This window comes from Panthera uncia, chromosome A2, assembly GCF_023721935.1.
Source record: "Panthera uncia isolate 11264 chromosome A2, Puncia_PCG_1.0, whole genome shotgun sequence".
NCBI lineage: Eukaryota > Metazoa > Chordata > Mammalia > Carnivora > Felidae > Panthera > Panthera uncia.
The window spans coordinates 14,943,226-15,084,954 of NC_064816.1; the positions used below are offsets into that span (position 1 = coordinate 14,943,226).

General features: G+C 48.9%; 4 protein-coding genes and 1 long non-coding RNA gene across 9 annotated transcripts; 3 read left to right on the forward strand and 2 right to left on the reverse strand.

Moving 5' to 3' along the window:
- Positions 1 to 42,156: 42,156 nt before the first annotated feature.
- Positions 42,157 to 50,097, forward strand: CCR2 (C-C motif chemokine receptor 2). 2 transcript variants are annotated; one of them, XM_049640332.1, is made up of 3 exons: positions 42,157 to 42,243; positions 42,404 to 42,512; positions 46,521 to 50,097. In XM_049640332.1, exon 3 carries the CDS (start codon positions 46,532 to 46,534, stop codon positions 47,651 to 47,653), a length of 1,122 nt encoding a protein of 373 aa, XP_049496289.1. In that variant the 5' UTR covers positions 42,157 to 42,243; positions 42,404 to 42,512; positions 46,521 to 46,531; the 3' UTR covers positions 47,654 to 50,097. The 2 variants fall into 2 exon arrangements, with proteins under 2 accessions (XP_049496289.1, XP_049496290.1); XM_049640333.1 differs by lacking the exon at positions 42,157 to 42,243 and having other exon boundaries at positions 42,281 to 42,512.
- Positions 50,098 to 56,293: 6,196 nt separating this feature from the next.
- On the forward strand, positions 56,294 to 59,972 carry LOC125929295 (C-C chemokine receptor type 5-like). Its single transcript, XM_049640334.1, has 2 exons — positions 56,294 to 56,482; positions 58,280 to 59,972. The coding sequence occupies exon 2, from the start codon at positions 58,291 to 58,293 to the stop codon at positions 59,347 to 59,349; it is 1,059 nt and encodes a 352-aa protein (XP_049496291.1). The 5' UTR covers positions 56,294 to 56,482; positions 58,280 to 58,290; the 3' UTR covers positions 59,350 to 59,972.
- A 16,642-nt stretch (positions 59,973 to 76,614) lies between these two features.
- LOC125929301 (uncharacterized) lies at positions 76,615 to 82,250 on the reverse strand. Its single transcript, XR_007459841.1, has 2 exons — positions 79,952 to 82,250; positions 76,615 to 78,201 (listed from the first exon to the last, which is right to left on the reverse strand). It is a non-coding gene; the product is annotated as an uncharacterized LOC125929301 (long non-coding RNA).
- A 349-nt stretch (positions 82,251 to 82,599) lies between these two features.
- On the forward strand, positions 82,600 to 85,445 carry CCRL2 (C-C motif chemokine receptor like 2). 4 transcript variants are annotated; one of them, XM_049640338.1, is made up of 3 exons: positions 82,600 to 82,861; positions 83,301 to 84,072; positions 84,166 to 85,445. In XM_049640338.1, exons 2-3 carry the CDS (start codon positions 83,357 to 83,359, stop codon positions 84,407 to 84,409), a joined length of 960 nt encoding a protein of 319 aa, XP_049496295.1. In that variant the 5' UTR covers positions 82,600 to 82,861; positions 83,301 to 83,356; the 3' UTR covers positions 84,410 to 85,445. The 4 variants fall into 4 exon arrangements, with proteins under 4 accessions (XP_049496295.1, XP_049496292.1, XP_049496293.1 ...); XM_049640335.1 differs by having other exon boundaries at positions 82,603 to 82,861; positions 83,301 to 85,445; XM_049640336.1 differs by lacking the exon at positions 82,600 to 82,861 and adding an exon at positions 82,870 to 83,104 and having other exon boundaries at positions 83,301 to 85,445.
- A 1,410-nt stretch (positions 85,446 to 86,855) lies between these two features.
- Positions 86,856 to 117,117, reverse strand: LTF (lactotransferrin). The gene is made up of 17 exons (XM_049640329.1): positions 117,010 to 117,117; positions 111,024 to 111,187; positions 109,550 to 109,658; positions 109,057 to 109,239; positions 108,575 to 108,722; positions 107,617 to 107,672; positions 104,515 to 104,693; positions 103,868 to 104,042; positions 102,902 to 103,056; positions 101,304 to 101,394; positions 100,199 to 100,246; positions 98,934 to 99,089; positions 97,116 to 97,257; positions 92,132 to 92,199; positions 89,684 to 89,868; positions 88,458 to 88,647; positions 86,856 to 87,047 (listed from the first exon to the last, which is right to left on the reverse strand). The coding sequence occupies exons 1-17, from the start codon at positions 117,050 to 117,052 to the stop codon at positions 87,013 to 87,015; spliced, it is 2,127 nt and encodes a 708-aa protein (XP_049496286.1). The 5' UTR covers positions 117,053 to 117,117; the 3' UTR covers positions 86,856 to 87,012.
- Between the last annotated feature and the right edge of the window lie 24,612 nt (positions 117,118 to 141,729).

The following is a 141,729-nucleotide window of genomic DNA, read 5'->3' on the forward strand; positions in this document are numbered from 1 at the left end:
AAGTTTTTCGATTTAAATGGATCTGTAAAATATCCAACAGAGGAAAATAGCTAAAACACTGCAGAGAGAGATGTGAAAATGATCTGCTTTAAAGGCTGACCTTTGTGAAACTGCAGAAAGAAAAATATTCTCAGCAGTTAATGTGTCAGCCTCAGTAAAAGGAAATAGCAAGTCAAGCTTGAATTAGGGTGGCTCATTGTGGCCTGTGTGGGGTGCAGAAAGAGGTGAACAGACAAAAAACAAACAAAAAAGTTTAACAAGGATAAAAGAGGAAGCAGACTGAACCGAAGCAAAGACACCTTTGGCTGCTCTCAGCTCTGGGTTTTAGCAGAGGACGGGAAAAGGGGTGGGCAAGGACAGTTGCACAGGTTGTGCCCCGAGCAATGCTGGAACTTGATGTATATGTTTATAGTAACTACCTGGCACCTCATTTATTTAAAAAAAAAATGACTTGGGTTCTTTCCAAATAATTCCTGTATTTTCTTTATATAAAGTCCTTAACTTAGGAGATACAACCAACCATTTAGACTCACTATCTTGCTGCCAGGACAGTGATAGAACATTGTGAGTGACCAGATCTGCTCTCAGGAAGAGGTACCAACTATACGGCAGCATTTTTCTACTTCTGGAGCTGGAGTCAAAACTCTCCTTACTATTACTATGATTTTTAAAAATTTCATTTTGTTGGGGTGCCTGGGTGGCTCCGTTGGTTAAGTGTCCGACTTCGGCTCGAGTCATGATCTCACAGTTCATGAGTTTGAGTCCCACATCAGGCTTTGTGTTGACAGCTCTGAGCCTGGAGCCTGCTTCAGATTCTGTGTCTCCCTCTGTGCCCCACCCCTGCTTGCACTCTGTCTCTCTCTCTCTCTCTCTGTGTGTCTCTCTCTGTCTCTCAAAAATAAATAGGCATTAATAAAAAAGATATTTTTAAATTTCATCTTGTTTATTTCTGCAACTAATATTCTCAAGATCTCTGGATTTGCTTTTTTTTTTTTTTTTACCTCATTCCAAGATACCTCCAAGCTCTACATGATGCGGAATGGTCAGACCACTTCACTCTTAGAAATCCTTCTCAGGGGCCCCTGGGTGGCTCAGCCAGTTAAGTGTCCAACTTCAGCTCAGGTCATGATCTCACGGTCCGTGAGTTCGAGCCCCGAGTCGGGCTCTGTGCTGACAGCTCAGAGCCTGGAACCTGTTTAGGATTCTGTGTCTCCCTCTCTCTGTGCCCCTCCCTCGCTTGTGCTCTGTGTCTCTCTCTCTCTCTCTCAAAAATAAATACAGGGGCGCCTGGGTGGCTCAGTCGGTTAAGCGTCCGACTTCGGCTCAGGTCACGATCTCGCGGTCCGTGAGTTCGAGCCCCGCATCGGGCTCTGTGCTGACTGCTCAGAGCCTGGAGCCTGTTTCAGATTCTGTGTCTCCCTCTCTCTCTGACCCTCCCCCGTTCGTGCTCTGTCTCTCTCTGCCTCAAAAATAAATAAACGTTAAAAAAAAAAAATAAAAAAAATAAATACAAACATTAAAGAAAATATTAAGCAAACAGAAAAAGTGGCCTCCTCACTTCCACAAGGGACAGGAAAGGAAGGCTGCTGGCCCCAGGAGAAGTTGGTTTCCCACAAGTACACACTGAAGGGAGGCGACTTGTTTGCTGTTGGAAAATCTCTCACCTACCCCATTGGCAGTGCTGGGGGTGAGGCCAGGGCTTAGTTAGTTAATATCAGTTAATATCAGCTGCTTAGTTAATATCTGCTTAGTTAATATCAGTCATGTGGCCTGCGGCTATATCAGGGATTTGACCCCTTCACCCACCTCCCTTGCTACTTTCCCCTAACTTGTCTCTCCACTTCTGTGTGCCTTAACAGGCTATGCTCAATGCGGCTGCCAGAGTGACCCCATTAAAACATCAGTCCCGGGGCACCTGGGTGGCTCAGTTAGTTAGACGTGTGACTTTGGCTCAGGTCATGATTTCACAGTTTGTGGGTTTGATCCCCACATCGGGCTCTGCACTGGCAGTACGGACTCCGCTTGGGGTTCTCTCTCTCCCTCTCTCCCCCTCTCTCTCTCTCTCAAAAAACAAATAAACTAAAAAAAAATTTTAAGAGGATTTTTAATCTTTACTAATCAGATGGGTGGGAAATGTTAGCCCAATACTGTTTCAGTTTATATTTTCTTGATTATGATGGACACTTAGCATAGTTGCATGTTTATTGACCATTTACATATCAGTCTGGAAATCCACTGGGTAGAGGGGATATTTTAATAATTCCGTTTCTTAAAAAGTTTATTCTGTTTTTATATTTTTCAGGAGTTAATTCTGGCAATGTATGATTTTCTAGGAAACCATCTGTTTTGTCCATATTTCCAAATGTATTGGCATAAAGGCACTCCAGGTTATTGTCTTATGATGGTTTTTCTCTGTTCTATGTAGGTATATATTTTGTGGTGGTTGCTAATATTGCTAATTTGTGCCTTTTCTTCTCCCCCACCCCACCCCGCTTCATTGTCTTGCTAGAGGTTGGAAAATTAAAACCAAATAGCCTCAGGTCAGATTTGCCACCAAATGAGTTATGAACTGAACTCAAGTTTCGGTTTTCAGAATCTTTTGGATTTCAGAATTGGAGACTTCACGGTTGCTTTCATTTTCATGCAACTCTTATTACTTGGTGATTTTTGTTCTGCTTTTATTTTTAACTCATGGTACATTTAGAAACGTATTTTAAGGTTTCCAAAAACATGCTTTTTTGTGTTTTTTGAATTTATATAAAGATTAAAAAAATGTTTTAAGTGTATTTATTTGAGAGAGAGAGAGAGAGAGTGCAGGAGGGGCAGAGAAGGAGAGAGAGAGAGAGAGAGAGAATCCCAAGCAGGCTCTGCACTGTCAGCACAGAGCCCGATGTGGGGCTTGAACTCATGAACTGTGAGATCATGACCTGAGCCAAAATCGAGAGTCAGACGCTTAACCTACTGAACCACCCAGGTGCCCCCTTTAAATTTTTTTTTTAAATGTTTGTTTATTTTTGAGAGAGAGAGGCAGGGGAGAGGGGCAGAGAGAGAGGGAGACACAGAATCTAAAGCAGACTCCAGGCTCTGAGTTGTCAGCACAGAGCCCGAGGCGGGACTTGAACTCACGAACCATGAGATCTGAGCCGAAGTCGGACGCTTAACCGACTGAGCCACCCAGGTGCCCCAACACGGTTTTTAATTTAATAAACTGCAGTCAGGGAATGCGGTCTGCGCGATACCCTTTTGTTCATATTTGCTAATAACTCTATTATGAACTTGTACGTGGTCAACTTTTATCAAAGTTCCCCGTTATATTCTCAGCTTCAGAGCTCCCCAGCCGGTGAACCATGAATGGGCTGTGTATGTGTCTCAACACGTGGGTTTCTTCAGTGCTCGACACAGATGGGTGGGGCCTTATCATGAGCAATCTCCCCTGGGGTTCCTGGCAGACAGCCCCTCATCCAGGAAGCTCGCCTGGTAACCCCCATGGGCAGCAAGAACACGACCTCCACGCAGCCTTTGCATTCTGTCGTCATGGGCTGGGCCTCCGACAGGAGACATCTCTGGGGGCCATCCACGACTCCAGCCAGCTGCAGAGCTCCTGGCTCCCCATCAAGGGCATGGGGGTCTGTGGAATTACAGGACAGCTTGTTCATGGTCCAGGTGCCCAGGATATGGAGAACAGCCAAGGCCTCTGGTTGGTAGAGGTCGGGGGCCAGGCAGGCTCCATCTGCTTATTTGTGCCTGCCATGCTCTTTACCGGCATCCGAACCGGCTGCAGGGGTGACTGTTCTGACAACGAATGCATGATTCGTAAAGCAGAGCTACACCAGGTTTTAAACTCATAGTATAAAGCATCTGGCTGCCTTTGACAGTTGTGTGTATCTCAGTATGACAAGAAATGCCAACCTGACATTTGTTAACGAAAGCCAAAGAATGACTAGATTCCTCAGGTATAATTTCAGCTGTTGCAAAAGTTTGCATCGTTGTAAACATTTTGCTTTCATTTTTTTTTTAATTTTTTTAATTATTTTTTTTGAGAGAGAGAGACAGAGGGTGGGCAGGGGAGGGGCAGAGAGAGAGAGGGAGACACAGAATCCGAGGCAGGCTCCAGGCTCCTAGCTGTCAGCACGGAGCCCGACGCGGGGCTCGAACTCACGGGCTGTGAGATCATGACCTGAGCTGAGGTCGGACGGCCAACGGACTGAGCCACCCAGGCGCCCCAACTTCTGTTCTTTTTTAAATTGGATTGTTTGGTTTTCTACCGCTGACTTTTGAGAATTCTTTGCATATTCTAGATGCTAGTCCTTTGTCAGGTACGTGAGTGCAAATATTTTCTCCACCCTGTAACTTGACTTTTCATCCTCTTAAGAGAGTCTTTTGCAGACCAAAAGTTTTTAATTTCAATACAGTTCAATTTACCAAATTTTTCTTCTTCTATGGATTATGCTTTCAGTGTCAAGTCTAAGAACTCTGCCCAACCCTAGATCCCAAACATGTGTTTAATAGAAGCTGCCTTATTTTATGTTTAACATTTAAGTCTATGATCCATTTTGAGGTGATTTTTGCATAAGGTAGGAAGGTCTTTTATTTATTTATTTTTGGACTTTTTGAGCATTATTTCTTGAAAAGTTTGTTCTTCCTCCATTGAATTGCTCTCATGCCTTTGTCAACAATTAGTTGGTCATATTTATGGGGTCTATTCCTGGATTCTCTGTTGTGTCATTGATCTATGTGACTATATTTCTGCTAATTCCATACGGCATTGATACTGTAGCTGTATAATGAGCCTTGAATCTAGGAGACTGATTCCTCCCTCTTTATTTTTCATTTTCAAAAGCATCCCAGTTAGTCCAGGTCTTTAATCTTTTCCTATAAAGTATAGGATAATCTTGTTTATATCTACAAATAACCGGACTGGGATGTCGAAAGGAATTGCATTAACCCTGTAAGTCATTTGGGGGCTGATCGAGGTCATTACTACGTTGAATCTTCTAATCCATGAACCCAGTTGAGTCTCTTCATTTATAAAGATCTTTTTTTGATCTCTTTCATCAGCATCTTCTTGTTTTCAGCATATACATCCTGTACACGTTTGGTTACTTCTACCTAAACATCTCACTTTTGAACAATTGTAAAACGGTATGGTGCTTTTAATTTTTGTGGCCACATGTTCATGGTTAGTATATAGAAACACAACTGAAATTTATTTGCTTATCTGGTATCCTGCAACCTTGCTGAACTCGCTCATGACTTCCAGGAGTTTCTTTAACAGGTTCCTTGAGATTTCCTAGTAGACAATCAAATCGTCGGCAAATAGGGACAGTTTATTTCTTCCTTTTGGATCTGTATGTTTTTTATTTCCTTTTCTTGCTTTATTGCACTGGGTAAAAAGATACAGTGCAATGCTGAGTAGGAGTGGTGTGAGTGGGCATTCTCAAGAATGCCTTTTGTTCCCGACTTTATTGGAAAAGCATTAAGCTATCCACCATTAAGTATGATGCGGACTGTAGGTTTTTTGTAGCAGCCCTTCATTAGTTGAGAAAGTTTTACCCTATTCCTGGTTTTCTGAGATTTTTTTCCACATATGCGTGTTGAATTTTGTTAAATGCTCTTGTGAATCTATTGATAGGGTCATGTGCTTTTTCTTTTTCTAACCTGTTAACATAGTGGATTGCACTGATTGATTTTCAAAGATTAAGCCAGCCTTGCATCCCTGGAATAAACCCCACTTAGTCCCGACGTAGAATTGTTTTTAAATATTGCTGAATTCTATTTGTTAATATTTTGTTAAGGATTTTTTACGTCTATAACCATTAGAGATATTGGTCCATAGTTATCTTTTATTGTATTGACTTTTCCCCAGTTTGGGTATAAAGGTAATTCTAGCAATATAAGATTATAGGTGTTCCCTCCCTTTCTATTTTTTTGACAGAGAATGCATAGAATTGGTTTTAATTCTCCACTGAAGTCATATGGACCCAGAAGTTTCTTTTCTGGGGAAGTTTTAAAATTATTCATTCGATTTCCTTAATAGTTATAGGGAAATTCAAATTATCACGTTCACCCTGGGTGAGTTGTCATAGTTTGTGCTTTTGAAAGAACTAGTCCATTTTATTTAAGCTATGAAATTGATGTGTGTAGAATCTTCCGTGCTATTTTTGCTTTTTGTTAGTCTTACTGGAGGCTGTCAATGTTATTGATCTTTTAGAAGAACTAGCTTTTGTCTCAATGATTTTCTTTATTGTGTTTCTCTTTTCAATTTCTCTGATTTCTACTTTTATTTTGACTATTTTCTTGTTTCTTCTTGCTTTGGGTTTACTTAGCTCTTCTTTTTCTAGCTTCCTGTAGTGGAAGCTTAGACAAGTGATATGAGATTTCTCCTCTTTTCTAAGATAAGCATTTAGTGCTGTAGATTTCTCTCTCGACCCTCCTTTAGCAGTGTCCCACAGATTTTGATATGTTGTGTTTCTTTTTCATTGAGCTTAGTATATTTTTTATTTTCCTTGAGACTTCCTTTTTGATGCATGGATTTTGTAGAAGTGCATTGCTTAGTTTCCAAATATTTGTTGATTTTCCTGTTATCTTCCTATTTTGATTCCACTGTGGTCTGAAAAACACATTCTACATTATTTCAACTCTTTTAAATTTGTCGAGGTTTGTTTTACAGCCTAGGACATAGTCTACCTTCATATGTGTCGTGTCGATGCTTTAAAAAAATTGTATCCCATCAGTTCTCTAAATGTCAATTATCTCCTAGTAGTGAGTAGTGTTATTAAGTTCTTCCATAAACTTGCTGATTTTCTGTCTGGTTGCTCTATCAAGTGTTGAAAGAAGGACGTTGAAATCTCCACCTATAACTGTGAATTGACCTATTTCTCCTTTCAGTTCTATCAGTCTTTGCTTCACTTATTTTGTGGTTCTGATTTAGCACATACACATTTAGGACTTCTGTGTCTTCTTGGTGTAGACACCAAGAAGTTTGGTGTCTACACCAACTATGGACGAATATCTCTAATGATTGGTGTCTTCTTGGTTTATCATTCTGTCCTCTCTGTCCCTCTTGGTCTGTTAACGTCCTCCTCTGTCCTGGTTAGTTTTCTTTCTCTGAACTCTGCTTTGACTGATATTGAGATAGCCATTATTGTTTCTTTTGACTAATGTTTGCACCACATATACATTTCCATCCTTTTACTTTCAATATACATGTATTGTTGTATTTAAAGTGAGATTCTTATGAGAGCAGATAGTTGGATCATATTTTTTTAAAACATGCCTATCGTTGTGTTTTAATAGGTGTGTTTACACCATTTACATTTAATGTAATTATTAACGTATTACATCTACCATTTATTTTTATTTTCTGGATTTTCCTCTTTGTCATTTCTCTATTTTTTAATCTGCCTTTCTGTGAGACATTTGTACATTTTTTTTTTTAGAATTCCATTTTGATTTAGCCATAGCGTTTCTGATGAGATCTCTTTTTTTTTTTAACGTTTATTCATTTTTGAGAGACAGAGAGAGAGAGTGCGAGTGGGGGTGGGGCAGAGAGAGGCAGACACAGAATCTGAAGCAGGCTCCAGGCTCTGAGCTGTCAGCACAGAGCCCGACGTGGGACTCAAACCCACAAACCGTAAAATCATGACCTGAGCTGAAGTCGGACGCCCAACTGACTGAGCCACCCAGGTGCCCCGAAGAGATTTCTTTTTGTATAGTTTCTTTTTTTTTTTTTTTGGTAGTCATTCTAGTTATTACACGTTATATGCATAACAGCAGTTTACTGGTACTGACATTTCAGCAATTTAAATGACATGTAGAAACTTCCTTCTACTTCCCTTTATCCTTCCCCATTTATATTTAAATTGTCTTAAATATTTCCTCTCCATATTATTTCAAGCCACATCAAACAGTGGTACAATTTCTGCTGCAAGCATCAAACATTTAGGAAACTCAAGATCGAAAGGAAAATGTATTTCTTTTACCCATATTTTTACTCTTCATTGTTCTTGCCCTTTTTGACATTCTAAGATTTTATTATTTCCTTTCTGTTTAGGTGGTTTGCTGGTAACAGAATCTCTCTTTACTCTCATCTGATAATGCTTGATTTTTCCTTCACTCCTGAAGGCTATTTCCACTGGGTATAGAATTCTGGAGTAACAGTTGTTGTTGTTGGTGGTGGTGGTGGTGGTGGTGGTGGTGTGTGTGGGCATGTGTGTTTAGCACTTGAAAATGTCGTGCCACTAACTTGGGCTTTTCTGATTTCTGATGAAAACTTCACTATCATTCTAATTGTTTGCCTCTTATAGGTTAATAAGTCTCACAGCTGTTTTCAAGATATTTTCGTTGTCTTTAGTTTTCAGAAGTTTGACAATAATGTGGTTTAGTGTGGACTTGGGGGAGTTTATCTTGTTTGCAATTTTCTCAGCTTCCTGAATCTGTGGGTTTCAAACTAGGCCTCTTGCCAAGTTTATAAAGCTTTCACCCGTTATGTCTTTGAGTACTTTTTCAGCCTTATCCTCTCCTTTTGGGACTCTGATGACATGAATGTTAGATTTTCTTTTCTTTTTTTTTTTTTTTTTTGCCCCACAGGTTCCCGAAGCTTGGTTCTTTTTTCTTTTTTTCTAAATATTTTTTTCTTTTTGTTGTTCAGTATAGGTTATTTCTATTGTTAATTCTTCAGATTCACCGATCCCCCTACCCCCGACCTGCCTTGTTCCTTCCATTATGCTGTTGAGCCCTCCCAGCAAGATTTCGTTGTTGCTGTGTTTCTCGGTTCTAAAATTTCCTTGTGGTTCTTCTCTATATCTTCTGTTTCTTTCCTGAGTTATTTGGTTTATTCATACGCTTCAAGTGTGTTCATCATTGCTTATTGAAGCCTTTATATGATGGCTGCTTGTAAATATTTGTATTTCTAACATCACTGCCATTTTGGTGTTGGAAGCTATTGACTATCTTCTTTTCATTCAAGCCGAGATTTTACCGCTTTGCGGTACAAGGTTCTGCCTATTGAAAGCTGGACATTTTTAAGTCGCATAATATCAGACGCTGAATCTCATTTCAACCGTGTGTGTTCGCTGTCTTCCTTTGACACTGCTCTGGTAGGAAAGAGGGCTGCCTTGTTACTGACTTGGAGGGGTAGAAATCTAAATTTTCCGCTTGGTCTCCATTGACACGCAAGGGGGAAGGGGGACTCTTGTACTGCTAGGTGGGACTGGGAGTTCCTACTAGGTTTCTGCTAATACTATTCTAGATGGGAGGGGTGGGTGTGCCTCATTACTGTTCTCCCACTGACACCACATTATCGCTGGACCTTGTTAGTGATGGATGGTGGTAAACGTACCATTTTCCCACTAGCTTTCCTCTGACACCACCCCAGCCGGGAGTGGGAGGTGTGCTTTTTTACTGCTGGCGGGGAGCTGAAGTCCAGGCTTTTCACCTAGTCTCCATTGACACTGCAGGGAGGACGGGGTGAACTTCATTACCATGTGGTGGTGGTGAAACTCCCTGCTTTCTACCTGACCTTCTCTGTCACCATACCGCTATGGGAAGAGGCGAGAGGTTTGGCCAGTCTTGTTACAACCTGTGGAGGGTGAAAGTGTATGGTCCCCACTGGCCTTGGAGGGTATGGCTGGGGTTGAGACCACAGCTTTTTCTGTGCTGTTTGGCTGGAGTAGAGCATTTAAACGTCTAAACGTTTTTTGGCTTTCTAGTCCTTTGGCTCGAGAGAGCCAGCCTTTGTTGGAGCTATTTTTTGTCTGCATCTGTTGTCATTTCCAGGTTTCTAGCTTCCTCAGCACCCGAGGACATAGGAGACACAAAGAAAAGCCAGAGAACTCTCCACTGTATTACTCCTTGCAAGTTCGAAGGTCTCAGGCTGGCCCGCTGTCTTCTCTCCACCTTTCAGAGTTTCCCTATGCTTGTTTAATATATGACCATTGGGGTTTTACTCGTACTTAGTGGGAGGAACAGGGAAAAATACTTTTTCTTCATCTCCTTGGAACTTTCTGTTTGTTTACTTTTATGCCTCTTTCCCACAGCTAGACTGTAAGGCTAGACTGTAAGTTTTTGTAGACTTTTTCATTTCTGCCCCTACCCTCTGACCTAATTTCCCTGCAATGAGTCCACCGTGCTTATGAACTTCTGGTTTAGCCCCTCTTGTGCATGCTTAGGCAATAACTTCTCAGTTCCACCCCACTTGCCCACCCCTGGTTTTGTTGTTGCTTAATCCCTTGGCCCATCGCCACCCCCCTCCTCTGGCAGAGCAGCCAGCTGTTCCACTACAAGACGATGTAAATCCACTAACAACAATTCACGCCACACCAACCCCATTTCCCTTTTTAGCGAAGTTACTCAATTGTTAAATCCAGGAATGCCTGATGAACCTCCATGACAACAAGGTATCTGGTAAACTTTCTGCTGCCGACTACATATCTTGGCATCTGGAGGCTCACGAGAAATCATTTTAAAAAAAATTTTTTTTTTAATGTTTTATTTTATTTTTGAGACAGAGAGAGACAGGGCGTGAGCGGGGAGGGACAGAGAGAGAGGGAGACACAGAATCCGAAGCAGGCTCCAGGCTCCGAGCCGTCAGCCCAGAGCCCGACGCGGGGCTCGAACCCATGGACCGCGAGATCGTGACCCGAGCCGAAGTCGGATGCTCAACCGACTGAGCCACCCAGGTGCCCCGAGAAATAAATTTAATTGGATTGGGTTGAGTAGAGGCTATGGAATAGGTTAAAGGAGAAATGAAGACTGACTGGGTCAACACCGGTATCTAACAATAGGTGATTAATAGGCTAACCTTACCGTCGAAGAAGGTGTTTAGGAGTAAGTTAAAATGCATCATATTGAACTATTTTCTAGTCAGTGATTTGTTAGTTCCTTGAATGGAACACTGAAGCTGTGCCTTATTTGGAGAAGTAATTGGCACAAAGTTGGGAATGACAGCTAATGAGTTAAATAACAGAATCAGATTTCTGGGGCGCCTGGGGAGCTCAGTCGGTTAAGCGTCCGACTTCGGCTCAGGTCACGATCTCGTGGTTTGTGAGTTCGAGCCCCGCGTCGGGCTCCGTGTGGACAGTTCGGGGCCTGGAGCCTGCTTCGGATTCTGTGTCTCTCTCTCACTCGCTGCTCCTCCCCAACTCTCTCTCTCTCTCTCAAAAATAAACATTTTAAAACATTTTTTAAAAAAATAAATAACAGAACCAGATTTCAAAAACATCTTGACAGACTGAAATAGCTAACCTAGTTATTTCAGGATAAGAGGATAAAATTTAATAGAAATAAATATAAAATCTTGTTTTAGAGGCATAAGAACTAACCTCTCAGGGCACCTGAGTGGCTGAGTTGGTTAAGGGTCCAACTCTCGATTTTGGCTCAGGTCATGATCTCACAGTTCGTGAGATCAAGTTCTGCAGTGAGAGCGCTGAGCCCTCTTGGAAGTCTCTCTCCCCCTCCCTCGCTCACACACACTCACGTGTGCACTCTCTCTCTTTCAAAATAAATAAATATTTTAAAAAAGAACTAATCTCTCAAAAATGTTAAGTGATGATAATAGCTAATGTTTATAAGTTTGTAGTGAACATGACCCATTGGTATTTCATAAATTGGCATAACACTGCTAGAAAGCTAATGGACAAATGTTTCAACAGTCACAAACGATTTTTCCTCTTTGACATAGTAATTCCATTCCTATGGTTTATTCTGGGGGAAAAAAATCTAAAAACAGAAAAATGCCAAATGCAAAAACAGGCTCACGAGAGCACTGTTTATAATAGCAAAAATCTGGAGACAAAGCAATAACAATAGTGATAATATTTAGTAGTTTGATGTATATATCAACTACATTACGCAGCTTTTAATTTTTTTTTTTAACGTTTTTATTTATTTTTGAGACAGAGAGAGACAGAGCATGAATGGGGGAGGGGCAGAGAGAGAGGGAGACACAGAATTGGAAGCAGGCTCCAGGCTCTGAGCCATCAGCCCAGAGCCCGATGCGGGGCTCGAACTCACGGACCGTGAGATCATGACCTGAGCGGAAGTTGGACGCTTAACCGACTGAGCCACCCAGGTGCCCCTTACGCAGCTTTTAAAAAGGGAGAAAATTTGGTGTTATTCTAAAGACAACATAGCAAGAGAAAAAGATCTCACAGTATGCGATAAAAACATAAAATTAATTGTTTCCTAGTCTGAGAACAATCGTAAAGTTAGACGTGCTTATGTATATTTTGAACAGGAATTACAAACGAGAATTGCACAAAAACAGAAAAATGACAGAAATCTCCCTGTTAGAATATTGTGTGATTTTTCTTGCATAATACCTATTATTACAGTAAAGTATAAATTAACGATTTAAAAAAAAATTTTTTAACGTGTGTTTATTTTTGAGACAGAGAGAGACAGAGCATGAACGGGGAAGTGTCAAAGAGAGAGGGAGACGCAGAATGCAAAACAGGCTCCGAGCTGTCAGCACAGAGCCCGACGTGGATCTCGAACTCACAGACCGCGAGATCATGACCTGAGCCGAAGTGGGATGCTCAACCGACTGAGCCACCCACGCGCCCCGGAATTAACGATTTTTACCTGCACAAGGCAAGATGGGGGAGATCTAACCTTGCATCCGTTCATGCTTGTGAAATACCCAACACCCTTCATTGGCTGCAAAGTGCATGTTTAGTTGGAAGAAGAGTCGATCCCTAAAGATAGGAATTACTCTGATAGACTTATATGCAAAGAGAGCCCGAAACAAATAAGGTAAAAAATCTACTTTGCCTTGGTCATGTGTAGAACACTGTATGCGACTCTAGGGGCCATCATCAAATGCAGCCCATCTCTGCAGGGCTCACCCTTGATGACACTCTGTAAGACATGTGGTTTCTCCCTTCTGCCCACTCTGGAACCAGAATCTGACTGCCAGAACCAGTTCAGTCCATCCCAAATTAAAACAATACAAGGGTATTCTCCCACTATATATCAAAGCACTAGTCATTTAAAAAAAAAAAAACAAACAAAAACAGAGCTGTAGTATTGGTACAAAAGTAAATGAATACACCAATGAAATAAAATACAAAGGATTGTAATAAATGCACAAAAATAAAGTCATTTACTACGTGTTAAGTGTGGCCTTGGAAATCAGTGGAGGGAAAGCGCATAATTTTTTGGAGTAAGGCTCTTCACTAAATTCTTCCAAAGTTAACTAACCCCAGGAGGGTGCATTTCTGGTTGGGGGTATTTCAAAAGTTAGCTGATGCCCCCAGGATACCGGGGCTTAAAACGAAATCACACGCCTCTGTATTATATGTCTTAAAGCCAAAGTGTTATGAAGTGAATTCCAGATGACGTCACAGCATTTTATTACCAGTGACCACAGGGGATACTTTCATTAGCTGTTTCAGACACCCATCCCTTACCGCCAGCTGGCTTCTCACCAGCTTTGGCCCCAGCCAGGCCAGGAAACCAATCAATCCCAGTCTCCCCATTGCCCTGAGGGTCTGCGGCCCGTGCCTTTCCAGACACCAATGTCTATACTAGTCAAGGCTCTTAGTCGCAAGCAACAGGAACAACGGTAATTGACATAGGGACGAGGAATGTCACTGAAAGGCTAACAGCGGCTGCCATAATATGAGGAGACTGGGGATCCAGACTTGGGCAGTAGCCAGGGCTCACCCATTAGCCTGGTGACATGAATACTCTATTTCTACTGCTGCCCAGCACCGGCTCCTCAGTGAGCGCCACCCAACCCCCACTCCCTGCAGATGGAAGCATCCAGATGGCAGCCTATGGTTCAGCCTAGATGACATGCTCATCCACAAGGTGTCGGAAAGTAAGAGGACGACATTTCTCCCCGCTTTGGCTTCCTGAGTGGGATCTGAGTTATTTCTGAAAAGGGAAAGAGGAAGCCGTAATAATAAATGTTCTTTTGATCCCATCAATTATATATCTTCTTTTCTCCCCAAGTCTCGAATGAGGTCACGTTCTCTTCTTTCTCCCCAGGTCAAAATCAATATTCAGGAAAGTGTCTGATTAATATTTGTAATGCGAAGGACGAATGGCTGATAACAAGTGGAAAAGGTACAGTGGATAAACAGTAAACAGATAAACAGTGGAAAAGGTTCTGATAGAGCTTGCTTCTGGTAGTATGTGGCCTCAGAAAAATTACAAAAACTATCTGAGCCTTTGGTTCCTCGTATTTGAAATGAGAATAGCATCACTCACCTCAGGGGGTTGTTGCAAAAAGTCAAAATGTCACAATTTATCTGAAATGCTTATTATATGAAGGACAGAATATAGGACCTGAATAAATGTACAGCCCTACCATGTTTCTGGATAAAGAGACTACTGTTGTTAAGATGCCCATTCTCCTCAAGTTGAACTATAAATCAATACAGTATTCGTAATAGTGGCATTTGAATTTTTTTTTAACGTTTATTCATTCTTTGAGAGACAGAGCACAAGCAGGGGTGGGGCAGAGAGAGAGGGAGACACGGAATCCAAAGCAGGCTCCCGGCTCTGAGCTGTCAGCACAGAGCCCGACTCGGGGCTCGAACTCACAAACCGTGAGATCGTGACCGGAGCTGAAGTCAGATGCTCAACGGACTGAGCCACCCAGGCGCCCCGTAATTTTATTTTAACTGGAGAAAATGATCCCAAGTTCCCATAGAAAATAAAATATGACACACCAAACTATATTTGAAACAGAAGAATCAAGTCTCACCCTTCCGGAGATCAAAACATACACGGAAGCAACAGGGTACAGAGCAAGACAGAGTCACTCACGTCAAGCAGTGACGCCAGCAGCCAAGGGCATTGCAGCCAAGACCAGATATCACCCAAACCGGCACAGACTGGCAATGCTAAGAACTGATCATCAGCAAGGCCATGGGAACCTGGGAAAACCAGGAGCTGATAATCACTAGAACCAAAGGGGTCCTGTTAAGTCCGAAGACTGGTTAAACCACTTTAAAAAGGAAGGATTTGGGGGCGCCTGGCTGGCTCAGTCAGTTAAGCGTCCAACTTCGGCTCAGGTCATGATCTTGCAGTTCAGGAGTTCGAGCCCCGCACCAGGATCTGTGCTGACAGCTCAGAGCCCGGACCCTGTTTCGATTCTGTGCCTCCCTCTCTCTCTGCCCCTCCCCCACTCGCTCTCTCTCTCTCTATCTCTTTCAAAAATAAACAAGCATTTAAAAAATAATTAAAAAAGTAAATAAAAAGGAAGGATTTTGGAGCCAACTGTCAGACTCGTCAGCCACTGACACTCCCAGGCCTGACCACCTAAAAAGGTCACTCGCATGGGGCACCTGGGTGGCTCAGTCAGTTAAGCGACCAACTCTTGATCTCAGCTTAGGTCTTGATCTCGGGATCCTGCGCTGGGCGCAAAGCCTACTTAAAAAAAAGAAGAAGGAGAAGAAGAAGAAGAAGGAGGAGGAGGAGAAGGCAACTGCCATGAGGCCTCTGCCTGACTAATCTCTAAACATAACAGAGGTCCTGCACTGCTTGAAAGTAATAAGCTGCAGGCACGAACGAGGCCTCATCATAAGGGCGCGTTCACCGACTGACTTTGCGTTTGTTGGTTAACTCTTTACCCCTCATTGTTGTATCTTGTTCGCTGTGTGACTTTGTCTTGTGCTTTGTTTTGCGTGACGTGTAGGAAGCCAAGGTAAATGCGCAGTGAAATGTCATTGAGTTTGGAATCGTGAACCTGCTTGACAATTATGTTAATAACCTTGTTTCATGACTGAATAAAGCTGACGATGTGGAAAGACACAACTCGGGTACATGCCTTTATAGTGCGCTCGCGGCAAACGAGATGGAAATGATTTTATTTAAGATGGGATACAGGTGCAGAAGTAGGCAAATGAATGAAACGAAAGAGTCTAAACAAACTCATGTGCGCATAGGGATTTATACATAATAAAAGCGGTATTTCGAATCAGTTGAGAAAGGATAGGTTATTCAACAAATGGTGCTGGGAAAGTTGGTTATACCTCGGAAAGAAATAAAGTTCAACTATCCGTACCATACATAAGAAACAAATTCCAGGTGGCTTAAATATCTAAATGTATAAAATAAAACTCTACAAACACTAGGAAAAACATAGAAGAATGTTTTTATTCCTTTGGAGGAGGGAGAGCCCTAGTAGGTAAAACATAAAATCATAGCAATAAAGGAAGACAGTCAGACACAATAAACCAATTTAAAAGGCAACAGAGCAGAAGGAAATATTTATACTTAACAGACCAAAGACTCTTATCCAGCCTCATATGATAAGAACACGTCAGCATAAAGATGCCTCTTTAATTTTGTCCCACATGACTACTCAGAGCAAGCCAATTACTTCGCAAAATTAAAGCAAATTTTGCAAAATTAAAGCAAGTTTTAAGCAAAATTAAAAAAAAAAAAATCTGTTCCAATAGCGAAGGAAAAGGAAAACATTGATGGAGCATCCTTAGGGCAACTTCCGGCCAGTTAGAAAAACGTATTTCTTCTAAGGAGCCATGGTTGGCATTGCGTTCGATGAGCAGAGTTCGGGCTGTATCTCAGCCTCCATCCAGTAGCACCACGGCCACACAACCATCCTCGAAGGTCCTGAACGATGACGTTGTATTTACCAACAGATTGTTCTGTTTGTCTTCTGCGATACCGTGACATAATAAGAATATGGATATTTGGTCTTCCTCCCAACTTCTGGCCACAGCTCCTAAAACCCTTGTAATTTCCTAAGTGATAAGACTGAAGAAAGTACCTTTTGCTATAACATTGGGTTTTTGTTCGCAGGTTCTGAAATAGCACAGGCAGGATAAAGCTGAAAGGAGCGTCTTTCGTAACATAACAAACCCCTTTTGCCCACACCTGAGTTTATGGTAATGAGGTGACTTTTGGAAAGCCTCTGAGGGTGGGGTGATGGTTGCCAGGGAACCAACGATGATTCCCTGGATCAGAAGGTTGGAACTTTTTGCCCAACCTTCCACGACCCGTACCTCTCTGTTCTTCACATTTCAACTTTTGGAAGGAGATGGGCTGGAGATTGAGTTCAATCACCAAGAGCCAACAATCTAATGAATCATGCCTGTGTAAGACAGACTCCATAAAAACCCTAACCAAAGGGGTTCGGAGAGCTTCCACTGGTGAATACATTGAGTTGCCCGGAGGACGGCGTGCCCCAAGAGGGCGTGGCATCTCCACACCCTTTCCCCCTACCTTGCCCCATGCGTCTCTTCCATCTGGCTGTCCCTGAGTTGTATCCTTTTATAATGAACCAGTAATCTAGTAACTAATTCATTTTCCAAAGTTTTGTGAGCTGTTCTAGCAAATTATTAAACCCAATTTGCAGTTGGTGCTTGAAGCGGGAGCAATCCAATAGACTGAGCACTTCACCTGTGGGGTCTGTGCTCACTCCAGGTAGATAGTGTCAGAATTGGATTGTAGGACACTGGACTGGTGTCTGGAGAGGACTGGAGAATTGGCTGGTGTGGGGAAAACTCCCACACATTTGGTGTGAAAAGTATTCTGTGGGAAGAGGAAATAAGGTTTTCCTTTATATGAAGTGTTGTGAGCAGGGTACAGGCAAAACAATTTTTCTTTTAGTCTTCCCGAGGATTTTCAAAGATAACATTTCTTCACTTTTGTTTAGTGTTGGTCTTATTCTACATTGCACTCTATCTGTGGGATGCAGCTAAAGTAGTGCTTAGAGGGAAATTGATAGCATGAAACTCTCACATTAGAAAAGAAAAAAGGGACACCTGGATGGCTCAGTCAGTTCAGTGTCCAACTCTTGATTTCAGCTCAGGTCACGATCTCATGGTTCCTTGAGATCAAGCCCCACATTGGGCTCTGCACTGACAGCACAGAGCCTGCTTGGGATTCTCTCTTTCCCTCTCTCTCTGCCCCTCCCCTACTCATGCAGGTCTATTCCCTCTCTCTCTCTCTCTCTTTCTCTCTCTCTCTCTCTCAAAATAAACTTTAAAAAAAGAATAGAAAAGAAGAAAGGACTACAATCAATGACCTCACCCTACACCTTAAGAAACTACAAAAAGTTGAACAAGCTAAACCCAAAGTAAACATAAGAAAGAAAATAAAGATAAGAACATAAATCATTGTACTAGAAAACCAAAAAATCGATGAAAATCTAGTTCTTTGAGAAGATCAACAAGATTAATAAAACTAGCCAGACTGATTAAGAAAAAAAGAAAGAAGACACAAATTACCAATATCTAGAATGAGAGAGGCAATATCACTACAGATCCCACAGATAATAAGGGAATATTATGAACAATTTTATGGCAGTAAATTAAACAAATTAAATGAAAAAAATTGCTTGAAAGACACAGCCAATTGGAGATCATCCAAAAGAAACAGATAGACTGAATAACCCCATAACTATGAAAGGAATTGAAACTGTAGTTAATCCCCACCCAATAAAGAAAACTCTAGACCCAGGGGCACCTGGGACTCGGTCGGTTAAGCACCCAGCTTCGGATCAGGTCACAATCTCACGGCTCATGGGTTCAAGCCCCTCATCGGGCTCTGTGCTGAGAGCTCACAACCCGGAGCTTGCTTCGGATTCTGTGCCTCCCTCTCTCTCTCTGCCCCTTCCCCGCTCATGCTCTCTCTCTCTCTCTCTCTCTCTCTCTCTCTCAAAAATAAATAAACATTAAAAAAAAAAAAGAAAAGAAAACTCTGGACCCAGACGGCTTCAAATCTACTAGACAATTAAAGAAAAAAATAATAACAATTCTTAATAAACTCCTCCATAAAACTGAAGAGGAAGCAATACATCCCAATTCATTCTACGAGACTAACATTACTCTGAGACCAAACTCATACAGAGATAGCAAAAGAAAATGGCCCATTAATATTTTTTCATGAGTGTAAATAAAAAAACGAGCTAGCACCATGCATAGTTTGGGACTTTACTCTTCTACGAAATGCAAGCAAGCCAACATTGTTGGATACCCTTCCAGGTATGTTAAGTCCTGCCTCTTTCATTAGAAGACATCCTTCTTGAGGACACAGGACTTCAATATGTCTCTCCCCACTGCTTCTCCCTCAGTCCTCAGCACTTGCCGACCCATCGCTACATAGATACAACGTAGAATAATTTCATGAATTATGTTAGAGAAAAAGTAAGAAGAGGAAAAAAAAAATTTACGGGAGAAGAGGAAGGGCATTCTTGCAGGCTTTGTACAGATAGGGCCAAGGGAAAATGATAGTATGAAAAGAAAGAATGTGTAAAATGGTGTCCTTGGTACCTCACATATAAAAATGAGTTCATTCTCTTTTAAAAATGACAACTATTCCAGTGTTCGGTATTAAATCTGTATTCAATGTGTAACATACACTGGTTCCTCATCCCTGAGGTTGGAGATGATGACTTCCTCTTTCCATTCGGTAATGTTTGGTGAAACAATCAAAGACTGAGATTGAAACACGTGCTATTTCAGGTGTGTGAGCTTACAACTGGGCCCATCACATGAGAGACGCAGCTGAAGACACCAGAGTCCTACCACCAGAACTTTGCTCACAACCTTGACTTTGACCATGTGGTTCAGGTCCTTAACCCCAAAGCAGAGGGGAGCCACAGGAAGTGATTCATTTCTGCTTGAAGTGAGTTGCAACCTTCTAAAGAGGAAAAGCAAAATGCACATCTCCCTGCTCTGGTGTGTAGAGTCAATTTAACTTAGGACTTAGGATCTGTAAGGATTTGAAATCCATAATCAAGCATTGGAGCTGGAGTACTTGGGGACAATACTGGTGGCATCGTTGGCCGTGGAATGTCACAAGAAAGTGAAACCCTGCTAAGATTAAACATCAAAACCCTCCCCTCCTCCAGTTCCCTGTGGGATGTGGATTATGGTCATAGATGGCCATAACTGGGATGGAGCTGGAGAAACTGTTATTAAGTAGACATTTCGAAATATCTGTGAGAGCTAGCTTCTTTGAATGAAAACCTATCCTATTTCCACGGTGACCCCCTAGGCATTGATTCCAACAATCCATGGGCCAGACGAGTTCTTGTCTTCTCTGAGTTATCCGCGGGGACCCCAGGGGACCCCACAGGCTAACGTTTTCATATTCCTTTTTTTTGCCAATAGCCTGGGAGTTTCTAGAGGGCAGGAGTCTGTCCTACTCAGCTTTGTCAACTTAACACGTGATTCAGAATAGCTGTTCCCTGAAGGTTTGGTGAATTATAAACATGCATGTCTTACCTCATTTCTTCCACAGTATGAGCTCCAGGTACTGTTAACAATATTCCAAGGACCTATTTAGCATCTGTCTCCCCCACTAAACTATGAACTTCTTGAGAGCAGAATCTATGTACCCCCATGCTCCTTGTATTCAAGATCATGCCTGATACATGGTAAGTACCCAGTGTGTTTGTTGACTGACTGGAAGCATGAGTGAACCAATGAACAATAATGAGCTTCCCTTAATTTTGTCAATTACACCTCAATAAAGCTGGGGTGGGGGTAATGAGCCACCTTATTTCTAACCAGTAGATAGTTGTTTTGCTATCTTCTTACGGGCCAGAGCTCAACCCCTGGAGCATCTAAAGTCATCTATTAGCGCAGAGGCTCTCAAACTTTGGTGTCTATCAGAATCATCTAGAGGCCCAGGTTCTTTGAAGCAGGATAGGGCCTGGGCCATTGTAGTCTTACCAAGTTCCGCAGGTTATTCTAGTACCTACCCGAAGTGGAGAACCAATGCTTTTGTGCGATGCTTCTCGACCTTTTCCATGAAGTACCATCATAGACCTTGATACTCAAGCAGTGGTTGGGGACCAGCAGCTTCAGCCAAGAGCTTGTTACAAATGTGAATCTCGGGCTCTCCCCCAGGCTCGCTGAAGCGGAACCCGCATTCCGACCACATCTCCTGATGATTCATGTGCACATCCAAGATGGAGAAGCACCCGTTTTAACACCCTTAACCTCGAAACTCCAATCCTCTCTGCCCTACACGAAACGTATGTGTGTCCAGGAAAAGGCATGACTCTCTCTCCCTGTAGTTGACTCAGAGAAGCAGGGGTGGTGGGGTAGAAATCTGCTGAGGTCAGCTACAATCACCGTTTTGTGTGTGTGTGTGCGCGTGCGTGTGTGTGTGTGTGTGTGTGCGCGCATATGTGCATGTTCCTTTTCCGTCAGGGCACCGTTGAGCCAGAGTGTAAGGAGAACAGTCTTGGATGTTTTAAAAAAGTCAAACTTCTAAAAGATGCTGAAGAAAATGTCACACTGACCCTAAAGCACACTGTCTGCCGTTGAGATGACACCCGGGACAAAACTTTCTGCTCCCTTCCTGCTACCATGACTTTGGTTCGTTCATTCACTCACTCATTCATTGAGTGCCTATTCTGTACCAAGCAAAAACGTACACTAGGCTCCAGAAATACACATGTGAAACAACGTTCCGGATCCTCACTCAACCCTCTGCCTGCAGCTTCTTAACCTCCAAGTTCATAGCACATATCACCCCACACCAACCATCTGTGTCCCTTGTTCACAAGATCAGAGACTTGACCCCTGTCTTTTGGATCCTCGTGGCTCAGCAGAGATACAGGAAGGTGGGGGACGTGTCACTCAGCACAGTGTTGACATCAGCCTGGGTGGGGCTGAACCAGGGCAGCCTCCTGGAGGAGAGGACACCTGCAATGGTGTTTTGTGGGTAGATGAGGGGCGGAAAACACTCAGGCAGGAGACACAGTGCGAGGCTGCATAATCGCTTCAGGGACCTAGAATGGACTTGGTGTGGCTGGGGCGCATGTCGTGTAGCGGCAAGAAGAGAGGGTGGGGAGGCAGAGGGCCTGATCTCAGAAGGTCTGCTACGCCACACTAGAGAATTTGATTTTAAACACATAATAGGGCATGGGAGGGCATGGGAGGGCCTGGGAGGGCATGGGAGGATGAGAAGATTTTAATCTGGGGAATCTGGATCTGAACTCTGGTATCAAAGGAGCCGCCTGGAGGTTTTGCAGAGGATGTGAGGTAAGAGGGGAGTCAAGTGCAAGGAGGCTAGTTGGAGAAGTCACATGGGAGTTCAGCGCAGTGTAACAGAAGGAAAGCCATCACGACCTGGCTCTGTCACCAGTGGCTCCACAGCCTGGATCTAGCGGTGCCGTTTCTCAGGACCTCGGTCTCTTTCGCTGTAACCCGGTGGGTTACATCATGGAACCGGAGAGGTCACTCCCAGCTCTCCTGGGCCACAATGTGGTGAAATTCAGTCTGAGAGACATTTGTGTGTGTGTGTGTGTGTGTGTGTGTGTGGTAAAATAGACATACTGTAAAATTTACTATGTTAGCCATTTCTAAGTGCACAGTTCAGGGGCACAAGTACATTCACGCTGCTGTATAGCCACCCCCACCACCCATCTCCAGAACTTTCTCATCTTCCCAAACTGACAATCTGTCCCCACGAGGCACCATGTCCCCATTCCCTGCTTCTCCTGCCCCCCTGGCACCCACCTTTCTACTTCCTGTCTCTAGGAATTTGACTACTCTGGGTAACTCATATGAAGTGGAAGCATGTAGTATTTGTCCTTTTGTAACGGGCTTATTGCATAATATAAACACTTCAAGGTTCATCCATCTCATAGCATCCATGTTACAGAATTTCCTTCCTTTTTTTTTTTTTTTTAAAGTTCGTTTATTTACTTTGAGAGATACAGAGACAGTGTGAGCAGGGCAGGGGCAGAGAGAGAGGGAGAGAGAGAATCCCAAGCAGGCTCCACACTGCCAGCACAGAGCCCGACACAAGGCTTGAACTCACAAAACCTCGAGATCATGACCTGAGCCAAAACCAAGAGTCAGATGCTTCCCCGACTGAGCCACGCAGGCGCCCCGGAATTTCCTTCCTTATTAAGACCGAATGATATTCCATTGTATGTATGTACCGCATTTTGTTTATCCATTCATCTACCGATGAACACTTTGGTTGCTCACCCTTGGCTACTGTGAATGACGCTGCTATGAACATGGGTGTAAAACATCTGTTTGGGCGAGTTCTACTCTCAATTCTTTTGAGTATACACCTAGACGTGGAATTGCTGGATCATATGGTAATTCTATATTCAACTTTTTAAGGAGCCACCATATTGTTTTCTGCAATGGTTGGAGCATTTTACATTCCCAACAGCAGTGCACGAGGATTCCAATTTCTCTACATCTTTATCAACGCAAGCTATTTTCTGGGTTTTTTTTTTTTAATGTTTTATTTATTTATTTTGAGTGAGAGAGAGAGCACAAGCAAGGGAGGGGCAGAGAGAGAGAAGGAGAGAGAGAATCCTAAGTAGGCTCTTCACTGTTAGCACAGAGCTCAATGCAGGGCTCGAACCCATGAACTGTGAGATCGTGACCTGAGCGGAAATCAAGAGTCAGACGCTTAACCTACGGAGCCACCCAGGTGCTCTTTTCTGGTTTTTTTGTTTGTTTGTTTGGCTTTTTTTTGATGAAACCATCCTAATGGGTATAGAGTGGTATCTCATTGTGGTTTTGATTTGCATTTCCCTAGTTATTAGTGACGTGGAACATCTTTTCAGGTACTTACTGGACCTTTTCTTTTCTGGAGAAATGTCTTTTCAAGTCCTCTGCCTCGTTTTGAATTGGGTTGTTTGGTTTTTGTTGTTGAATTATAGGAGTTCTTCATATATTTTGGATATTAATCTCTTATCAGGTATACAACTTACAAATTTTCTCCCACTTAGGGGGTTGCCTTTTCATTCTGTTCATGGTGTCCTTTGAGGAACAAAGATTTTCATTTTGATGAAGTCAAATTTGTCTATTTTTGCTTTGTGTCGGATCCAAGAAGTCACTGCCAAGTCCAATGTCATGAAGTTTTTTCCCCATGTTTTCTTCTAACAGTTTTATGATTTTAGCTCTTACACTTAAGTCTTTGATCCATTTTGAGTTAATTTTTGTATATGGTGTAAGACAAAGGTCCCAATTTATTCTTTTGCATGTGGAGATCCAGTTTTCCCAACACCATGTTGAAAATACTGACCTTTCTATACTGAATGGTCTTGGTACCCTTGTCAAAAGTTATTTGACCATAGCTGCATATTATATTCTATTCCATTGACCTTTATATCTGTCTTTATGCTACTACCACTGTTTTAATTATTGTAACTTTGTATAAGTTTGAAATCAGGAAATGTAAGAACTCCAATTTTGTTGTTTTGGCTATTTAGGGTCCGTTAAAATTCCATGCGAATTTTAGAGTGGATTTTTCTGGGGCGCCTGGGTGGTTCAGTCAGTTGAGCATCCGACTTCGACTCAGTCGTGATCTCACGGTTCATGGGTTCGAGCCCCACATCAGGCTCTGTGCCGACAGCTCAGAGCCTGGAGCCTGCTTTGGATTCTGTGTCCCCCTCTCTCTCTGCCCCACCCTTGCTTGTGCTTTCTCTCTCTATCTTTCAAAAAATGAATAAACATTAAAAGAAAATAACATTTAGAGTGGATTTTTCTACTTCTGAAAAAAAATATACTGTTGGGATTTTGATGGGGGTTGCGCTAAATCTGTAGATCGTCTTAGTTAGTATTCACATCTTAGCGATATTAAGTCTTCTAATCTAGGATCATGGGATGTTTATTTTTGTCTTCTTGAGTTCCTTTCAGCAGGGTTTTGTAGTTTCAGTGTGCAACTATTTGATTCTTTTTGATGCTTTTATAAGCTAAATTGTTTTCTTAATTTCCTTCTCGGTTTGTTCCTTGTTGTTATATGAAAATGCATTGGGTTTTTTGGGGTATTGACTTTGTATCCTGCAACTGTGCTGGATTCGTTTATTAGTTCTAACAGGTATTTTTGTGGACTCTTTAGGGTTTTCTATATATACAATCCTATCATCTGGAAACAGGTAATTTTGCTTCTTTCTTGTTGGTTTTGCTGCCTTTTCCTTCTTTTTCTCGCCTAACTGATCTGGCCAAGACCCTCAGTATTATGTTGAAGAAAAATGGTGAAATCAGGCATCCTGTCTTTTTGTAAGCTTAGAGAAAAAGCTCTCAGTTTTTTATGGCCTGAAAGACTTTTTAATCTATTCTCGGGGTTAAAGAACATCAGAACTTTGCGAAGGAAGAGGCCATTTTAGCAACCTAATCAACAGGGGTACAGAGAGATCAGAAAAGAAAGAGAGGGAAGGAAAGCACCTGGCGGGTATAATGCATTGAGTGTGGTGCATATAGTTTCCCTTAGGTGTGAAATACATCACAAAAGAATGAAATATAGAGCAAAAGGTACTAAAGAGAGGCCAAAAGTCTTAATCGAAGTTGATTGTCACTGAATGAAGTGGCTTTGCCTTCACCCCAATGAATGAGTTCCCAAGGAGACTCCAGACTTGATTTTAAGCTACAGCAATAACACCACCAACAAAAACCCAGCGTCTAAAACCAGAAATCTTAGAAGAAAGAAGAAGGCCTTGGGGGACCCAGCCCATGTCTATTCCAGAATGAGTCTCCCTCTAGGGTCCTGGCCCCTCAAGAGCTATGCAAAATGTACCCTTGCTACATCTGTTGAAAGAAGGAAAGTTGGTCTAAAAATAAGAGAAGGAACTGAAACATTTCAGAGAAGGCAGGGTTTAAGAGCCAGAAACAAAAAGAGGAAGGTAAATGAAAAGAGGAATGGAGATTTCCAGAAACTTCCCCCTTTTCCCTGACTACTCCGCCAAAAAAGGGGAAAAAATAGTCAATGGGAAACAGCTCTGAGAAAACAGCTCTGCACCAGTCCAGTTGAGAATTCAAGCAACCTGACCTGAAGAGCTGGGCTGTTAGAGCTAAAAGGGCTTGTCTTGAAAATGTCCATCCCTCCCACCTCAGAGAAGGGCCGCAGAGCTAATAAGGGTCAGAGACGAGCTGGAAAGTCACTTTCGGACACCTGTCCTGTGTTTTTTTTCATCGGACCGCCATATCAACATGTTGTGCTCATTCCATTGAGTTGGCATCTGTCCCCTGAGCTTTCCCCAGTGCCAGGTTTACCTCGAAGACCATGGTTCTCGGAGTGAGGTCCCCCCCCTCAGCAGCACCTGGGAACTTGTCAGAAATCCACATTCTCAGCCCCACCCCAGGCCCATGGAACCTGAAACTCTGGGGTTCAGGTGTTAACAAACCCATTGGTGAGTTCTGACGCACTAAGGTTTGAGAACCCCCGGTGCAAGAATTAACAATTCCTTTTGCTCAATAGAAAAGCAAAAGCAATAATTAGCATGTATTTCACAATTTACAAATGAGCTTTTAACCCGCCTTCTTTGTCATTTGACGGTGGAGGGTGGTGGCGCTCTTAAAACATCTGTGAGAGTAGAAAGTCCAGTACAGATATACCGGCTTTATGACCTCAAAGATGGAGTCCGGGGAGGGGAACTGATTGCTGGGATGGCAGCCCTAGAGAGGGCAAGGTCAAAACCGCAACTGGCTTACATAGTTACCCCAAGGCACTCCCGGAAAAGACTTACTGCTTCTAGATCAAAGAGTTATCAGCGAGGGTTACCTCTCAGAGCATTCTTAGAAGCATATGATGCAGGGTCAATTGTGTCCTTGTACAGAAGAGGAAATGGTAATACAAAGAGCTCCCGTTTTCTGAGGACTTACGTATGACCCTGCCAGGTAGGAAGCTGCGTCTCAGAGAAATAAAGTTGCCTTCTCGGGCTGACCAGGTGGGCCTGGAAAAGCTGGGGATCCGAATTGTAGGCTGTCTGCCTCCCGAGGCTGCTTCTCCGGGGAGGCTGCCTAGAGCATCCTGGGGCATCCAGATCACGAGGGGACAGCACTAGACCCACATGCTCCCTGGCAATGCCGATGCTGCCGGCCACGGACCACACTTTGAGTAGTGACGCCCTCGACTCTAACTTGAAGACGGATCAGGCTGATGCGACAGACGAGTAAGAACTAAAGCTCTTCGTCCGGTATCTCCATTGCCTCCCTTAATCAATAACATACACACAAGCCCAGCCATTTCCCCTTTAGCTTCTCATCCACGTCCCACCCTCCTTCCCCTTCCATTGCCTTCTCTCCAGTTACCTCACCCCAGGTAACTCTTACAGTGGCCTCCTAGCGCCTCAAGCCCGTAGGTGTGTTTGGCCTCAATCCATTCTGCCCACCTCCATCAGGTTCTCCTCATCAAAACACCAATTTATTGAAGGCAGTCCTGGGATAACAAATCTGTTCCCCCTCCTTGCCGAAAACTCCCGAGCTTTTCATTCAAGGTCTTCTGTGACATCCACAAGTCAATTTAACATCTTAGCCTTATCCCCAGTGTCTACACCACATGCTGTATGCTATGACTCGTTCCCTACCTGCAACTTTGTTCATGCCATTTACCAGAAATGTCCTCCCTCCCCATCGTCCCAGATTTAAATTCTCTGGAGCTCATTTCAAATGCCCTTTTCTCATGAAGTCTTTCACGAAAACCCCCATCAGGAGGTGCTCCTTCCTCTGAGCTTTACAAAATGCAGAGTTCTTCATTTGTGGCCATTATCTTACGATGCCTTGGAGTAAAACCTCCCCAGCTTGCCACATTTTCATTCCCTAAGAGACAGAACCTTATCACGTCTTACGCGTCTTTGTATCTCATTAGCACGGCACCAAAATACTTTAGGTGTTCAGCTAGCATTTGATGAATGAGTGCATATATTCTGTTTCCAGTCATATTTGCATATGTTGCAAGTGAGCCATTTATTTCCCCTGATATGAATTCCCCTAAAGAATCATGAAGGTCACTGCAAAGTCATGAACAAGCATAGAGGGCGATTCATCAAAAAACTCTACAGGCTAATTAGTACCTATCGCAATACCCATCCACCCGACTTTAAAGCCAGCTAAATACTGGCCAACTTCATGAGTCAAAGAGGAAAAGATAGTAAAATATAATGAAAAGCGCCCAGCTAGTCCCAAATCCCCTTGGGCCCCAGGTAATAAATAAGATCCTACAGCAATACTTTATGAACAGTAAACTTCCTGATTCTCTTGACAGTGAAGCAAGAGCTGAGAGAGAAGTCTGAAGAACCCTTATCTCTGGCTGCCACCACGTTTGAAACCAATGGCCTTTCCTCCTTGCTGCCTCCCAAATCACAAATTGGCCACCTCTAACCACAAAGAAAAGGGAAGCCATATAAAAACCACACAAGGAGGGGAATTCTGGGAAATGTAGTCTCTTGCTCGCCTTCTACATGCTCCTGATCAAAAGCCTGTACAATGATGTGTTGTTCTTAAACTTCTCAACAAGGTATTATACAATGCAGCCCCTTCGAGCCCCACAGACCTTCAGATTACACTCTGTGCTCTGGGCACACTGGCCTTCTTTTGGTTCCTTGAAAAATGGTGATTTCTGATCCAGATGGCTTAGAAACTTCACTCTTTGACTGTATCCTTTCTGCTATGATGATATGGCAGTGGTTTAAATGCACACACACATATACATACATGTATTTGGAGAGAGAGAGATATATGTACATATATATACACACACATAATATACCTCCAAAAAGACGAATCTAGGTTCTAAAACAAGCATCTCTGGGAGCCAGAAGTGGAGCACGAAACCAATGTGGTGACTGGCGCTAAACCATAAGCTTGCTGGGCCCAGATCCAGAAGTAGCTGATGGCAGCCAGGGTGTGGTTTCTGAGAGGTAATGGGTACTAAAAGTGTGTGCTTGAGATGGGGAGCCTGAAAGTCCAAGGTGGGTAACTCCTGAAAGAAGGCTGCCAGCTGTTGTCCACACTTTCCCCGGGCCACAGCTTGTATCAAGCAATAGGCCTAAGGACACAGGAGGACCAGATGTCACCTGGAATCCAGGCACTGAAGCAGGCCACCTGCTGCTATACCCCCAATATCTCCTCAGGGCCAGTGCTCAGCATCCCCACACAAAGCCTGGTTCTGGCCTGAGGGACTAGACGGAGAACACCACAAAGCAGCTGGACAAGGAAAGACAAGCATAAAAAGGAGAAGACCAAATATTCTTTTATTCAAAATGAGATTACAAGTGAATATCCGAGCTAAGGCTTATAGCTCACAGTCAGAGGCGAGTGAGGTTCTAGCACTCCTGATAGAAGGTTGGGATGGAGGGATAGAAATTCACAAATGTCTGACTCTAACGGAGACTACTGTGCACCTTCTAGAGATTCTCCTTCCTTAGGAGCCCCATCTTGTTTAGTAACAAAATCCTGGGCCAGGCAACGATATCCAGGCAAAAGAGGACTTTTTCCCGGCTTCCCTTGCTGCTAGGTATTACTAAGTCTGGACAATGAGAAGTGAACAGAAGAGTTATGTAGAACTTCTGCGGATTCTCCTTAAAATGAAGGCAGAGGTTGCCTTTTTTTTTTTCTTCTTCCTCACTCGCTCTTTCCTGTTGTTTGAATGTGGACACTGTGGCTGGGCACATCTGAGACCACCCAGTGATCCCGGGGACAGAAACTTTGTGTCAGAATGGTGGGGTAGAAAAAGGAGAAGTGATAATAGCCCTCAGTATTTTTAAGATGGCAGGATTTCCCAAACTGAACCACAGATTCAGCTCAACCTCCATTAAATTCCTGCTGACATTCTTGCAGAAATTGACACACTGATCACAAAGTCGACATGGAAACGCAAGGACCCAGGACCGTCAGAACAATCTTGAAAAGAAGAGGGGCGCCTGGGTGGCGCAGTCGGTTAAGCGTCCGACTTCAGCCAGGTCACGATCTCGCGGTCCGTGAGTTCGAGCCCCGCGTCGGGCTCTGGGCTGATGGCTCGGAGCCTGGAGCCTGTTTCCGATTCTGTGTCTCCCTCTCTCTCTGCCCCTCCCCCGTTCATGCTCTGTCTCTCTCTGTCCCAAAAATAAATAAAAAACGTTGAAATTTAAAAAAAAGAAACAGAGAAAAAAAAAAAAAGAAAAGAAGAATAACCAAAGTTGAAGACTCACGCTTACTGATTTCAATACTTACTGTAAACTTTGGGTTAGGCAATGTTTTCTTAGATATGGCACCAAAAGCACCAAGAATAAAAAGAGAATGGATGAATTGAACTTTATCAAAATTAAAAAGATTTCTGTGCTACCAAGGACACCATCAAGAAAGCAAAAAGACTTGCTTTCAAGAAACCCACAGAATGGGAGAAAATATTTGGATATAATATACCTAGTAAGAGACATGTACCCAGAATACCTAAAGAATGCCTACAACCAAATACCAAAAAGATGAGTAGCCCAACTTAAAACACGATGTGAACAGGCATGCATGGAACAGGCTCCAAAGAATATGCAAAAAGGGCCGATAAACACATGAAAAGATGTTCAACATCATTATCTCTTAGGGAAATGCGAGTCGAAACCACAATGAGATCCCAACTCACATTTACCCAGATGTTTGTAATTAAAAACACAGATAACAACTGCTGTTGGCAAGGATGTGGAGAAATTACAACCCTCATACATTGCTGATAGGAATATAAATTGTATAGCAGGTGCTTTGACAAACAGTGTGGTAGTTCCTCAATAAGTGAAGCCTTGGGTACTGTTGGAGCCAGCGATTCACTTCTAGGTATACATCCAAGAGAAATGAAGTCCTATATCCGCATAAAAACTAGTATACCTGGGGATGCAAGCTGGTGCAGCCACTCTGGAAAACAGTATGGCGGTTCCTCAAAAAACTAAAAATAGAACTACCCTACGACCCAGCAATGGCACGACTAGGCATTTATCCACGGGATACAGGTGTGCAGTTTCGAAGGGACACACGCACCCCCGTGTTTATAGCAGCACTTTCACCAATAGCCAAAGTATGGAAAGAACCCAAATGTCCATCGATGGATGAATGGATAAAGAAGATGTGGTGTATATATACAATGGAGTATTACTCGGCAATCGAAAAGAATGAAATCTTGCCATTTGCAACTATGTGGATGGAACTGGAGGGTATTATGCTAAGCGAAATTAGTCAGAGAAAGACAAAAATCGTATGACTTCACTCATAGGAGGACTTTAAGACACAGAGCAGATGAACATAAGGGAAGGGAAACAAAAATAATATAAAAACAGGGAGGGGGACAAAACAGGAGAGACTCATAAATATGGAGAACCAACTGAGGGTGACGGGAGGGGTTGTGGGAGGGGGGATGGGCTAAATGGGGAAGGGGCATTAAGGAATCTACTGACATCTTTGTTGCACTAGATGCTAACTAATTTGGATGTAAATTTAAAAAATAAAATTAAAAGTAAAAATTTAAAAAAAAGCTTTTCTGACAGATCACCTTGGCAATATTCTACATAAAAAAAAAAACAACTAGTATATAAAAGTGTATATTAGCAATAGTACACTATATCAATGTAATATATTATATTGGACAATATTATATATATAATATAAATTCATATATTAAGATATATTGCATATTATTATAATTATATATTAATAATATATGAGTGCATCAAATAGAACATTATGCGAGTATAATATAAACAATACAATCTACAATGTTATATTAATGATACTCTGATATTATAAAATATAATGTAGTTCAAATAATATAATATATGACATTATATTATCACATTAGCAATATTATAGTAGCAATGAATAAATATAGTAGCCCCAAAATGGAAACAAACCAAATATCCATCAACTGATGAGTGGATAAATAAAATGTGGTATGTCTATAAAATATGATTTGGCCATAAAAGGAGTAAAGTTCTGATACACGCTACAACATGGATGAAGTGTGGAAAAATTGTGCCAAGTGAAAGAAGGCCACTCATGGAAGACCATATATTGTATGATTGCATTTCTGTGAAGTGTCCAGAATAGACAAATCAACACAGACAGAAGGTAGATGAGGGTTTTCCTGGTGCTGGCGGGGTGGAGAGACAGGGAGTGGGAGTGATAATGGAGAGTGATTGATAATGACTCCAGGGTTTCTTTTTGGGATGATGAAAATATTTTAAAATTAGCTTGTGGTGATAGCTGGACAACTCTGTGAGTATACTAAAAAAAAAAAAAAAAAAAAAAAAAAAAGTGAATTTTACATTTTCGATTGGTGAGTTTTGTGGTTTGTGCGTAATATCTCAATAAAACTGTTAAAAATCAGGGAAAGGATAAACTACTCAATAATGACACAATTAGTTAGCATTTAGAAAAAAATAGACCCTTACCTCACTCTATGCACAAAAATAAATTCTAGATGAATCAGGTGCCTAAGTACGACAAGCAAACATTTAATGCGTTTAGAACACAATCTTCATGACTGTAAGATAGAGAGGGATTCTTTAAATAAGATATAGAAAACACTAGTCGTCAAGAAATATTTTACTAAGTTGAATTAAAAGAAAAATCTCTGGGGTGCCTGGGTGGCTCGTTGGTCAAGCGTCTGACTCTTGATTTCGGCTCAGGTCATGATCCCAGGGTTGTGCTTAAGATTAAGATTCTCTCTCTCTCTCTCCCTCTCTCTCTCCCTCTGACTGTCTCCCCCATTTGCATTCGCTCTCTCTCTCTCAAAAAAAAAAAAAAAAATTGGGTCCATCAAAAGAAATCCAGGAATAAAGTTAAAATAAATCACAGTGAGAATATATTTGCCAACAGTATTTCTTAAACAAAGATTAGTGTCCAGAATTTATAAACAGCTCCAACAAACTTCATTAGTAATCAGGCAATGCAAATTAAAACCACAGTCAAGGGGCCCCCTGGGTGGCTCAGTCGGTTGGGCATCCGACTTCAGCTCAGGTCATGATCTCACGGCTCCTGAGTTCGAGCCCCCGTCGGGCTCTGTGCTGACAGCTCAGAGCCTGGAGCCCACTTCTGATTCTGTCTCCATCTCTCTGCCCCTCCCCTGCTCGGGCTCTGTCTCTGTCTCCCTCACAAATTTGAAAAATAAAACTTAAAAAAAAAAAAATTAAAACCACAGTCAAATGCTGCTAACCATCAGACAGGCAAATATATTCAAGTCTGATGAGAAAGATAGATACCATATGGTTTCGCTTATATGTGGAAGCTAAAGAAAAAAACACACAAATGAATAAGCAAACAAAAAGCAGAAAGAGACCTATAAATACAGAGAACAAGCTGATAATTGCCAGCGGGGAGGGGTGGGGGATGGGCAAGATGGGGGCAGGGCAGGGCAGTGGGAGATGCAGGCTTCCGGTCATGGCATGAGTAAGTCGAGGGAAGAAAAGGCACAGCATAGGGAATGTAGGCAATGATATTGTCACGGCGTTGTACGGTGACAGATGGCAGCTGCACGTGTGGTGAGCCCCGCAGGACATATAAGCTGTCCAGTAACTATGTTGTGCACCTGTATAACCTTTCCCCGCGCTGGGACCATTCCAAACACGGTCTGATTACTAGGCTTCTCTTTCATGCGTAAACATTTACAGGGACATATTCTTTGATCTAGTGCTCCTACTTTTACTAATTTTCCCCCAAAAGGCAATTATACTAGTAAGAGAAATCTTAAAAATCATAAGGGTGCAGATGATGCAAGCAGTATTTCTTAAGCTTTAAAACAACCCTTGTATCCATAGTAAAAAGAAGTAAATCATGCATGAGAACGATATGCACACGACTCAGAACAGTGTTGTTAACTGAGAGGAGAAAGGGAGAGAAAGACAAATGAGGACTAGGGGCAGGTATACAAGGTAATTTCAGTTGTAGCTCTAAATTTTTACCTTTTCAGAACAGAATAAAGCAAAATAAGATTTGTGAAATGTGGGGCAGTAGGTTCACAGCCACTTTGTCATCTTAAAAAATACTTCTGTATATTTTGAGGCACCTGGGTGGCTCAGTCGGTTCAGTATCTGACTCTTGATTTCGGCTCAGGTCATGATCTCACGGTTCGAGAGTTCAAACCCCATATCAGGCACTGCGATGACAGTGCGGAGCCTCTTGGGATTCTCTCTCTCTCTCTCTCTCTCTGTGTCTTTCCCCTACTTGCTCTCTCTGTCTCTCTCAAAAATAAATAAATAAGCTAAAAAATTTTTCTGTATATTTAAATTTTCCATTTTGAAAACAAAAATGCAACATGTAATTTTTTTAACTGGCTCTTTTCTGCTTCCTGGCCTTCACTTGTATAGGTCCCTCTACCTGGAGTCTTCACACAGTGGTTAACAGCAGGGGTATTAAGGGGCACCTGGGTGGCTCAGTCAGTTAAGCGTCCAACTCTTGATTTCGGCTCAGTTCATGATCTCACCATTCGTGAGTTCAAGCCCCCCATCAGGCTCTGCAATGACAGTGCAGAGCCTGCTTGGGATTCTCTGTCTCCCTCTCTCTCTGTCCCTCCCCTGCTCTCTCTCTCTCTCTCAAAAAGTAAATAAATAAACTTTTGTTTATTTTTGAGAGAGAGAGAGACAGAGAGAGAGTGGGGGAGGAGCAGAGAGAGAGGGAGACAGAATCTGAAGAAGCTGTCAGCACAGACCCCGATTCAGGGCTCGAACCCATGAATCGTGAGATCATGACCTGAGCTGAAGTCGGGTGCTTAATTGACTGAGCCACCCAGATGCCCCAATAAATAAATAAACTTAAAAAAAAAAGAGCAGGGGTGTTGAGGCACACCGCTTGGACTTGAATCCCAGTGCTGAGTTGACTTAAGGAGAGATTCTTAAATTCATTGCCTCAGTTTTTCTCCTGAACATTGAGTATAATAATAGCATTGAGCTCAGAGGGTTGTCATAAGGATTAAATGCGGCCACTAGACAGAGAGCACTAGAACAGTGCCTATAAGCATTTAATAATGTCTTCCATTGCCATCATCATCATCAATATCACCATTATGATGAAATCTCTTTGGTCAACTCTTATTCACCCTCCATATTTTTGAGGTCAGTTAAAATACTACTTTTTTTTTTTTTAGAGAGAGAGTGTGTGTCGTCAGCAAGCAGGGGAGAGGGACAGAGGGAGAGAAAGAGAGAGAAAGAGACAGAGAGAGAGAGAGAGAGAATCTCAGGAAGGCTGCATGCTTCATCATTGTTGAAGTCCAATTTACCTATTTGGTTGTTGCCACTCATGTTCTTGGTGTCGTATCTAAGAATTCGTTCAAAATCAGAGGTCATAAAGATTCACTTCTATATTTTCGTCTAAGAATTATATTGTTTTGGCTCTTATATTTACATCATTGATCCACTTTGAGTTCATTTTTATATATGATGTGAGGAAGGGATCCAACTCCATTCTCTCGCATGTGGATATTCAGTTGTCTCAGCACCATTTGTTGAAGAGAATGTTCTTTCTCCAGTAGGTGGTCTTGGCAAACTTGCTGAAAATCAATAGACGTAGGAGTCTATTTCTGGGCTCTCAATTACATTCCACTGATCTATAGGTCTATCCTTATGCCAGTTAATGTAGCTTTGTAGTACATTTTGAAATCGGGAAGCTGGAATCCTCCAAGGTTGTTTTTTTGCAAAGAGGCAAAACTCTCAGCAAAATACTGGCAAGCTGAATCTAATGGCACATTAAAAGAATTATACTCCATGACCATATAGAATTTATCCAAAGAAAGCAAGGGTGATTCAACATAGGAAAATCAACCAATATCATACCTGATATTAACAGAGTGAAGAAAAAATATATTCACATCTACATCCAAAAAGGATATTGGTCTGCAGTTTTCTTGTGGTGTCTTTGTCTGGTTTTGCCAGCACGTCAATTCTGATTTCATAGAATGAATTAGGAAATATCCCCCTTTTTCTATTTTTAGGAACAGTTTGAGAAAGACTGATGTTAGTTTTTCTTTAAAGGTTTGGTAAAACTCACCAATGAAGCCACTCAGTCCTGGGCATTTATCTGTTGGGAGATTTTTGATTTCTGGTTTAATCTCTTTATTTTATACAGATCTTTTCAGATTTTCTATTTGTTCTTGAGGCAGTTTTTGGCAGTTTATGTTTTTCTAGGGATTTTTCCGTTTCATTTCATTTGTCCCTGTTACTTAATAGACATCGTATATGATATTCTCTTACCATCTTTTTTATTTCTATAAATTCACGAGTAATATCCCCACTTTCATCTGATTTTAGTTATTTATGTGTTTTCTTTTTTTCTTCGTACAGCTAGGGTTTTGTCAACTTTGTTATCTTTTCAAAGAACTAACATTTGCTTTAAGCATGCATTACTTTAAATAGATATATAATATATTATATATATAACACATACTATATCTTTATATGGATGTATACCTGCACTGCATTACAAATGAGTTGTCCTCTCCACACTTGTTCTTTCCTCACCACCAAGTGTTATTTATGGTTCTTATAAAGCCAGCAGCGGTTGGGCACATCTTCAACTAGCCATACTTGGGAAGGGTCTTTCTATCTTCCATCACCCACCGCCCATCCAGAGGGAGGCCTCAGTCACGTCCTCCAATCAGAATCTCTGCCACATCCAGATTTGCGGGTTTCTTCTCATGCCACCAGCACCTGCAAAGAGCACTATGTGAGCTGTTTTCGGATGGCTACAACATCATGCCCCTCCCTGGGACACCTCAGAAACCACACTCAAATGGTAGCTGTCAGAGGTGGGAGAGGAGTAGTTATGGCTTCTACTGCCGTGTATGAAACCTCATCCTGTAGGTATTCACCCATCCTCCTCTTACTCACCACGCCTTGGGGGGAGGGCAGGTGATGGCGGCGACAGTGAATTCTAGCTTCTGGTTTCCCAGAACGAGCACCCGTCCCACACTGTTGCAATGTCCTGGGGGTCTCTAAAAATGCCTTCCAAGTACTGTGTCCTGACCCATCCCCAGCCATAGCTTTCTCCCCAGAGCAGGCCACCTCCGAGACCAAGATCTGAGTCTGGTTGCAGAGTAGTTTAAAACACTGGGCTGTAGAATACAAGATTATCTCCCTTCCTCCCTACCTCAGGTTCAAATGACATCCTCTTAAGTCACTTGAGAGGGCTTTTCAGCAGCTGGATGTACTAAAGATTTTGACTTCACTTCTATTTTCCAAAGTTTATTTGGCCTTAAGGTATGGAAAACATCCAATCTGCTACCTTTACACTTTTTTATGATGTCTTTCTTTCTTTTTCTTTTTCTTTCTTCCTTTCTTTCTTTTCTTTCTTTCTTTCTTTCTTTCTTTCTTTCTTTCTTTCTTTCTCTTTCTTTCCCTCTTTCTTTCCTTCTTTCTCTCTTTCTTTCTTTTCATCACATACCCTTGTCTATTCTTGGTTCACTTGGAAATGGTGGTGACCTTGGAAAAGGAGGAGGGAAACATTCGTGCCTGGCTTCTCTTACCTGACACTGTGGCTTTCCAAAAGCCATTTGCAGTTTCCAGGCTTTCTTGCTGTCATGTTACTTTGTGACTTGAGTCAAAAGCAGTGGAAATCATTTGTGCTATTTTTACCCTAGAAATATGAGCAGAGCACGTAGGAATGTATAACGGTGCTTTTTCCATGGGTATCACATTGGTCGAGATCACTGTTTTTAACCCATACTGAACATGTAAAATCCTAGAACTCACTGATCTATTTTAGTAGGTCACAGGAAGCATGCAAACCGTAGAAACCACAATCAACCAAAACATCTGTGTTGAAAAAAGGGCAAGAATTTATCTCCTAAGGGTGTCAACCGATCCAGCCACACTTTTCCCCATGTTTTCATTGAACTGAATATTGCCATCCATGCAAGGGAAGAGAGGTTCTTAGAACAAATCTAACGTTCAGCTTCGATGGTCTAATCCCTAACTCAGCTGCAGGCCTTCAGAGAACAGTCCACAAGAATCTTAACCTTGGCCGATGTGGATCTGGTTCTTCTTTCTTCACTCAGGGAACATGACCTATTTTTATTTCATTGGTTTGCAGAACTAAGAGTCCCCTCATCCCTGCCTCAGGTCACCTTGAGACAAGAGGCTGGCGACACACTTTCCTGCAAGTCTGCTTAAAAGGCCATACCCCCTCTTCCACACTGAGCATTTCAGAGCCCATGAACCCAGTGCCAACTGGTAGACATGAGGCTCTCAAACTGCTGGAAAATCATCGCTCTAACTCTCTCCATGTGTATAAAGAATTCTAAGGTGTACTTATCCCAACTCCCAATTTTCTGACTATCCTCATGGACCAAGTGAGAACCTAGTGACAAAAAAAAAAAAGAAGTTTGACTTAATTGACTTAATAGCTGAGTGATTATTAACCATGCTCCCCCAGATCCACTCTGATTTACCAGGAAGCTGACACCTGTTGGCTACGTCAGCTGGACTCCAGCTTCTCCCTCTTCTTGTCGGGTTCAGGCACTGGCAGGAGGTCAGAGGACTTCTGTTCCTGCTCTCCTCCTGCCCTGTGGAAGTTCTAGCAGCAGCTGGGTCCTTCTATCTTCAGCTCGCAATGGGGATTGGGCGATATTTATTCGTTTGGCCCTTCAAGCATAGGGTAAGAGTTCCCACTAGTCTTTGGACTTCTCGCCACCTATTGGTTCTCTTCACACTGCCCACCCTTCCATACGTTCGCTCAGCCTTACGCTGTGTCTTCAAATTGTCGTCTGAATGTGCCTTCCGTTCTCTGTGCTAGACATAAGACAAAGATTCAGATTCTGGCTCTGCCACCCCCCTACCTCTCTGCCTCTCTCTGTTTATAAAGCAAGGCTGGAGTCGGTGATGTCTAGTGCGAAGACAGAAATCAACAAGGGCAAAATTCTGGGGTCTTGACCTTCCCCATCGCAGACTGACTCAAAGGAACCAGCAGCAAGAGGCCCCAGTGAGGGCATTCCATAAAGTGGGCACAGACCCAGCATCACTGGGTGAGTACGATCTGTTTTACCATTGAAATCTCAGAAAGACCCTTCTGACCCCCGCTCAGAGACCACATTAGGGACCAAGTGGAGAATTTTTCATGTTCCTGACCAAGCCAGGAGCTGTCTTCTAAGGAAAGACCTGAGGCCCTTCTTTCTTCGCACAAAAACCAGGTCGTATGCAGGATACATGGTTACAACAAATGGAAATCCGGAAGGGCCCCCCAGATTTCACGGAGTGTTTTATTGTTGTCGTTAGCCACTATTCTGTTGAGTGCCTACTTCATACCAGACACTATACTAGTTTCTTTGTATCCATTGAAGCCCCACTGACCCCAGAGGCTTTGTTATTCCTAGTTTATAGTTGGAGAAGTCAAAGCTTAGAGATTCGCCAAGGCACCAGCGTAAGATCCTGACCTCAGATCTGCTGAATTCCAGAAAGTGTGTGGAGCCAACTCAGGTGACCCAATGTTCCCTCTGGGACCTGAGGAATATTCCTCAGCACAATTGCCTAAATCGCAGAATTCGCCCTGTCTTTGTCTTTTCTTTTTTTATTGTGACAAAACAAACGTAACACATTATGTTTGCGTCACATCAACTCTTACGATGTCTCTTTGTCTTTTCTTTTTTTATTGTGACAAAACAAACATAACACCTTATGTTTGCGTCACATAAACTCTTACGATGTCTCTTTGTCTTTTCTTTTGTTATTGTGACAAAACAAATGTAACACCTTATGTTTGCTCCACATAAACTCTTACGATTTTAACCGCTTTTGAGTGTATAGTTCAGTGGCGTTAAACACGCTTGTGACGTTGTGCAGCCGTCACCATCAGCCATCCCCAGAACTCGTTTCATTTCGTAAAACCAAAACTCTGTACCCATGAAACATGAGCTCCCCATTCATCCCTCACCCAAGCCCCTGGCACCCACCGTCCTACTCTCTGTCTCGACGGTTTTGACTAAGTATCTCATGTCTCATGTAAGTGGACTCACCTGGTCTTTTTTGTGACTGGCTTATTTCACTCGGCATAATGTCTTCAAGGTTCTTCCGTGGTGTAGGCTATGTCAGGATTTTCTTCTTTTTGAAGACCGAATAATATGCCATAGTATGTGTATGCCGCATTTTGCTCGTCCATTCATCCACGTTGAAGCTCTCGTGAATAATATGTCTATCAACATGGGCATATAAATATCTCTTCAAGACCATAAATATCTCTTCAAGACCCTGCTTTCAGTTCTTTTGAGTACATAACCAGAAGTGGAATTGTCAGATCACATAGTAATTCTACTTTTACATTTTGGGGGAACCACCACACCGTTTCCTACAACAGCGGTACCATTTTTACATCCCCATAAGAGTAAGCAAAGGTTTCTGTCTGTCCACACCCTCCCCAACACTTGTTATTTTCTGTTGTTTGGATAGTGGCCATCCTGATGGCTGTGAAGTGGTGTCTCATTGTAGCTTTGATTTCTATTTCCCTGATGATCAGTGGTATTGAGCATAGCACGTGCTTCCTGGCCATTGGTATATCTTCTTTGAAGAAATGTCTATTCAAGTCCTTTGCCCAGTTTTGAATTGAGTTGCTGTTTAGTTGTTGAGTTTTACAAGTTCTCTGTCTAGTTTCAATACAGCTTCTCCTGAAAAAAATGTCCCAAGTGCCTTTGAGAAGAATACATAATGCTATTATTCTTGGATAGAGTACTCCATGTATGTCTGTTAGATCCAGTTGGCTTGTTGTGTGTTCAAGTCCTGTGCTTTCTTACTTATCTTCCATCTGGCTGTTCTATTCATTATCAAGAACAGGGTATTGAAATCTCCAACTATTATTGTGCAACTATCTTTTTCTTCCTTCAGTCCTGTCAGTTTTTGCTTAATATATTTTGATGACCTGTCATTAGGTATAGATACTCATAATTGTTATGTCTTCTGACTGTATTAAACCCTGTAATATACAACATCTGTCTTTATCTTCTGTAAGCTTTTTTTGATGTAAAGTCTATTTTGTCAGGGCCCCCTGGTTGGCTCGGTTAAGGGTCTGACTCTTGATCTCATCTCAGGTCTTGATCTCAGGGTCGTGAGTTTGAGTCCCACGTTGGGCTCTGTGCTGAGTGTGAAGCCTGCTTAAAATAATAATAATAATGATAATAATTATTATTATTATAATAAATAAAGGCTATTTTGTCTGACATTGGTATAGTCATCCCTGCTCTCTTTTGTTTAATATCTTTTAGTTAATATTTTTCTCCATCCTTTCACTTTCAATATATTTGTGTGTTTAGACCAAAAACGAGTCTCATGTTGACAACATATAGTTAGATCAGGTTTTGTTTTGTTTTGTTATTCGTTCTACCATCTCTCTATCTTTTGATTGGAGAATTTAATCCATTTACATTTAAAGTAATTACTGATAAGGAAGGACTTAGTTCTGTCATTTTGGCATTTTTTCCTATGTGCACACTTACAGGTTTTTTTGTCCCTTTTTTCCTACCCTACTGTCTTATTTTGTATTTGGTTGATTTCTTTGTAGCAAAATATTTAAATTCCCTTGTATTTCTTTTCATGTATGTTCTAAAGCTATTTTCTTTGTGGTTACCACAGAGATCACATATAATATCCCAAGGTTATAACATTCTAGTTTAAAATTTTTTTAACATTTATTTATTATTGAGAGACAAAGAGAGACAGAGCATGAGCAGGGGAGGGGCAGAGAGAGAGGGAGACACAGAATCCGAAGCAGGCTCCAGGCTCTGAACCGTCAGCACAGAGCCCGACGCAGGGCTTGAACTCACGAACCGCGAGATCATGACCTGAGCCGAAGTCGGACGCTTAACCGACTGAGCCACCCAGGTGCCCTCATTCTAGTTTAAATTTATACCAGTTCGACATCAACAACACACAAAACCCCGCTCTTTTACGGCTCTGTCCTCACCCCGTTTGGTGGCTAGTGTCACAGAATTACATCTTTATGCATGTGTGCTAAGGGGAGTGGGTGGGGCACGGGTAGCTGCTACTGTGCCAAGAGCTAAAAATGACCAAAGTTAACTGCAATTGATCATCCAAGCCTTCCCCTGACCATTGCAGGGCCTTCAGTAGACTCCAGAGTTCTGGAATAGTTAGGTCAGACAGATTCTGTCGGTACAATTGTTGCCTGGATAGGGAGAGAGATTTCTAGTGCTTTCCATGCTACTCTCTTCCCAGACTCTCAGTGGTGTTTTCTTTTATAAAAACTTCTTTCTGGAGAGTGGAACCTACACTAATTGAGGCCCTTCTTGCTAAGGACATCTCTAATACAAGAGACAATTTTGCTTTCCCTTTTCATTAAAAATCTGTACCTAGATAAAATTTCCAATCTGATCCCAAATCCATTGTGGATGGTCACACGAAACTCTTTATATTGTCTCCACCATCACCCACAGCCCCCCTGTTGGCATTTATCCTCGGAAGAATGAAGTTCTGTTGTGCTCATTTCATGCAAATTATCACCGGCAGAAGAGAGAAGGAAGATTTCCAGATAGAGAGACCCACAAGATAACCCCAGAGTCGTTAGACACAGGAGCAGATGTACAGGGCGTGCTTGACTCATACTCAAGGTTGCATAAGTAAGATTTCAAAATTAATATTACTCTGAAGTCCTCAACCTAGGGTATAGGGTTCCTGGCTGGAAAAGAAGAACTGTATCACTGTTGTGTGTGGGTTTTTTTTTTTTTCTTAAAATTTTTAACATTACTTGCCCGTGTTTCTCCGCCTTCTTTTTTGCAGGAAACATTATTTCCTTCTTCTGCACACCAAGTTTCTACCTCCAGATCTCTTTGGTTCAGTTGCTGGGAAGCCTGACGCTCCAGGGCCACTTGGGAGAAGCCATCCACTGGTGAGTTGTGGGTGCTTTTTTTTTTTTTTTCATTATTTTATAAGTCACAGGCTGAAAGCATCCCGACGCTGGAGATGTAGGGATGGGAGCACCCTGAGGGCTGCATAGCCCAGGCTCCTGGGGGATCGTCTTCATGGAGGAAAGGGTGGAGGGTGGTGTATGCACCAGGATCATTGGAGAGGCTCTGATAGCAGTGAACAAGTTCAGAGTAGGCTGAGACCCCCCCCCCCCAACGGGGCTCAGGTGAGAGGACAGCACGCTGAAGAAGACAGGAGAGTAAGGATGCTCAGGCTATTGCCCCTCACTCTGCCCTCCCCAGCCTCCAAGGGCTTGAAAGAACTGGAACTTTCTATCCCAAATACTACCCGCCCCCATATTCCATATATGTGATGGTCCAGGCCCTGAACCACAATGGGCCCCTTGCCTCAATTCAGGACAGCCACGGAGGCTGAAGTGAGGAACCTCTTTTTCTGAGAGGCGGCTTTTTACTGATTCAGGATGTGTCCTGCCACTTGAAAGCGGCACCTTGCTAAGTGTCTGCTGTGCTAGGAGCTAGGTGTGTTGGAGTGACTGGGGAGAGGCAGTGTGGGAAGAGGCGGCTGGTAGTTGAGAAGCCAGTGCAGGTAAACAAAGCGGAGGGGAGGCAAGGTGGAAGCGGTCAGAGCAACCGACTTCCTCGCGCTCCATCCTCTCCCCCCACCAACCCCCGTTCTGAACCACCAGAGGGTCTGGGTTGTGCATTTCTGACTACAGATTTCCTGTGTGCTGCTGAAGCCCAGCCTTTGAGAACCATGGGTCTACTGCACACTTTCCTACCCAGATGAGGAGGCTAACCCTGTGGTTGGTTACAGAATAGCCCAGAGGGTGTGTTGCAGTTAAGGGGCTGTGTGCAAGGACCCCCCTATCAGGTCTCCCGCTGCATTACCTGGGAGGCTAGTCCACAGTGGGGCATCGCGTTTCTCGGTAGCTTGCAGCCTGCTAGTTTTCTGTCATTCATTTGCCGAAATGGTATTTCTTCAGCAGCCTCTGGGTGCCAGCTCAGGCTCTGGGGCACCAAGATCTCTCTTTGCAAGGCGAATCCCTAAGCCCTCATGGCGTTTATTTTCTAGTAAAGTGTGTGTGTGTGTGTGTGTGTGTGTGTGCGCGTATGCGCATGAGTGGGGCATGCTCATGTGGGTGAGTGTGTGGGCTTTAAATCCAAATGCCATAGAAGTTCTGTTCAAGGCATGCAAGGATACCTAGAAAATTGTTACCGGTTCTGCATCCGTCTCTGCGCTCCCAGCCTGGGAATAGAAGCTCCTGGGGTCTTTTTGTAACTGAAGAGCCCCGCGTTCAACATCCAGTTCAGCTATCACTTGTCTTGTGAATCTGGGGAAGTCGTTTAACTCATCCGTGCCCGAATTTCGAATTTCTGCACCGTAAAGATGTGTGAACACGTGCTCACAAAATTATTGCCAAGAGTAAATTAATTAACGCGGGCAAAGCACGTAGCACAGCACCTGGAGCTCCAGGAGCCCTCAGTTTAACGATCCCAGGTGTCCTCCTTGTGGTGGATACGTTGTTTTTCTTCCCAAGCTGGATTAAAGGTTTTATTTAGTTGCTGCAGATTTCCAAGAATCTGGCTTGGTGAAATGCAAAACCTAGGAGAAGTATCGATCACAAGAGAAACTGAAGAATAAGGGCGTGCACAAAGAGAAAAACCAATTCCCAGCCACTACCAGGAAAAAGAATCGACTTTCTTGAGACTATTGATGTTAGATGTCAGACTCAGTATAAAGACTTTCACGCAGTCTCTCAATGAACATTTCTTGGTGCCTCCTGTAGCCAGAGGCTACCCTAAGAGCTGGGGACAGGAACATGAGCTGGACCTCAGGGAGCACACGATGGAAGATGGTGTGATAAGGGCCTGTCGAGAGGCAAGCACGGTTTTATGAGACGCTCTCGAGTGATTGAGAGGGGAGGCGGGTTTGGCCTCACAGAGAAGGGGAATCGGAGCAGCTGGCGGATGGCTGGGAGCTCACGACTCTAGGCTAGGACATTGCCTTTGAGGTCCCGCCACATACAAATCGTGGGGCTGCTGGCGGTTTTCAGCAGAGGAGCACCCGATCTCCCAGCGCGGTGCTGGGCAAGACGGGTGGAAACGGAGCGTGGTCAGGAGCAAGCCGCGTGCAAGGCGAGACGACGGCAACGATGAGGCGAGCAGCGTCCGAGGCCAGGCGGTAGGGGCTGGCAGGGGGGCCAGACCCGGAGGTGTTTACGAGGTGAAGGTCACTAGACGCGACAGAGGTCGCACAGAGCCCGTCCCTGCTCCGGGCGCTGCGCTCGGTCCTCCTCTTCGCTCACCTCTGCGGCCACTCAGCAGAGCTAGCGTTTTATACATTAAGAAACTGCGAATTGAGGAAGTAGTTAGCCCCAAATACCACAACTCGTAAGTCGTTGGAAGCAGGATTTGAACCTGGGTCTGTTGGTTCCTGAGGCCTGCTCCCAGGCTTCTGAAGACGAGGGACCCGGGACAATGCCCACTCCCGCTTCCTGGACAGTCAAGGATAGTAGCCAAGATAAGGAGCCCACCAGCTGAAGGACGCTTCCGGGGGTGTTGGGTTCGGGGTGGGTTGAATGTGAGGTACCTGTGTGATGCCCACTTTGCTCACTGCTGTATCTCCACTACCTAGAATGCAGCATGGCTCGCAGTAGGTGCTCAATAAATGCTGGTCAAATGAGTGAGTTCTTACATGCAGGAGGCAGTAGGAAACTCAACTGAGAGGTAGGGGTTGAAAGTTGAGACCAGTAGCCAGAGCATTGGCATTCGGGGGGCCTAAAACCTTGTAATTACACCACACGACTCAGCAAGAACTTTGGGGTGAGAATAAAGAGAACGGGTAACGAGGCGGCAGCCAAGGATCGTGCCCGGGGATTCTCGCAGTGTAGACGGGGGAAGGAGACACCAACGAAGAAAATGAATAAGAAGGTGCGAGACAGGTACTAACCTCCCGGAAGCCAGGCGAGTTTGTGTTTTTTTCCCAAATGTTTAGTAATTTTGAGAGAGGGAGGGAGGGGCAGGGAGAGGGAGAGAGAGAGAGAGAGAGAGAGAGAGAGAATCCCAAGCAGGCTCTGTGCCATCAGCACAGAGCCCGAGGTGGGGCTTGACCTCACAAACTGAGATCATGACCTGAGCTGAAATCAACAGTAAGATGCTCAACCGTCTGAGCCCCCCAGGAGCCCGCAAAATGAGTTTTAAATGGAAGAACCTAACAGACGGGTCTGATGCTCAACGAGGATAAAGCTGAAGGAGAGCCAGGCATTGAGCAGTGGGATTGTCACTGCAATCTTGCAGGAGAAGCTTTGGCAGGGTGACGGAGGCAGAGGGTGGACAGGGGTGTCAGCGAGAACGCTCTCGGCTTTCCAGCCACATAACATGGAACGCACCGTAGCTTACAAACAAGGCTTTATTTATTTTTTTCAGAGGATGGGCTGTTCAAGGCCAGGGCTTACGACTTGGTGATGCTGGGACTCTGCCTCGTTTTGCTCCGTCCTCTGAGTCTTTTGTTCAGGGTCCCAAGCACCAGGCCCTCACAAGACAAGCTGCAGAGGCAGAAGGGGACAGGGGGGCCAGGGCTTCTGCTGCTTCTCTCCCGTCAGAGGAGAGCATTACCAGGGACCCCCTGGCAGGGTCCCCTTCCACAGTGCCATCCAGGAGTGGGTCACGGGCCTGCGCGGCCCGGCAGAGGAGGTAGGAAAAAAAGCAAGTATGCAGCGAGGGGAACTTTGTAATAAGAGTCGGGCTTTCTGGGAAGGCCCGGGGTGTCGAGAAACGGCCGGAGGGTCGACAAGCGGTATCTGCTGGAAGGAGTAAAGGGAAGTGATCGCCGGGCGCATGCGAGCTTTCAAGGAGATGGCCGTGAAAGGAAGGCGAACGCTGGGCCGGGGCTGAAGGGGAGCGGGGACATTTTTAATATCGGGGACGGCGGCCGATACGCGGTGTGTGATCATTTCGTCCTCTGATTACAGGGCGGAGGAAGATGGGCGACAACGACACGCTTGCCCTGTTCAGCTACCCCATGCTGTCCACACCCCAGTCTCTGTTCACCACCAGCAACCAGGGGGGCAACGAGGAACCCACCACCAATTACGACTATGATTACAGCGCACCGTGCCAGAAAACCGACGTGAGGCAGAACGCGGTCCGGCTCCTGCCTCCGCTCTACTCACTCGTGTTCATTTCTGGCTTCGTGGGCAACCTACTGGTCGTCCTCATCCTCATCAACTGCAAAAAGCTGAGGGGCATGACTGACGTCTACCTGCTCAACCTGGCCATCTCCGACCTGCTCTTCCTTTTCACCCTCCCCTTCTGGGCCCACTATGCCGCCAACGGGTGGGTCTTCGGGGATGTGATGTGTAAGACGGTCACCGGGCTCTATCACGTCGGTTACTTTGGCGGAAACTTCTTCATCATCCTCCTGACCGTCGATAGGTACCTGGCTATCGTCCACGCTGTGTTCGCTTTAAAGGCCAGGACGGTCACCTTTGGGGCGGTGACAAGCGCGGTCACCTGGGCGGCGGCCGTGGTCGCCTCTCTGCCGGGGTGCGTCTTTAACAAATTGCAGTGGGAAGACTCTTTTTACTCCTGCCGCCCTTCTTTCTCACCAGGATGGAAGACTTTCCACGCAGTCACGAGGAGCGTCTTGGGCCTGGTCCTGCCCCTGCTCGTCATGATCATCTGCTACTCTGCCATCCTCAGGACCCTGTTCCGGTGTCGGAACGAGAAGAAGAAGCACAGGGCCGTGAAGCTCATTTTCGTGATCATGATCGTTTACTTTCTCTTCTGGGCCCCCAACAACATCGTCCTCCTGCTGAGCACCTTCCCGGAATCCTTTAACGTGAGTGACTGCCAGAGCACCAGTCAGCTGGACCAAGCCATGCAGGTGACGGAGACCCTGGGAATGACGCACTGTTGCATCAACCCCATCATCTACGCCTTCGTCGGGGAGAAGTTCAGAAGGCATCTCTCCCTGTTCTTCCGAAAGCACATCGCCAAGCATCTCTGCAAACAGTGCCCGGTCTTCTACGGGGAGACCGCGGATCGAGTGAGTTCCACATACACGCCTTCCACAGGCGAGCAGGAGGTGTCTGCGGGCTTGTAAACGAGTAACAGTTTGCCTCCGACCGTCAAGGGGGGGGAACGGAAAACTGCGTGTGATAAAAGGCTTCGGGGGTCCATTGGAGAAGGGAGGCCCGTGAGCCTCTCAGGCAAGTGCCCACGGGAAGCTCAGGATCAGACGCACCAAGACAGACTTCGTCCCTCCCTGTGCGGCCAACGGGCGCTCAGGGAATGTTCCAGAACAACTGTGGGTGCAGACCGTGACTCTCCAAAGAGCTCCTCCCCAGTTCCTGGGAAACGCCACATCTGGAGAATGCCTATGCCCCTCTTCCAGCCTTCACCTGCGCCTCACTCGCCCCGCAGTGCTCTCTCTCTGGTCAGGGGCCCAGCTGGAGGCAGGGAGGGGGCTGAGCAGGCACAGGGGGATGGCGTGTGGGGTCCCGGCCGTGCCAGGAGGAGGGAGCTGCGGGCATGGCTGAGCCTGGGTGAGGAGGAAGGTTTCAGCAGCACTGTCCCCAGCCCCGCCTGGAAGCCCCCCCACCCCCACCCCCGGGTCCCAGAGCCTGGGAACCATAACAACTCTCGGAGAGCTTACTTTGGGTCCAATCATCCTCTCCGGTGCAAGCACGGGACACATTTTTGCTTCCTTGTGATTTATCTGCGATAACCACGCACCCTACACCTGAAATCTAGCAAACCCCATGCCCCGTTGTTCACACGCGTCTCACGTGCCACCTCCCCCGATGTAAAAATGTAAGAACGTTCTTGGTTAATAAAATACACGTAATCTATAATGAGATGAAAAAATAAGAGCCCTCGTCGGGTCGTAACCAGGGAAAGGCGGGCGGTAGGGGAGGGGGGTGCAGGTAGTGATGACAGGAAGGAGTGAAGGCTTAGTTCCTGCATCAGGAGCTCAGGAGGGTGTGTGAGGCCACTGCCCCAGCAGTGTTTTCCAGAATCGGAGAGCAGGAAGGCCAGGAAAGAGGCATCAGAACCCATCGAGGCCTCATGTCTTTGGATCTTGCTGCCTGTCCCTGCTTCCTGCTGCCCTAGCCCCTTCTGCCGCCCTCCCCCAGGCCTCATCGCATCACTGGTGCCCAGAGGATTGCCCGGCCCCCAGGAGAGTTAGCCGTGGGGAGTAGAAAACGGTGCACCCAGAACTCCTCAGTGGGCCCACGAGATAGGGAGCGACAGGTGTGGGCCCCGGGGTGTGTTGCCGGGACAGAGAAGGGGCCCGGCAGACGTGACAGACACCCTGCCTTGGACGTCACAGGTGGCCTGTGACCATCAGGGTCTAACCCACCAGGCAGGGTGGAAGACTCTAGAAGGGCTGGGGAAAAGCGTTTTTGCAAACTACCTTCCAGCGCCTCATTTTTGGATACAGGCGTAGAGTTCAGATACGTAAAAAAAATAAATAAAACTCATCGTCGTCATCATCACCCTCGAGTAAAAATAGAAGTAAACCTAAAACTACAACTTGTAAATGGGGCAAAGCGTCATTTGAAGAGTTGCTCTTAGGTCAAGTCTGAAAATACCGTATTAGTCACCGAAATCTGGCTTTGAGCTTAAAATGTCGGAGCGCGGGCTGCTGGGAACACTACCAGTGCAGCATAAATAGTGTCGATCAGGGAGTCGGGTCTGTGATCCACGGGCTGCCTAGTGATTGGTGTCTAACTAGTATCATGGGGATCACAGCACCTACTCCACAACTGCCTTCCCAGCTGTGTCTTTATTCTCCCGGACTCACTGCCACACATCTCTTTTGTGTCCTCGCGCAGCCCAGGACATCAGGGGTTTGATGCTGTTTGGATGCTTCGGTGTTTTGTAGGTATCCTTATTGAGGCTCAGACTGTCCGGTTTGGATTGGGAGCTCCTATATCGCACGGAGCCCTAATCGAACGTTGAAACCCAATTTGTAAAGGAGGGACGTTGGGTCACTTAAGGAAGCAAAGACTTTTATCTCGGCGGAACCAAGTGAAAAATAGCCATGCAGGTACCCAGTGCATTTCGGATCTGGTGCAAGCAGGAAACACGGGGCTTCTGGAACCTGGCAACCCGGGAGCTGGAAGTTGCTCTGTTTCTACTTGCCTGCTTCACAGCCAGAGAAGGCTCCGGAAAGAAGCGTGTGTGTTTGGAGAGGGGAGTGCATGCTTGGCCTTCAGGTATTTGTATCATCTGAATGAATGCATGAAATTTTGTTTTGGTGATGAGATGGAAATATTGGGGTTTTTAAAGCTATGATTTGGAAAATGAATCAATGCTCGCACTATATTGTTTTTTAAAAATATATATATATATCTGGGCGGGGGGGGCGCCTGGTTGGCTCAGTTGGCTAAGTGTCTGAATTTGACTCAGGTCATGATTTCAAGATTCGTGAGTTTGCCCCCCCCCCCCATAGGTCTCTGGGCTGACAGCACGGAGCCTGGAGCCTGCTTCTGATTCTGTGTCTCTCTCTCTCTCTCTCTGCCCCTCCCCTGCTCACTCTCTTTCTCTCTCTCTCTCTCTCTCTCTCAAAAATAAACATTTAAAAAAATTTTTTGAAAATCTGATTAGCAACCCCCCATTTTCTCCTCTCCTCAGCCTCTAGCAACCACCCCATCCACGATTCCGACCATTTTAGACACCCCGTAGAAGGAGAATCGTGGAACATTCATCCTCCTACGACTGGCTTCTTTCACCCAGCATAACGTCCCCAAGGTTCACCCATGTTGCCGCACAAGGCAGGACATCCTTCTCTGTAAGGTTGAGGAATATTCCACTGCATGTATATGATGCATTTTCTCTATACGTCTACCAAAGTGCCCCAAATTCCAGTTATACAAGGTGTCAAATTCCAAACATCTGCTTTCCAACATTCTCCCTGTAGATAGAATGATGTATGATACACTTAAAAATCTTGCAGGGGGGTAGAAGGCGTGTGAAGTGTTCTAACCACAATAATAATAATGATAAACCTTAGATTGTCTTATTTTTCGCTTTTCACTCCTTCCCCTGTGCGATTACACATTCTCGTCCTCGCCGTGTGACTGACAGTGTGCCCTGCAGGTGTCCCCCCCCCCCCCCCCTCCCCAGGAGGCTCGGCCGCCGAAGAGTGAGCGGAGGGACATCTGCTTCAGCCACACAGAGGGGTAGAGTGGTTGGGCCGAGCCCCTGACTCCCCCTGCTCAGCCATCAGAAGTTGCGTCCCGGGCCACACCAGGCACTGTGGCGAGCCAGCAGGAAGACGCAGAGAACACGGCCAGAGCCCAGGCACACGGCAGCCACGCGTCACAGGGGCAAGCGGTCCGTGCTCGCTGTTTGAAGCCACCGGGCCGCGGGGGCTGTTTGCCAAGAAGCACAAAATTAGCGAATTAGTACATACGGTACATGGTGGCTTTCTAAATAAAATTTGGAAAAGTATCTGTTTGTGGTTCCATCCTGGAATTCAGGGTGACAAGCATGCCTGGGGATCCGTCACGCGCCCGTCTGGGGCAGGTCCATAAGGACGATGTGTCAATTCCCACGTACTCAGACCTCCAAGTGCAGGGACGGGGGGTGGGGGGTGGGGGGTGGGGGCGTGGAGGGGTGGAGGATGGAGTGTTTGCAAATCAGCAGGCACAGTGCAGAGTACGGAGATAGAGGTCGATGTGAAATCATCCGAGAGCCCAGAGGAGAGGGTAGCTAACTCGATGAAAGCCCTACATCATAGCGGTAATAGCTACAGTGGGATTTTAGTGCCACCAGGGAAAGTGCCACGTAAAAGCTGTCAACCCTCTCCATTCTAGAAGCGGAAACCCTGTCTTTATCCCGAGGAGAACACTTGAGTGGGCGGTTTGAGTCAAGCAGACGTCAGGGAAGATCATCATTCCCAGGGATGGGTGTCTTAAGACTTCTGGTGGGGTTGGGGGCTTGGCAGAGCCCCTCCTCCCCCCTGCTGTCATCCGCGATGCGCGATGCTCAAAGCAGCTGGCCCTGCCGCCTCCTGGGAGTGAGCCACCCGGACCCCCTCCTTCCACTTTGCCTTTTTCTCATTATCCGGGTTTCCCTAACAAATGGAAGATTTGCCAGGGCTTCAGGGAAGCTTCAGGGAAGATTAGCCAGCAGCACAAAGGCCACCAGAGGTCACCAAGAAGCAGCTTGTCGTGAGGGAAGAGGCATCCGGGCTGGTGAGCGGACCTCCCGTGAATTGGGGGGAGGGCTGGCCCTGGGTACGGTGAGTGATTGCGGTCGGCGAACTCTTTGGACATGGTCACTTCGGCACTATGTTTGGAACTTGACCCAGGGGTGTCTCACATCCTCGAGCCCTCCTTGCTGCCTCACTGCCCCGTGTCCCACCTCGGCTCTCCAGTCCCCTCCTCACCTGCCCGGCTGGCCGGCTGCCCGGGGGATGCCCCACCCAGAAAGGAGGTGCTGGCCCCCCATTCCTCGCACGATTCTCTCAGACCCCCACACACCCTTGGCTTTGAGGACAGGAGCCCCCCTCTCACCTCCCCACCAATCCCACCCTTTTCTACAAGCCTTTCCTGCCCAGATGTGTCTCCTCATAGGACTGGGGTGGGAGGAGTTGACACGACAACTGGGGGCACAGTTGCGAGCCCCCGAGGGAGACGGGTAACCCGGGCGTCAGTGGTTTCCTTAGAACTGGAGGGTACGTAACACCTCCCTGCCCTCAGCCTCGGGCTGCAACCGCCTGTTCTAGGGCAACAGGAAAAGTCCTACATGATATCCTGTTTTGCGTAGACCTCAACACAGAGGTTCAGGTGTCATCCGATCCGCCAAAGTCACCCTGGGCCTCTCACAGCCCTTAATCGGTGCATTGCTCTGCATTCGCCGCTCCCCCCCCCCCCGCCCCCGCCATCCCGGGAAGGGCCTGGACCACAGAGACGTTAGGCTAGAGAGGGCAGCGTGATGACCCCCAGCCCCACTCACCGCGTCGTGTGTCTGAGGCAGAAGGTGAAGCGGTGCTGGGAGTCACGGGCCATTGCTAAGGCATCATTGCTAAGGCACACAGGTGACAAAATGTCAGTAAGGAGGGATTCTTCCTGTTTCTTTGAGGACCATGGGGATTCTCTGGATTTCTTGGGGAAGGTGGCTTTGGGGACACTGGGAGTGTCCTCCTTGGTGGGAGTCACAGAGCACTGACAACAGACACTGGAAACGGGCTGTTATAGTGCGGACCGATGGAAGGAGCCGGAATGTCTGATAGCAAGGCTCTAGCAAGTCTGGTTATGGCATTCCGTCGAACAAGAGAAGCCAGACGTGACAGAGGGTAGCGTCTACGATTCCACGTATATGGACTTAAAGGAGAGGCACATGAGGATCCCCGGTGACAGAAGTCAGAGTGGCCCTTACCTCTGGGCACGGCGCAAGGTGACCTTCTGGGGTGATGGGACAATTCCCTATCACCTCGATCGGCGAGGGGGAAGGTGGTTATGTGGGTGTGTGCATATCGAAACTTCCCCAAGCTGTGCACCTAGGATCGGTACACTTTGCTGCATCTAAATTATACTGCCATAAAAACAAACGAGTAATTAATAAATAAATAAATCCACCATAAAAATAACAATGGAAGAGTCACATAGAGGGAGCGTTTTTTTTTTTTAATAACCCGATGAAAGGCCTATACTGTGATCTCTAGCAAAAAAAGAAAAAAGAAAAGAAGAGAAGAGAAAGAAACAAAACAGAGAGAGAAGCATGTACAACTGGTATATGTGTGGGAAAATGAACCAAAAGGTATACGTGGGAAAAAGTCTGGATTGAGACACATCCCGTGTTTAAAAGGATTGTGTTGAGGGGCACCTGGGTGGCTCAGTTAGCTAACCATCTGGCTCTGAGTCAGGTCAGGATCTCAGGGCTCGTGAGTTCAAGCCCCGCATGGGGCTCTGTGCTGACATCTCAGAGCCTGGAGCCTGCTTGGGATTCTGTGGCCCCCTCTCTCTCTGCCACCTCTCCACGTGACCTCTGCCTGTGTCAAAAATGAACATTAAAAAAAAAAAAAAAAAAGGACTGTTTTGAGATTGTAAGCCTATGTCTGATTTTTTCCCTTACTCTCTGTTGTTCTGTTTTCCCTAACTTCATACATTAGACAGACTGAAATGTTCCCTTGGTTCTACACTGCAGAAGTACCCAGGGGTCCTCACTTGCTTGTGACTCCCTGGGATGAACTCCATCCTGAGAGATGGCCAGAATCCACCCCTGGACCCAGAAACCCGAGAGGCATAAACAAGACACCTACTAAGCTGTGCCTCCCCGTCTCAGCCCATATATGCATCATCACCCCGCTTTCCCTCCAGTGCGTGTTGTCCAAACCGGCATGGCCACACGGTCACCTAGAGTACCGAAGGGGGGAGCTGCCTTCGGAACCCCCGGGGATCGGGGATCGCGGGCATCACTTGACAGATGAGGAAGTGGAAGGGCAGAGGGGAATCTCTTGCTAAAGGCAGCGCAGTCCGGGACTCCAAACCTGCTCCACACTGCCCCCTGGGGGCAAGCCTGCCGTCACATCCTCAGCCGCCCTGACGCCGGACACGCGGAACACAGGGCAAAGCCCCAGCCCTGGTGGTGAAAACGAAAGCCAGCCAGGGGCACATGCAGAAATGTAACATCGTTCGGCAGCATCTGAGAGCTCCACGCGTCCACACAGCACCAGCAAAGACAAAGCTGGTCTCAGAAGACCCAAAACTATGCTCCCCGTTTTCTGCGAAATTGTATATCCATTCATTTGCTACCCGTTTTGTGAACCCACATTTTTGCAAAGTATACAGCACACGTAAGTAGCCCACAGAGGGCTGATATCTGGGAAACACTCTGCCCTTGTTATATCCTTTGATCTTGACCACAGACCTATCGAATAGATTTGTGTGTTGGGTTGGTTGGTGTGTGTGTGTGTGTGTGTGTGTGTGTGTGTTGCCCCGTGTTTAAGGACACGAAAACCAAGGCTTGGAGGAGTTTCAGAAACTTGTTCAGAGGCAAGTAGTTAAAGGCTGATGCCGGGACGTAACCCTGGAGCAGGTCTGCAGGGTCCAGGTCCTACGCGTTCCCTCTTGAGTTACGCGCACGGGATGAACTCGGAGATTTTGTTCCCGATTTGCTCTCCCGGTTATGATGACCAGTGCTGGGCTCTGTTGTAACACAAGCGTACACCCTGGATGGGTGGTTGGTTGCTGCTTGGCTATTTCTGTAGCTTTTCTGCCTTCCCCCAGCCATCATTTCCTCCTGTTCTCCAACTGCCAGTCATTAACTTCTCTCTTTCAGCTTCCAGTTTGCTGATACTACCCTCCTCTAGGCAAGGACCCCAGGGAACCAATTTTGTTAACCATTTACAAAATAAACTCTCCCTAGGAAAGGATCACGGAATGAGTAGCTAGGGGGTTGATGTTTATCGAGTGTATATTATGTGCCAAATTCTGGATGCGGGTGCCTCATGAGCCCCTCCCCACAAACCCATGAGGCAACCCATTATTCAGCCCATCCCACAGAAGAGAAAGCTGAGGGTTGGGCCGGGCTTCAAGCTCAGGCAGGCTGGCAGCGGAGGCCACCTGCTTAGCCCTGCATTATGCTGCGCCCCCCAGGTTTGGGGTCTCCTCCGCCTTTTCTCAGGCCACACAAGCCAACGCTTCTGATTCTGTCGTGGACAAAAACGGAAGACCCCAGAGGGCGCTCTTGAGGCTCAGGCTGGCTCCCCCTCGGTGTTTTCAGCTCTGCCATCAACAGTTGAGGTTTTTAGGTAAGTAACCAACCACCAAGAAAGCTCCATGTGCCTACAGGTGGTATTGTCCTAGAATCCTGAACCTGACCCTATTCTTTGGTCAGTTCCTGCTCACTTTATGTGGGAAATTTCTCATCACTACAGATAGACTTTGTTTGGAGAGAGGATCTCTGCTGCCTGTGTATCTGGCATGGTGCAGGCGCTCACGAACACCAGCCGGTTTGGAGGGCTGCAAAATAGCGACCGGGTAGAGGAAATTTGTAACGACGTGCCCCACGATATATCCGACCCCAAGGAAGATGGGCAATGTGTTTTGCTCACATGACAGCCTACAGTTAAAGCTCTTTAGGGGCACCTGGGTGGCTCAGTCGGTTAAGCGTCCGACTTCAGCTCAGGTCATGATCTCGCAGTTCATGAGTTCAAGCCCCGCGTCAGGCTCTGAGCTGATAGCTCAGAGCCTGGAGCCTGCTTCGGATTCTGTGTCTCCTTCTCTCTCTGCCCCTCCCCGCTTGTGCTCTGACCAATTGTTTTTGTCTGCAGAGAAAAATAGTACTGGGGCCTGAGGTATGGGTGTGGGCTGGGCTGGGCGCAGGGGATGGGGGGGACAGTGGCTAAAGGGGACCATGGGCTTCACGTGAAGCATCCCCTATCAATTTCAAGTTGGTTTCCGTGGCTTTCATTGCAGGCAAGTCTTAAGAGAATCAGAATCTCAACTGTTCAGCCTCACCATTGATAAGCCCTGTGGTCTTATACAAATAAATCATTGGCCTCTGAAGCAGCAATTTCTTTGGGCAGAAAGAGGAGGTTTGACCCGATAAATGTGAATGTTTTTCTAGCGCTAATATCCCTCAGTCCTTCTATTTTCTAACAGACTCTGTGTAGTTGCATGAGCAGAAAACAAAAGAAAATAGTGTCGTCAGGGAAGCCCACAAATAAACTTTCAGGCCAGAAATCTAGTCTCTGACCTATTTTAAGTTCAATTAAAAAGAAAAGGAAAGAAGAAGAAGAACTGTTTGATTTTTTTTTTTTTTTTGGCCCTGAAATGTACTTATTCATTAAAACTCCGCCTTCCCCTTTCAGTAGAAACCATGCATTTCCTACTTTTATGCTGCCTATATGTTTGATTTGCACAACTCAGCTAGCCAGAGCAGCTGAGACATCCGTTCCCCTACAAGAACCCTCCTGGTAAGTCATCCCTCAGCCACTCTGTCTGTTAGTTAGCTCGGCTTCTGTGATGAGTAAAAAGCTTTACAGGAAACCCTAGAAGACTGGACACACACCAGATGCTCATAGAGCTAGCTTAAAACATAATCTTCGAGAGGAGAAAAGAGTTAGAATTTAGAATCAGTTTCAGACTGTGATAACATCAAAGATACAAAACATGATTGTGAATGAAAGATTGTTGTAAAGGGAGCAATATTTGAAAGAAAGAAAGAAAGAAAGAAAGAAAGAAAGAAAGAGAGAGAAAGAAAGAAAGAAAGAAAGAAAGAAAGAAAGAAAGAAAAAGGAAGGAAGGAAAAAGAAAGAAAAGAAGGAAGGAAGGAAGGAAGAAACTTCACCTTTCAAAAGAAATCTTTTCAGACAGATGATTCTTGGCCAAAATCTTGGCAGAATGATCTTCTGGTAAGAACTGAAACTGACCAGGCAGGATGCCCTGTGAATGTATGTCCAAGACGAGTTGTATCTAAGTCCAGTTTTTCGTTTGTTTGTTTTTCTCAGAAAAGAGGGAAGGGTAAAAATTGTCCGAGTTCATATTGGACTACAAATATCGAATAAACTTTCCCTTTACTATACCAGCTCTACAGCGCATTTCGTGTCCTTTAATGTATGGTTCTTGCTCTGGCTCAGAATTTAAGGTGAAATTTTCTGTATGTGTCTCCTTGCTACCTAACCCGAGGGACAGGAAGCATGAAACCCATGAGGATTTGTTAAAGAAACTTCTACCAGGAAGTGGAACCGAAATAGACCAGGCTAGCCAGCGGGTCATGGAGGGGCTGAGCAAACCCAGAATATGCATGGTGGCACCTGAGATGTTTTCTACCTGGATTGCTTGGGTATGTGCGGGAGCTCTTAATCATAGCAATTCGGGAACTGTAAACATGAACTTGAGACTACACGTGAGAATGGCAGCCTGGACTTTATAGCTGGCTACTGGCTGCTATGACCCTCTCGGGGGACTTGGGCAGCGGCCCGTTTCATCCGGACCGCATCGAGGTGCCAGGCTGACGATACCACACTCCACTTCCCTCACCAAGAAGCGAGAGACTAGGTAGCTGCTGGATGAGAGTGCAGGCTGCCTGCCTTCAAAATCATCTGCTTTCTAGCTGTGTGTCGTTGGGCAAGTTACTCATCCTCTCTGTGCCTTGAGTTCTAATCTGCAAAATGGGGACGATAACATGACCTGACTCATAGGGTGACCGTGAGGATTAATTGAATGAATGGGTGTGAAGTTGTTGGCCCACAGGGTGCCCTTGGGAACCGTCCATGGTTAGCAACACACACTCTGGGGGACGCTCTGTATAAGCTCACCCCAGGGAAGGCAGCTGCAGCAGAGACGGTAAGACAGTGTTAGACAGCGCCTGAGTCAGTTTCTTGACGTTGTTAAGCTTCATTCGTCCCACGTGGCTACAGAGCGCCAGGTTTTATTGGGTCAGACGATGCTTTTGTGAACCGCCCCCCCCCCCAAGAGTCACGGTCTCTGTCCAGTGAGCAGAGGTGATAGCGATCCTTCCTTTTCCTGAAAAAGTTCTTTCTTTTTCCTTTCCTTTCCTTCCTTTCTTTCTTTCTTTCTTTCCTTCCTTCTTTCTTTCTTTCTTTCTTTCTTTCTTTCTTTCGGCCAAACAAGGGAGCTCCGTTAAATGTAGAAACCTATGTACCAATGTTGAAAAGCCTGTTCGTGGATAAGATGGTTTGCACCCATGGCGGACCACCACCAAGTACATTCTGGGGTATCATAGACGATCACTTTTTCTTTATTCACAGCGTCGAGCAAAATGGATTACCAAGCAACGAGCCCCTACTATGACATTGAATATGAGCTGTCGGAGCCCTGCCAGAAAACCGACGTGAGGCAAATCGCAGCCAGGCTCCTGCCTCCGCTCTACTCACTCGTGTTCATTTGCGGCTTCGTGGGCAACCTACTGGTCGTCCTCATCCTCATCAACTGCAAAAAGCTGACGGGCATGACTGACGTCTACCTGCTCAACCTGGCCACCTCCGACCTGCTCTTCCTTTTCACCCTCCCCTTCTGGGCCCACTATGCCGCCAACGGGTGGGTCTTCGGGGATGTGATGTGTAAGACGGTCACCGGGCTCTATCACGTCGGTTACTTTGGCGGAAACTTCTTCATCATCCTCCTGACCGTCGATAGGTACCTGGCTATCGTCCACGCTGTGTTCGCTTTAAAGGCCAGGACGGTCACCTTTGGGGCGGTGACAAGCGCGGTCACCTGGACGGCGGCCGTGGTCGCCTCTCTGCCGGGGTGTATCTTCAGCAGATCCCAAAAAGAGGGTTCTCGTTTTACGTGCAGCCCTCATTTTCCATCCAATCAGTATCATTTCTGGAAGAACTTCCAGACACTGAAGATGACCATCTTGGGCCTGGTCCTGCCCCTGCTCGTCATGATCATCTGCTACTCCGCCATCCTCAGGACCCTGTTCCGGTGTCGGAACGAGAAGAAGAAGCACAGGGCCGTGAAGCTCATTTTCGTGATCGTGATCGGTTACTTTCTCTTCTGGGCCCCCAACAACATCGTCCTCCTGCTGAGCACCTTCCCGGAATCCTTTGGCCTCAATCACTGCAGTAGCTCCAACAGACTGGACCAAGCCATGCAGGTGACGGAGACCCTGGGAATGACGCACTGTTGCATCAACCCCATCATCTACGCCTTCGTCGGGGAGAAGTTCAGAAGCTACCTCTTGGTGTTTTTCCAAAAACACATCGCCAGGCGCTTCTGCAAACATTGTCCTGTCTTCCAGGGAAAGGCCCCCGACAGAGTGAGCTCCGTTTACACCCGATCCACCGGAGAGCAGGAAATCTCTGTCGGCTTGTGACCTGGACCAGGTGTTTGTACACAGCCTAGGGGCGGGAGTGACCCTTTTAAAAGGGAAGTTACTGTCATAGAGGGCCTAAGAGTCATCCGTGCACTTGGCATCTATCCCACCTTTTAAGCCCGTCACGTCTGGAAAGCCGAATCAATATATGTTGATGACATAGCAAACCCCCTCACCTCCCCTCCACGCACAACAACTTATTGGCAAACTCTTCCTTTGCTGCAAAAATTTCGTTATAAAAAAAAAAAATCCCGAGAACTGCTAATTCTTGAGTTTGGTGACCCAAACAGGAATAACAAAACCAATCAAGATGCATATTGTACGGTTTCTGATCTGCTCGAGGTAACAGGTGCAGGTTGTAAGTGCGCTGAAAGCAGGTGCTTGTGGGTGATCTGTTAAGAAACGAGCTCTTCCAAGAGCGATCTCCCCTCCAGGGTGTGGTTGGTAAGTTCCACAGGCGATCAGGACCGGGTGAGAGCTGCGAAGGCTTCTTCAGGGAGAAGGGGAGAGGGGAAGAAGGTTAGCTCCAGGCCTGCAGGCCCCGCACATGCGCGGGGCGGCTCTGCGGTGGGGGGTTGGCACTGGCTGGGGAAAGGCAAGGCGAGCCCGGACCATAGGGAGCGTGCACAGCACCGCTTGTCAAAGCCAGAGCGGAGCGGGGGGATCCCCGGCCACTGTCGCCGAAAGCTCGTTGCGCGGCCGAACGATGGCCTAGAAAGGTGAGCCTTTAGGTCGGGTGAGGCGAGGAGGCTTTCCATGTAGGTCCAGGCACCAGGGATGGTGACACCCTCGCAGCACGCAAGGTGAGAGTCAACAGAACTTGGGGTGGATTGGGGTTGGAGGTGAGGGGCCGTGGGGAGGCAGAGGGAACCTCTAGGCTTCACGCACGAGGACTGGAGATGCCCTTAAGGAAACCTCAGGCATGGAAAGGGGCCAAGGCTTGCATCGAAACCAGGAGGGGCCGGTGGAAGAGGAAGCCTCTGGTTTTGCCAGCTTGAACACAGCCTTCCGTAGACAGAACCTGGGCTCCCTAGCGGTGGCCGCTCCTGCCTTTGGAGTTGTCCTTCCCAACCCAGCTCCAACCAGGGGCCGTCTCCAGGGGGCTTGGAAACACTAGGTTTAGGAAATGCGGGGAGTCTGAGGCCTGGGAACACGTTTACATCAGCTATGACATCCAGGGGCCGACTGTGTAGTTAATGAACATCCAGGACTTTTATAAGCATTAAGCAAAGAAGCCCCAGAGCGGGGGAGGGAAGCCGGGATGACTCAGTTTCTGCCCGCCCAGGACACACCACTGCCTCCCTAAGCGTTGTCTTCCGGAGTTAACTCGCAGTGGGCAGAGGGGAGAAGGGACAGATTCATTTGGAAACAGGCCGCCTCCAGCTGACTCAGCTCCGAGAAGCACCATTTTACGGAACTCGGTGTTTCAGGCTGAGTGTGGTGGCTTGAGACTCTCCTTCCAGACGCCTTCTCCCGACACACCCCCGAACACTAAGGGATATATTCCTCTCAAAGAGAGGGTCATGATTTCGTGTTTGGCCGTTGCTCCTTGTACTTTTTTGTACCTGCCCGAGATGGTTTGGAACCCGGGAGGAGCTAAGACCGTTGGGGAGAGATTAGGTGAGGCGACATCAACGCAGTGAGACCCCCTCACAGGATGAAGGTATCTGAATAGTAAGAGGTGCTACTGATGTTTCTCAGCTCTGAAATATGACCTTGAGAGCGCGGGTGTCGACGGGGAGCAACCGGAAGTGCTCTCGAGGTCGTTTCAAGGGCACAAGTATCCTATGACCTAGCCTCTGGGTCAACTCAAAGGCACTCTGATATCTTTGGGTGTAGTATACGTATCATGTATGATGTGATACGGCTCATGTATATAGAAAGTTACAAATCGCTTGGAAGAAAACCCTTGCCCAGTAAAAAAATCGCCCTGTAAAATAACTGACTTGATTCCTATTCTTTCTGTCAAGCGCACATTTAGAGAATAGCGTTCAAAACTGCAAAAGCCGGGCGCCTGGGTGGCTCCGTCGGTTAAGTGTCCAACTTCGGCTCAGGTCATGATCTTGCAGTTCGTGGGTTTGAGCCCCACACCGGGCTCTGTGCTGGCAGCTCAAAGCCTGGAGCCTGCTTCCGGATTCTGTGTCTCCTTCTCTCTCTCTCTGCCCTTCCCCCACTCCTGATCAGTCTCTCTCTCAAAATTCAATAAACATTTTTAAAAATTTAAAAAACAGGGGCGCCTGGGTGGCGCAGTCGGTTGAGCGTCCAACTTCAGCCAGGTCACGATCTCGCGGTCCGTGAGTTCGAGCCCCGCGTCGGGCTCTGGGCTGATGGCTCGGAGCCTGGAGCCTGTTTCCGATTCTGTGTCTCCCTCTCTCTCTGCCCCTCCCCTGTTCATGCTCTGTCTCTCTCTGTCCCAAAAATAAATAAAAAACGTTGAAAAAAAAATTTAAAAAACAAACAAACAAACAAACAAAGCAAAACAAAACCGTGAAAGGATTTTGTTAAGTCACTGTTTTGGAAAACTCCGTACGTACACGCACAGAGAGCTATACTCCTTTTGAAATATTTTTTAAAAGTTGCCCCCCTTCCTGGGTCAAATTGCCAGAATACTTTGTCTGAAGATGCTGCCTTTAAGGGTGGCATTTCTGAGCAACAGACACTGAAAACTTTCCAGTTTCTAATCTAATTCTACTACTGGAGCAAAAGAATTGACACATTTAAAAAAGAAAAAAAGAAAATCGATGTATGTGTAAGCCCACGCCAGTTGTCTATGTTTGAAAATGAGGAAGGCCTAGTGGCTCCTGGGTGGCTCAGTCGGTTAAGTATCTGACCCTTGATTTTGGCTCAGGTCATGATCTCGTGGTTCATGGGTTCAAGCCCTGAGTCGGGTCCTGTGCTGATGGTGTGGAGCCTGCTGGGGATTCTCTCTTTCTCTCTCTCTCTTCTCTCTCTCTGCCCCTCCCCTGCTCACATGTGCACATGTGCATGCTCTCTCTCTCTCTCTTAAAATAACTAAACTCAAAAAAAAAAAAATTACAACAAGAAAATGAAGAAGACATACGATGTCACAGTCTGGTCCTTGCTCTGTAATCCCAAACTTCAGACACATGACACGCGAGGACCTGGCTGCTATAAAGGTCGCTTTTCTTTCATTTCAAATCCCTTCTAAAAACTTGCCTGTAATTGCAGTGATGACCATGGATTTGTCCTTGACGTTTGGCTTTCTGTGCACGTGTCTCTTATCCCCAGAGAGAACAGGTGCTCCGGGAAGAGGCGACTGGTCCAGGTGGCATTTACAGCCTGGGGCAGGCTGGTCTTGAGACCAGGTAGGTCACGGTCCTACTTGGACATCCGGGGAATGAGCAGACGGCAAGGGCAGCTGGAGCCAGTTTTAGGACAGCTTTTCCTTAACAACCGGAAAGACTGCCTTCCACCTCCTTCAACAGGAGGCGTGACCCAAGGAAGGGAGGGAGGGGACTGAGTCGGAGTAGAGGAAGGGTCCGGGGCACAGTTCCATCCACCCCACGCCCCTCACTTCGTGGGCCCTCCTGGGCCCACCCCTCCTCTGCCCCAGTCCTTAGATTGACAAACAGGCTTGAACTCATCGTGACGTTCAGGTTCTGACTCCACTCATCACATCCTGGGTGAAGACACCTGCTCCCCGGCCCAGGGGCGTCTGTCATGGAGGGAGTTACGTATGGGCCACGGATAAAGTCCAAGTAAAGTGAACGCCCAGAGCGAGGAGGGAAAATGTGCAAATTCAGACATTAGGATTCCGTTCACACGTGCATCCCAAGGTTCCAAATACCTCCAGCTAAAAGGCTACCAGTCTCGCCACTGTTGTGATTAAATCAGGTCACTGCTTTCCTATCCAAGGGAAGGACAGACTCCTCAACAGGAACATCGGAGTCTCATTGTTGACTTTCTGATGAAGGCACAGGAGATGTGGAGATGTGAGCAAGGGGCGTGGCCGTGAACTACCTGACTGCTCTCCTTCATAGCTTGTTCGCACCCCCCTGCTTAACCTGAGGGCGTGGAGAGCTCCCACACCCTGAGATGCTGCCGCTTCAGGGAGGAAACAGAGTTCTTTTGCTTTTAAGTAAAACTCACTATGAAAGTCTTGCTTGGTATTTTCCTGAAACACAGTCAAACTTGAATATTTCTGTAGATAGATGTTGCGACGGTGCCATATTTTCTTTTCTTTTCTTTTTCTTTTTAGATACAGAGACAGCGAGAGTGAGCACATATGGGGAGGGGCAGAGGGAGAGAGGATCTTAAGCAGGCCCTATGCCCAGTGCAGAGCTCAACGCTGGGGCTTGATCCCACGACCCTGGGATCATGACTTGAGCCGAAATCATGAGTCGGACGCTCAACTGATTTGAGCCAGCCGGGCGCGCCGTGCCTTAGGTTTTTTTCTACAAGCGTTTTTTCCAAGGCTTACTTATTTTTGGCTTCATATTGTCACTACTTTAATTTGATCATAAGTTCTGTGGCATTGTGGTTCCGTCATGTTTCAGGAACTTGGTTGAGTTTCTTTTTCTTACGATGGTAACTCGTGTTTTAAACGCTTGAAAGTCTTTTCAAAGGAACCAACGGAAAGGCCTTCCAGGCCATTGAGAATCTTGGGCTATACTGCCTCCCTGTGGTCACCTTGGTATCCAACAAGGGCATCCCGCAGCCAGCCTTGACTCGGGTGGTTATACATTCGGCTGGTTCATGTTGGTCTCTGCTGCTACCATTCCTGTTGTGGACAAGAGGTGGTTCCACAGCAGCTCAGGGTAGATAATGCTCGACTCACTGACCAGGAAAAGGAGCGCCAGTGGAGGACACAAGTCGATGCCTGCGGTGAACTGAAGGTCCCAGCTCTCTCGGGCCAAACTCTGCGGATCCCTGAACCCACAGCCTTGCCACAAAGTCACAAACTGTTTTGTGACAAAGCGTTTTTCGCCATCCAACGCCACGAGCCCGTCTCGCGTGACTCCCATGTGTATCCAGCAATGGCTGCGGGTACCTAGTATTCGAAGTGATCCAATACGGTTGCGGTGTGGGTGGATTTCTTCTTTATTCACACTTCCCTTTCTCTATTACTGTGTTCCCCTCACTTCGATTCCTCTTAATGGTATCGCATCGTCTGAAAACAGGAAGGTTGCTGAGGACCAGTTAGCCCGACCCCTCACTTTATGGAAGAAGAGCGGAGCCCGCCCCCAGTGCCAGACGCACTGACACAATAGGCGTGTGACATAACAGGCCTGGCCTCAGTTTTCACAGGCTCCCCCCATTGCACCTGCCAGCCAGCGATGCGCCATTGAGGAGAGCAGGTGGGAGCCGTTCTAACTCCCCTGACAGCCGGCACCCACGTCGATGAGGGAGAGCGGGATCCGGAATTCGTGGGGACCATGCTTACGGCCGCTGGCTTAATCTTAGCTGCTCCTTGGAGTTACCTGGGGGAGTTGGACAAATAGTGATACCCAGCCCCACCCGCAGCACTCCGATTTGATGGGTCTGCAGAAGCTCGGAGTTCTAGGAAGCTCTAAGCGCAGCCAACTTCGGAAACCACTGCTTACAGCCCATCAAACCGAGCCTGCTGGATGCGGGCTGCTGTCTGAGGAAGAATCCTGCCGGCCTAGAAGTGGGTGGCACACAGGCCAGGAAGGGTCCGGATTCGACTCCTCGATCGTCCCAGCAGAACATTAACTGCGTCTTCCCACAAGCTGGTCTTTAAAGCATATGCATCTAGCTTTAGTTGGCAACGTAAAATATCTAAACGTATATCTACTTTCGGATTATGTTTTAACCCGTCCCTTCCAAGTGAAGAGTAAATAAAGATGGGGTGTCTGTTGCCCACACGGAGCTTGGTGGCTTCAAATTCAAGACAGAAGAAGTCTCTCGGGTAGAAAAGGTCTGTTTGCGATGTGTTACAAATGAATATTGGTATTGTTTATGTTGGCAAAAGAGTTCTCTCCCCACCCCTCCCCACCCCATTTCCTTGTGCCTCCGGGAGCCATCCCTTCAACTGCGTCCAGTAAAGCATTATCCCTGAAGACCTGGAAAACTCTGGAAGTCTGTGTGAGCCCTGGGTAAGGCGACGATAATCCTGCAGAGAAAGCAACAAGTCAGCCTCAAAACAGCAACGGCCTGTATTCACCCTAGAATTCCTGTGCTTTGGTTTATTTCCACTCGCTAATATTCCTCAAAAACCCCTTTTAAGAAAATTGTGATTTTTTTTTAAATATTTATTTCTATTTGGAAGAGCATCAGCGGGGGAGGGGCAGAGAGAGGGGGCCAGAGGATCCAAAACGGGCTCCGCGCTGACAGTCTGACAGCAGTGAGACTTGCGTGGGGGCTCGAACTCACACACCACGAGATCATGACTTGAGCCAAACTCAGACACTCAACCGACTGAGCCACCCAGCTGCCCCAGACAATTATGATTTTTTTTCCAACAGATCATCAAATCGGGACTCTCTGTTGATTGATTATCTCACTCCTTCCAAAGGGTGGAAAGTGGAGCCTGGTGGACAAAAGAGTGGGGAGTTCAAAGTCAGACTGATTTGAGGTCCAGCCTTGAGGCTGTAGGAGCTTGGGGAGGTGACTCAGAGTCCCTCTGTGGACCTCAGAGTCCTTTCCTGTCATTCTGGATACTATTCACGTCTATTAACATCTGAAAGTTATGTCGGTATATAGTATCTAGACCAGCCCTGACCAGAAGGACGCTCTGTAACGACGGAGATGACTCCAGACTGGTGCAAAACGTGCCTAATGTGACTACGGGACTGGATTTTTCCTTTCATTTCATTTTAAAACATTCAATGCATCTATGAACGGACAAGGCTAAGTCTGGCATACAGTAAGTATCCAAGAAGCATCTTGGACTCTGGGATCAGGGATTCCTAGGCAAGTTGTAATGCTTCTAGCCTCCGTTTCCTCATCTGTGATATGGGGCCGATAACAATACCTACTACCTCATACGTTGGTACGGAGGATTTAATGAGAAATCGCACATTGGTTTAAGGCAGTGCCTGGCACGCGGAAGTTCTTGGAACCGTTAGCTACTTTCCTAATAGTGGCTATTTCTTCTTCAAATTGGAATTGCACTCCCCGAAAGAAGGCTCCTCAGCGTGGTGGGCAACGCAGCTCACTTTCTGCAGCGGAATGGAACCCCCCGCGGACCCGAGGGGGCTCTCGGGCATGAACTCAAACACCGTGGATTTACGGCAATGGATGGAAAGGGTCTCCCAACTTGGTGGCGTCGTGTTCAATACGTCCGAACTTGTGTAGTGCGTTTGGAAAGGCTTTGGGTGGGGGTGGGGGGTGGGGGGGATTAACCTGAGAACGTAATTCTGGCCGGATGTCGGCCCTGCAGCTCTAAGCAAACTGGGAAATGAGGGAGGCAGGCCAACTCCCCACCCCCTCCCTCTGGGATTCCGACAGAGGCAGCAAGGTGGGAACACAGTTCTCATGTGCATTGACTGTGGGCAGCCCATTCATTCATTCATTCATTCAGTGAACATTCGTGGAGGGCCTGTGCAAGACACGGGGCATGGGGTAAGGGAGCTTGCCCATGGGGTAAGTGGAGGCACTGTGTGGTTGAGTGAGAGCTGCATAGAAGCACCGTAGGTAGAGGCTACGAGAAGGCACAACTATGCCAGCGAAAAGAGGCAAAACGGGGCAAGGCACCATCCAGGTGCCTAAAACGGCACAGCCTTGTGAGTGAGACAGACAGACGGACAGTCAGTGCGTCCTCTGACCATTCCGTAAAGAAAGCCTGGCTACAATTGTCTCTCGGTTCCGTGCCTCCTTAAATAGCTTACGCTGAACAGAATGTTCTTGTCTCTGATTGTCCCGGCACCCGCTGCCCTTTGGGGGGGGGGGGTCATCGAGGGGTGGGGAGAGGACCTGTCTACACACCGAGACACCAGCCTCCTTGGGTTCCTGGGGCTGGTTTTGTAGTTTCCCTGTCTCCGCGTTTGCTTTCAGTTTGTTTGTACCACAGGAAATAAGTGGAACGTCTCCTTCCCACCCCTGCTTCTGCCTGCTAGGTCGTCTGCCCTGGAGGCAATAATTACCAGTCTCTTATCTTTTGGGAGGTACTTCCTGCGCATCTAACCAAAATCACATCTATCCCCTTATCTCCTGTGTTTCCACAAATCACAAATGCTCGTAGTATTCTTTACCGCACCTTGGTTTTTTCCACTTTACGATCTTGGGCAGACTTCTTAAGCGCTCCGTGCCTCATTTTGCCCGTCTGTGGAATGGGGATAATGATACCAACCTCACTGATTGTTCCAAGGAGGAGATGAGTTAATAGGCTAATTGGCACATGACAACCACCCAGTGAATTTTGGCTATTAGTATTTCGTATGGTTTGCCAGGCAGATTTTATTTTCATGCAAGTGAACTTATTTTTCGTAATGTCTATTTATTTATTTTGCGCGCGAGGGAGCATGCGTGCGCACACACGCAAGCAGAGAGGAGTAGAGAGAGGGGGAGGGAGAACCCCAGGCAGGCTCTGCACCGTCACCACAGCCCAATGTTGGGCTGGAACCCACGAACCGTGCGATCACGACCTGAGCCGAAATCAAGAGTCGGACCTTACCCGACGGAGGCACCGAGGCGCCCCACAAAGGAACTTATCAACTTTTTCTTTGATTTCTGGGTTTTATGACATGGTTAGGAAAGCCTTCCCCATGCTGAGATTGCAAAACTCTCCCGTTTTTATTTCTAAAGCTGTTATGGCTTCATCTTTTACAATTTGTATTCTGGAATTCATCTTGCAGCGCGGAGTAAAGCGGGGATCCAAGGTTTTTGCCCCGGATGGCACCCCATCCTCCCAAGATGGTTTATTAAATTATTTTCCTACTAACTTAAAATGCCATTTTTTTTTAGAGTGGAAATGATGCTTTCCCCGTTTCCCGTTCTGAGACTCATATGTCTTCTCTAAGCTACATTTTATTTACTTATTTTTGAGAGAGAGTGGGGAGAGGGGCAGAGAGAGAGAGGGAGACACAGAATCCGAAGCAGGCTCCAGGTTCCGAGCTGTCAGCACAGAGCCCGACGCGGGGCTCGAACCCACCAACTGTGGGATCATGACCTGAGCCGCAGTCAGATGCTTAACCAACTGAGCCACCAGGCGCCCCCTAAATGCCGTTTTTATAATATTTTCTCTCCTGCCCCCAGGGTTGGCCCTATTTCTGTATTTCCAGTTAAATGACTGCGTGCCCAAGCATCATTTCAGGTGCTTTGCTCCTCGGGGAGGCCCCTCAATGCGTGGGGCGAGTCCTTCTGGTGCCCCATACAGGGCACACGGCCACCGTTTCCGTGATGTGAACATTGACCAGTGGAGCCAGGGAGTCAGAGTCCCCCCCACCCCGGACTGGTGATCTTGTCATTGCAGTGGTCACAAATTAGAGCGGATGCCTGGTCCCACAAAGTCCAGGTGTGTGCCGTGTGCTGCCCGAGGCGAGCCAATCACATTCTTGCTCCTAAAAGCGATGACCACGAATGCACCCCAGAGTGGCCGGCAGTGCCCCGGAGGGGGGACTGGAGACCGCCGGGGGAGATGCCCCAATGCAGAGCTTCCTGGTGATGAGGGACCTTGGGGTAAGGTGCGGGCAAAGTCCGGGCTAACAGCACAGCCCCCGCCCCCAGCGGGGAGGGGAATCTGTGTGATTTTCCTCGGACACTCCCGGCTACCCAAGAGCCAAGGAAAGGGGTTTCAGTGCTTGCCATGGTGATGTGGGAAACTAAGGCAAATGAAAAATGAAATTCCCTTACTGCCTGCAGCCCGTTGGCGAGTCCTTGAAACAGGCAGCGTGACCTCCCTCCAGGAGCTCAGCTGCCTCAGTGATGACACTTTGCTGGGGGCAAAAAGGAATCTTGGCTTCACATTATCCTGACCCCTCCCCCCCCCATCCTATAAGTCTCCTTTAACATATAAAAAGTCCTTTGGAAACTTCCTTTATCTCAACTCCCCCAAGATATATGCTGGCAAATCATACTCCAAGCATATGGCCCCTGATATACATCTGAATGGTCTCATGACTGAGGTTTTACTGAACGGTAATAAATGACGTTTTCCTAACAACACTGAGGCCCTCAGGGTCCTGGAAACCCCCCTTCGAAAATTCCTTAGACCCTTAGGCTGTCTCTAACCCCCTCCCAGCCTGAAGGTATGTAATCAGTTACCTGTCACAACCCCAGTGCAGCTCTTTCTGTCCACGGTCCTGTCCCCGTGCTTTAATAAAATCACCTACGTGCACCAAAGATGTCTTCAAGAATTCCTTGTTGGCCTTCGGCTCCGAACCCCACCATCACCCCGAAACCCCATCACCTGGGGCCCCGTCTTTCCCAAGAGAAGACACCTCGCAATTCCTTCTCTCCTGTGATCAACCCCGGGGGTGTCCCGGCTGTCCCCATCACTGCTAGGGGAGCCTGAGCCCTCCCTAGTGCAGGCATAAAGTCCCCGCTTCTCCCATACTCAACAAGGTTTTCCACTCCATATTTTTTAGCTGCCCTTTTCTTTTTCCAGACGACTTGATGGGTTTTCATGCACAGATTGTTTGCCAGCTGTCGTAGACTGAGTGTTTGCGACACCCCAAAATTCCTATGTGGAAATCCCGCCCCCCGATGTGACGGTGCTGCGGGGGGAGCTTTGGGAGGCGATTCGGTCGTGAGGGTGGAACCTCACAAACGGGATCGGTGCCCTTGTACGAAGGGACGCGAGAGCCTGCCCCTCTCTCCGCCCTTCCCCTGTGAGGATAAAGTGAGAACACGGCCATCTGCAAACCAGGAAGTGGGCTCCCACCGGACACCGCATGGCCTGGCAACTTGATCTTGGACTTCCAGCCTCCAGGAGCGTGAGGAGCGCTTCTGTTCTTTCAGACCCCCCGGTCTGTGGGAGCCGGAGCTGCGACACCAGCCCTCTCTTCTACGAGGTGTGCGTCCTTTAGGAAATCGCTTTCTTAGGGGACCTTATGTTAACTACACTAGACTATGGCTTTTGGAAGACGAGCCCTTTCACTCCTCTCAAAGTACTGCCCCCACCCCCCACGGTACCCCTCGTCTTTGCTCCTCTCCCCCCTTCACCCGGCACAGAGTTAACTCACAGATGACAGTGGAAAGGGTCACGAATTCGGGACTTGCATTTTAAATCATTCAGTTATTTACCTAATGTTTAGTGAGAAGCTGCCCATGCTGCTAGGGCACAACGTGGGCTGAGTCCTGTGATCAAGGAATGAGGGAATCTAGAGCCAGGAGCCAGCGAGCCAACCGGACAGTCCCAGGGAGAGTGAGGGAAGGAGGGCGGGGAGGGGCGCCCTCCGCACCCCCCCCCACCCCGCCGAGGAGGTGTCTTTGTCCTGACCCTGCCTCCACCCCCCCCATCATTCTACCCCTCCCCCGCCACACACCCCACCCAGTGCTGCCCTATCAGAACTGGCTTCCTGGCTGCAGCCTGTGAACAAGAAGGAGCCACCCAATGTCTCAGGGTTATTTACATCAGGCCCGTACACAGAGGCACAAACGAAACTAGTCTAGAGCCCAACCGACTTTCCCTTGTTCTTTTTTTTTTTTTAATTTTTTTTTTAATGTTTATTTATATTTGAGAGAGAGAAAGAGCACACATGTGAGCAGGGGAGGGGCAGAGAGAGAGAGGGAGACACAGAATCCGAAGCAGGGTCCAGGCTCCAGGCCGTCAGCCCAGAGCCCAATGTATGGCTCCAACCCACGAACCACGAGACCATGACCTGAGCCAAAGTCAGGTGCTTTAACCAACTGAGCCCCCCAGGCGCCCGCGAACTTTTCCTTGTTCTGAGCCCACACACCCACATTGAGTCCCACTGGGGGCAGCATACAATGCCCTCTGACCCCACATATGTGAGCGTGTGTCCCCTGTCTCCCCGGCAAGGTGCCCTTGGAACATAGCCATGGCAGGCATTTTTCTCAGTGACCCAGCTTGTGTGTGTGGGTGGGGGGTGGTCATACAAGGAGGAAGTACAAGGACAAGTGTGTATATGTGGGAGGAATTTCAGTGGAAACAGTGTATGAGAAACACAGAGGAAATGCAGGGAACCGTCAATGGTTTTGTGAGAGCAGAAGGAGAGAAGAAAGCGGGAAGAGACAGGACTGCAGAGGGCAAATGAGGCCGAGGCTCACACAGGGTGCCGAGGAGTGCGGCTCGTGGCCGGGTGGGGGGTGGGAGGAGCGGTTTGAAGCCAGGGTGCTCAAGACATCTGATTGGCCTCGCCTTGCAGAGAATGTACTAGAGGAAGGCAGGGATGGAGTCAGAGACCCCAGGCAGAGGTTTGGCTGTGCTCCTTCTGGGACACAGCAGAGGCCCCCGCCAAGGTACAAAGCTCTGGGTGTAGACAAGCGAATGGATCCAAAAGCTCCCAGGGACAAGGACTCATCAGGACTTGGATTGAGGGTGGAAGGGAGGGGGGAGGCCAGGGCCTGGGCTGCAGCCCAGGCAGATGGGAAGTGCCGGCTTCAGGTGCAATTTTCAGGGCAGGTTGAGGTAGAAATCCCGGGGGACACCCAGGGGCAGTGTCAGGAGAAGCTGCCTTGGGCCCAGCAGAGCACATGCGCGGAGGAGACCCACAGTCACAGGCAGTGGACATGGGGGAGGACCAATGGCTCCAGACAGAGCCCAGAGGAGGAAGGGCAGCAAAGAGGAGAAGGGATGCCGGGAAAGGCAGGGCCGTGCAGAGAGGAGGCCACCTTGGGAGGGACAGGAAGTGTCCGCAGCGGCAAGGGCTGCAGAGATATGAAGCAAGGTGAGGGCGGAAAAAACATCCACTGACTCCGTGATGCAATCAGAAAGGCAGAATCACCTGATGGCCCCTGCCTCGTCTCTTCCTGCGCCGACTCACGGCCAATGACGCCGAATCGTATTTCCTCGCTCCCCGTGGAAAATCGCGCACTTTGTGCCCAAGTTCTAGACCCTCCAGAAGGGACAGCACCAGCCTATGTGGTTTGAAGGTCCCGGTCAGCTGGTTAGGGGTCCCTTTCAACCACCTCCTCCAGAGGGTGTGGCTGAATCCTTTGGGACGGGAAGGTGATGGGGGCTCTGAACTCTGGTGCGGAGATAGGAGCCCCAGGGGCCATCCCGTCCCTCGGGAAGCACTGGGCTGGGAGGCGGCAGACCTTCAGTCCAACCACAGGGGCTCACAGGGGCCTAGGCCCTACAAGGGTCCCCCGACAACCACCAGGGAAAACACTGTCCTATGCACATAAAATCTGTCATGATTTAATTTTGTTAAAAAGGGGGGGCGCTGGGGGGCTCAGTCGGTTAAGCATCCAGCTTCAGCTCAGGTCATGATCTCACGGTTCTTGAGTTCGAGCCCCGCATCAGGGTCTCTGCCATCAGCATGGAGCCCGCTTCAGATCCTCTGTCTCCCTCTCTCTCTCTCTCTCTCTCTCTCTCTCTCTGCCCTTCCCTCGCTTGCACTCCCTCCCAAAAATAAATAAAATATTAAAAAATAAAATAAAAGGAGAATGCCCCTTGGTTTATTACCTTTTGCTTCTATTCACAAAAAGAGATTTTTAAAAATCTATTTTAAATATGGCTGCTCTCAGACGAGTGACTGTCCAACCCGCCTGACCCTATGGAAACAGGAGTGTGGCCACGTAGGTGGGGAAGAAGAAAGAGGAAAGAAAAAGGTGGAGGATGGGGCCAGGGGCAGGGGATGGCAAGGTCAAGTTCCTCTTCGACTCTTCACTCTCAGACAACAACGGGTGAGTTACACCAGGATGGTCACGCAGAGTGAGTGGGCCCTGTGCCCTCGCGGGACACGTGACTCCCCCTCCTGTGCACATAGGGGGCTTGTGGTCTTATGACACGGAGGTTTCAGAAATCTTAGTTTCTGGTTCTTGTTATGCAGGGTAAATGAAATCTGTGGGAAACCCAGGGCCTGCCCACCCCGCCCCTGCAGTGGGTGCCGTGGGGCTCTGCCCGGATGTCCCTTTCAGGGTCAGTGCACTCACCCTCCCGGCTGCTGGGGACGGGGACCACCTTCAGCCACTGGGACCTTCCCTTCCCGGAGACAACTGAGGCCAGCAGCTGTCTGGTGTGTGATTGGGAAGGCCCGGCCTCCTTCCTTCCTCGTGGGACAGCACTGCGGGGACATCCCAGGCCCAGAGCCCCTCGCAGGGTCAGCTGGGGCTTCGGGGTCCGCTTCACCCTGTGTCCGGTCCTGCCTCGCCTACTCCCTGACAGGGATGCCTCCTGGAAGCCCTCCCCAACAAGGCCTCTCTCCCTGCAGCTGTCCCGCTGAGCTCTGGACTCCCGGGAATTAGATCTAAAATAGTCTGTCTCTGTTCCTCCCCCACTTGCACTCTCTGTCTCTCTCTCTCAAAATAAATAAGCAAAATTTTTTTAATGCATTTTTTTAAAAAGGGAGGTGGCGTCTGGGTGGCTCGGTCAATGAAGAGCCTGACTCTCGATTTCAGCTCAGGTGATGATCTCACGGTTCGTGAGTTCGAGCCCCACACCGGGGCTCTGTGCTGACAGTGTAGAGCCTGCCTGGGATTCTCTCTTTCCCTCTCTCTCTGTTCCTCCCCTACCTGTGTGCTCACTCGCTCTCGCTCACTCTCTCTCAAAATAAATAAATAAACTTCTTAAAAAATGCATCTAAAATGGTCTGGTTCCTGGTTTCAACTTCCTCTTCCACAGAAGCTCAGCCCCAGACGCTGATAAGAAAATGTGTCCCCCTGGCCCCATCTCTGAGGTTGGGACTAAAGAAGACGTTAGGAGGAGAAGGGAGGCAAGGAGAGGCCATGGCCACCCCACCTGGCTAACTCCCACCCAGGCTTTCTGCTTAGATGGCCCCTCCAGCCGGACACCTTCCCCGGTCCCTCTGGACCGGGCCAGGCACCCTTGCTGACGGCTCCCCAGCTCCCGTGTGCTTCCCCCGGGACAGCATGAGACTCCCCGGATTATAATCACTTATGCACCTGACCGGCTCCCGTTAGGACGTCGATGCCGGGAGGGCAGAGGACGGGACTCTTTGCTCACCATCTTCTCCGGGGGCCTGGCAAAGTTCCTGGAACCCGGGACATGTGTCCTGCAGAGTCTTGGCAAGAAACCGACGGCACACTCAAGTAAGGCCACTGAGGAAGATTGGTGAGAGGACTCCTCCCCACGGTGCAGGGAAAGCGTAGTGCATAGCGTAGTCCCTGGTGAGGGAGAGAACAGGCCGCCATCCCCACCGCTAAGATTAAGGAGTCATGGATCGGGGAGGGGCTCTCTGTAACAAGAGCTGCATTAAGTCAAGGTCAAGGGACACACCAGCCCCCCCGGGAAGGAGCCGGGGAGCTAAACCCCTTGACCTCAGTCTCTCACCTCCCGCCCAAAGCCCCCACTGGCCAAACCCGCCTTGGACTCAGAAGGCAGAGGAGCCTGCTGTTAAGGAGATGAGCCTCCAGGACCCAAAGCGGGTCGGAAGGCGGTGGAGAGTCCATACAGAAGGGCAAAGGGGAGCGATTTCCCAGACAGCAGACGTGAAATGTCTGTGAAATGAACAAATAACACCTCTCAACAAATAACTCACTGCGCCTTCGCTCCATGGGTATTTAGTATTTTGATCACTGTCTGATGTAAATGAAAGGCACACGCATTGAAAAAAGGCCACGGAGCGTTCACTCTGACACGGGAGCAGACAGCAAGGCCTCAGGCCACGAGTAACGGGGACCCGGTGCTGAGAGATCCCCACAGAAAGCTAGCAGCCGGGGAGGAGGGGGTTGGAGGAAATGCGCCCACAGGCGGGGACAATAAGGAGGCTCGTCTGGTTTTGCCTGGACTCGAAATGGTAGAGGGACCATCTCTGAGACCCCAAAACCTGTGTCTCATGCAAACATGAAGTTCAATTTTATAATACCCTCAAAATGGGAGACCCCCAAACTAAGATTCAGCTCAGGCCACAGATGCCCCCTCGTGCTCCCAGAAGAAACAAAGGCAACAGTGCTCCAGAGGGGACTGTTTCCACTGCAGGGCCACAGACCGTTGCTGCGGGGCCAGGAAACCCCCAATAAATAGGAACTCACACGGGCACTACAAAACACACGAGAAGGTGAGTCACCATGAGTGGGCAGGCCTAACGGCCCCTCGGATTAGAACCCTGAAAGTCTTCAATAAGTCACTCGTAGATTAAAGGTATTTTTATAGGGGCGCCTGGGTGGCTCCGTTGGTTGAACGTCCAGCTTTGGCTCAGGTCATGATCCCACGGATCATGAGTTCGAGCCCCACATCGGGCTTCCAGCTGACAGTGCAGAGCCTTGGGATTCTCTCTCTCTCGCTCTCTCTCTCCCCCTCCCCTACTTGTGCTTTCTGTCTTTTATAAACAAATAAATAAACTTTTAAAAAAGTATTTTCAGGGGCGCCTGGGTGGCTCAGTCGGTTGAGCGTCTGACTTCAGCACAGGTCGCGATCTCACGGTTTGTGAGTTCGAGCCCCGCATCGGGCTCTGTGCTGACAGCTTGGAGCCTGGAGCCTGCCTCAGATTCTGTGTCTCCTTCTCTCTCTCTCTCTCTCTCTCTCTCTCTGCCCCTCCCCTACTCATGCTCTGTCTCTCTCTGTCTCTCGAAAATAAATAAACATTAAAAAATGTTTTTAAGTATTTTTAAACCTTTCTTTCCCCTAAGTGTATTTATTTATTTGAGAGAGACAGAGACAGCGTGAGCGGGGAGGGGGCCGAGACGGAGGGAGAGAGAGAATCCCAAGCAGGCTCCACGCTGCCGACGCAGAGCTCGACGTGGGGCTCAAACCCCAGAAACCATGAGATCGTGACCCGAGCCAAAACCAAGAGTCAAATGCTCAACCGACCGAGCTTCCCAGGAGCCGCCCCCCCAGAAAACATTTTTATAAGGAATCCAGATCCTAAAAACAAAAACAAACCGGAATATCATTACCAGGAGCCACTCAGTGTGTACAAGGGTGTATGTGACTCTTGTGCAATGTGTCCTCTGGCCCTCGCTCAACACACTGCCCCAGAATGTGAGAAGCCCAAGAAACCCTTCTGGAACAGGAGGGCTTTTACTCAGTAGGTGTTTTTCCTGTCTTTTCCTAAGGATACACATTCCCCTTCTACCCACTTGTCTCCCAACGGGAGAGTGTTAGGATTAGGATAACTCTCAGGATTCACTGATTTTCCCTCTTTCTTCAATGCTGTGCCTGTATTAGGATTAGGTTTAGGCATAACTGTAATGCCCACCGCTCAAAGTTTTGAAACAAGGTTGTACCCTATTTCGTGTTCGGTTGCTACTGGCAGATTTTGAGAATTTTTGCTGGTGAAGCTGTCGTGTGGTCATTTTATAAGGTACCGATGGGGGGAGAGGCCGTGACCCTGCTTCCCTCTGCCACCTTTACTGGAAAGGCCTGTGCAGATGTCTTTTTAGATTGCGTGAGGGTTTCAGAAACTCCAAGCGTGGCTTCAGCTGGGGCAGCCCAGGAGGTAACGGTGCCTACGTGTTGTCCACCGTATCGCGAGTAGGGGGAGAGTGGACACCTCCCACTCACCGGCACGCGATGCGTCAGCTGCCCCAGCTTCACAGAGCAGTGGATGACATTTCTCCACGGGAGGCTGTTGGTGACCCTGGGGAGGCCGATCTCAGGGGAATGGTGGAGACAGACGCCAGGCTGGAGGGGACTGAGTGGGGAGTGAACGATGATAATGTAGGAAGAGTGGGTTTGGACGACGAATGAAGGCTCCCCAAGAAGAGGGAGGGTATGTCGTTAGAGCGGGGTGTGGGGTTAAGGATGGGTTTATTTTTTTTCTGTTTTTTTTTTTTATTTTAAATTTTTGTTTTTTTAATATAATTTATTATCAAGTTGGCTAACCTACGGTATATACAGTGTGCTCTTGGTTTTGGGGGTAGATTCCCATGATTCATCGCTTCCATACAACACCCAGTGCTCATCCCAACAGGTGCCCGCCTCGATGCCCATCACCCAGTTACCCCTCCCTCCCCGTCAACCCTCAGTTTGTTCTCTGTATTCACGAGTCTCTTATGGTTTGCCTCCCTCCTTCTCTAATTGTAACTATTTTTTTCCCTTCCCTCCCCCCATGGTCTTCTGCTAAGTTTCTCAAGATCCACATATGAGTGAAAACATGACACCTGTCTTTCTCTGACCGACTTAGTTCACTCAGCATAATGCCCTCCAGTAACATCCACATTGCTGCAAACGGCATGATTTCATTCTTTCTCATTGCCAAGTAGTATTCCATTGTAGATATAAACCACATCTTCTTTATCCACTCATCAGCCGATGGACATTTAGGCTCTTTCCATAATTTGGCTATTGTTGACAGTGCCGTTGTAAACATTGGGAAAGATGGGTTTACAGTCTTTATTTAAGGGAGACACCAGGGGCGCCTGGGTGGCTCAGTCGGTTAAGTGTCTGACTTCGGCTCAGGTCGTGAGCTCACGGTCCGTGAGTTCGAGCCCCGCGTCGGGCTCTGTGCTGACAGCTCAGAGCCCGGAGCCTCTTCGGATTCTGTGTCTTTCTCTCTCTCCCTGCCCCTTCCCCGCTCACGCTCTGTCTCTCTCTGTGTCTCAAAAATAAATAAACATTAAAAAAAAAACCTTTAAGGGAGACACCAGAGCCTTTCAATATCGCGAAGAATCTAATAGATTCCGGCTGCTGGCGATCAGAGTGCAGGAGGAGAAATGAACCTTTACTATCAGAGGAACAACTCTTTCTATGGAGGAGGGAAGAATGGAGATGCCACCATGCATTTGAAGCCGGAGCCCAGGGGGTGGACAAAAACAGAGATGGGGTCGCCTCCTGAGCGTAAGTGTGGGCGGTGGCGGTGGGCGTTCGAAGGCACAGGAAGAGGTTTCGGGTGCTTGGAACAGCTGATGGAAAATAGGAGAAGGGGACAATTTGGGACACTCAGAAGAGTGACTAGGGAGACTAGAGAAGTTTCTGGAAGCTAGCTGAGATGGGAGACCACAAATTAGTGATAGGTCTTCTCTTTGTGGCTTAGGTGGTTTCAACCAGCTATCCTCAGACTCACGTACTCAGAGAAGGAGTGAAAAGGAGAAGCAGGTGGGGAGGGTCGATCTAAGGCCGGGGCTTCAAGGGAGGGCCAGGTATTGACCAGAGAGAGTGGCTAAGTGATAGACTTGGATCCCAGCGAGACAGGAGGGATGTGACCACCCGAGGGGCTCGCGGGCAGAGGCTGGGGGGCTCGAGGAAGGAGCACGGGCAGGAGCAGAAAGTGAACAGGGGGAGGGGGTCAAAGCAGTGGAAGCTGTAATCAGGAAAGTGAGCAAATGTGCTGCAAGGCTTCGGTGGTGAATCAGCGTCTACGGACCTGAGGGAAGTCGAATTCGTGAGTTAATGGAAGTTACGAGCTGGTACAGGACGAGGGTCAACACAGGTGGTTAAGTTGCCAGGGACATGGAGGAAATTGGAATGGACCGAAGTTCATTATCCATGGCTTTAATTTTTAAAAAGTGGGGTGGGGGAGGGAGCAGGCAGGCAGGCGGTGGCAGGGATGCAGGGGAGCAGAGGGTGATACAGTTAAAGGACTGGGGACCGGAAGCATACCTGGGAACAAGGGTCGGCAAGTTGCACCGGGGCCAGGGATGTCACCTCCTGACCCCCAAGATAGGTGTGAGAGGGAAGGGGTACCCCCAAGGGATGAGAAACGTTAGGAATATTCTGGGATACGTTAAGGAGGTCAGCAGGAGTGTCTATCACGGAATTCAGGTTCCAGAGGGCACAGAGGAAGAGCGTGGGGGGGGAAAGGGAGCACGGAGAAGTGAGCTGAAGGCAAAGAGGGCACGAGGGAGATGGTGATGAGAACCAGAGAAGGCACATGACCTGAGGAGTTGAGCAGGATGGGCCATGATGGCAATCCCTGGTCTCATGTGTTCCAGAGAGCTCGAGCCTGGCAGGCCACAGGCAAGATGGTCAGAGAGGGAAGAAGTGTTGCAAAGCATTATTCTTCTCCAGCAAGCCAAGGGCTCAAGCCCCTAGAGACGGATGCCGCCCTTCTGAGGTTGTGTTAGCTTGGCTCCTTCGAGGTGGGATGATGTGGCATAGAAGAAATGCATTAGAGGAAATGTCTCTGAGATATCGTAGGGAGCCGGAAGAAGCTGGGAAAGCCCCAGGTCACAAAGCGGATCTGAGCCCCAAGTAAAGGAGAGAAGGAGGGTCAAGGCTTGGGGGTGAGGGGAAGCACCGGCCAAAGTCACCGTCAGAGGAGCCGACCTCCCAGGACTGGGCCTGCTCCGGTGTCCCTAAAAGGGTCACTGGCCAGAGCAGCCCCCGGTAAGCATGGCCTTTGGAGGGCGCGCGAGGATGTGTTCCAGGGTGAGGCAGCAGGGACCCTCAGTTACACCCCCTTCAGAGTGGCGGAGGCCCGTCCCCATGGCCGCCCCACGACACAGTAGTGTGTGTATGTCAAAGGCAACACTTCTCAAATTGTGTTCTACAGAACCGTTGGCCCGTAAGGACCTGTTAGCGAACATCAAAGGGGGTTCCGCGATCAAACCACTTTGGGAAACACCGCAGACCCTCTCTTCCTCAGGGAGGATCGCTATACTTATTAGCGTATTAAGAGTTCTGAGAAGTCCCGTAGTAAAGACACTTGCTTACATTTTTTAGTTCAGTTTAGTTCCCAGAAGGAACACCCTTGGAAGGTGCCTTCCCTCCCAAGGCTGAGATTCAGAGCTGAGATTCGAGATGGTATGACTGCAACCGATTGAATCATGTGCTTTCCAACGTCCCTTAGTAACGAGGGAAAAATGAGATCGCGAGCATTAGTTATCGGGCCCCATCATGTGCCGCTCCTGTGCACACCTGTTGCCAAGCTTTCTCTGAACCATCCTGTGTAAAATGTGAACTCTTGCACCCCCCTGGCCCTTCCTACCCTCTTTCCCGCTTTTTCCCTCTAGCACGTCTCTGCCACTACCCTACAATTTACTTACGTATTCTGCTTTTGTCTGTAGCACGTAAGCTCCGTGAAATTCAGGATGTTTGCCTACCTCGTTCATTGATGTTCACCTTGTTCACCCAGGATGGCGCTGGGCACACGCCAGGCACTCCATATACATATTTGGGGAAAAGACGAATTGAATAGATGAGTGATCTGTGTGTATAGGAAAACAAGAGTTCTAGTTTGTTACTCTCTTAGACTGAAATCGGGGTTAAATGACAGCGATAAAGAACTCAAGTAAGGTTTGTGAGCCACATGCCAAAGCCACAGAATGTGGTGAGGTTTCACAAATAGCGAAGAGACCCTATTATGGTTCCAGCCAGTGGAATGGTAACGAAACTCTCCTCTTGCCTCCGCTTCAGACCTCCAAACCATTCCTTCCTACCAATTTAGAAGTTTCTGGAATCCCATGGCCTTGGAGATCTAACACACAGTACAGTGATTAGAGGCAACAAAATTGTACAATAAACCTCGAACTTGCTGGCAGAGTAGATCTGAATTGTTCCCACTCCTAGTAGAAGAAATGATGGTCGCGTGATGGGAACAGAGGTGTTGGCTAACCTTGCAACGGCAATCCTTTTGCAATATAAACATATCAAATCAATACGCTGTACACCCTCAACTTACACAATGGTATATGTCAATTATATCTCAATTTAAAAAAAAAAAAAAAAGGGAAGAGCTCCCTGGCCTGAGTGTGAATAAGCAGAATGTTGGGAGTCAAGCCAAAAGAAAATAATACTGAAAGCGAAGCCTGTACTAATATCAGGAAGTTAGGGTGAGCCTGAATTTCTAGTGTTTTTCCTGGGGAAATTCAAATTTCAAGTAATTCTGTGACATACGTGCGGTCCTGCTGGCTGCTATTTTCCTTTAAATAGAGGAAATAATCATTAATCATGTAGTGTGTGTGTGTGTGTGTGTGTGTGTGTGTGTGTGTGTATCCACGGGGCTTTTTTAGGTTTCAGAGTTGACTTGACTACTTGCTGCCTCACCCCGGATGGATCAGTGAGCATCAGACAGTAAGGCACCAAGGTCCTGGGGTCGTAGGGCTGGTGTGGCTCCAAATAGCCCAGGCATGTCTGCTGGTCCCAGAGCTGTGCCCAGGGGGCAAGGCTTCTGGGGATGGGCAACTCCCACTCACTCACAGAAGCCTGGGGGATGGGGGGGGGGGAGTGAGTGGGGCAAGCCTTGCTTGGGAAGTGCTCACAGAGGGGTTCCCAGTGGCACCAAACCCCTCCATGCAGAGGAACATCATCTTCGAGGCAAATTTAATGCTCGACCACATGTTCGTCTGAGCTCTTTTATCTTTGTTTTCCTTTTCTTTTAATAGTGTGCTCATTTCTATTTCCACCTCCACAGGTCCACGCTCTGTAGTGAATGCTCACCTCGGACATGTTTCTGGCACTCGTTGACAGGGATGTCATTTAACCAACTCTGTGAATGCTAAACCACGGTGTAGGTCTGGTCCCCAGATTAGGTCACTCACAGGTACAGGGACTTGATCCGGAGGAAGTTCATACAGACTTTCCAACTGGTTCACGTTCCTCCTCTCCATCCACCTTTCTTCCAAGCCACCCCCGTGCAGCCCCCCGCCCGCTAATTCCTCCCACTCTCCCAAATCTGGAATCTTCCCGGCCTCCTTCCTCTCTGGCCTCAGACCTCTCACCCCAACCCTGCCTCAGTCAGGGGGTAGCACGTTCCCTCGCCGCCTCTGTAGCCCAGACTTGGCATTGCTTCTGTGGAACTTCCTGGCATCTTCTCAGAGCAGGGTCAACACCTCATGGCTTGCCTAACTCCGGGTTTTCCCCACTGTCAGTTTTCCTCAAATCCCCACAGCGGCCCCACACCCACCGGTACTGAGCATCTCGGCAGAAACGCCCTTCCCTGTCCCAAGTGACACCCCTCCGTGGCTTCCTTTGTCCCCCAAGTTCTCCCTCGGGACCCCCCCCCCTTCAGCCACAGCTCAGTGTCTCTCAACAATGACAAGGAGAATCCAAGCACATGCCACTCACTGTGGTTCTCCCCGAGCGTTCTAGATGCCCAGTGGTTTCTGCTGCTGTGGATGAGCCGCTGCAGGGGAGCGCCGGGCCCTGGGGTCTGGACATAGAGCTACCACAGGACCCTTTCTCCTCCGCTGCTGGCTGTTACCTGCTCAGAAGAGCCCTCCTGCCACCCCACCTAGTATCACTGGGGAGCAGCGACAACTCAGTTCCCTTATCTAGGGCAGCCAGCCGGACGCCTGTCTAAAGGCCACAGGGAAATCAAAGGCGGGGTCGGGGGGGAACCGGGAGGAGAAAACAACTTCCTGGTTTGGCTCAAAGGCTTGAGAAACACTCTAGGGGTCTGGAGGAGCTTTCGAGCTGCTTTATTTGGGTTACTCCCCGAGACCGGGCACTTGTGGTGTAGACACAGACCTACCAAGGGCTAAAAGTGGCTTCTCTTGCCCCTCAAGGTCAGGACCTTCTGCTCAGAAGAAAGCCGGTCTCCCAGCTGCCCCCAGGCCATTCCCACAGCAGCTCGGATGGTGGGTCAAGAGGCTGTGCCCTGCCCCCCTGGAACTCGGTCAAGTGGTAAGTCATCCAGTGACGTTCCTGTTGGTGCTTGGGGACGGTTTCACTTTTGCAAACCTTTTGTTTCTCTCCTTGGAGAGAAGGACTCAGTCATCAGCCAGCCCGTCACAGGAAGCTCCTTCACAGGGTGAGCAGGCTTTTTGCACACGTAGAAATTAGGACCGGGACCGACTTCGAGGAAACTAGACCACAGTTCTCGGCTCTCTTTAGAGCTCTGTTTTCTCAGATGGTGTCTTCGGACAGGCAAGTCTTGTTTCCACCAGGAGAGCTGAAGTTCTCTCAAGACGTGGAAGGCTTCCTTTTATTCCCCCGGGGGTGTCAGCACACTCTGTTTGGTTTCAGTCTCCTGAGATGCAGACCTACTCTGGGTACAAGGAAGCACCAGGAGAGGGTAAGTATGGCTGTGTGGATGCTAATCCAATTTTTTTTCCCCCTGCAGGACCACCCAGCTGTATGAAGGGAAGATAATCCTTCACTTCTCCACAGGGCAGGCTGATGATGGCTAATTACACGTTGGCCCCGGAGGATAACTATGACGTCCTCATAGAGGGGGACCTGAATGACGACGAAATAGAAACGTGCCACCCGTACGACGCCAAGGTTCTCTTGAGCGGGGTGGTCCCCAAGCTCTTCATCCCTGTGCTCCTGGCTGGACTGCTGGGCAATATCTTGACTGTGCTCATCCTGGCGAAGCACAAAGGACTCAGGCGCACGGAAAATGTCTATTTCCTAAACCTGGCAGTTTCGAATTTGTGTTTCTCGCTCTCCTTGCCTCTCTGGGCTTACACCGCGTCCTATGGGGGGGTTCTGGGCAGCCCTGTGTGTAAAACTCTCGTCGTATTTTCCTCTATAGGCCTGTACAGTGAGGCTCTTTTCAATGTCCTTCTGACCGTGCAAAGGTACCTGGTGTCTTGCAACACGAGAAGGTTTCCCCGGACCAGGACGATGCACTGGAACATCGCCTCGACTGTTCTGGCGTGGGGCCTGGCCACGCTGGTCATTTTGCCTGAATCCGTGTTTTACAAACCTCAGATGGAGAGCCAGAAATACGAGTGCTTTGTTAGCAGCCCTCCCTTCCTGCCAGCTGATGAGACTTTCTGGAAGCATTTTCTGACCCTGAAGATGAACATCCTGGGCCTTCTTTTCCCACTGTGCGCTCTCACGTTTTGCTACACACGTTTGCGAAAAACGCTGAGCTTTAGGGGGAGGAGGTATGACCCTCACAAGCTCGTGTTTGCCGTAGTGGTTGTTTTCCTTCTGATGTGGGGCCCCTACAATATCGCACTTTTCCTGTCCGCGTTCAGAGAACATTTCTCCCTGCACGACTGTCAGAGCAACTACCACCTGGACAGAAGCGTTCAGATCGTGAGGATCGTCGCCACCACCCACTGCTGCGTCAACCCCGTGCTCCACGCGGTCCTCGACACCACGTTCCGAAGACACCTCTGCCGCCTGTGCCGTCTGCGGGGTGACAGTCTGCTTCGGGGCACGGAGGGCTCCGCACAAGACGCGTCAGTGGAAGAACATGACGATTCCACCAGAGTGTAAACAGGCTTCCGTCAACGGCGGGATAAATAAACATCGGGTTTTGTATTGCTGCATCGTGTGTGTATTTATTTTTACACATCTGTGTACAAAATAGGATACAAGAAGAGGGGCGCCTGGGTGGCTCAGTCGGTTAAGCGTCAGATTCTTGAGCTCAGGGCATGAGCTCATGGTTCGTGGGTTCAAGCCCCTCATCGGGCTCTGCCCTGCCAGTGCCAGACCTGCCTGGGATCCTCTCTCTCTCCTTCTCTCTCTGCCCCTCCCGTGTGCTCTCTCCCTCGCTCTCTCTCAAAATAAATAAAAAATAAACTTAAAAATATTTTTAAAAATAAGATATGAGAAGACAAGTGGGGAGCACTGAATTTGTCTTAGGTGTCGTGCGAGGCAGGCCCTTGGCAAATGTGAGCTCCTCCGCGGCTCAGTGCTTGTCCGTGGGTGTAGACAGCATTTATCTCATTTCGCCAAGGAGGAAACTAAGGCTCAGAAATTGGTCTAGGCTCACACAGCTAGAAAGTGGCAAGGCTGGGACCCAAATATGACTGCCACTCATTGCAGAATCTATGCTTTGTCCAGCACCCCAAACTTCCAAACACCAGGCAAGAAAACACATGAAATAAATATGTACTCTTTTTTTTTTTTTTAACGTTTATTTATTTTTGAGACAGAGAGAGACAGAGCATGAACAGGGGAGGGGCAGAGAGAGAGGGAGACACAGAATCGGAAGCAGGCTCCAGGCTCTGGGCCATCAGCCCAGAGCCCGACGCGGGGCTCGAACTCACGGACCGCGAGATCGTGACCTGAGCTGAAGTCGGACGCTTAACCGACTGAGCCACCCAGGCGCCCCAAATATGTACTCTTAAAACCAGACCACATTCCAAATTAGAAGCAACCTGTTCATATAGAAGCAATTGTTCAGGCACATTTTCTTGCAGGTAATTAAAAGAACTGGCCAGCTGAACTATGGGTAAAGAGGTAAAAGCGACCTGATCTGTGGAATTCACTAGGTTTTCTTGCTACGTGAATAGCCTGCACAAAGTAACTACAGGCAAAAATATTTTCAAGGAAGTTGAGAGAACACTAATTCAGTACAATCTGAAGCGCGATCTGCCAATATGTGTTATAAGCGATGGGAGTTCAAGTCTGTGTTGAGCAGGAAAAGGCTCAGTTGGCCAAATTTACAAAATCTGTAAAAATGGTAAAGTCAATGGTCATTCGCTACCGGATCTTTGTGGGAAATAATTGGAATTTACGATGTGAATTAAACCAGCAGTCTCAACAGTGAGGTTCATTGGCTGCCATGGGCTTACCTATCCTTAATTCTGTGGATTTTTTCTTTTTCAGAAATAAAAATTTCATATCGTGACTCACCCTACCACGCAGCAGTTTTGTGGCTTAGCAGTGGCAGATTGCGTTCAGGGCCACGACGGAAATTTTTCTGAACAAAAGAAGGATGGTCCGTATCTACTTTATAGAACACGGAATGGCTTTGAAAACTAAATTTCTCTGCCGAATTCATTATGGTTCTTAATAAACACAACCTGACGTTACGAGGCAAAATAGCACTTACATATGAAGCATACACTGTAGTAAAGTCACTTGACAACTAATGTTTGAATCACAAGAAACGTCAAGACACTTTATATACTTGCCATGTGCTATCAAAGTTAAGTCAAAGATAGAGAAGGACCTAGAAAGTGTTATGCTAAGTGAAATAAGTCAGACTCAAGACAAATGTTATAGGACCTCACTCATAGGTAGAATCTAAAAATCAAAACAGGGGCACCTGGGTGGCTCAGTTGGTTGAGTGCCCAACTCTTGCTTTCGGCTCAGGTCACGATCTCGAGGTTTGCGAGTTCGAGCCCTGCATCGGGCTCACTGCCGTCAGTTCAGAGCCTGCAGCCTGCTTTGGATCCTCTGTCCCCCTCTCTCTCCTGTGCTTGCGCTCTCCCTCTCTCAAAAATAAATATTTTTTAAAAATGTCTTGAAGGTTTTCACCTTTCCCTATGACCCTTGTAGTTGTCCATTCACTGTACCTGATGCAATTTATTTAAAATACCAAGTACTCAAAAATCTTTGTGACACCCAGTTTTTCTCACCAGTCCTACTCCCTATTCCCTCACTCTGCCCTAGAAACACATGCACACGCAAACGCACACCCACACACAGGTACAAGTGCACACACAGACACATGCACACACGCATACACGAGCACACGCACACACATGGCACCGATCATGTGAACGACCAGCCAGATGCCCCTGAGAAAGCCAGCTGCCGGGCCTGTCCTTTGGCTCCAGACCAGCAGGCCCCGAACCCAAAACTCCAGGCGCTAAACCTGGAAAACACGCAAGGACAGGCCCAGCTGTGCTCATATTCGATCAGACACAGGATTTCAGTATAAAATTCTAGAGAAGATAAAAGGACGCCTTCTAAGGAATGAAAACCGACAGCCTTTCTCATTTCCTTTATTGCTGGGATGACCGCTGAGGGCGGCGAAAGCAGGTGACTGGCTGGGAAGGGAGACAGCCCAGCGCCCCAGGCGGGGCTGAGAGCGGGGCAGGCCTGGGATGCCGCAGGAGGGGAGGCCACGGAGTCTGCGGGTGGGTTTACCTCCTCAGGAAGGCGCAGGCTTCCAGAAGCGCTGTGGGACACACCAAAGCAGAAGAGTCAGTAACTGATTTCTTTTAATCAATAGATCAATCAAGGAGGGCACTAAGAAACAGACCCTCCCCTGCCTTCGGCGGTGCCGGCTCACTTGTCTCCCTGTGCCTTCCTCCTTCTTACGCCAGCCCAGCCGGTCGGGCCCTCGCTAACCCGGGTGATGTCCCGCCCTGGCCCGACGGACGCCACCCCCACCCCATTTGTCTCTAACGGAACCAACTGTCACCCTCAAGTTCACGTGACACGACGGTCCTCTCACTTCTGAAATGTGGGCAACCCACGCCCTCGTCTTTATGCAAATCTGTCTCCACTCGTGTTCGCCCAGCCCTTCACAAATACTCGCGGGGGCCTGCTTTGCGTGAGTCACTGCGCTAAGTGCTGGGGGCTCGGCAGGGACACACAGGCCCCGCCCTCAAGGGGCAGGCAGTCTGTGCAATCCTGAGCTGGCTGCTCCCAAGAATAGCCCTACAGCCTCTTTCTCAAAATGTCGTCAGTGCTAGGACCACCCGACCACGATCCCGGGACGCCGGGTGGTAAAGGACAGTGACGCTATTGACGTTTGGGCCCGGGCAATTCTTCATCGAGAAGGCCGTCCCGTGCTTTGGTAGTATCCTTGGCTTCTGCCCCCCAGACACCAGCAGCACCCCCCTAAGTTGTAAGAATCAAAAACACCTCCAAGCGTTGCCAGATGTCCCCTCGGTGCGGGGGAGGGGAACTGTGCCTGGTTGGGAACAGCTGATACAGAGATTCTTGGCCCTGCCCCACCCCTGGACCACCACCACCCGATGCCTCCAGCTGTCTGGACGAGGTGCCAGAAATAAGACTTTGGGTGATTCCCCGCCCGGCCTCCCCCGGCACAGGGGAGGCAGTGCCCGTTGAAATTTTAGAATCACCGCCTGGAGCCTTACAACGCTCTGCGATGTCTTAGAAATGTTTTTGGAGGGCCAAGTTATTTGTCAATATGTTTTCCTGGCTAAGATACTTTCTGAGAATTTGCAGTCTCGACAGTTGGCATTTATGGTAATTGTCTAGAGACCGGGGTTTGTCCTTTCTGAATACATACACGTATACACATAGATATATATGTGTGCAGGTGTGTATACGTACATATAGATATACACACGCTTCATTCTACTGAATACAATGAATTCTCAGTGTCTAAAACCTCCCTGACAGGCACTTACAATCAGGATTATAAAAACTTAGCATATTATCTACTGCTTTACTTTTCCTGAGTGTTTCCACCCCATCAGTGAGGCTGTAACTTCCCGAGGTCGGGGGATATCGCATTGCCTTCACATTTTTATTCCCATCTTCCCTCCTGGAATGCTGTTTGGCCCTCCAACCTTGCCCTTCACGCGCGGTGGTGTCTCCGGGACGTCCTACTTACGGGAGGTTGAGCACTGTCTCAGATTACCAACGGCCGTGACATATGCCGATCCCAAATATTCTTCATACGTCGTTTTGCCTTGGAGTTTGGCCAGGCACTCGGTGTTGTCATTGAACAGGAGGTTTTTGGTTTCGGACTGGAACAGGCAAAACTCACTCGGGCATTTGTCTCCGTTTGTCCCAAACTGAGTCTGTACCAAAAGGGCAGACAAGTAAGCGAGTTGCCGAGGGAAACAGGAGAATGTGTGGATCAGGAGAGGCCAAGGACATTCCTTCCAGCCAGGCTCAGCCCTGAGTTCTGGAGCTGAGTTCTGGAGTCCTTCAACTGCCTCAGCTGAGCCTCCTGCCACCCCCGTGTCATCCCACAGCCTGTGCCCCGGGTGGCCGACCCACCGGGCAGGGCCTGGGCCCCCCCACTACCTCTGACCCACCTCCCACCATCGTCCCCTCCTTGTTAATCTGTGGTCTCTTCCCTTAGAACCTCTGGGTGGCCAGGTGACAGCTGAGGATTTCCGAGATCACCTACGGCATTCCCACAGGCCAGCTCTCCTAGAGAAACTGTCTGCATCGGAAATCTTCTCTGCCACTGAGCAGGTCATTGCCTTGGGTGGGCCACTCAGCCTCCCGTGGCCATAGATCCTCCTCTATGCCCAGGAATCAGAGCAAAACACCTCGATGATTAAAGACCTCTTATCAGGGGCGCCTGAGTGGCTCAGTCGGTTAAGCGTCCGACTTCGGCTCAGGTCACGATCTCGCGGTCCGTGAGTTCGAGCCCCACGTCGGGCTCTGGGCTGACAGCTCAGAGCCCAGAGCCTGTTTCAGATTCTGTGTCTCCCTCTCTCTCTGCCCCTCCCCCACTCATGCTCTGTCTCTGTCTCTCTCTCTCCAAAATAAATAAACATTACAAAATATTTTTAAAAAAACAAAAGAGAATCCCAGACTTTAAGGAAATTGCACAGTTTGCTTCAAACCACTTTCCACAGACAGCCTTCAATCTATGGGAGTTCTGGGTCTGTTGTTGTCCTTCGAGATTACAAAGGCGGATGCCTCTGCTGTTCTCACGGAGACTCCGGGCAGCTCCTCAGCATGAAGCCAACACATGAAGCCACCGGCGCCAGGCAGAGGGACAAGACAGAGGGCCGTGGGTAGGCGGCTTTACCTACAACCGCCCCTCCCCCCAAGAGCCCGGCCAGTTAAGAAAGGGCCGGAGGCCCTGGGGATCCGCACCTGCTGTTGGAGCAGCACCTGCTCCAGGTATTGGGCCTTATCTTCCCGAGACACCACGCCGTGGTTCGGAGCCCTGGCCAGGTGGCACCTCTCCGCCTCCTTCACAGGCTTCCGGGTGCCGTCCAGGCACAGCAGCTCAAAGTCTTCCAGCTTCAAATCCTTAGCCCATGCCTCAGAGCTCCCTCCTGGGGAGAGAAAAAGAGGCGGCATCAGCCACGGCTGTCCAGCTTAGTCAAAGGTCCGCCCTGGGTGGGCTGGACGAGTCCACCGGCCTCTTGAAACGCGCACAGGCGGGTCTCAGTGACGCGAGAGAGAGGGAAGGAAGCTTTGTCGGCACCAACGATACGAACTTCCAACATATCAAACGTTAGCGCTGCTTCCATTCAAGGGAATTAGGAGTCAACAACCAAAGAGAAGGAATCATTGACACGTTCTACAACGTGGATGGGTCTTGAAAACACGATGCCAAGTGAAAGAAGCCAGTCTCAGAAGGCCACATGGTTCCATTTGTGTGAAATGTCCAGAGCAGGCCAATCTACAGAGACAGAAAGCAAGCTGAAGGTTGCCAGCTCTGAAGGAGAGGGGAAGGGCACAGGGTCACTTTACGGGCTTGTGTGAGTATTCTAGAATCGGACTGTGTGGGTGGGTCACGCAGCTCCATGAATGTGCTGGAGACCACTGAATCGCACACTTTGAACGGACGGATTTCATGGCATGAATTATCTCTCGGTAGAGGTGTTGATTTTTTAAAAAGAAAACCTTCCATCTATGCCATATTTTCTAGTGAGCTCCAGAAAAAGAACCATCTGGTTGATGTCCAAGAAGAAATTGCTTTCTCCTTCCTTTCGTGTTCGGATGGTCTTACTGTCACCAAGAAAAGGTGAGGAACCTCTATACATTTCTCAAACATTCAGTCAATTCCAATAAAACGCCGTTGTGAAATCCCAAAGAAATTTACAGACAATTAAATCTGACATCACTCTAGGGGATCAAGAGTCCCCTGATTGGGAAGAGCACTGAGAAGTATACAGAAGTGTTGAATCCCTATACTGTGTATCTGAAACTGTTATCACACTGGATGTTAATTATCCTTCAGTATAAAAAAAAAAAAAAAAAGCTGACATCAGTCTGATCCTTGGACATCACTTAGAGTGACGGTTCACAAGTTCAAAATGTAATTGTATGCACGTCTGAGTGTGTGCAAATACAGGTTCTTTGCTCAGACCCCTGCGTCTCTCTTTCCGCTCTCTCCCCTCAAAGAAAGGGGCGCCTGGGTGACTCAGTCAGTTGAGCATGGGACTCTTGATTATGGCTCGGGTCATGATCCCAGGGTCATGGGATCGAGCCCTGCGTCAGTCTCTGTGCTGAGTATGTAGCCTGCTTATGAGGCCCTCTCTCTCTCTCTCTCTGCCCCTCTCCCCAGCTTGCATGCTCTCTCTCTCTCTCTAATTTAAAAAAAAAATTTTTTTAAACACTTCATCCATTCTCTTGGCTTTGTCTATTTGATACTGAGATCATTCCAAATTTATATGGCTGTCCTCAGTCCATCTCCCAAGAGACATGGAGAGGGGCAGGAGGAGGGAAGAGTGGCTGTGAGTGCTGATGTTTGAAGGACAGAGGCAGGAAGTCCAGGTGGCTCTTCCTCAGGGGATGAAGTGGCAAGTTATCTGCTGGGGGCCGTGGGGGCCGAGTGGGGCTGCAGTTCGGAAGGCAGCCGGATGTAGGGGTGTGGAAGTTGGCAATTATCACCATTTATCTTCCATTATCTCTATCTGCCTGTGACTTTGTCTCCAGTGACTCCCAAGGAGTTTCCAGACTGAGGGCTCCCATGAGGTCCCAATGAAGGCCCTTACTTCCTTTTTTAAAAAGGGAAGTTTGGGGCACCTGGGGGTTCAGTCGGCGAAGTGTCCGACATCGGCTCAGGTCAAGATCTCGCAGCTCGAGAGTTCGAGCCCCGCGTCGGGCTCTGCGCTGACAGCTCGGAGCCCGGAGCCTGCTTCGGATTCTGTGTCTCCCTCTCTGCCCCTCCCCTACTCACACTCTGTCTCCGTCTCTCAAAAATAAATAAACATTTAAAAAAAGGAAATTGTATTCATTGTATTTGCGCATATCAATTTTTCTTTCTTCCTTTTTTTTTTTTTTTTTTGGTAGCATCCACATTCAGTTGTCCGTGTAGGAACAGGCAGATGGTGTGCTTCGTGGGTGACTAGACAACGCCAGGGAGACATTTGTTACTGAGCACGGCTGGTGCATGTTTGTGTGCATGTGTGTGTGTCCGAGAGAGAGTGAGACAGAGGGAACTTGGTTTCAAAGTCAACGTGACACTCACAGATGCACCATGTTGCATATGAGGTAAAGGATTTTGGAATGAACTTGATCCAAAGCCTGGAAAAGGTTCTATAATAGCTTCCCGACTGCACATCTGAATACTGGGATGTATTCACCCACCATTCGTGTTCTGCAGGACAGTGGAGTCTTTCACAAAGGCGACGTCTCCAGCCTTCTCAGCCAGGCACCTAAAATGTTCCAGAAAAGAAACACATTGCCCGAGAAGAAAAACTATTAGGGTTTTCATAAATATTTGTCATATGCGTGGCACAGACGAAAACAAATATTCCTGGAACTTAGGATTTAAAATGGTAGCTTAAGGGGCACCTGGGTGGCTCGTCGGTTGGGCGGCCGACTTCGGCTCAGGTCACGATCTCGAGGTCTGTGAGTTCGAGCCCCGCGTCGGGCTCTGTGCTGACGGCTCAGAGCCTGGAGCCTGTTTCAGCTTCTGTGTCTCCCTCTCTCTGCCCCTCCCCCGTTCATGCTCTGTCTCTCTCTGTCTCAAAAATAAATAAACGTTAAAAAAAAAAATTTAAAAAAAATAAATAAATAAAATGGTAGCTTGAACACACATGTGAACCTTCCCTGCTTCTAAGATCCCAATAAAATACCATTAGTGAGATTTTTTTTTTACAGTAGTGAGATTTTTTTTTTTGTAAGCCATAAACCATGAGCAAGAAGAGGGCAAGAGGGAGAGAAGATAATATGACCATGTTTGGAAGGTGGAGAGCAAATCGATGAGCAGTGATTTCCCCAGCAGAGCAGAGAACAGCGGTACCATAAGCCGGAAGTGTAGGAAGCCCAGAAAAAAACGGATGTGCACGGCAGAACTCCAGAAAGACTCATCGGTTAGAAAGACCAGGCACCCCTGAGAGTGGCTGACACAGGAGGACTGGGCAGGTACCCTCCTATCCCATGCACCCGGGAGAGCACTCCCCGTCCCCCCACCCAGCAGAAGATTGAAGGTTTGTTCACAGGAACTTGAACCTGAACAACACTACGGACAGACAGCCAAGCACCGCAGAGGCCAGAGGCCCAACGCTAAAATCGGAAAGGGGATTGAAAGGGGCGCCTGGGTGGCTCCTCGGTTAAGCATCCAACTTCAGCTCAGGTTATGATCGCACTGCCTGTGGGTTCGAGCCCCGCGTTGGGCTCTGTGCTGACAGCTCGGAGCCTGGAGCCTGCTTCGAATTCTGTGTCTCCCTCTCTCTCTGCCCCTCCCCTGCTCACACTCTGTCTCTCGCTCTCAAAAAATAAATAAAACATTTAAAAAAAAAAAGAAAGAAAAGAAAGGGGATTGAAAATCTCTATTCTGGAAGATTAAATCATAGCCCCTTTCCCCCACTCAGCCTCCTGAGAAGCATACAGGCTGATTCTTTCTCTGGAGAAGCTGATCAACCCAAGAAAAACGCCTATCGATTCTGATATTTGATGCCCCACAGTGAAATGACACAAACCAACTGCACCACAGGTGAGGCCCCTACTTGCCAAGATGTGGTAACTGATGCAGAACTGTGACAGCGCCATTATTTCCTTCTTAAATAGGGACAAAGGGCCAGAAACCGCTGGATAGTTGAAGAAATACCAGAAAAAATAAATGGAGACCAAAGCAATGCTCAGAAAATACAGAGACAATATGGGAGAGAGAATAACACTTTTTTTTTAAAAACGACAATGAATGTCTTTAAAGGGATGAGAGAAGGGGCAGCATTCATGAAACAAGAATGCAAAGTCTAAAAAAGGAGCAGTCGGAACAAAGAGTTCTTAGAAAGTAAAAAAAGAAAAAATCATCATCATAAAAATTCTTAAAAACGATAGAACAATTAGAAGGTTAAGCTGAGCAAATATCCCAGAAACTGGAAGATAAAGAAAAGCAATTATGAAAAAATAAAGAAAAAGAAAATGAGATGCTAACCCAGGAGTCTGTAACTTACGAATCAAAGTTTACAGAGAAACCAGAGAAAACAGCGTAGGAATCGTCAAAAAATAATGAAGTAAAATTTCCCAGAACGGAACACCTTGAGCTTCCAGATGAAATGGGCCCACCAATGGCCCAATCCCAAAGGATGAAAAGGAGACCCACGTACAGAAATATTAGTGTGAAGTTTCAGAATACTGGAGATTAAAAGAAATCATGTTTTTAAAAACTCAGAAACTTTGTAAGAAACTCGTTTTCGAAACATGTTACATTGGATAAAACCCCAGATGAATTTTTCCTAAACGTATTTTTCATTACTGCTAAATCTCTGTAAATTTAGAGAGAAATACACATATAAGAGAGATGTGTTAGGTGTCTGATTTCTTCACTCTTCACAAAATATCCTTTGCATAGTCTTGTGTGTCCAGGATGCTTTCTAAGCCTTCTAAAGCTTATTCTCTCGGGAAATTATACATAAAGTATTCCAAATTCAAAAATAGAGTGTTTTCAAGATGAAAGTGTCATATACAAAGAACCAGAAGTCCAAAGTGGTATCCGATTTCTCAACAGAAACTCTAGACTTAGAAGACAATGGATCAACGCATTTAATTTTTTGAGCTTGCTGTATATTCTGTCTTTCTGCTAAATTCTGGATAGGTTTTTCACAAATCTTCCTTCATTCTCCTTTTACTGTGTCTATGCTGTTAATCTGGTCAATTGCATGGCTAATTTCAACTGCTGTGTTTTTTTTCCCTTTCCAGAAGTTCTGTTTATTCTTCTATTAAAAGAAATACTACCTTGTTTTTTCTGCTGGATTTCAGTCTTTGGAGGCCCACCATGAAAGTGCTGTCTTCCAGGCATGTTTCTAGAGGGACCACTAGTCTGGGATCTTTTCTTTTTTAATGTGTATTTGTTTATTTTTATTTTTTGAAAGAGAGAGAGACAGAGAGAGAGACAGAGCACGAGCGGTGGAGGGGCAGAAAGAGAGGGGGACACAGAATCCGAAGCAGGCTCCTGGCTCTGAGCTGTTGGCACAAAGCCCGACGCGGGGCTCAAACTTGCAAACCGCAAGATCGTGACCTGAGCCAATAGTTGGACACTTAACCGACTGAGCCACCAGGTGCCCTGGGATCATTTTTAAAGATATTTGTGAGTCGAGAATTTCTGGACCATCCTAGGGGATACAAGTTTGAGCTACAAATCCATGCAGAAGCTGGCTCATGGTTTCAGGTTCTCAGGGGGGTGGTATGCATTCTCCCTCCCTGTTCTCCTCGGCATCCAGCAACTTGATGCCCTGTAGGAGTGGAAGTTACTTCTGGTTCATCCCTACCTTAAAGGTGTAGGTAACCTCCAGGTTCATGTCTGTCATGGAGGTAAATGTCCTGAGGAAAAAGTGGGCACTTAGCTCTCTCTGAATTCCTAGTCTCCCTTAGATTTTAGTCTAATAATCCTTTACTACTTTGTCAGTTATTCAATACTCTTAAGAACACGCGTGTGAAGGTACAGCTGGGTGGCTCAGTCAGTTAAGTGTCCAACTTCAGCTCAGGTCATGATCTCACCGTTTGTGGGTTCAAACCCCGTGTCAGGCTCTATGCTGACAGCTCAGAGCCTGGAGCCTGCTTCGGATTCTGTGTGTGTGTGTGTGTGTGTGTGTGTGTGTGTCTCTCTCTCTCTCTCTCTCTGCCCCTCCCTGCTGGTGCTCTGTCTCTCTCTCTCAAAAATAAATAAAAATATTTCTTAAAAATGTTTTTTAAAAAAGAACGTGTGTGTGTGTGTGTGTGTGTGTGTGTGCGTGCGCACATGTGCACTAATCCAGCATTTCTGCTTGTTTTTAGTGAGAGAATCGGTCAAAACAGCTAACACTGCCATTTCCCAGACATGGAAATCCTGTCAAAATCCTTAGGGAGAATGTTTTTCAACCTCCACTTAGTTATCCAGCCAAACTAGAAATCATTTCAAAGATAGAAGAAAGCCGTTTCCAGACATGTAATACTCAAAACACAGCAAATCCAAGCCACCCCTTCTCAAAAAGATGTGTTCTGTGCCAACAAAACCAAGAAAGTGAAAGATACGGGATCCAGGAAGTGGGCAATTTAACACGAAGTACAACAAAAGGAAATCCCAGAAGGACCATCAAGGGGGATCCCAGGACCACAGACATCCAGGGGGCCTAGAGAAAACCAGTCCAGACTGGGCAGGAGCAATATTCCCCATCACCTGATGAACCCCGGCCATCACTCACTCTGGGTATGTATTGTTAGGAGGTTTACGCTCCTGGCTAGGGGTTTTGAGATGAATTAGTGATTTTTCTTTTTAAGCACAGAAAATTAAGCAAATAAAAAATGAGACACCGGTTAACTCTAGAGTAAACAGGAACTTTGTACAATAAGGGAAGTACAACCTTATTATACCACATATTTAATAGGAGAAAATACTTTTATGGGCCACTGAGACGAGAGTAAAAGCTACTTCTGTATCCTCCCATCACTGGAGAAAAGGCTACTGAATTTTATTTTATTTACTTATTTATTTTAATGTTTTATTTATTTTTGAGACAGAGAGAGAGCATGAACGGGGGAGGGGCAGAGAGAGAGGGAGACACAGAATCGGAAGCGGGCTCCAGGCTCTGAGCCATCAGCCCAGGGCCCGACGCGGGGCTCGAACTCACGGACCGCGAGATCGTGACCTGAGCTGAAGTCGGACGCTTAACCGACTGAGCCACCCAGGCGCCCCTGGCTACTGAATTTTATATACTGAAAAGCTCAGGGACACCTGGCTGGCTCAGTCGGTTAACTGGCCGACTCTTGGTGTTGGCCTAGAGGGTGGCGGCTACAGGAGAGAGAAGTCTTCCCCCTAAAATTGAATTATAGACGGGACTTAAGGGGCCACGTACTCTCCCCATTTGATTCTGAGGATGAGGACCCTGAGGCCCACTGGGGCCGACGTCGGCCCCAGGCCACAGGAAGGCGCCCGGCTGAGCTGAGGTCAGACGGCACCCTGTCAGCCTCCACTGTCTGCAGTGGCTTATGTGGGGGAGGAACAGTCCATCAGTGGACCTCCAGGCTGCTCCCTGCCTCTGCCGTGACAGGCCATATCTGACCCCTTAGAAATGCACTGCCAAGATGCCAGAGGATGACGGACGAAGGACAAGTCCCTGTCCTGGGGAGGCTCGGCCGCGGCACTCACCTGAAAGCCCCAGTGTAGCCAAAGTATCTCTCACTGCTGTTGGGCACACACTTGTTCTCACCGTTTTCGTCGCCAATGCACAGCGCACAGAGATTGGAGTTCGGGTCGGACCCAGGGGCACAGCTCTCACTAAAGAATTCATCTGCGGGGAAGGAACACCGGGAGTCAGCTCTTCCTGCCCGTGTCGACGTAAGAGGCCTTCACCCAGCAGGCGATGCCACTGGGTCTGGGTTCATTACACGGCCCAGGACAGACAGAACACGCTCACCGTCGCGAACGGCAACACGGACCCACCCACCGAGGGCCCGCCGGAAATCGGAGAAGCTTCTCCCTGTAGGCACCTACGGGAAACCTGACCGAGGCCAGAGAAAAGAGTCTGTCACTGGACAGAGGGTCCCACGATGACAGCCTCGAGCTGGGGACTCAGCTGATGAACTTGGTGGCACCCTGCAGGACCTGATTTTCCTTTGCCTCCGAAATAGAAAGCCAGCTTTTGACCCGGGCTCCTGGTCCCTTAGAATAAAGACTGGCCTCCCCCGCCACCCCGTGCCCAGTAGAGCCATGTGGCTAGGGACAGGCCAGTGAGCATCAAGCAGGAGCGCTGTGTGCCAGCGTCCTGGAAACACCCTTAAAAGACAGGTGGCACCTGCCTTTTGCCTCTTCTTCTCCCTCCCCTCCTTCATTCTGCACATGGAAAGCAGAAGCGGGAACTAGACCTCCATGGGCCATGAGGTGACCTTGAGCATGGAAGCCACCTTGTCAGAGCCCGGGTTGCTGACACTGTGCTGCTGTCCCAGTAGCTGTGGACAATCCACCTCTGGATCGCACTTGCACGAGAGGGAAATAAGCCTCTGCCAGTCCGGGTTTTCTCTCCCAGCAGCTTAAATGTAATCTGCACTAGCCCATCGTGTGATTTAACCCGCGTTAGGGAGCCAACATGGATTAATGTGGGTTGAGGAGAGAGAACACGATGCGGACAAGAAAGTCCCGCCTCGATGAGCAGCGAGAGCCCGTTTTGAGACGTGTGCAGCCCCCGCCCCCGGAAGAGCCACCCCGCGTGCCAAACTCCGGAGGAGGCTGGGGAGCACCCCGCTAGGGTCCTGGCGGCTTCCCCCCAGCTCGGAGGAGGCCGCGGGGCTTGTGCAGAGCAACCACAGCGAGTGCTCGCGGTGAGGAGCAGAGCCACGTGGAAAGCTGCCTGAACCAGGGTCCCTAACCCATCTAAAATGCAGGAGGGCCCCACTCGAGGAGACCCCTGCACGAGAGGTGAGCCCCGGCGGGAACATGTCACATACTTCCACGTCACCAGGCCCACAGCAGGTAGGGCACGGGGTGTGAGCCTGGGGTACGGCCAGGACAGAAGGCCCCGGAAGCAGGTGAGCCAGAACCCTGGAGGTCTAATTTGGTTTCCTTGCCATGTGGAGGAAGAAGTCAGCTTCATGAGGCAGGCAGGTGCCTTTCCCCAAGTTAGAAAGCCGGCGCCTAAGAGAAATTCGGATCCAGAGCTCCAAGAGATTAAAAATAATAATAATAATAACATCCGTACTTCTCAGAACCTGCCTCCGTTCTTAGGGTGCAGAGAAACAGACTGATACTCCAGAATTTTTATCTTGGGCTGGGGTGGCTGGGGCATGGGACGTGTTGGGTAGAGACCCACTCAGAGACCCTCCTCAGCCACACAGAGAACACGCTTACCCCAAAAGGGGCCCGCGGGCCGCAGTCAGCCTGCACATCCCCGCCCCTGCCCTTCCCTGAGGTTCCACAGCTCGATGTGCCTACCGCCCAGGGTGGCCCACCCACGACGCCCTCAGGCCTCACCAAATTTGCAGGAGCCTGTCTGGTTGAACAGCAGGCCCATGGGGATGTTCCAGCCGGCAGTCCTGTCCACGGCGGTGTGGCAAGACTTCCTGCCTCTCAGAGAATTCCAGGTGATATCCGCATCTGATTTCCTGACAACTGCCACGGCCAGGTACCCTTGAGCAACAGAAGAGCAGGACTTAACCTCCAGGGTGCCTGGCATGGGACTCTAGCGCATCCCTCTGCAACCCAAGCCAAAACAAGTCAAGAAGCATCGCCAGGCGATGATGCCCCCAGGTATCCGGCCACTGCCTGAAGCTTCGGCTGCTGTTCTTTGGGAAGGTGAGAACAATCTAGGCTATGAAACGAAATAATAAGAAAAGCTGATCCTTCATGTTCATTTATTTTTGAGAAAGAAAGAGACAAAGCATGAACAGGGGAGGGGTAGAGAGGGAGACATAGAATCCGAAGCGGGCTCCAGGCTCTGAGCCGTCAGCACAGAGCCCAAGGCAGGGCTCGAACCCACAAACTTGGGAGATCGTGACCTCAGCCAAAGTCGGACACTTAACCGACTGACCCACCCAGGCACCCCAGGAAAAGCGGATCCTTTAAGTGATTGCTAGGGACTGTCCTTGGCCAGGCACACATTGTGAGCTACTAAATTAGACGTGAGCCACTAAGGCAAAAAAAAAAAAAAACCACTGAACAAGCGTGACCCCAATAGTGCATAAATCACCAGCTGCAACAGACACTGGGCCACAGCCACGATGGCCACCAGACTAAGTGCTATGTAGGTGCAGGGAGCGTGTCTGCAAGGACCCCCCCATGCTGAGTCCAAACCAGCCCTGCACCGTGAGAGGGTCCACATGGTGGCAATCCCTCTCCTGACGGTGCGTCACTGACGGATTCCAGCCGTGGACAAGTGCAGAGCTCCTCTGGCGCTGAGCAAGCCCAGGCTCCAGCGGGAGGGTGGGGGTAACGCTCAGAGCACGGGATCTAGCCTGGGAGACCCGGTTCAAGGCCAGGATCTGCCGCAGTACCGTCCATGGCTGTGAGAACAGTGAAGAACTCTGACAGTTCTCTGCCAAGTGTGAAGGTCAATACAACATTAATTACAATTATTCGTCTATGAATTATTTGCCTCTTCAAAAGAGCTTACAGCTTCTGTGGCTGTATCTCTTTCTGTGAGGTTGTTTTTTTTTTTTCTTTTAAGTTCCCGGCCGCCTCCTCCTCCTCCAGCAATGAGAACTTACCCATGACCCTGAAATTAGCAGATTCCAACTCACCTTCCACTCGTCTATCCTCACAATGTTCATTATTAGGGATCTGTGATTCTGAAAGGAGCAAAAACAAGCAAAATGTCATTAAACACTCAGCTTTACTGAGAAGCCACAAACTCTTAAATCTCAGCGATGCGGGATCAAATCCGAAGAGACCGTCCAGCAATCCCATGCAGCAGAAAGGCATAGATGCGTGTGTTCAGCAGAAGACACAGACGCAGATGCCACCAACTGGAAATGACCCAAACAACAGCCACCAACTGGAAATGACCCGAACGCCTCTCCCCCATAGATGGACGAATAACTACCAGGGTCACACCACAGAATATCATACAGCAGCGAGATTCAATACTCTTTGGATGAATCTCACGGACATAACACTGAGCAACAGACGTACAAAGCACGTGTCTCACACGGAAGGTTTAAAAACAGGCAGATATTGGGGCGCCTGGGCGGCTCAGTCGGTTAAGCGTCCGACTTCGGCTCAGGTCATGATCTCGCAGCTCGTGAGTTCAAGCCCCGCGACGGGCTCTGTGCTGACAGCCCAGACCCTGGAACCTGCTTCGGATTCTGTGTCTCCTTCTCTCTCTGCCCCTCCCCTGCTCACGCTCTGTCTCCATCTCTCTCTCAAAAAATGAATAAAAATTAAAAAAAAATTTTTTTTCAACAGGCAGAATTGATCTGTGCCGTTTGAAGTCAGGGGTTACTGCCCTCTCTTGAGTAAGGCAGCTGGTGGCAGGAGGGCGCCAGGGGCCATCTGGAACTTGCCGTGATTGGGGCACTAGGGCATGGGGACCCACCAGTTTGTGACACGTCACTGAGTTGCACTTACGGGCACTTTTCTGTATGTATATTGTACTTGACTAAAATCCTGTTTTACATGAAGAGGAGGAAACCAATCTGTGCTTTGTCACTTCTCAACACACAGGCCGTGTGGGTAAAGGCCCCTTTCATCCGTTCTTGCCCCCCACCCCCCCCGATTCTCCTGTTGGAACGCATCCGTCCATCTCAGCATCTGCCCCTGGACCCACCAAGTGGGGTTACTGCTCCATGGGGCCAGAAGAAAAAAACCGGAGAGGCCCCCCCCCCCCCCCCCCCAACACCGACTTACTTTGGTTCTCTGCCAGGATAGGCACCAAACCACACTTGCCCGCGACATAAATCAGTCCTCCATCCAGGCTCAGGGCGTCGGCTTCTCCTTTCTGTAAAACCAAAGCAAATCGTCGGCACCATACAGAGAGGAGCTTTCCCGTCTCGCCTATTTCTAGGCTGTCTGAGAGAATGGCTTTAGGTCAGAGAATGTCAGGTGCTCTGACGAGGTAGCAGAAAGAGACAGGGCCTGTTTGAACTGAGCACCCAAGGAAACACTTGGCACACTCTCGATTATCAGCCCCGTGCACCTTTCGTGCGGTCGCTCCCAAGGGACAGACCAGGCACAGGTTGCATTGACCCTCTGCCCCCCAAACGCTCTTGGGACGCCCTCCTGGACCAGCCTCACTCAGTGAGGAGACGGATCGAACAAGCCGCCTTGTCTGGTCTCAGCCCCTTGGCGTTACGCTCAAGTTCGACACAGAAGTTGTTCAACAAATAAGCAGAAACGACTGAGCTGCCCCGCCAGGGGAATGAACGCACCCGCACCCCAACATTCGAGTATGGATTCATCAAGACTGCAAACTCGCTCTTCGGCTCAGTAATAATTTTCTTACAACTCTATTTAAAAAAAAAAAAAAAAGCTGGGGGGCGCCTGGGTGGTTCAGTCAGTTAAGCGTCCGACTTCACCTCAGGTCACGATCCCACATGAGTTTGTGAGTTCGAGCCCCACATCGGGCTCTGTGCTGCCAGCTCAGAGCCTGCTTCGGATTCTATGTCTCCCTCTTTCTCTGCGCCTTCCCCACTCTCTCTCTCTCTCAAAAATAAATAAGCGTTAAAAATTTTAAAAAAGAAACTGGAGGGGCACCTGGGTGGCTCAGCCGGTGAAGCCTCTGACTCTTGATCTGGGCTCAAGTCATGATTTCACCAGTTTGAGCGTTCGAGCCCCACATCAGGCTCTGTGCTGACAGTGTGGAGCCTGCTTGGGATTCTCTCTCCCTCTTTCTCTGCCCCTCCCCCACTTGCACACACACACACACACACACACACACTCTCTCTCTCTCTCTCTCTCTCAAAATAAATAAACTTAAAAATTTTTTTAAAAACTGGAGATATGAAGATATGGATGAAAATTTCTATTCAGGGATGCAGCACGGGGGGCAGGGTGGGGGGTCTAATGGTAGTAACAAAATAACGGGCCAAAGCAGAATAGGTTCGTGGCTGAACAGCCACAGCCACGGGAAAGACATCCTCAAATCATTTTTCAGTGTTTTCAGGGAAGAGATATTCACGTGGGAGAACGGCCACGATGTACCATTAAGTGGCAAGGACTCAAAACCAACCGAACTGGCACGATCCAGGACGGTTGGGGGCACGCGCACAGGTGTCCGGAGAAATCCGGGGCTAGGAAATTATCAGGACTTTAGCCGTGGTGTATCTCTGCTGTTTGTTTTTCTACGAGCTACCTTTCTATGTCCTCCCAGCGCCCTGCAACAATCACGACTGTTCCTCGAAGCAGGAGAGTGGAAAGGCCACAAGCATTCTGGGCCCGTGCCCCGCCTGCACGGTGTCTCCCGGTCCCGATCGCCCCCCCACCCCCCGCGGAGCCCGCGCCCCTACCAGGACCAGGGCGATGCAGTCCTCGCCGGTGGGCGCCGAGACACAGGTCACGTTCCCGAGGCTCGCGCGACTCCACTGCTGGCACTTGCGCTCCTCCGCTCCGCCCACCGCGCACCAAGCGACGCGCGCGCGCCTCTCCGCCACTTCGGCAGCCGCTGCGCACAGGGACACACAGGGACACAGCGGTCGTGGGGCCCAGTGCCTGGCGGGGACACCCAGGCGCCGCCCACCGCCCGGAAGCCCTGCGCTCGCTGCCCCCTGCCGCTCTCCCCCTCCACTCTCCGAGGCCCAACCCCTTCGCCAGGCGCGCGTAACCCCGGGCTTCCTATTTCGGTTCCTTTGGAGGCTTCCCTGGCTTCTAACCCACCCTTCAAGCCTTAGTGCGGTGACTTGCCTAGTATCGGGGTCCCACGGGATTAAAGCTCCAGGACACAGACAGCGGCAGCCCCAAGAGATGGCCTAGGGGACTGACCTCCCCTCAGTCAGGCACCACCATTAACTGCAGTGCAGTGTCCTCGCTCAGGCTGACTCCATCTCAGCCCCCCAGGAGAGGAGGAGCCATGGCTGAGCTGGCCCCCTGTGGTATCCCGGCCAAGTCCAGGGCCCCAGTCCAGAACTGCGTTCACCAGGCTTCCAGATTCATCCCAGGAGGGGCCCTGGGTCTCTCGGTTCATGCGCGTAGTTCTTACTTCATAAAGAGGCAAGTTGATTGTTCTGTCCAGGCCGGGGAGCCGGGGACATACAACCGCATTAACTGGGTGTCTGTCACATTAGTCTGGAGACTCTCCCGCATGTTAAAATGCCCTGCCTTGCTTCACAGCACACTGGCATCTGCCTCGAATGGACAAGGGCCGCTCCAGAGCAGAGCTCTGCTGCCGGAGAAGGGAGAGTACTTTCTGGAAGGCCTGCCCCTTGGCTTAGCACCCCCACCAGCCTGACCGCAGGGCTTGCCCGGGCCTCACTCACTTTCCCTCAGGCCCTGGATGGCAGTGAGGTAGTTGAAGCCAAGGTACAGCCCAGAATCGACCTTCGAGGGGACCCTCAAAAACCCAAGGGCAGAGTCTTTGAACAGCAGATCCTTCTCTTTGTTAGGGGAGCCAAAGAGCTGGAACGCAGGTGACTTGTCTTTTCCAAACTTTTCCTGATTAAGGAAAAATGGAATTACAGCGTCAGTGGGAAATAGACAGGAAAGAGAAGCACAATGTTGAACCACAGCGCCCGGAGCTTGGGGATGATTCTGAGCGTTGGGGACCTTGGTTCACTTCCTCGTGTGGAGGGACTGGCCCCGTGGCTCATTCAGCTGTGGCTTCAAAAGCCGCTAGGGCCCAGGCACCTTAGAGTCCTGAGAATACTGCCTCATCGTCCCCCTGTTGCTGCTCCAGCCCCTGAGACACCGTTCATCAGTAATGCTGGAGAGACCTCTATTGTTTCTGCTGTCCAGAGCCCAATGAATCTGTTAGCCTTTGTGCAGAGAGGCCGCAGAAAGACTTGTAAAGCAGCAGGACATTCGGGAAGGAAGGAAGCTCCCCACGGCAAATCCAGGCAGGCGGGGAGGACCTTGGGAGCGGGGGGGGGGGGGGGGGGGGGGGGAGAGGGGTGGAGGAGGTGGACACCTGCGCCTTGTCGAGAAGCTTCCAGATCAAGTCCTCCTTGCCGTCCACACTTCGGGCCACGACAGCGTGAGAAGGGATCCGGGCCAGGTGACACTCCTTGAACGCGTCCACTGGCTTCCGAGTGTTGTTTAAGCAGAGCAGCTCGTACTTGTCCTGGTCGGCCTTGTCTGGCAGGGTCTCTGGAGGCAAGGCGGAGGTGGAGGGGAGCCCGGATGAGCCCACTGTAGGCATTAACCGTGAACTGCAGCTCCCCTTCTCCCACATCGTGAGCTAGAGGAGACCTCATAGGTATTCTACAAAACTGGTGGGGGGTGGGGGGGGGGGGTGGTGGTGTCAGAAAGGCAGTGGATTGCTCCGGAACACTCAAAAAAAGTAAAGATAGTAACCAGAAAGCCCTGGGGGCTAGCCCAGTGTTCCTCTGGATCATACAGGCTGCTCTGGGATTGTTGCACCTTCTGCCTGGCCCGCCAAGGAGGCTGAACCAGACCCCATCTGTTTCCATGGCAACCCCTCCTAGAAAAGGGTCCCAGGGTAGAGGCAATCCCAGCGCACGAGCCAGGGGGCGCTGCCTTACCCACCTCTCTAGAAAGAATAAAAAGTTACAAACATTTTTAAGGCAGGATGTACAGTTGAATCACTTCCCAACATGAGGTGTTACCAAAAGAAGGGGAAAGTCTGTTTTTATGAGTGAGTTCAGCCCGATTTGGAACTGCCAATGTATCCCATATATGAGCATGTATAGTGACAATATGTAAAGTGACAGGAACCTGCCCAAGTCCTTTTAGCAGAGTAGTACAACCTTGAGCTCAAAATCAGAGAGAGCAGTACAGGAGAGAAGAATTACAGGCCTATTTTCCTTATGAGCATACGTGCAAAAATCTCAGATATACATTAGCTAACTCAACCTAACAGAGTATTTTAAAAACTAATAGATCAGGGTTAAGGTTTATCAGCTTATTTCATTAATAAAGAACGGTCAATCATCTAAAAACCCAGAGTACTCCACGTCATTAATAAGCACCATGAGATAATCTTAACAGATGCAGAAAAAGCAGGTGTGTGTTCAACATCTAGTTGTGGTTGGGTTTTTTGTTTGTTTGTTTCAGGAAACTAGTAATATGGAGAATTCGGTAAAGTTCTTGAACTTGAGAAATGCCTTTCATCAAAATGGCTGCAGCAAAATCATACTAGCAGGAGAAAATGCAAGCATTCGCTTCAAAATCAGGAACAAAGCAAAAATGTCCGCTGTCACATTGCCAACACAGTGCCGGACGCAACTGACAAAAGAAACGAGATGGAACCGCTAGAAGGAAGAAGGCAAACTCTATTTAAAGATGATGTGATCCACGGGGGTGCCTGGGTGGCTCCGTCTGTCGAGCGTCTGACTCTTGACTTCCGCTCAGCTCATGATCTCAATGGTTGTGAGACTGAGCTCCCCACTGGGTGTGGAGGCTGCTTGGGATTCTCTCTCTCGCTCCCCCTGTGCCCTTCCCCACCCCGCCTCAAAAACTGAAAATAAAAAAATAAAGATGATGTGGTCATCTATATAGAAAGCCAACAAAACCAAGGAAGAAGGAATAAAACCAATAACGGTATCCAGCAGGGTAGAACTTCCAAAGCCAAGTATTATCCTCATTAGCAACAACCAAGCAGAAGCTAACCTAGAATATCAGACTGTAATGGCAACCCAAACCATGAAAGAGCTAGTAACTAACCTCGCACAATAAGACCAACAAAGAGAAACTTTGTAAGTTCTGTTAAAGGACGTAGAAGAGGTGTGATCAAAGGAGGAAAACTCATCGTGATCAGGGATTGGACAACTTAACATTAAATATAGTTCCCCATGGACCAATTTAAACTCAAAACAATTCTAATTAAAATTAAAGGATGACGTTTTTAGAAATCCAGCAAAAGAATTCTACACTTTTAGCTCAACGAGATTTGAAAACGAACAGCCAAGTGTAGGGTGAGATCTCTCTCCACCAACCCACGTTGGGCTCTGCACTCCCATCGCAGAGCCTGCTTGGGATTCTCTCCCTCTCTCTCTGCCCCTCCCCTGCTCGCTCGCTCTCTGTCTCTTTCAATTTTAGTATATGTGCTGCCGAAACGAGCACTCTCTCTGTCTCTTTCAAAATAAATAAACTAAAGAAAGAATGCCTCTCCTTGAATCAACATCATGAAGAAACAGGCATTAAACTAAATAGGAAAATAGTCAAGATTAGAAAATGACTAGCAAATATATTGAGATGATCAATGTAAGCCTATCTCCGGAGGTCTCGGGTCAGTGGGGTGGGTCTGTCTCTGGTGGTCCTGGTAAGCATGTGTTCAGCCCGTGCACACCCAGCAGGGTGCATCAGCATGTGGTATTTCAGGAATCTTCTCCTGCACAACAGTAAGAGGACACACAGGAGAACGTGAGTCATGGAGCTGTTTGTGGGAGAGGGAAGGGCAAGGTGACCTAGGGTGACAGATAAGTAGACCCGATGAGCATTCCTCAGCTGTCAGAAACACTGAACTAGACATACAACACAGATAAATCTCCAAAACAAGATGCTGAATGGAAAATCCTGGCAGCAGCATGGTTTCTAATGCCGAAACTTTTGTGGTCTCAGAACCCAAAAACCTGTGTTGGGGACAGAGGTGGGGGTGTCTCTGAGGAAAAGAAAGGCAGTGGGTATTGGGGGATTTAGAGAAAACCGATGGCTTAAAATGGGAAATAAGGGGGGGGCGCCTGGGTGGCTCAGTCGGTTAAGCGTCCGACTTCGGCTCAGGTCACGATCTCACGGTCCGTGAGTTCGAGCCCCGCGTCGGGCTCTGGGCTGACGGCTCGGAACCTGGAGCCTGTTTCCGATTCTGTGTCTCCCTCTCTCTCTGCCCCTCCCCCGCTGGTGCTCTGTCTCTCTCTCTCAAAAACAAATAGACAGTAAAACATTTTTTTAAAGAAAAGTAAAACAGGAAATAACATCAAACAAGAGGCCTGCCCCGTAGAGAACCTTGATAATAGCGTGCCAAGAAGTGAAGAGTCCAATTTGCTCAGTGCTCAGAATTACGGGGAAATAAAAGAAAAGGAGGCTGTACCCTAGCTCTCCTCCCACTTCTTACCAAACACTGTAGTGTGCCTGACAAAAGCCACATCTCCACCTCCTTCATGCAGACACCTGTGAAATGAGAAAGTCGCAGAAGGGTCAGCACAGAGCCGGCTGTCCCCAGCTTCTTCCTCGGGCCTCCCAGGGGAGCAGGGCCCCGGGCTCCCCTCCTCTGAGGCTTTGGAGCGCACCTGTCTGGGAAGGCGGCCACCTCCAGATAGATTGTGAGGAAGGACGGCTTAGGGGTTGGCCAGAGCCCCCCACCTCCTGCGTTAGGGCCTGAAAGGGCAAAACGGGTCTTTCTATATAAAAGGATCTGAAGCCTCTATATGCCTGAGTACGTGGTCCCTTCTCCCAGGACCGAGTGGGCAAATGTGCTGCGGCCAAGCGGGGAGGCCTCCGTCTGCAAAAATGCCTGAGCTCAGGAGGCAGATGTGGGGAGAGAAGCAGCATCCGCCTCAGCACGGGGCATGGGGGGGCAGGGGGTGCAGGGGGCAGTCGGGCAGAGCTCGCTGTCTCCCGGCTGGAGGAGAAGCCCGCGCGGGGCAGACCACATCAGCCTGGACGCTCCAGCTGTCCTTCCGGGAGCGAGGGACTGGTTGTCTCATGACAAGACCCCTTCAGTCCCTCTGTGGCTAGGGAGAGGGCGGAAGTCAGCAGGGAAACACAGGACATCCCAGCGCAAACAAAGCCACAGCCTCGTCTATGGGGACAAGGAACGACCCCTGTCGGGGTGACGGCTCACGAGGCTGGGGTAGAGGTAAGGGGCCCGTAGAGGGGGGTCTGGGGGGGAGGGGGCTGGAGGGGCACGTGCACTGGGCAAAGCCAGTGCCCTCTTTGGACTCAGGAGAACGACACCTGCTCTGCGGTCCCTGCTGGCAGGCTGAGCTGTGACTGGGGCCAGAGAAAAGGACTCCCAGCCTGAGGACACAGGGTGCTCAGGCCACTGGGGAGAAGAGGGCCTTCTCACTCACTTGAAGGCACCGGCGTAGCCAAAGTATGGTTCCTGGGAGGAGCAGGCACATTTGTTCTCCCCTGTCCCCGCACACAGGCTACACAGGTTGGGGTACTCTTTCCCATCCACACAGGGCACACAGCTGGCAGAGAAGAAGTTGGCCGCAGCTGTTGAACACAGAGAAATAGGTCACAGATGTGTGAGCCAGCAGCTCATCACATCTCCCAGGGACGGGCACGAACTGGGGAGGGGCGGGAGGGGAGGGGGGTGGAGACAGAGCCCCTTCCTCCACCCCTGTGGGACAACCTCTTACGTGAGGCTGGGCTCTCAGAGCCTCACCTTGGCCGACAGCAGACTCTGCTGCCGCCTCCCAAAGGGCCGCTGGTGCGGTGGGCCCACTGGGGTTCATCCCACGTTTACAAAGTGGCCTGCGTGTGCAGCCAGCGTGGAGACCCCCCTCCCCCCGCCCAGAGACTGCCCACAGTCCTCCAGTCATCTTACCCTTCTCCAGGGGCTCGGGCGGCCCTGCCCAGTTTAAGAATGGACGAAGCAACCCCATAGGGATGTTCCATCTGGCGGACCTGCCAAGGCCTGTGTGGCAGGACTTCCTGCCTTGTAGCTGGTTCAGCTGGAAGTTGGTTCCCTTCTTTGCTATGGCCACAGCATAATAGTGGATTTGTGGCTCTGCAAAGGGACAGAGAGAATTGAAAGCTCTTAGCCCAGACCAGAGGGAGAAAAACAGCCCAACGTGACCTTGCCCTGGTGGAAAAGGAAGCCATATGCTAGCTTTTCCTGGGACCTGCTCTGTTTCCCCAGGGAGCACATACGTGTCCTCCCCCAGCGGGTCAGCATCAGGCCCAAAGAGCCCAGGGACTCAGTTCCCTGCAAGTGGGATGCCGTCCGTGAGCCCACCTCTAGATCTCATCCACCCTGCACAGAGCCCGGGGCCAAGGCCAGGGTCACCCCAGCTTCCGGGTCTCCAGGGAGAACTCACCCGCTTGGGTCCCATAGACCTCAGCCGCTACAGGTCGCAGTTTATTGGGGTCCAGGCCTGCCTCGTACACCAGACCACCATCAAGGGTCACAGCATCTGCCTTGTTCGCCTGAAAGCAAAGAGGCCAGGCCAGCTTCAGGAGAGAGCCCAGGCAACCCAGGCAACTGGATTTCAGGAGGTCAGAAAGATCTAGAAGGATCTTCAAAAGGGTCTCCTTTGGGGCATACTCACTCATGTTCACTTGGTGGCACGAGTCAAAGTTCCCTCTTTTGAGGGCAATAGCTTTAACTACGGACGTTGGCATATTGTCTCTTTCTTATAAGCGTCCCCGCCTGTATCGTCTCATCGTTCCTGCCCTTCACAGTCATTTATACTTACAGTTGTTTATTCTAGGGGCACCGGGGTGGCCCAGTCGGTTGAGTGTCCAACTCCTGATTTTGGCTCGGGTCATGATCAGAGTCATGGGATCGAGCCCCATATCAGGCTCCAAGCTGAACGTGGAGACTGCTTGGGATTCTCTCTCTCTCTCCTCTCCGCCCCTCTCTGGTACAGATAATATGTTGTGGACTGCTTTTTTCTTCTAAAATGGCATGCATTTTCATACTTCTGCAGGGCCTTTATTGACTTCATAACATTTTATCATAATGTGGTTGTTCCATAGTTTGTCAAATAACCCCTCAGATGTTCAGCACTTTCTTTTTGCTATGAAATCTATGCTCTCATGGGTAGCTTTGTCCTCGTAGAATTTTTTCCTTCCGATGGCCTGTCACCTTGGGATGGGCAACTAAGCGTGGACTCGCTCAGACAGTGACCTTGTTTATCTTCGTGGCCCTGGCTGTTCTTGTTATTCCACTTTCCAGAAGATTTGTAATGCCAATTTGGAAGGCCACCAACCACGAAGATCAGTTTCACTATAAAATCACCAGCAAGGTAGGCTTTCGTTTTATTTATAAAATCACCAGCAAGGTAGGATTCATTTTATTGCCATTACTTTAGAAAATGCAAGTTCCGGGGCGCCTGTGTGGCTGAGTCCATTAAGCGTTCAACTCGGTTTCGGCTCAGGTCATGATTTCACAGTTCAGGTGTTTGAGTCCCATGTTGGGCTCTGCAGCTGGCAGCATGGAGCCTGCTTGGGATTCTCTCTCTCTCTCTCTCTCTCTCTCTCTCTCTCCCCCTCTGCCCCTTCCCTGCTTGTGTTCCTCCCTGCCTCTGTCTCTCAAAATAAATAAATAAACAATAAAAAAAAGAAAAAAAAATTGTGTTGCAACCACAGTTTCCCCACACGTGGTGTTTCCGCTTTAGAATGTTAGTATCTGCTTTCCAAATAGTCTTGTGTCCTATGAGGAAGGAGCACTCCCAACCCATCGGTGCCCAGGAAGAAAAGCAGAAGAAGGGGGAAATACATTTTTTACTTTATTCCCTTCCCTTCCCTTCCATTCAATTTGGTTCCAACCAACACATGGTACTGACTTACCTTGATGGCCTGGATACATTCTTGGCGAGAGTTTTTCCTTGTGCAGAAGACATTGGGGCCACCCACTTCTCTCATATTCTGTTGGAATTTGGTGCATTTTGCTTCCTCTGCTTGTGATATGGTGCACCACCGAACACTTCTCCTAAAGGTGCCCAGACACAGTCCTGGGAGAAAGAAACCCAGGAGTAAGGGCTCAACCACTGCCCATGGGAGAGGCCACCTCACCCCCTGCCAGACTTATCCAGACTCCTTCATCTCTCTGCTCCTCCTCCTTCTGCCCCATTCGGCCACTAGGTCAGGCCAGTCTCCTCAAGTGGAAGTGTCTTGACTGTCTAACAAGCGTTCTCTGCCGGCCAGAGGGCTCTGATTCTCCGCAAATTCAAGGAGACAGTCAGAGACTCTGGGTTATCTTCCTTCCTGTAACTGACACATTTCCTACCTCTAAGAACTGGTGATGCTCCTTTGCCTCAGTTGGTGGAGCTTTGTCCCGCTTGAAGCTGGGAGGTAGGCAGGAAAGGGATTCTTGCTCCTGTTTTGTTAATGTGGAATCTGGCTTTTGAGGAGGCTGAGGGACTGACGGCTCAACAGTGGCAAAATCTAGCCAAGAATCCAGGTGTCTCTAGACGGTTGTAACTGCAAGAACCGCCCCCCGCTGATGCCGAGGCAACTTAACTGCACCAGACTCCTTGTCAGTAGCTACACCGAGTCGTGTACCAAATGGGTCAATGTGCCCGAGTTACCACCATTCGCCTCTGTATCAGAAAGACTGGCTCTCCTACCTTGCTGATAGGGTCGATGCAATTAGGAAGGAGCCTGGACCAGATTTGCTCACAGCTCTTAACCAACACGTGGTTGCCTGATAAATGGCATCTATGAAAAACTTACAGTTTTTCACCATTAAATTAAAATGGTGAAAGACTGAAGGCTTGCCCCCGGAAGATCAAGTCTCCACTCTCAGGTTTCCTGTGCAACAAAATACTGGAGATTCTAGCCACAATAATAAGAAAATGCAATAGAAGTCATCCAGACCAGAAAGGAAGGAGTAAAACTGTCTTTATTTGCAGATGACACGATCCTCTAGAAAATCCTAAGGAGTGCACAGAATGCTATTAGAACGAATACACAAATATAACAAGGTCACAGGATTCAAGGTCAATATACAAAGAGCAATTATATTTTTGCAGATAAGCCCTGGATGCTCCAAAAATAAAATTAAGAAAATAATTCTATTCGCAAAAACATCAAAAAGAGTTAAATACTTAAGGAAATATTTAACCAAAACATACAAAACTTACACTGAAAATTAAAACTTTGCTGAGAGAAATTAAAGATCTAAATAAATGGAGAAACGTTTATGTGCACGCCTTATGAATTCAATATTGTTAGGATGGTAATTCTCCTTAAACTGAGATAGAGAATCAACACAAACCCTATCACAATTCCAGCAGGCTGGGATGAGGGGGAGGTTTGCAGAAGTTGACAAGCAGATTCTATAATTTATATAAGATAAATAAATTGATGCAAACTAGCCAAAATAATTCTGTATAATTTATATTTACAATTTATTTTTGTATAATTTATATATAATGGTGAAACAATTTTGAAAAAGAACAAACCTCGAGAAATTTTACTTCCTAATTTCAAAATATGCTATAAAGCCAAAGTTATCAAAAGGGTGTGATATTAACATAAAGACAGACATATGGATCAATGAAATAGAATGCTTATATGTACATTCAATTGATTTTAGACAAAGGCACTAAGGCAATTCATTGGCAGAAGGGCAGTCTGTTAACAAAGGGTCCTAGCATAACATATATCCACATACAAAAACGATTAACTTAGAGCCCTACCTCACACCATACACAGAAAGTGGATCATAGAATTTAGTATAAGAGATAAAACAATTAAACTTTTAGAAGGAAACACAGGGAAAAACTTTGCAAGCTTGGGATAGGCAAAGTTTAATCAGCCATGGCACCAATAGCACAGTCCATAAATGCAAAAACTTGATAAAGTGACCTCTCAAAATCCAAAACTTCTGTGTTTCAAAAGTCAGTTAAGAAAATACAAACACAGAGGTGCCTGGGGGGGCGGGGGGGTGCTCAGTCAGTTGAAGCCACTTTGGGAAACAAATTGGCAGCTTCTCAAAATGTTAAACATTTTGACCCAGGAATTCCACTTCTAGATATGTACCCAAAAGAAATAAAAGCATATGTCTGCATAAAGACTCCTGTATGAATATTCACAGCGGCATTATTCAGGAAAGCCACAAAGTGGAGACAGCCTGAAAGTCCAGCCACGGGTGAATGGCTAGACAAAATGCGGTGCATGCACACAACAGAGTATGATTTGGCAGTAAAAAGGAAAGAACCAGCAGTATGCACTACAACATGAATGAGCCTCATTCACGCTAAATGGAAGAAACCAGACACACGACACCACCTGCTGTATGACTCCGTTTGTATGTGAAAGGTCCTAAAAGGCAAATTGATGAAACAGAACGTAACTAGCGATTGGCCGGCTGCTGGGGCGGGAAAGGAGAGTAACTCTAAATGGACATGAAGAATCTTATCAGCGGGGCGGAGATGTACTAAAAAGATTTTACAGTGATGGTTGTGCCCCTTCGTAAAATTCCTAAAAAGCATTGAATTGTAGGGGCGCCTGGGTGGCTCAGTCGGTTAAGCGCCCGACTTCGGCTCAGGTCACGATCTCGCGGTCCGTGAGTTCGAGCCCCGCGTCGGGCTCTGGGCTGACAGCTCAGAGCCTGGAGCCTGCTTCAGATTCTGTGTCTCCCTCTCGTTCTGACCCTCCCCCATTCATGCTCTGTCTCTCTCTATCTCAAAAATAAATAAAAACATTAAAAAAAATTTTAAAAAAAAGCATTGAATTGTACACTCGAAGTAGGTGAATCTTATGATATGTAAAATATAGCTCGATAAAACTATCTCTCTCTCTCTCTCACACACACGTGCACACACGTGATTGCAAAAGCCCCTTTCCCACTTGGATACGCTTTAGAGTGGAACATGCAGCCCTTTGCTACCTCCTGTTCATGAACCATCCCCTGCGCAGTCAGACCCGCCAAGGTATTTGAGGCTCCCTGGGAGGGTGAGGGGAGGAGGGCAGCGGCTCCCAGGCTGAGTCAGCAGGGGCTCAGGGGCATATGCTGCCACACTCCTTCCCCACTGACCGTCGTCCCAGGAAATCCCAAACGATGTAATCGATCCCGAGGCCCTCAGGGAACTGTCCTGCCATACAAATATTAACCTGGTCCTATCCAGCCACTCGTGACCCAGTAACATTTACTGGAAGTCTGTATACACAGCACTGTGTCTCATGTAAGCAGACGGGACAAAATCTCCCCTCCCATCCGGAGAGGAAAAAAAAGTCAAAAAAGAGGAAGCTAAGGATAAGCTAAGGATGCTCGCCCTGTTCTTGCCACAAGGCTAGCCAGTCTATTTAGGCTGGCTAGGTTAGAAGCGGGCTGCAGTGGAGATGGGGTGAGTAAAGGATTTGGGGTCAGAGCGTGGAAAGCCCTCCAAGCTGGTTAGGGGAGGTCTGGTTCCAGAGGGAGTAGAGCTCGCTCATGAAGAGAGTAGAGATAAGGGCTCTGCCTAGAATGGGGGAGGGAGTGGACTAAAAGCCGGGAACCAAGCAGAAAAGCACTGGGAATGGAGAAGGAGCAGGAATAGGGAGCTGGTGTCAGGAATTAGCTTGGTGACGGATGGGATCTGGGGGTGAAGAGGGAGAGCCAAACAGAAGGGCATGCTTCAAGGTGGGGGGAGGGCACGAACAGCAGCAGGAATGGGGAACCCACGAGTAGAGCTCATTTCTCCCTTGGCTGAACTAGGAGACTAAAGGACCACTGAGGGGTTTTCCAAGATCCACAGTCCCAGCCCCCCCAACCCCCCGGGCCCCACGGGCACCCCAACCCCCCCCCCCCCCCCCCCCCCCCCCCCCCCACCAAGAGCTCTCCCCAGCCGGCTCTGAACCCACACACCCCCCCCCTCAAGATGATATGTTCCCCAAAGCAGGTGTAGGGCTGGCCCCTCCTGTATCCCCAACCTAGCATCTGAACTATCTGCCCCTCAGATGCTGCCCCCATGAGCCTGGATGGAAACTTCTTGAAAGTAGGCATCCTGTGATTGCTTCCATGCAGACATGCGGTGTTCTGACCTCAAAGGGCAGGGGCTGGGATGGAGCTACCCTTCTCGGCCCAGCCAGCCTCTGCCAGCCAGCACAGCCATGGAGGCAGGGCAGGAATCCCCCAGGGCAGGTGCCACTCCTTCCGCAGGGGACGACAGGGTTTCAGTGACACTTTAGGATGCTAGCCACCATTCTATTGACTGTAGGACTTAAACTGCAGATTCAGCAGGGGGGAGGGGGTGAAGGGAGGGGGCGAGGCAACCAAAGATTCAAGTGAAAGTGGAACCCAAGGGTGCAACTCTGAGCCAGGATCTGTGGCTGCGACCTGTGACCACATCCAGGAAAGCAAGGTTTCCTGCTTCTCGATCTCTCCCAAGCAGCCCCAACCCTGTGCTGTGCTACCCAGCAAGCCCCAGGTCAGGGGGCAGAAGGGAAGTTGGTCTTGGCAGACCCGATCCTGCCTCAGAGAAGACAGGGATGACAATACCATAGGAAGGAACTTGGAGAAGGGGACCAGAGGTGGGGACAGGGATGGCTTCACAGTCCCTAGGTTTGGGGGCATAAGGTCACTGTGCGCCCTATTAGTCTTTTCCACCCAGGGAGCGCCCAGCTCAGAGGAGGCTGACCTGGGCTGGCAGGGGCCTGGGAATTGGGAGACACCTGTCCTTCTCCCCCGACCCCCCACTTAGTTCCCAGGCACTCATGCCCCTCACAGCTCCGCCCCTCCACTGCCGGAAGCCCCGCCCTCACACATTAACATCACTGATGTCTACAACTGGTGAGTGCCCTCTGTGCACTCCCAGAAATTGTTTCAAATAATTCTCGTCTGGGCACATTGAAAACCAGAAATCAGGGCGAGGGGGGTGCCCCTGGGTGGCTCAGTCAGTTAAGCATCAGACTCTTGAGTTCGGCTCAGGTGATGATCTCACGTTTTGTGAGTTCGAGCCCTCCATTGGGACCCGTGCTGGCAGTGCGGAGCCTCCTTGGGATTCCCTCTCCCTCTCTCTCTCTCTCTCTGCCTCTCTCTCTTCTCTGCCCCTCCCCGACTGGTGCGCGCACTCTTTCTCTTTCAAAATAAATAAACTTTAAAAATAGAACAGAAATCAATCATCTTTCTCGTAGACCCTCTGACAGTGGGGTCCGGTGGCCGTGGGGTGGGTGGGGGTGGGGGGCTGTCTGTGCCACCAGCGCTGCCCTTCCGGGGTGGGAAACGTGCGCACCTTGGCCTGCCGTTGAGCAGCGGGCAGCCAGCCTCCACCTCACAACTGTGTGGGCAGGTGGCTGGACTCGTTTTTTAACTGAAGAAACTGGGGCTCTGTCTTGCCCATGTCGCACAGCCCTGCCGGGGCTGGCTTCTGACTCCCGTCTCCTGTGTGTCTTGGGCAAGTCTCTCATGCTCTCTGGGTCTCATTTTCCTCCCATGCAAAAAGCCTGCAACAGTCCTATGGCTACCAGAGGTCCTGCTGGGACGCAATGGGACAGGGTCCCAGAAGGCTCTTTGGGACGCTTTGCGCAGCTCTGGGAACTCCCGGATCCGCCTGGAGGAGCTCGGCTCTGGCTCCTCCCCAGGCAGGTGGGCGGGGCCCGGCCCCAAGACCCCCAGCACCCCCGCACCCCCGCAGCCTCCCACGCTGCAGGCTCTGGGCGCCCACCCGGCGGGGCGCAGGGACAGAGGGGCACCGATCCCGCGGGGCGCAGGGACACAGGAGCCCATCTCGTGCGACGCGGCCACACGGGCGCCCACCCCGCAGGGCGCGGGGACACGCGCGCCCATCTCGCGGGTTATGGCGACCGCGGCGCCCAGCCGGCGGGCGCACCCCCAAGTCCCTGCACTCACCAAGGGCCCCAAGGAACAGCAGGGCAGGAAAGACTAGCTTCATTCTGGGTTCCGGAGGCGACCGGCGAACGAAGGCTCTGCCACCTGAGCAGTCTCTGCACCCCTTTATCCAGGGCTGGGTGACCTCACGGGGTGTGGCCCGCCCTGTGGCCCAATCGGCACCCCCTGCCCTCCCCCGCTCAACCCCCAACTGGTTCCTCAAGACCAAGAGGGGGGGAGTGGTGAGGGGGAACAGTGGTGGGTGGGGAGAAGGACCAGTGCCAAACCGCTCAGAAAACCCAGCCCACCGCCCCAGTGCCGCTGGTCCCGCCTGCTTACTGGGGTGGTCTTTCCCTCTGTCAGTCTGCAAGCCCTGGGGAGTCGCGGCCCCTGAGTCTGGTCCTTCCTCTGGTCTCAGCGCCTCCTAGAAGGTTGGACACAGAGCCGGGATCCTAAGGGGAATATCTGTGGTCATCTGTGATCATCTGTGATCAGAACTGTGGGACTCGCCTTGCCTTTAGCAGATGGGTCTAAAGCGCCAGGGAGCTGGTCAAGGCAGGGGGACCCCCCGCTCCCCAGCACCCCGGCCAGCAGCCAGCCCACAACTCTGCAGAGGACCCAGCTGCCTGGGGTCAGCGGCCTGGGACAGCTAGAGGAGGTGACAGACGCTGCCCAGAGTCCGACCCCAGCTGCCCACCGGGTCTCTCCTGGCCCCACGGAGAACACAGTACAGCTCCCAGAAACCAGAGCCAACGGTCTCAGAGGAAGTGACCGCCACCCACTGCCCACCGGCTGTCCCCTTGGCCCCTCATTTGCCAGTGAGAAGGCTGTCCTAACTCTTGTTTTATTTTTGTTTTGTTCTGTGGCAGCATGAGGTGGGAGATGGGCACCTCGTTTTTTATTTTATTTTTATTTTTATTTTTTTCGCTTAAATCCAAGTTAGTTAACATATAGGGCAGTAATGGTTTCAGGAGTAGAATTTAGTGATTCATCACTTACATACAACACCCAGTGCCCATCACAAGTACCCTCCTTAATACCCATCGCCCATGTAGCCCATTCCCCACCCACCCCTTCCCCAGCAACCCTGAGTTTGTTCGCTGTATTTAAGAGTCTCTTATGGTTTGCCTCCCTCTCTGTTTTCATCTTATTTTTCCTTCCCGTCTCCTATGTTCACCTGCTTTGTTTCTTAAATTCGACGGATGAGTGAAATCATGTATTTGTCTTTCTCTGGCTGACTTATTTCCCTTAGCATAAAACACTCTAGTTCCATCCACGTTGTTGCAAATGGCAAGATTTCATTCTTTTGGATCGCTGAGTAGTATTCCATCATATATGGATACCACATCTTATCCATTCATCCGTCGATGGACATTTGGGCCCTTTCCACAGTTGGCTATCGTGGGAACCTCATTTTGATAAATCCCCCTTTTTGTCCTCATGCATCAGCGGACCGTATTTCAGGAAGATGTTTTTAAAGTCTAAAGCTAGGATTCTGCTGAGAATGTATCTTGTAAAAATACACCCCCATGATGCACAGCGGCTCACATACAAGGGTCTCCGGGGCAGCACTGTGTGTCATTAACCAAATGGAAGCAAATTAAACGTCCGTGCCTGGGGGGGGGGGTGTCACCGAGTGTGGTGCCACGCATGCTGTGGGACACGCCTGCAGCCTCAGAAAGTTCGGGCCGTCCTGTACGTATCCATGTGAACTCGGCGCCCAGAGATATGAAGTGAAGAAGTAAGGCAGCAGGAGGGAGGGAGATCAGAGGCACCTGGACATTGGCTCTTGCCAGGTCCATCTTGCCAATACATTAGTCTGGAATCTGCTCATCCGGGCAAGTTGCTTTGGGCTGTTTGCTTACGTGGTGCACCAAGGATTTCCTGGAGCCGCCGGGCAGTAGCTAGGGAGGCAGCACTGTGTAGGGTGGGGGTACAGCAGGCTCTCGGCCACGAAGAAGCAGACCTGGCCCGAATCCGTGAGACCCTCAAGGAATCCACGGGCCCCCTCTGCCCCAGGTGTGGAGTCTGGCCAGGCACAGAGTAAGGTCTGATCGGGCACCCTGCTGCCCGGACACGAGAGTGGGGACTGGGGTTCAGCCCTAGAAGCAACACCTGGGTTTGGGGGTGACAGATCCAGGGTCTCCTATGGTTTGGAAACATAGTGTCACAACCTTGAAAGTTGCTTTCATCAATAATTGCAATAAGCCATTTCAAAATTGGTGAAGAAACACGCAATTGACTAATTCTCGAGAGTGCCGAAGCATCTTTGTGCCTCAATCAACAACTCGGCTCTGCCTTTCCATGATTGTAGAAGAATGAAGAAATGTCACATCCCACGTGTCTGTCCCTGAGTGCAAATTCTAAAAAAAGGTGGATTGTGAGATGAGGGGCCCCTAGACCCTCTTATGTCTGCTACAGCATTGGCAGGGACACAGAGAACCTGCGGCCACGACCAGCAGGCTGAGTTTCAGGGATGCCCTCGAGGCAGGACTGGGATCCATTAGGCCACAGGGCAGACTGTTTTATGCTGTGTCTGCAGGGAATGGCCCAGCCCCAGGCCAGGCATGTGCTCAGCTGCACACACGCAGAGCAGGGCTCCATCCACAGAGGAAGCTGATATAAGGGAGGGATCTACCCAAAAGACGACGAGGTTCAACTGATGTATTATCAGCATTCATTCATGCATGTCAGAACTGGTGAGTTCCAGGAGGGACACGGAGAAGAGGGGGCTGTCCTTGCCCTCAGGAGCCCACAGCACAGTCAAGGAGCGGGGGCCAGGCACAGGCACCTGGGAAAAGACCAGGCAGCATAAACAAAGTGAGGGTGGGGACCACCTGGGTGGCTCAGTGGGTTGAGCGTCCGACCCCGGCTCAGGTCATGATCTCGTGGTTCATGAGTTCAAGCCCCCCATCAGGCTCTGTGCTGACAGCTGGGAGCCCGGAACCTGCTTTGGATTCTGTGTTTCCCTCTCCCTCTGCCCCTCCCTCGCTCGCACTCTGTCTCTCTAAAATAAATAAGCATTTTTTTTTTTAATCTTAAAAAAAAAAAAAAAGGTGAGGATGGCAGGAGAAATGACCGACCAGTTCCCGTCACGAGGGTTCCAGAAGAGTTCAAGGAAGAACATTTGACCCGGGTACCTGGAGAAAGGACAGCATTTCTGTAAGGAGAATATTCAGGTGGAGGAAACAGCGGAGTAAAGGCTCGGGAGCGTGAGCACGCCGTGACCAATTAGCTGAGCGCGAGGAACAACGGGAAAATACTCGGGGCTTTCTGGCCGGGAACTCTTCTCGCAAGAAGGATTAGCAAAGTCACCTCCTCTATCCTGAGTGCCACACCACGTGTCTGTCTGCCTCTGAACCACTCCTCTCACAGGGCCTGTAGGTACCGAAACTCGGTGCGTCTGAAACGAAACTCATCCACCCCCTCCAGCCCGGTGTCTTCTCTCGGATTTCCTACCACCCTCCACCAAGCCCTCCAAACAGAGAGCCTCAGAGTGGTCCTCAAATCCTCTGACGAGCTAGCCCTGTATGTGTGATGGGCAGCTGATGATCAATACTGGTTGAATGAATGAGTGAATGAATGGGGAGGAAGGCCAGGAAGTGGGTGAGGGATCCTGTTGGCAGTGTGTCGAGTCTGAAAGACAGCGAGGCCCAGAGCTGGCTATGCCAGGGCCTCCCCAGAGCCAGTGTTCATGGAGTCATTAATTTGCCTGTTTGCCCGGCGTTGAACAGCGGGGCCAGATCGTGCACAGCCTGCAGGGAAGCAGGGGACGGGTTTCCCAATGCTGAGACGGTGGCATGGCGTGAGTATAAGGAGTGCGAAGCCAGGTGGCTGTGGTATAAACCGCTGGGCGGTGGCGGGAGCTGGTGTTTGGCAGGCAGGCGAGGGAAGTCAGCTAACTTCTCCCGCATCCTGGCTTCCTCTCCACCCCTGAAATTCACACGGGGACCCTTGGCCGGGACAAGGACTGGCACAAGGTAAGCCCTTCCCCACAGGCATGCCGTAAGCCCCGCACCTTGCCCTCTATGGAGTCCTCTAGCTTCAAACCCAAGAGGAGCTCTGGGAAGAACCCCCGATCTGGGCAGAACCCACTCTAGATAGAATAGACGAGAGAAAAGGAGTTCTTGAGATAGCTACTCACCCGGGGGCTCCAGCCTGGCCAACAGGAGAGACCCCAGACCAGGGATCCTGCCCCTGCCGATGTGTGAGGTTACCGGCTGGGCAGAGAGCCACCTGTTAAATATTTAGGAATTTCGTGGTGGGTTGTTGGACCATCAGTAGCTTGAAATCATTCATGGTGGGAGGATTTACACCATGGAAACTAGCAAACGCTATGCATCAGGGCATTTTTCCCTCCTGGAGAGCCAGTTCACAGCACATCGCTGCCTGGGTCTGTCCCTGTTTGGAGGCATGCAGTGCCCACGTTAGCGTGGGTATCTGGGGCTGGGGTGCCATCCCAGGAGAGAGACAACATAATAACCCAAAACCCTGAGTCTCCCCTGAGGCCCACAACCAATCCGTCACCCTCAAGGGCCCAGAACTCCCTGAGAGCTCAGGATGCACAAGCCGAGATCCGGGGATACCCCTAGCTCTTGATCTCGGCAGGAAGGAAAACCCACAGGTCCTGAGCCCCTTCTGTGGAGCAGAGGCGCTATCCAGATGCTTCCGCACATCGGCCGGGGATTTTGGTCCTCATCGAAGCACCGTGACCTGCCTCATTAGGCCTGCTTTCCAAATGGGGCGGAATCAGGCAAGGCAACTTGCTCACGGTCACCCAGTTGGTCAGATCTAGAAATCCACCACGGACCCCTGACCCTTATCCAGTGATCCTCTATTGCTATCGACCCTTCCTTTGCTGACCACCCTGAAGGGAGAGCAGAAAGCGAGCAAAACTGAGGATGAGGTGGACAGAGAACCCCCTGCTCGTTGGCCAGTGTGATGGTCATGATTTCCAGAACAAGGCCCTAACGTTCGGCCCCAAGGCGGCCCCCTGCATGTGGCCGAAGGCCCTGGAGAGTCTTCAGGTGTGTCGGTGGGCGGTGGGGGCTGCTATGGGGAGAGAAGCTGAGCTGAAGGGTGGCGGGCAGGAAAATGGTGGCTTTATTAACTAATATGTCTTGTTGCCAAACCTTGCCTAATTTACAAAGAACCCACAGAGACAAAGAGCTTCTGTCTCCTTGGACAGCACTCTTCCTCCTTCTCCTCCTCACCTACCTCCCCTCGTAATCAGGACCCTCCCTTCCTGGGACCCTCCCTGCCCCTCTGGACCCTCCCTTCACAGGGCCAGCACCCCACAGACCTCCTGAGTGCCACTGCACCGTTCTGCCCGATGGTCCGAGGGGCAGTGGAAATTGGCTTTTCCACTTGCAGATTTCCATTCTCCCAGCCAGAATAGAACCCCATGTCCCTGGCAGAAATCCCAACTCCACGAACTCCTAATCACCGTATCCACGGAGATGAGAATGTGCAGCAGGCCAGGCCCAGGGAAAGTCTTCCTGGAAGGTGCCAGTCAAGGGCAGTCTGGAAGGTGGCAGGGGCTGGCCCAGCATCAACCATGCAAATTTCTTCCCAGCAGGAATGAGGTCCCTGCCAGAGAAAGCCCCGGGGAAGGAAGCACCTGAGCCTGAGGCCACCGCAGCCGCCTGTCCCAGGGGGCCGCATTCTGGCGGGAAGGAGAAGGAGCTTGAGCGGGCTCCCGGAGGAGCCAGGAGCCACTGTGGGTCTCCATCCCCCTGGGCAAGGCCGGCGCTGCTCCTCCCCAGCTCCCCGAGGCCGGGAGTGGCCAGCCCCACCTACTCCCAAGTAGATGTCTCTTCCGCACCCCCCCCCCCCATTCACTGCTTCACCGGACAGCCTCTCGGGCCGGCGGGCACAGGGACACAGGGTTAGAAGCACGGGAGAACCGGCTCCACTCTAAATAGCCACCTGGACCCGTGCTAGTCTCGTAACCTGTCTAAGCCTCAGTTTCCCCGCGGGTCAAAGAGGCATAAACATGATACCCACCTCATGAAGTGGGCAGAGTTAAACTCTGGTGTTTGAGATGCTTACGAAATGCTCAGCAGACACTCACGAGCCCCCGATGAGTGGGCTTTGGCTGGGCATGGGCATCTGGGGGGAGCAGGCGGGCAGGGGGAGGTGGCCCCCGGAGCGGAGACCAGGGCAGAGTTATTTTTCCCACATGCCCCTCCTTCTAACAGAGCACGTGGCTGCCCTCAGCTGCCCGCATTTTCTCGAGTGTGGGTCTTACCCCGCCCTCCTCTCCAGCTTCTTCTCCGCGCCCCTGTCTGATCCCGGCCTCTTCCCCTCTCCTCCCTGTGGACCCCGGCTGAGCCTCCTTCTGTCGAGGTGCTTGTAGCACTGACCCACCTGCCTGTACCTGCCCCCGGATGCCCAGCTGTTGGAGGAAAGGGCCGCAGCGGACCCATCTCTGGATCCTCAAGGACAAAGGTCCGCTCACGGCCTGGCCCAGAGGAGAGCCTCGCGGCGGGGGTGGGGGGGGTGGGGGAGGGTGGGGATCGTTGAGTGGGTGAGTGTGAAGAGAGAAAGGTAGAGAGGCCAAAATCCCCACCCCCAAATCCTTCGGTTACAAGTCTGACAGCACCCTTCTCATCCTCACGAGGTAGGAAGGCTGGCCTGTGAGGGTGACCGGGGCACTGAGCTCCAGCGCGGCAGGTGTGGGGGCAGCCACCCCATCTTTCCTTCTCCCCAGTCTGTGCCCTGCAGAAACCTCCCAGCAGGTGGGGCATTCTAGTCCTGCCCCTGGCCTGCCCTGTACAGCATCTGAGCAGCCTCAGTATGAGGACAGCAGCTGGGGGGAGGGAGGGGGAGTGAGGGGGAGGGGGGTGATGGGAAAAGCTGGGGGAGAGATTCCTTCATCATGCCCAGCACCCGGCCCCCTCTCCTACAGGGAGGCTAAGACCCCCTTCTACTGAAAGCCCTCTTGCCCTCCCCCACAGCCTGAATCAGCTTCCAAAGACGAGGCAGGGGGAGCACCAGGAGAGCACCGGGGAAATAGCAGACTTGAGCTGAAAGGACTGCGGAGGCAGGGGGGCCAGACCCCTCCCAGCTCTAATGCACCCCCCTTTCCAGGCCAGAGATACTCTTATTTTAGGGAATTGGTTTGCAGCCAGAGGCCTATTGGCATGACCTCTCCTTCTAGCTCCTTCTCGGTGCTCTCTTCTCTCCAGCGACACCCACCCTTCCCATCCCCCCCCCTCTCCCTCCCAGCTCCAGAGTCAGTCCCCTTCCTCCCCACCCCACCACCCCCCCACCTACTTTGGTTCAGCTGAAACCAGAGGTAAAGCTTGCACTAACCCAGGTCCCTATAGGGGGTGCCTGCATGTGAGGTGCGATATTCAATCCCACAAATGGATGTTATCACTGAACTTGCACTCTGCCAAGGGTGCAGAGAGCACTAGCCAGGTTCTTTCTGGATCACCCTGTCTGCTCCTCCTTAACCTCCTGTGTGCTCACGTGGAGTGAAAGGAGGGGCAGAGGCCAGGAGCAAGATGCCCCCTTTTCCAGATCCACCAAATGGGTCTTGAGCCCAAGCAAAATCTTCCTCCATAAAGTATTAACAACTTCCAGAGAAATCCATCTGGGAAAAGACAAAACTCAGCCGCCTGCTTGGCCCTTTTGAAGAGAGAGCTGAAACCAACCCCCCATCCTGGCGTGTGTGGTGTTTGAGGGAGGGTTGGGGGAAGCTGGGGGGGGCGGGGGGGGGCGGGGTACGGGGAGCAAGGCTCTGACCAATAACATTGTTGCCCAATGTTGCCTCATTCGTAAAGGAAACTCAGCAATCAAAGAGCTTCTCTCTGCTGGTCCTTCCTGCCCCTTCTCCGTGCACTCCTGCCCCCTTATAGCTTTCTCTTCCTTCCAGTCTGGCAGGCCTGGGCCTGGCTCCCAATCTCTCTAGATCAATACTTGTGTGTGTTTTCGGATTCCCCCTCTCCTTCACTCGCTCGGTGCTATCTGCTGCCCAAATGCACCCAGCCTTCCTGCATCCTGCCTCTCGTGCCCATGCGTCCCTTTCCATTCTGTGGTCAGGAGATGGTCCTGGGCTCCTGCCTCAGCTCTTGACACCCTCCCGCCTCTCTCGACCCCAAGGAACTCTCTGGAAACCACAGACCTGACAGCGGTTCCACGGCTTTTTTCCTTGCCCCTCCTCTCTTCTCCCTAGGCTCTGTCCCAGAGGAAGCTCATCCCCCCTTCTCCTTTGGATTGAACTACCCTCTCTGTGCTGAACGCTCCCAGGACTGCATTGCCCACCCAGAGCTCTCGTCTCCCCTGATGGAGGTGTGCTCAACAATGAGCTGGGCAGGTCAGCCTGGGGGTCCCAGCAGCACCTCAAACCAGCATGTCCGCCTTCCAGTTCTGGATCAAGATGAAGCAGACACATCTCTCCCTACCCCGCCCCCCCGCCCCAAGTACAGCCAAAAACCCCTGGGGAGGATAGCTATTGTGGCTCAAAACAACACAAATTTATCATCCTAAAGTTCTAAAGGTAGAAGTTCAGATCACCCTCAGTGAGCTAAAGAACACATAGCTGTGTTCCTTCTGGAGATTCTCAGGGGAATCCATTCTCTTGCCATTTCCAGCCTCTAGAGGTTGACTGAGTTCCTTGGGTCTTGGCCTCACATTACTCCTAATTCTGTTCCCATCGTGACACCTCTGTCTCTGACTCCCCTGCCTCCTTATAAAAGCACTGTGATCCCATTGGGTCCATTTGGATAATCCAGAATACTCTCCCCAGCTCAAGATCTTTAATTTAATCATACCTGCAAAGTCCCTTTTGCCACATAAGGTAACATATTTGTAGGTTCTGGGAATTAGGACATGGACATGTTTGGGGACCATTACTCAGCCCAACAAGCCAGTGGATTATGATAAATCGTGTATGCAAAGTAATTCCTAGAGTGACCACTAAGTAAACTATACAAGGAGATACACTCAAAAACACCACAGATAAATCAAAATGGAATTGTGAAAAATGTTTAAGTCACCCACAGGACGGTAGGAAAAGAAAACAATGAAAACGTAAAAACAAAGGAAACAAAAAAATAAGATCGCAGAGGTAACCCTAGTATATCAATAGTTATATCAGATGTAAATAAACACTCCAATTAAAAGACTACGATTGGCAGAGTAGTTTTAAAAAAGACATAACCCAGCTGTCAGCTGTCTATAAGAAACTCACTAGAAAATATAACAACCTAGCTAGGTTGAAAGTAAACGGATAAAAAAAACATATATCATGTAAATATTAATAAAAAGAAAGTAGCAGTGGCTGTATTGATACCAGATAAAGTTAAATTCAGAGCAAAGAAGACTGTTGGGGGACAGAGGGACATTGCATGAGGATAAAAGGGTCAATACACCAAGAGATCATAGCAATCCTGAACGTGCATGCACCAAAAAACGGGGCTGCAAAATACATGGAGCAAAAACCAATAGAACCAAAAGAAGAAATAGACAAATCCACAATTATAATGGGAGACATCGAACCCCTCTCCCAACAACTGAGAGAACAAAGGGACAGCAGATCAGCAAGGGTGCAAAAGAACCCGACATCACCATCAACCAACAGGACGTAGGCAACATTTATGAAGCCCTCGGCCCAACAGCAGCAGAACACAATTCTTCTCCAGTTCCCACGGCACGTTCACCAAGACTGCGCGTGTCCCGGGACACGTAAAACAAACTTCAACAAATATAAAGAAATTGAAATCATCCAAAATATGTTCTCTGATCAAAATCAAATCAAGCTAGAAATCAGTAACAAAAAGAAGAAAATCTCCAAACCCTTAGAGACTAAGCACTCAAGGGGGGGAGGGAGGGGCCAGGGAGGGGGAGGGGGCGCAGGTAGGACCAAGGACAGAGTGGGAGCTGCTTTCCCACCATCTCCCTCTTGAAGCTGAACCAAGCAGCGTATCCCCCATGCTTGACCCAGGACATCTGTCTTTCTGATCCCTGGTCCCATCCTGTTATCTGTCTGTAACTCTCTGTTGTTCCTGCATTCTCTCTCGGGTATCACTTCTAGCTCTTTCTCCATCTTCAGATTTCTCTCTGCCTTGTCCTCTCGCTACATCTGTCTGTCTCACATCACCCCTGCCCCTTTCCTTCAGCCCCACAGCCCCAGTCACTCTCCTCGGCACTGTCTGGTCTATCTCCCAGCCTCCTGCCTCTCGGCTCTCAGGTCCTGCCTCTGCTCTACGATGCCTTCTCCTTCCCACTTGCAAGCTTCCCGGGCTACCAGGGAAGCTTTCCTGGAGCCCTTCAGGCCACTTGGTCTCTTCCCCAAGAGCTGAAGGTCACTGTATTGGTGACTAAGGACAGGTGACGTGCTTTGCCCATCAGCTGGCGATGGCAGGGGCCATGGATAGCGCCAGGGACTGGGTCCAAGTGAGTCCACGTGAGTCCAGGCCCAGCTGGTTCTCAACCACCGTGCCCTGGTCACCAGGGAAGTGACACCTTGATGGGAAAGCAGCGGCAGGATACAACACAGATGCCAGAGGGCCACTGTGAGGACATAAAGGCAGATGACTTATAGAACGAGGAAGTGGTTGGCAAAGTAGATGGGGACCTGGTAGATGAAGCAGAACCTGATCGCTCTTTGGAAATGGAGGAAAGAGCCAGGGAAGTGAGCAATTTCCAGGATATTTGGAAATATTTTGGCTTGACGTTGCGCCCATGAAATAAGCTGACCAAAAAATCAGACCCTATCAGAGCTGCTTGGTTCCCCTGACACCATTTTAAAAATGGAGCCTCTGTGCACAGAAGGGGCATGTGGCCTCCCTAGACCTGCCTGGGTAGGGCGAGGTGGACTCTGGCCTCCTGACCTCTTGCACGAGGTGGAGAGAGGAGAGCGGGGAGAGGCAGGGTTCCCTTCAGCCAAAGACGTCCTCACAGAGCATTTGCTCTGGGCCAGGCCCTTGTCAAGTGTTGTAGGTCATCAACACGCATCAGACTTGATCCCTGCCCCCAAGGATGACAGACAAGAGTGGTACTGGGGCAGCTCCGGAAGGGGCTGGAAAGCCCTCACACTCCCCCACCCTGGCATCTTCCAGCAACCTCCACAAGGTGGGCCTGGTTAGAAGCAAGTGAGCGAGGGAGAGGTTACAGGGACCAGGAATTGGGGGTCCTTGAGAGCAACCGGAAGAACGTTTGCATTCACCCTGGGGGAGAGAGGGGCCTTTGGGGGGCTGGGAAGAGACTAAGAGGGAGGGGCAGGAGGGGAGCAGACAGACTATTGTGGGGGGCGGCCGGAGGAACTACAAGAACGGATTCACATTGCTGAGAATGGGAAGACTGCAGATGGGGAGTGGTAGACCAGAAGTTCCGTTTTGCACGCTGTCAGTAAGACGGACCTTCAGACCTCTGGACGGGGGGTGATGGGAGAAGCCCCCTGACTCACTCCCACCCAGAGTGGCTCTGGCACCACAGGAGTCAAAGATAGAAGCCTGGCACTTGACTTAAAATTTATTTTGGAGCATGGGTCCATTTTTCTCCCCCAGGATAATGCTGCTGTCTAGCGACGCAAAATACCATTTCTGGCTCCAGGGCTCACGAAACACTCCGCATCCTGTCCGTGGGTCGTTGTCACGGGCTGGGAGTCTGGGGCTCCGCGGCTCTCCTGACCACTCCTTCAAGCCCCACTCTGACCTCCGTGCCCCCCGCCCCTCCCGTGCCCGTGGCCGTGGGGCGCAGACAAGCTCCCGTTCCGGCCTCTGGCTCATCTCACTGGCCACGGACGTTGGTTCTTTCCTTGCACAGGAGCTCTGGAGGAGGCTGAAGTTTTCTCCGTACGGCCCGTGTCGAACGCAGAGCCTGTCTCTTCCGGTTTCACGTCTAAAACTCGTTCGTGATTGATTATTGACCCCACCGTGGCCTCCGCATGAGAGAGAGAGCAGGAAATGTCCACCCCGGCCGCAAGAACAACGGGCACATTCACAAGCCTCGGGGGCTTGTGTGCATTTGGGGACAATGTTTACTCATTAGGTAGGGGCCACTCGCTGTTGCCTGAGGATGTCAGTGCACAAAAGAACGTATTGAGGTTGGAACTGAGCGGTGATGCGCGAGACATGAGGAGTGAACGTGCAAAAGAAGGCTTGAGAAGGGAACAGCTTCCTCAAACCAGGCTTCTGTCCCAGGGACAGCCCCTCCCCCCGCCCATTCGAACCCTCGGGGCCATCAGAGGGCGGCCCCCGCCAGGAAGCCGAGTGGCCACGCCTGCACCCCCCACTTCCAACAGTGGCCCCGACGGAAGCGGTGTTTGCTCATGGAATCTGTTGCCAATAATCACCAACCAGCCCACGTCGGCTTGTTTGCTCAGCCGTCGCCTTAGTTTCTAGCGAACTGCCGGTCCTGAGATGGGGGGACAAAGTACAGCTGAGTTTTGTTGTTAAAAACCCACCAGCAGACACAGACACGGGCAGAACCGTGTCTCGGGGACGGGTTTGGCAGGCCCGGCGGAACGCGCCCTCTGCTCAGCGCCAGGCCAGGCGGATCGGCGCTTGATCACGGCTGCTTCTGGGAGTGCGGCTCCAACAAAAACACTCGGGGGCTCATAGTTTTGTTTGTGTTACAATGTAACGCGAAAGAGAGACAGCCTGGAACGTCACTCATTCGTCATCGATGTGAGCAACTGACTCCTCTCCTGACTCAGGTCACGGTCTCCCGAAACTGGAGAGCCATATCCTGCCTTGCTGCACCAGTTACAATGTCACCACTGTGGAGGTAGCCCCCTCCGGAGCTTAATCGGCATCATCCACATTTGCTCTATCACCCTTCCCTTAGTCTGACCCTAGACCATCAACCAAACGAGGCATCTATTAAGCCTTGACCGGTAACATTTGCCGAGTGCCGTGGTGTGAAACCTCCCCTGTGGCTGGTTTCACGCCACCCACGTGGATGGTTGTCTCCGAAGAGGGGGCTGGAAAGAGAGAAGTAATATCACCTTATATGGCACAGATACAATAGGCGTAAGCAACCTCAGGAGTCCCGGGAGTGCAAGGGAAGGAAGGTGAGAACGGGGCAAATCTTGCAAATTCTTGACAGTCTAACAGCAGGCTCTCCCGAGCCAGGAGGGGCCGGGCCCAACACAGCTCAGCTCCTGTCGCAGAACTCGGCCCGATAGACGTGAGCACGCGAGAGCACCCAAAACGCAACAGGAGGGTGCATCAGAGCTTTCCCCCAACCATCCGAAACGTCTGTGAGTGATAGACTTGATAAGACATAAATGATAAAGAAATCAGCAAAGTAAATAATAATACTATAAACTAAGCCAGGAGCACGAGGCCCTTGCTGCTACCTGCTACTGTATGGCTGAATCTCACAAATACAGAGCTGAGCAAGAGAGAGGGGACAGAAAGGAGCACTGTCACCTTCCTGCGTCTACAAAGCTCAAGGGCAGGTCAAATCAGCCTGTGATGTCACAAGATACAAGAGTGGGAGGGGGGCCTGGGGGGCTCCGTTGGTTAAGCGTCCGGCTTCGGCTCAGTCATGATCTCGCGGTTTGTGGGTTCGAGCCCCGCGTCGGGCTCTGTGCCGACGGCTCGGAGCCTGGAGCCTGCTTCGGATTCTGTGTCTCCCTCTCTCTCTGCCCTTCCTCCGCTTGTGCTCTGTCTCTCTCTGTCTCTCAAAAATAAAATAAATGTAAAAAAAGAAAATTAGAGTAAGACCTGTCTGTTGTATCGACCATCAAACAACCGAAGATGATCTTTAGACTCCGTCGGAGACATGAGACTAAGATATTCTGTTATTCAGAAGACATATATGCTGGATAAGGGGGGTATGGGTCAGCACATTACACACATTTGGTAGCAGTTACTAGAAAAACTAAACAAGTTGGATTTCTCTAAACAAATTGACCTTCACATGTCAGATAGCTTTCCAGGGAATATTTCAAGTGTGAGTGCTGATTTTCATAGCCCTTGATTATACTATATCAAACATTTGAAATCTCTCTGGATGATCTTTTCATTCAGCTTTATTTTATTTTATTTTTTAACTTTTTTCATGTTTATTTTTGAGAGACAGAAAGAGTGTGAGTGGGGAAGGGGCAGAGAGAGGGGGAGACACAGAATCCGAAGCAGGCTCCAGGCTCTGAGCTGTCAGCACAGAGCCTAACGTGGGGCTCGAACTCACGGACCGTGAGATCATGACCTGAGCTGCAGTCAGATGCTTAACCAACTGAGCCACCCAGGCGCCCCTCATTTAGCTTTGTTTTAGAAGAAGGTTTTGGGGAGCCTGGGTGGCTCAGTTGGGTAAGCATCCCACTTCAGCTCAGGATATGATCTCGTGGTTCATGGGTTCGAGCCCCACGTCAGGCTCTGTGCTGACCGTTCACAGCCTGGAGCCTGCTTCGGATTCTGTATCTCCCCCTCTCTCTCTGCCCCTCCCCTGCTTGCACTCTGTTTCTCTCTCTCAAAAATAAACCAACATTAAAAAAAAGAAGAAGAGTGGTAACTTTGGGGAGTAGGAGAGCAGGAAAGTGGTTGACGGGGGCAGGAGTGGGGCTTTGGGGTACTGGTAACATCAGGTACTTGGGTGGTGATCACATGAAGGGATTCATGTCGTGATAACTCATCCAGCTGTACAAATATTAACGATGCGCTTTTCTAGACATTTGTTATACATCAATAAAAGCTTATTTTTAAAAGCCACCAGCGTGAAGACATACGCATGGCTGCAAGCCTGGCCGCGGCCTCCTTGGTCCCCCACAGGTGCTGCCCATGTTCAGGATGTGTCAGAAATGCTCCTCCAGGAGCCCTCTGGAAACTGCAAGCAAAGCTTTTCCTGAAAAACCACCTCCTCCCTCAAATGTCAACCCTTGCCAGTGCCTGAAGAGAGAAGGGATGGGTGGGAGAGAGTGGGGATGAATATTTGTAGATGGACACAAATTATGGTTGCCCAAGTCACAGTGGGATGGGTGCTTGAGCTGGGGCATGGGCTCTGGGGAAGGAAGGAAAGAAGGAAGGGAGGGAAGGAAGAAGGAAGGAAGGAAGAGAGGGAGGGAGGGAAGGAGGAAGGAAGGTGGGGAGGGAGGGAGGGAAGGAGGAAGGAAGGGAGGGAGGGAGGGAGGAAGGGAAGGAGGAAGAAAAGAAGGGAGGGAGGGAGGGAAAGAGGGAAGGAAGGAAGGAAGGAAGGGAGGGAGGGAGGGGGAGGGAGAAGAACAAAGATGTTTGGCAGACCCTGGCGAGCCCCTGAGCACAGGACCAGGCACTGTTCCGGACACTGTGCTTACACTACTCGTTGGGTCCTCGCCCACCCCTGTGCGGTAGATCCTGCCATCATTCTGCCCATCTCACAGATGAGGAGGTTGAGGCTTGGGAATGAGGGAAGGCTGAAACGTCCCCCCAGACAACCGCAGGTCCCATACCCTCCCCCTACTCCCCTAGAAAACTGCACATCCCTGCTGGGAAGTCAGTGCCAAGAAGGGCCCGAAATGTTCTGCCCCAGAATGTTCTGCCAATGTCCACACTCCTCCCACGCTCGCACTGAGCCCTTATGATCTGGGGCCCCCAGTATATTGTTGATCAAGATTAACTGTGGTCGATGAAGCAGGGACTTCAAAGGAGCACACAGGAGGAATAAGGAAACAAATGAAAGAAAAATCAGAGTCAAATGTTCCCAGCAGGTGCTGACACCTGTTCCCAGCCAGGGCTGATCCCCGAAGGCGAAGGCGCTGTCCCATCTCACACCCCCACCCCGGCCCACCTCCTGGGGCAGGGCGAGAGCCTGAGCCTTAGGGCAGAGAGGACAAGACTTCCGCACACTTGGGGGCTGCTGAGTGGGCTCCAGACTGGAAAGAGTCACCATGACCTATGGGTCTGTCCCCTGGGGCCATGCTTCCTCCCAGGCCAGCCTCCAGCTCTCCCAAGCCCAGCCAACTCCCGGAGGAGCCCAGCCAACTCCAGGAGGAGCGTGCCTTCTTCCTTTCTTTGTTGATTCAATTCTGAGCCAGGTCGGATCTCAGTCCAGGCCCCAGCTGGAGTTTCAGGGAGCAGGAAAGGAGGAAGGTCAGGGGTACAGGCGGGTTGAGCCCAAGGCAGATGGCCCAGAAAGTGATGACAAGTCGGGCTGGCTGGGCTGCAGGCTTTTTTCTCCCAGGTTCCGGGCTCCAGCTGTGCTCTGGGCCCCCGACGGACCCACCGTCCGCTGGGCTCCCTGCTGGGGAGGAGGCATGAGCAGGAATGGGGTGCTGGGGCAAGGAGGGAGGCCTGGTGGGAAAGAGGGGCTTCTCCGGTGCAAGATGTCCACCCACAGTTCCCGTGACAGCCGCCGGTGGCTGTGGAGGACCGTTGCCCGCTTCCTGTCAATCACAGAGACACTGAGGTCACAGACAAGGCTGGCGGGGGTGGGGGAGGCTTCCGGGGACCCAACACAGCTCCTAGGGAGTCATGGGGCCTTCTAGAGAAGAGGGCGGAGGAGGTATCCACTGCCTAGAAGGCCCTCCGGCCACTCCCTTCCTCTGATTTTACAGAACCCACTCCTGCTGGCTGCCTCCTTTATGCCCATGGGTGTTGGCAGTCACACCCGTAAAGCGGTTATTTAAACATCTTCCTCAAAAGGTCAGAGTTTGTTGCGGTAACGCTGGGAATTTGTGGTGCATTAACTGAGGCCACTATTGGCTAGGAGTAGAAACAAAGGCCCGGTCAGGTGGCTGTCGACCCGCCGTTGCCGGGGCCGGGGTCAGGGTGCATGCTGCGGCCACCGAGTGAAGACCTTCCCTTGGGACTGCGTGTCAGGTCTACACTGCGGGCTCACTTCTCGGAGGAGGAGGAAGCTGGAAGGCCCTGGGCGTGACGCACACCGGGACCGCCACCCTCCACGCAAAGGCTCAGGAAGGAGCTCAGAAGAGCAGGTGTCCCAGAGAACCGTCGGGAAGCTTCGGAGGGCACCTGAAGCACTGGGAGAGGAAAGACAGAAAGGACAGGAGTGACAGGACAGAGCACACGTGTGTTTGCTCCTTCAGTGAAAGGAGGCCGCGGTTTCAAGAAGGAACAGCACATCTGTGCCCAGAAACCCTCTCTCCCGCAGGCCACACTACAGACCCCAGTCCCCTGGCAGGAACAAGGAAGCTCCAGGGATTCCTGCCTCCTGGCCCGCAGCAGTGCCCTCGTGGGCTACTCGGGAGGAAGGCCCAAGGCAGAAATGTTGCCAAGGGTGGGGAGGGATGATCTCAGGCGGGGCAGTCACCCAGAGCCTGATTGATGTAAACCAGCCACAAGGTGAATAGCTGCCTTCAGCTTCCATTGGTGCATCCGGTCCTACAGGAGTGGCATTTCCAGTTTGCCAGTTGGGACCTCAGTTTTCTCACCTCTAAAATGGGAACAGTAATCTCCATGGTGGTGGTGAGGATTGGACAACTTATAAGAAGCTTAACATGGTGTCTGGCACACTGAGGAAATGTTGGTTCCAGTCTTCCTTTTTGTCCCGTCTGCCGGGCACCCAAGCTACATGTTGCTAGGGTTTCACAACCACTGGGTATATGAATGAATCAGTCAGTCAATCAATGAACGAATGAATGAACGAGTGATGAATGCGTCAGTGAATGAATGAATCAACCAGTCAATAAGTGATGAACGAATCAATGAATCAATGAATCCACGAATGAGTGAGTGAATGAATGGTTGGATGGATGAGTGAGCGAATGAGTGAATGAATGAGTGAAAGGAGGCAGGGAGGAAAGGGAACAAGGAAGAAAGGGAGAAGGGTAGACACTAGGAATGCCAACCAATACAGATTTCACTTCCAAATTCCTCAGAGCCTCCCTGGGAGTTCCAGGCTGAGCCAGGGCTCCAGGGCCAGGGCTCTTCCCCACCCTGAGCCCTCCCCCTGTCACACCTCAGCCGGAGGGCCTGTCAAAGGTCTGCAAACTTTGCTGAACTTTCCAGGGGGTGGGGGAGGTTCCCAGCAAGAGCCAGGCTGCATCACCCATAAGCACAAAAGTGCTTGAAGTTCTCAAAGCCTCAATAAATGTTTCTTCGCCTCTGTTGTGGCCCCACGGGTACCCCAGAGGGACAAGGGCTTGAGGGACTAGGTCTGGACGGGGTCTGGTGGGCTTTGCGGAAGTGTTCTGTAACTGTGCTACGTCTCTCTTTCTCCCTCTCCTCCTCCCCAGCCTCCCCCTCCTCCCTTCTCCCTCTCCCCTTCTCTCTCAAATAGATCAGACACCCTTCCCAGAAGGCAGAGAGCTGTAGGCCCCAGAAGCCTGGACCCCCGCAGGAAGGGCGGCCACAACTTGTGTCTAGAAGGACAAGCCGAAGTCCTATTCCCGATGCCCTCAGCAGAGGGGCTGGAGGTTCAGGCAGCCAGGATTCAGGAAGGTTTTAACAGCAAAAAAATAGAAATCTGAAAGGCCTCTCCAGCTCAGCTAGTTCCCTGAAGGTAGAGGGGAGGAGCAGGGAGGCTGGCCACCTGCTCTCCTTCCCTGGGGCTCAGACACAGTGGGGGGGGACTCCTGCCATCCACTCACTCAAGTGGCATTTAGCAAGTACTGGGCTAGGCGGAGGACCTACCAGTTCAAACACAACCAAAGTCCCTTCCCTCTAGCGGACATTCCGGGCCCAGCGAAGTGGGGAGAGGCAGATGACATCAACATCCTAGAGCAGAAACATGACCGGAACTCTTGAAAGATAAACTAAGGCTGGGGCGCCTGGGGGAGCTCAGTCGGTGAAGCATCTGACTCTTGATTTCAGCTCAGGTCCTGATCTCCCAGTTGGTGAGTTCGAGCCCTGCCCCGGGGCTCTGCACTCACAGCGCAGAGCCTGCTTGGTATCCTCTGTCTCCCTCTGTCTCTGCCCCGCCCCAGCTCACGTAATCTCCCTCCCTCCCTCCCTCCCTCTCTTTCTCTCTCTCTCAAAAATAAGTAAACATTAAAAAAAAAAGATAAACTGAGGCATACTACAAATTTTAAGAGTTTATCTGAGCACAAATCCTCGCCAAGCGCGCAGAGCCAAGCCAGAAGGGGTTAGGAATGCTCCAGCGACAGGAGCAGGGAGCAAAGAAAGGAAATTCTTGAGTGGTTGTAGTTGAAAGTCTGGTTGGCTGTTTCTGATGGTTGTCCTTATCATTTCGTTGTTTGTTTGTTTGTTTTATTTTAGAGACAGCGCGTGCAAGCAGAGGAGGAGCAGAGGGAGAGAGAGAGAGAGAGAGAGAATCCCAAGCAAGCTCGGCCAGCAGCGCAGAGCCTGACGCGGGGCTCGATCCCATGACCCAGGATCACGACCTGAGCCAAAGTCAAGAGTCAGACACTCAACTGACTGAGCCCCCCAGGCGCCCGTTCCTTATCTTTTTGCCTTCAAAACCTTGAGGACTTCACAGGCTCAGACTTTGGATTGCTGGTATAAGGGAGCCACCTCAGGCTAGTGCCCCCCCCCCCCCAATGCTGCCACGGGATTTCCTGCAGGGGGCCGTAGCATGCTCACTCAGCATCTCTCTCCACCAGCGGGGTGTGGCACATCCTGGGGCACACAGCCCGAGGCGTGGCAGCAGGGGGGATCCCCCGTTGTCCTCACTCACAACTTGGGGCTCTGTCCCTAGAAGGGCCGAGGCTCTATTCCCTGGAAGTAAATCCAGCCAACCCAGAAGAGGGGTGGAGGGACCAAACCAAATCTCACCTCCTGGAGGGGGGTGGGAATCTCTACGTATGTTCCTGGGAAGTCTTCTGTAAAGATTGGTCTTTTGCTCGTATTTTTAATCCGCCCAATCATCTATTTCTATCAGTGTGAATTCATGTATGTTTATGTTATACTTTGGGTTATCATCCAATACTATGCTACTTTGTGGCTCAGATGGTCCCAGCTTTGCCCTTCGGGAGCTCAGTCAGGTTGGTCCCCACCGTGCATCATCTTTCTGGTTTTTAAGCCCTTCCTTACTTTCGGGCACTACATGATGCTCCGGGCTCATCTTGTATTATACATCTCCTACCACCTCACCAAGGAGCCGCCATTCTTTTACCAGACAATGGTATTAAAAACCAAGTTGTGAGCACTGGGTGTGCTTGCTGCTTCCAGCACCTTCCGCAGACCGGGCTGGGTGGATGCGTGCATGGGTAACAAACACAAGTCTGGACATAGACATACGTCCCCTGTTTCTGCATCTACCCATCTGTGCACACACTGAGCTCCCTGGGACCGTCTCCAGTTCCAATCCAGCCCTCGGGATTCAACCCAGCCTTCTTCCAGCCTCCCTCTCCTACAGTGCGAACAACCTGGCCCCCACCTCTGTCGTCCGTGTACTTACTTGTGTGTTGCACCCCCCCCCCGACCCCCACCCCTCACGCCTATGAAGCAACTTCAGAATGCTCCCCTAGGGGAACCACACTCAGCAATTAGATGCGATACCTGCAGACCCTTTCAGCTTGAGCCCGACCGTGCCCGGGCAAAACCCTACTTTCCAAACTCAGTTGGATGGGCACCTTTTCCTCCAGGGGCTTCGGGGCGGTTCTGTCACGCATTTGTAGAAAGTTTGGGTCAGTCCTAACGGGTCTCCCACCTCTGAACACACCCTTCAGCGTCCTTTGGAGGGAGCACGATCCCTTTCGAGTAAGCTTTCTCGGTAGAGGGCGCTGGAGGGACACGGCAGGAAGAAACCCTTAGGACATCTCCAGAGTGGAGGGGGGCCGGGGGAGGGCGGATGTGAGGACTGGCCTCGGGGCTGCCACTTTACAGCCTGGGTCCGGTGCTAACCCAGCAGCCCTCGCAACTCAGAGCTTGGAGCCCCGTTGAACTTGTGTGCCCCGCAGGCCCGCCGAGCGCTGGCACCCAGGCTCCCCCCCTCAGGAAGTTCCGTGTGGCCTGCACGCAGTGACCTGTGGCCCCAAGGGTCACAGGCTCACCTGCAGCCCCCCTGTGCAAGCCTCCACGTGGCCCAGGCACCCAGAAGGCCTCCTGCCCCCGCTGGTGCCCAGTGAACCACACCTTCTCCAAAGACACCTGACCCCTTCCGAGTATGTCCTTGCTTGAAAGTCTCCTCCCGCTCCGCAGCGCCATAGAGAGTGGCCCTCTACCTATGGTTAGTCTTGTGGTATAGTTTATGTTTCTGTATCAACCCCTCTAGGGGCATCCCACCTGGGAGAGAAGGTGGGTCTTGGGCTCAGAGGAAACATCCTAATTTAATAAAGCTGCCCAAGTATGGCACCCACCCTTAGGTTGTATGAATTTCCTTATGTTTTAGTGCAAGTGATTCCCTACACGACATAGACTACCCTGCTGTGGGTTCTGTTCTTCCTTAAGGGGTATCATACTGTGTCTATTTTCAGCAACTTGAATTCTTTGCTCCACACTACGATTGGGAGATAGGTCCACGTTGATATACATAGCTCTAATTCAGAGGTCAGCAGTAAACGGCCAGGTAATAGGTATTTTTCGCTGTATGAAAGAGGCTAAATGGAGGGTATTATGTATGTGTTGATGTAACAAAAGGGAAACCAGATTTCTACGAAACTTTTCGTGATGCAATTCAAAAGGTAATAATAATTGAATAAAAATTGTAATATGGGTCTAATAACAAGAAGACTGAAATTCTCTTTTTTTTTTTTTTTTTTTTGAGCCACCCAGGCACCCTGGTATTTTTTATTAAACTTTTAATGTCCATCAAAATAAATCTGTAGCGATGATGTCCCCGCTTTCAGTTCTAATATGAGTAATTTGTGTCCTCTCTCTCTTTCCTTTTTTTTTTTTTGCTCTGACATAATCATATATTTCCATCTTTGATTACAAAATAAATGCACATATGCTTAAAAACATCATTGCAAATCTTACAAACATTAAAAAGAGTATTAAGGTAATATCAACATCTTTATGTTATCCTGATCCTGAAAACATATACACCAATTCTAAGGAGAAAACTATAAACTAATATTCCTTCACATGAATACAGTAATTCTCAAAATATATTATCCAATCAAATTGGAAAAATGTAGAAAACTAATACCGAATTACCGGTAGCATTTACCCTGGAAAGAAATATTGGTTTTATATCCATTATATACCTCATTGGAATTTGCCACTTTATATTATTTTTTTTAATTTAATTTAAATCCAAGTTAGTTAACATATTGAAATTCTTTTAGATTAACATCAAAGTTAATGTTCCCTGTCTATTGCAATTGTTCATCTTTATAAACTATTCTCGGTTCTCGGGTTGTACAAAAACAGGTGATGGGTCAGATTTGGCTGCAGGTAGTAATTTGCTGACCCCTAGTTCATTCATTTGTACTGCTGTATAAAATTCCATTGGGTAACTCTAAAAAATGCATTCATTTATTCACAGGGAATGGAGGAGTTACAGTTGTTTGATATTAAAATGCTATTTCTACAAACAGTCTAGTTTGTATCTGTGCACTACATGTATAAGTGTTCTTCTGGGTACCATACATAGAAGTAGAACTGCCAATGGTTGAATAGGGCATGTGGATCTTTAATACTGAACTGCCTTCCAAGGTGGGTATACAGCATATACCAAGTACATATACAGCAGTGTATATGTTTACGTGCTAGGCCACATGCTTATAAACACTTGGTATATTATCAGTGTTTTAGGTTTTTCAAATATGTGTGTGATACTATGGCATTTTTACTTTAATTTTCATTTCTGGATTACAGGTGAGGTTGAATATCTTTTCAAATGCTCATTGACCTTTCATGCTTTCTCTTCTGTAAATTGCCTGTTCATACCTTTTGCCCATTCTTCTATTGAGTTGTTTATATTTTTCTCATTGATTGGTGAAAGTTCTTCATACATCGATTAACCCCTTTTTAGTTCAAATGTGTTTGTGGCTCTGTGGCTTCTATTTTCCATGTTCAAGTGTGTCTTATGAGGGAAAAAGCTTAGTTAAGTGCATAGCTCTTCTTCTTGTGTCTTGTTTAAGCATGTACTTGAAAAAGTTTTGAAATTTTCCTTTTCATATTTAGGTTCTTAATCTACAGGAAATTAAGGTAGGGATCTAATTGAATTTATTGGGTAGCACATTGAACTGGATAAATGGATTGGTAGCTCCACCATTTCCTAATAATCTTTAGGGCTGTCTCTCTCATATATCACATCTCTACATATGGGTGGGTCTATTCTGGGCCGTCTATTCTGTTTCATTAGACAGTTGGTGAACACTGCTTTGATTTACTAGTTGTGTGTGTTTTAATTAAATGTTGATACCTAATAAGGAGAATTCCTGCCCCAACTTGATCGTCTTTAAAATGGTCTTAGTTACTTCTATACAAATTTTAGAATCAAACTTGTCAAGTTCTATGAAAAATCTTGTTATATTTTTTTACTGAAACTGCATTGAGCTTTTAGATTAATTTGGGAAATCATGACATTTTTATGCAGACTTACCTGACCTGTTCACATGTCATAGTTCTCCTTTGGGAAATATTTGGGTCTTTCTAAAATGTCTTTTATAAAATTATAGAATTTTTCCATAAAATTTTCAACATCCTTTGTTAGATTTATTCCTAGGTCCCTTAATTTTTTATTGTTACTGCTGTTGTAAATGTCACTTTAAAAAAATCTTTTTTTTTTAAGAGCCTCTATAGAAATGCACATAATTTGGGTCTGTGCATCCTATATGTAGAAACCTTGTGGAACTCTTAATAATTCTTATCATTTATCTATAAATTCCTTGGGGATTTTTTTCCCTATGTAAACAATCATACTGTCTGTGAATAATGGCAGGTTTTCTTTCTCTCTTCCTAATCCCTATAACCATTTTGTTAGCAACTTATTGGGTTGCCTAGGGCCTCTATTACAATGTGGAATAGAATTTCACATGTTAAATGATGGCTGGTACCCTTGTCTCATTTCTGATTTTTAAGGGTAAACTTCTATTGTTTCAGCTTGGAGAATGATTTTGCTGTTGAGTTTTATTAGATACTCTATCAAACAAAGCAATTCCCTTCTATTCCTAGTTTGCTAAGATTTTTTTTTCTTTTTGTCTTACATGGATGTTGGATTTTACCAAATACCATTATTTTATTTTATACTATTTTGAAGATTATATGTCAATAGGGTGAATTACAATAATAATTTTCTACTTAGACATTCTTGCTTTTCTAGCATAAATTCAAGTTGGTCAAGATGCATTTTACAATACATTGCAAGGTTGACTTTGCTGGGTTTTTTTGTTATTGTATATAGGGTTTTTTTTAAATATATATATGTTAAGTTCTCGGTGACATGGCCTACAATTTGTCTTCTTGACTGTTTTTTAATCAACATTATACTGCACTAATAAAATGAGTTATCAAGTGTGACTTCTTTTTCTATACATGTCAAAAAAAATTGTGTAAGGTTGGAATTACCTTTTCCTTGAATGGTTTATAGAACTCACCTAGAAAACAAACCGTAGATCACACAACCTAGTCCCAGTTTGGGTGGCTTTCTTTAATAATTATCAAAACAGTCCAATGCTAACTGTGATGTTTTATAATTTTGGCCAGCTATTTGTTTCCTCTGTTTCTTTTTATTTTATTTATTTTAGGTAATATGTATTTATTTTATTTAAGTTTAATGTTATCAAAATCTCCAAAGTAGAAAGCTGAAACACATATGTGTCACACATGTAGCTGAAAAAGAACGAATATGGAAGATATATATATATATATATATTTTTTTTTTTTTTTATTTTCCAACAAACCAACAAAATAAAGTTAAACCACTCAGTTTTCAAAATGAAGTAAAAGAGGAGCCTGGGTGGCTCAGTTGGTTAAGTACCTGATTCTTGATATCGGCTCA

What these genes read in the sequence shown, in the direction of transcription:
- LTF (XM_049640329.1), bottom strand. Translation starts at nt 117,052, where the DNA reads ATGAAGCTAGTCTTTCCTGCCCTGCTGTTCCTTGGGGCCCTTG. An exon ending in TATCCTGGCAGAGAACCAAA is followed by an intron (nt 100,247 to 101,303) that starts GTAAGTCGGTGT and finishes TGCTCCTTTCAG; the next exon opens with AATCACAGATCCCTAATAAT. An exon ending in TGAGGATAGACGAGTGGAAG is followed by an intron (nt 99,090 to 100,198) that starts GTGAGTTGGAAT and finishes CTGTTGCTCAAG; the next exon opens with GGTACCTGGCCGTGGCAGTT.
- CCR2 (XM_049640332.1), top strand. Translation starts at nt 46,532, where the DNA reads ATGGGCGACAACGACACGCTTGCCCTGTTCAGCTACCCCATGCTGTCC.
- LOC125929295 (XM_049640334.1), top strand. Translation starts at nt 58,291, where the DNA reads ATGGATTACCAAGCAACGAGCCCCTACTATGACATTGAATATGAGCTG.
- CCRL2 (XM_049640335.1), top strand. Translation starts at nt 83,357, where the DNA reads ATGATGGCTAATTACACGTTGGCCCCGGAGGATAACTATGACGTCCTC.